Source organism: Varroa destructor, unplaced genomic scaffold (assembly GCF_002443255.2).
Source record: "Varroa destructor unplaced genomic scaffold, Vdes_3.0 BEIS01000006.1, whole genome shotgun sequence".
NCBI lineage: Eukaryota > Metazoa > Arthropoda > Arachnida > Mesostigmata > Varroidae > Varroa > Varroa destructor.
The window spans coordinates 1,333,724-1,477,902 of NW_019211459.1; the positions used below are offsets into that span (position 1 = coordinate 1,333,724).

The 144,179-nt window shown below is 41.4% G+C and overlaps 4 protein-coding genes and 3 long non-coding RNA genes across 21 annotated transcripts in view; 3 read left to right on the top strand and 4 right to left on the bottom strand.

The window, feature by feature from the left end:
- Positions 1-27,044: 27,044 nt before the first annotated feature.
- LOC147754716 (uncharacterized) lies at positions 27,045-33,806 on the bottom strand. 2 transcript variants are annotated; one of them, XR_015329682.1, is made up of 3 exons: positions 33,717-33,806; positions 30,906-30,986; positions 27,045-27,677 (listed from the first exon to the last, which is right to left on the bottom strand). It is a non-coding gene; the product is annotated as an uncharacterized LOC147754716 (long non-coding RNA). The 2 variants fall into 2 exon arrangements; XR_015329681.1 differs by lacking the exon at positions 33,717-33,806 and having other exon boundaries at positions 30,906-33,710.
- Positions 33,807-34,392: 586 nt separating this feature from the next.
- Positions 34,393-59,367, top strand: LOC111252875 (uncharacterized). 8 transcript variants are annotated; one of them, XM_086992117.1, is made up of 7 exons: positions 39,575-40,471; positions 41,055-41,161; positions 41,422-42,249; positions 43,357-43,478; positions 43,884-44,160; positions 55,767-56,276; positions 56,584-59,367. In XM_086992117.1, the coding sequence occupies exons 3-7, from the start codon at positions 41,445-41,447 to the stop codon at positions 56,754-56,756; spliced, it is 1,887 nt and encodes a 628-aa protein (XP_086848243.1). In that variant the 5' UTR covers positions 39,575-40,471; positions 41,055-41,161; positions 41,422-41,444; the 3' UTR covers positions 56,757-59,367. The 8 variants fall into 8 exon arrangements, with proteins under 8 accessions (XP_022667190.1, XP_022667189.1, XP_022667186.1 ...); XM_022811453.2 differs by having other exon boundaries at positions 39,576-40,471; positions 41,418-42,249; XM_022811455.2 differs by lacking the exons at positions 39,575-40,471; positions 41,055-41,161 and adding an exon at positions 34,393-37,932.
- Positions 59,368-73,600: 14,233 nt separating this feature from the next.
- LOC147754717 (uncharacterized) lies at positions 73,601-99,737 on the top strand. Of its 4 annotated transcripts, none has more exons than XR_015330174.1 (5): positions 73,601-75,133; positions 89,888-90,220; positions 96,842-96,963; positions 97,395-97,534; positions 97,766-99,737. It is a non-coding gene; the product is annotated as an uncharacterized LOC147754717 (long non-coding RNA). The 4 variants fall into 4 exon arrangements; XR_015330173.1 differs by lacking the exon at positions 73,601-75,133 and adding an exon at positions 87,916-88,137; XR_015330175.1 differs by lacking the exon at positions 73,601-75,133 and adding an exon at positions 88,169-88,263.
- A 1,569-nt stretch (positions 99,738-101,306) lies between these two features.
- On the bottom strand, positions 101,307-105,024 carry LOC147754718 (uncharacterized). Its single transcript, XR_015330172.1, has 3 exons — positions 104,840-105,024; positions 104,381-104,708; positions 101,307-101,689 (listed from the first exon to the last, which is right to left on the bottom strand). It is a non-coding gene; the product is annotated as an uncharacterized LOC147754718 (long non-coding RNA).
- Positions 105,025-112,416: 7,392 nt separating this feature from the next.
- Positions 112,417-113,810, top strand: LOC111252783 (uncharacterized). The gene is made up of 3 exons (XM_086992498.1): positions 112,417-112,848; positions 113,267-113,446; positions 113,616-113,810. The coding sequence occupies exons 1-3, from the start codon at positions 112,417-112,419 to the stop codon at positions 113,808-113,810; spliced, it is 807 nt and encodes a 268-aa protein (XP_086848624.1).
- Positions 113,811-115,325: 1,515 nt separating this feature from the next.
- LOC111253023 (TBC1 domain family member 10A-like) lies at positions 115,326-130,012 on the bottom strand. Of its 3 annotated transcripts, none has more exons than XR_015330015.1 (12): positions 129,142-130,012; positions 123,141-123,246; positions 122,838-122,933; positions 122,344-122,451; positions 122,031-122,097; positions 121,601-121,725; positions 121,285-121,371; positions 120,949-121,051; positions 120,638-120,708; positions 120,270-120,365; positions 119,939-120,128; positions 115,326-119,657 (listed from the first exon to the last, which is right to left on the bottom strand). XR_015330015.1 is itself a non-coding variant. In XM_022811815.2 (12 exons), exons 1-12 carry the CDS (start codon positions 129,261-129,263, stop codon positions 119,610-119,612), a joined length of 1,101 nt encoding a protein of 366 aa, XP_022667550.1. In that variant the 5' UTR covers positions 129,264-130,012; the 3' UTR covers positions 115,326-119,609. The 3 variants fall into 3 exon arrangements, 2 of the variants coding, with proteins under 2 accessions (XP_022667550.1, XP_022667551.1); XM_022811815.2 differs by having other exon boundaries at positions 120,057-120,128; XM_022811816.2 differs by lacking the exon at positions 119,939-120,128.
- A 3,708-nt stretch (positions 130,013-133,720) lies between these two features.
- Positions 133,721-144,179, bottom strand: part of LOC111253142 (protein HIRA-like) — a 13,212-nt gene continuing 2,753 nt past the window's right edge. Inside the window, exons 3-19 of one of the 2 annotated variants that reach the window (XM_086992894.1) lie at positions 144,035-144,114; positions 143,773-143,866; positions 143,414-143,500; positions 142,911-143,009; positions 142,588-142,727; positions 141,561-142,292; positions 140,951-141,394; positions 140,413-140,640; positions 139,631-139,737; positions 139,140-139,263; positions 138,746-138,964; positions 138,271-138,539; positions 137,842-137,964; positions 137,576-137,630; positions 137,045-137,357; positions 136,483-136,818; positions 133,721-136,201 (exon numbers count right to left, since the gene is read on the bottom strand). In XM_086992894.1, the coding sequence (XP_086849020.1) occupies positions 135,741-136,201; positions 136,483-136,818; positions 137,045-137,357; positions 137,576-137,630; positions 137,842-137,964; positions 138,271-138,539; positions 138,746-138,964; positions 139,140-139,263; positions 139,631-139,737; positions 140,413-140,640; positions 140,951-141,394; positions 141,561-142,292; positions 142,588-142,727; positions 142,911-143,009; positions 143,414-143,500; positions 143,773-143,866; positions 144,035-144,114 (3,911 nt within the window). In that variant the 3' untranslated portion in view covers positions 133,721-135,740. The remainder of the gene's footprint in view (positions 136,202-136,482; positions 136,819-137,044; positions 137,358-137,575; positions 137,631-137,841; positions 137,965-138,270; positions 138,540-138,745; positions 138,965-139,139; positions 139,264-139,630; positions 139,738-140,412; positions 140,641-140,950; positions 141,395-141,560; positions 142,293-142,587; positions 142,728-142,910; positions 143,010-143,413; positions 143,501-143,772; positions 143,867-144,034; positions 144,115-144,179) is intronic. The other variant, XM_086992895.1, reaches the window with a different exon arrangement.

The window sequence follows — 144,179 nt, forward strand, 5'->3', positions numbered from 1 at the left end:
GCTTTCCTGCGGCCGACGACGAATACGACAGGACGAACTATGTGTATATCCCTGCCGCTCTCTTCTGGCACGATGTACTCTACTGTCACCCTAAGGCGGCCACAGATCGGGTCAGCGTCAACAGCAGCTCGCCTTATTTTGTTGCGTTTCGGCGGACGGTCCCCAACATACTCTAGCTTATTGCGTTGAGGGCCTTGGAGCTAAGTTCGCTGGCGATCTTCACAATAAGATCCGTTCATCAGGAGCGGAAAAATATTAAATGTAGTTCGCCGTGCGGGCGAGTGCCAGTGGATCAATAGACGCAAGCAGTACTGGAAAGCCCTTTTAGAGGTCATTAACGATCCTGCTTACATGGCGAACGAACGTAAAAAAGGTTGCGAATCGATGCATTCGTCAAGCACCGATCGCTGATATTGTGTGGGGTTGTGTGAATGGCTGGCTCGACAGAGCACAAGAAATCCTTAAGCAGTTGTGAGTGTGAGACTACCGAAAGACCCCGCCGTCCAGTTGGTTCGCATTCGGCTTTTTTGCATAAGCGGCTGGTGAAAACAGCGGCCGCTTTGGTGACTGCTTCCCTTCTCGACCGATCGACAGACTGGCTGTTGTTTGTTGGCTGCTGCCAGTCGACGTGGACAAGCGTCTGCAAGTAGAAGCTATAGACACTCACAGTAGCGGCAGCAGCCGCGGCAGAGACAGTAATGGTAGTAGCGAGGCGGGCGCCATGCTGGCAGTATGACCCATGGCGGACCTTCTAAGCCGCTGCAGGTCCCGGCCCGCGCCTCTCTGCCCAGCAGCAAGAACGACGTCTCCTTATTCTTCGACGAAGAGATCGCCTCTTGTTCTCTATGTGTCCGCGTGAGTGAGTGAATGAGTGAGTGAGTGAGCGAGACTGATGAGGCATTCCGCTGGTAGGACGCGAGTAGGGCGGTAGGGGACGAACAAAGAGCGCGAAAAACGCAAACGAGCTGCAACAGAAAGCTTCACTGTCCAGACTGCGGAGACGTAACTAACTAGAATTGCCTATTCGTAATATCTACTCCTTCTTGTTTCTGTATCCACATGCGGGATTAGTACTCGAAGACGCGGGGAGCCAACATGAATTATTCGTTTCCTGTGTAATCTGTAAATAATGATCGTCGTATTGCAGCTCGATCGTTTTCTGCGGCGGCAGCAGCAGCTGCTGCTGCTGCCGCCGCAGCAGCGGCAGTAATGGTAGTATCACTGTGGCACTAGCTTTGCCAGATTTATCAAATGGTTACGAAAGATGCTATAGAAATCGTCATAAAAGTTCCGTTTGGTGAGCGGTTAATTCGAGCTGCAAATCTTGAGTTTTAACGAGAGCTCGTACTTATTCGATATTGTCCTTTTCAGCTCCGAATCGCAACTTCCAGACTTATTACAACTTAGATATAGCTATTTTAGATTTCGGTTTAATTATGCTCGTATCTGCAGTAGCATTTGTATTTGATCAATATTAACTGTTTTATTTTTATCTCATCATGGATTCTGCACGTGCTGCGCCTTGCAGCAATAACCTAAAATATGCTAAAAAAGGGAAGCCAGGTTTATTTGTGGTCAGAAATGAAATATTGAGTTAGATAGCCCGTGACAGCACGTGAGCATTGAATCAAATAGGCTTGCAGCTACTGAACGGTACCCGGTTAAGGTGCAGATAGTAAGGCGATATATTATTTAGTACATTGTTCGCTGGTGCTAGGCGACAAGACAGCCCAGTTCCCATCTAAAATGGTTTGCCGGTTCTGTAAGGCTGCTTTACTATGCAAATGCTTACACGAGACGAATTAAAGGAATAGCTCGGTGAGTCCCCGTCTCTGTTAAATACCTCATTAGAAACAGGTAAGGACAATTGTGCCAGCGTCTTGCTACGCCACCCCAGTACTACACGTAAGAGTATCCGAGAGATTGATTCTTCATTTACGCACAAATTATGCGACGATTAGCTGTCTGCTCTTCACTTTTTTGCCAGCAGAGTCTCTAGCTGTCTGAATTAATAGGACAATCTCTACAGGTGATATGTTCGGACGAATTGTCGTAAGAATTAGGCATGTCCCTATAACGTGCCAGAAAGTCTATTTGACTAAATTACACATTTAGTAGGATGAAACTCTATCAAGTACTTGATGGTATCAATAGCTCGACCTATTCTCGGTGCTTGAGAATTCAGTAATCAAGATTACTGAACAAGACCCTTCATACTGAGATCGTAATTGATCGATGGAGCGATGATTTTTACAGCATGGAACTCTTAAGAACTGCTTGTAACATGATTTGGACCATATTATTCATTTTATCTCCTAAGTAACGTGTTCGTCCTGATGAACTGTGTGTCTTTTAAGTAATAGTTACTTGCTAAATGGAACAACAAAAACACAAAGGATTGCTTTGTGTTGTATTTGTACTAATGGTAGTAATCTGGCCAGCACGAATATGTGGATAAAATGGATTACAGGCACGCTAACGAGATGCTGGGTAACGATTAAACTCCACCTACACGTATGTCCATGATCAAGTGATAATCTGTAAAAAATATTACAACTTTTCCTTTTCGCTTTCAATTGATCATGTTAGGTCAATATAATAATGCTGATGGTACTGTCGTAGTCATCGCTGATGATTTCGACACTGACTGCACATGTATCATCAATGATGTTGTTTCGTACTCAAGATCTGTGGGGCAGCAGCAGCACCGACTGGGCACACATATGGTCTGTGCTGAGATAGAGCAGTAGCATAATGATGAAGCTAGGTCGAACGATGGATCCAGCGGCTGGCCGGGTCGTCAAATGCGACAACCGCATCGGTCATCACTGCGGCTGTTGTTGTCGTTCAAGTCAAAAGTGAATTAATGGTCTTCGAGGTGTTCGGGGCCGCTGCTGTTGTTGTTGTTGACGATGTGTTTTTCACCGTAGTCTTCATCATCTTTGTTGTCGCCGCCTTCGTTGTCGCTGCCGACGACGATGTCACCACCACGAACGGGCGTCGTCAGCAACAGCAGCAGGCAGAGTTCCATTGAACGGCGGTAGCATCAATGTAGTGAAAGACAGCGAACGAAGGGAGGACCATGAGCCTTCTATGATAAACTGAAGCGGCTGTTCCAGAGGTTGATGCCTCGATTTTGGACGTCACTATTCTTGCTGTCGACGTTGGACGCTGAATAGAAGCTCGAAGTAGATTCCGATTGACACAACCGATATACCATCAGTGATCTCAGTAGCATCATCAGCGTGAGCTTTAATCCGGAAATCGGTTAGAAGCAGTTATGTACTTATGTCTAGCTATATAGTCCACTATCTGGCCAGCAAACAGTTCAACTTTGCACCGGAACCACGGGGTAACTAGAGAGCGCCAACACTTCGTTGTCGGTCGCCGCTGCCACCTTAGCAGCAGCATCGGGCGCAACTGCTCGTTTATAGAAGTAACTTTTAACGATAATCTACATATGCGTACTGTCTGACTGCACCATTACTACGACCGCGAAAGCATAGGCACAGCGACCGCTATTACTACCGCCACCGCGATGATGACTCTTGGTGGCTGCTGATGGTCATGTGGCTGCAGTCACCGCCGCCGCCGCCGCCGCCGCCGCCGCCGCCTCTAAACCTCGACGCTCGCGATTGCCTGGGGATCTGGGTCATTGTTCGATAGATTTGAGGCTTGGACAACAACCAGGCCGCAAGCGAACGTGTAAAAGCGACAAGCCAGACAGACAGGCTAGCATCACCCTAAGAATGTCGGATCCGAATATTCAGGCTTTTGGTATACATAAGTCCTCGACTTCGGAGAACATCGGCATACCACAACTGCCATGAGATAACCACGCTGCCCACGACTTGCCTAACTTTGACCTGACAACTGAGTAATATATATATATATATATATATAAAGCTACCTGCGCATATGAATGTGTGCATCTGGAGCCGCGTGTGTGTGTGTGTGTGTGTGTGTGTGTGTCTGTGTGCGTGTGCGTGTGTGCGCGCGCGTGCGTGCGTGCGTGCGTGCGTGCGTGCGTGCGTGTGTTTGCGTCGATGTGTGACTTCAAATGATGACAATGAAAACGGTAATTGGTCCTGCTGTAGCGGGAGTAGCAACATCGCTGAAGTTGAATTCTCGTCGATTCCTTGGTTCTATTGCTTGCTCGCCAGTTCGCCCGTCCGTCCCTACCTCCATCGCCAGATGGACTGCTAGTAATATTTGTATCCATTCTCCACTCTACAGCCTTTCGTGTCTGCCTCTATTCTCTATTCTTATGTTCTGCTTTTTAACGACTTCAATGATGACGCCGCCGCCGACGACGACGACGACGACGACGATGGCAGAGAGAGAAATAAGGAGCCATTCTACCATTGACGAACATATAGATGCTTGACAGTAGCAGCTGCTGACGAGGCGAACATCTTTACCATCATCAACAGCAACAGAAGCACCTTCACCGGAAAGAGACACCCAACAGCTGCTGATCCCACCGTAATGAGCATAATGAAGTGCTTATCTGAATGCCCTGTCCAGTTTACTAAGTAGGAAGTCTATTGTTTCTTGTTTGTCACCACGGACGCTTCAATTCCTTTATTCTAAATTCAAGTGTTCTAACTAACAATAACACATTGTTAGCACGTAGACAACAGCCACACGCGGCAATGGGAAGGATGCTGTATGCAGGTGACTGGGGTGGCTTTCGATAAAAAATCGTGGGTATACTACCTAATGCAGGGGGCGGTTTAGGGGCGTCAAACTGGTTTCGCCACAACGTTGGACACGTTTGCAATTAAGTTGCATGAACAGAGTTTCACGCATGCTATTAAGGCCTGTATTATCGGCCATGAAAGATAAGACAACTCGAAATAGTTCTCACTCGAAAATGAAGTGCACGGATTATAATGAGAACTACCGTCCAGTTAAAGCTGGCATACGTATCCCCCTCGGACTACATTAAAAGGCTTCGACAGTTGCGGCCTCTCGCAAGATTACAACCTTACGGCTATGCCAACCAAACAGGCAGCTGGATAGCGAGACAAGCACGCCAATACGCAGCCATCGGTCAGATAACCTCCTTTGCCGTCACCATCCAGTTTGAATTAAGGAGTGAACTAGCTGGTCCTACGATTCGCACTACTCGTAGCTCTAGATACTAAACATGGCCATAGCTGCAGTGGTGGTGGTCGTGATAATGCTGGTTCGTCAGTAGCCGCCGCCGCAGCAGCAGCAAATCAATGGTTGTGTCAATGCTGTTGTTACTGTTGTGAACTCCGTCGTGTGTCTATCTTGTCAACCAGTCCATTTCGGTCTAGTCCAGTTAATACGTGCTTCAGGTAGTTGCGGCTGCAGCACCCAGGCCAAAGAAGCAAATTCGGTAAGTAAATGAGAAGCCCAATTGGGCGGGGAGTAGGTCTACCTCTTGGAGCAGCCAGCGACCCCATCTCCCGCCCAGAGTCGATATAGCAGCCTGGACTGCCGCCCCTTTGGCGCGATCGCGTCATGCTGCCGGCAGTCAGCGGCCAACAGCGTTATCGCGTTAGATTCATAGGAACAGGATGACGACGACAACGATGACAATAGAAATCGTCTGTCATCGTTGCTACGAGTCCGGCAGCTAGCTGGCCAGCCGAAATAGAGAATTTCGTAGAAGCGGAGTCGAACTGCTGCTGCCCGTTGGGTTGATGTCGTATACCAATCGGCCGACCACTGCCACCAAACAGCCAGCTAGGACGCTCTATAATAGATGGCGCGCTTAGAGACGCGCCGCCGGTCCCAGCGATCGACCACGATGACGAAAGCGGTGCAGCATAACGATAAAAAAGGGGGAAGGAAACGAACAACAGGGGAGTGACCGAAAGAGGAACGACACCACGATGACGATGGTGATGATTACGAAGCGCCATACATCGTGTCGTATCGTCACATACGGCACTCGACGTTTGCTAACTCACGCATAACAATGCAGTCGTATTCACAACAGGCAGCAGACAAACACGCACGGTATTACAGCTTAAGTTATCGAAAAGGTGTGGACAGCTTTGAGCCCAAATTGAAGCAAGTACTTCTTACATTACATTTATTATGTTTAAGCAAGTGTTAAACAAAATATTCACCGTGTTAATCAATGATCTTCTGCTGTTTTTTGGTAGCATCACAATCCCGTTACTGCAGAACCTCTGTAGTTTCCAAACGAAAAATTGGGAAAAGTAATTTATGAATCTCTCTCTTAAGTTAACGCGGTTATGTAGAGATCGAAGAAGATCATAGTCGGACGCGACTGATACCATGAACTTTTCCACCCGAATTCTCTTAATATTTTACCAGATAGCTAAAGATATGTATGGTTTGGCATTGTCATGAGACAAGGTGATTGATTACCTTTCCGTTCACCGGTGCTCATCGATTTTTTTCGATGGCTTGTTAGTTGTTTATGGTGGAACTCCGAGCGGATCGCTTCGCTGAACTCACAATGCACTGTTCCCTTCTAAACACGTACCATCATCACGTTCCTTGGTGTCAGTCTAAACTTTGCCCCAGATTATAGATCACATTGTTCTTTCTTTATTGGCAGGTTAATGTTGTATGTGATCTATTTTTCATTACCCGCTGGTAATGAACCGCTTTAGAAACGGGTCAATTTCGTTTCGTTTTTTTTTTCTTTAGAATTTCACAGAAAAAAAAAGGAGAGAGAATCCTGTGAACTCGTTTGTGTCACTTCGTGTAGCATCGATTAATATCGAACTTCTTTTTTTAGCCAGTTCTCTTTCAATGGTTTAAAGATATTTAGCGGTGTATATTTAGTCCTTTGGCGATGTCATAGCGACCGGCGTATTGGTCTGGCTCAACGTTCCCAATCATTTCTGCAACCTTTTTCCTGGCCATTGGCCTAGCACTAAAGGAAGCACCTCTCACATTGAAATTTCCAGAACGAGAGCGACAGAATATCTTTGGGCCGTTTTTCCGATAACGCATCCTAATCATAAGCAGCGCAAACCCTTGATAGGCCTAGGTGCCATTTGCGCCTTTATCGTAATAAATTTTTAAAACGTGCAATTTTCCACAAATATTTCACACATCTCCAACCTCTCTATCCTAAATCCGAATAGAGGCATTCCATCAAGTTCAGTACATCTGATATTATCACAGTTTTCCCATGCCATCACCACCGACTCGTGTTACCTGAAGCCATCTATTCAGAAGAACAATCAATACCTTTTCGACACCCCAAAAAAATGTACATGGGTAAGTGGACGGACGTTCATACACGGGCAAGCGCAGTAGATGCATGCACACTAAACAAACCTATAGGAGAGTGACCAGGCAGACTTATCATGAAACACAGTCGCGAGCAGACAGATCCGTAGACACAACAACATGCAATAATTTCTTTCATTCTGCCATTCTTTTTTACGTTGTTGTTGTTGTTGTTGTTGCTCGTTTTCTCGGTCCTTCATCCGTGGCTGGTTCGATAGAGGCATTTGGTATCACGCGATGCAACGCGGCGGCAGTAGCATCGAACCATAGTTGATGCGAAGGGGGGCCGAAAAAACGATAGAGGGAACCAGGCGGATAAAGCAGCGACCGCCTGTCTTCTGCTTCAATTGTGCCGAAGTTACGTTAGTTGCTGGGTAGCGCGATCGCGGAGCTGGGCGCATCAACAACCGCCACTGCATGGCGTGCGAGAGATGGCAGCCCCAGGCGGTTGTTCGAATTATTCACTGGCTAGAGGAACGGGAACAAACTGCGCACGGTACGCCTTAGTGAATAACGTCGCCCCAAGTCCCGGGGACGACTCTTCTTCTCGTCTACAAAAAGAAAAAGACCTGCGAGATTCAATGATCAGAGAGTGTTGACGATGACGGTGCCTACCACGAGAGCAGCAGCAACAACATGCCAGGGATGATGCTCTTAACGAAGTACTGGATGATGCTGATGATCCTGCCGGTCTGATGATCGTCACGATGGATGACACGATGGACAACAACCAGGGTGATGAACAGGCGACGAGAACAACGGCGAGAAGACGAAATAGAGAAAGATGAAGAGGCAGACCCAGTACAACGAGGACGATGGACAGATTGGCCTGCGCGGCCACTGCTAGAGACCATGTTTATCTGGAAGTGTGGTAACAGCAAAAAAGCAGTCGCTTCAAACAATAACGACGACAACAACAACAGCAGTAACAACGACAGATTCATGCAGCTGCATCTTTCGTCACAAACCGTCTATACTCCGGCGACAACAATGACTAATGTGATGGCTTTACTTAATAATCGTCGTATGTAGGCAAGCTACCGCTCTTGCTGTTGCAGTTGCTGGACGCTGCCCGGACTGCGGATATTAAGGGCGCGCAGGACGCCGTACGTCGTTTGGCATTTGTCTCAGAAAAGAATAGGCTTCTCAAGCCAGCAAATGATGAGATAAAACGATCATGACCGAAGTTGATATCTGGATAATATTATGAATTGACATTTCCAGTTATTTCTTCTTGTCGCTTCATTTACCCTGAAAAGAATTGATTACGAATGTCTATAAGGGCCCGAAGTGTAATGCTACCGCTACCTTGGGGGCACAGGGGTTAATAGTAATGATTCGAGAACGTATCCGAGAGAAGAGGTTCTGGCCTTTGTCTAACCCAATACTCAACACAAGAGGCACATCACTGTAAAATCTGATTCTCTTAGCTTGGAGTTAAGCTTGAAACGGTTCGTTTTAGACGTTTTTTTTGCATTGAGTACATTATCTGCATTAAGACTTCTAGCCCGTGTAAGCATTACGCCTATATGCCCACTATAATTTACCAATTAAAAAGAGATCTTTTGCAGATACCCCGACTCAAGTTCCCTTTACATGAACGTAGGATTCCTGCGTAAATAAAATGTTAATGATTGGAAACAGCGTTCCCTATTTTGGTGAGGGGATTGCTCTAGAACCAAAGATTTGCACAATTACACTCAAGAAGGCTTCAAACTCGAGGTTGTTGGAAGATCTCGATCGAACGACGAGTACTTGTCGCAGAAGGCATCGAGTGTCCGAAAGAAAGCACCTAAATGTTACCGCCGGCAGTTGGCCTTTAAATCAAATAACAACAAATCTTCTATTCTATTCTATGTGTGTCAAATCGCATATTGATCTTCTGTAAAAATATACACATATCACTTATCTTGCAAGGAGTAACAGTAAGATATTGATTGTCACTCTCATTTATGACCTTCACTCACACTTATTTTTATACCAGATGATATACTTTTGTATTGTAAATAATCCTCAGCATAAAAGGTCGTGCCGGCTTCGTGTTAAAACAACGTTATGCAACGTATCCTTGTTTCAACGTTTTCTAAAAGATAATCCGCATCAACTTAAGATTTGAGCAAACAGTATGTAATGTTTTTTGGTAGCTTTGTAGTCATTGTTGAGTGAGTCATCAGTAGCTTTTTGTGATCGCTCAACGGATCGGGCAATCGAGACGATTGCTGAACGTCTTCAACAAAGGTTAAAGAAGTACACTTTTTTTTTCTCGAGATTCGCACCTGCTCAAGTGTAACGGGATGGTTTACAATCCCTGATTTTGAAGGTACTACATAAGAAGGTGTAAAGCGCTGTTCTTAGCATTGGAAATGTTTTACCATCTATGATTAGTTGAAACGCTGGACCAGATCGAATTATTTAAATAAACTTTCTGTTTCCAGAGCAGTCATTATAGGAGCAATTGAATTTCACTATTGCTTGTACGATATCGTGCCGTTGAAGTTTTCTTGCTAGTCCCGACACTCAGGACGATTCCCGAAATCTAAATGTTTCATTTTCAAGGTGTACGATAGCGAAAAATGCTAGTCAGAATGAGCTTTACCTAGAGCTCATATGTCCCTCCCAGCCTTTAACTACGCGTCCAAATAATGAAAGATTTCCAGAAAATGCCGATTGAACTCGCCTGAAGTTCAATATTATCCATTTAGACTTGGGCGAATACACGTTTGAGGTTCGCAAATGAGAGATTCGCAGAATGATAGTGAGTGTACGAATGCTTCAGTGATGCGAAGTATAGTCTTGGATCACGAGAGGACTAATGGTGCCTTTGTTGAAGTGAGACTTTTATGTGTGTAGAGGTGTCAGGAACATCTCGGCTGAAGCTAGTTAACAGTGGCCAGTATCAGAATATGTTGCTATTCACCTTCGAAGGATATTGCCCTGTTTCACAAGCGATCTTGCTTGGCCCGGTTGCCTCCAGTAGTCGTCGCTAAGGCAGTTCCTTTGCAATTACTACCTTGACAGATCAGGACGACAGCAATCATAATTAAGAAAAAAAGGAAAAAAAAACTATCTCTACATATCCAGTTATTAGATCATGCCAATGTAATGCATTGATATACCCCATAGTTCTCAAACCGGCTGGTTCGTGATAGATGCTCTCGTTGTCGGTTTTAGTGGTAAGGTACCTATCGATGCTTGCTGCTGCTACTGCTACGACATCTACCATATTGAAGCACTGATCCGGCCGGAGCAGCCTGCCTTCGAAGCATAAATGGCATTCTGTTTTGTAACGTCCCGTGTCACTTATTGTCGAACAGCAGATTTTGTCGTTATTTACTTGTCGATACAAACGTTGAACAAACTCAAGATAAACCCTAAGTAAGTCAGCTCTGGGTCCTGTTACGACATTATTATTCACAAAGTACGAGGGTCGGCTATACCTTGCCTGTTTGTCCTAAACCAAATAAGGTTCCGCTAATGTACTAGTAATAATTTCATCGGTCTTTTTTTATCAACTGATTATGTGGGCGCTTTCATCGCATAGAACACTTTGTAGACAAGAACTGGATAAGGTTCAACCAGCCAATGATTCAGCTTAATTAGCGCATTAACATATGTGAGAATTCGCGGTCGATGCTTAGCTATAGGAACGAAGCCTTAGCAAAATCGGCCAAATAGCTGCGAGCTGCGAAGGCGCCTGCTCAGATTGAATTGTTTTGTTCGTCCTTCGTGTCGGTCTATCGTCATGATTATGTGTTCATGCTGAATACACCAGCGTGGTAGGGCGACGAAGTAGAACGGCGTGGCAGGTTGAATTTGATTGATCACTGACAGCTAGAAGTAAGCCTGCTGGCTTCAGGCTTGTCGGTCACCGGCCGACATTGATTCAGTGAATGACTTAGAAGATGGAGCATATCGTTCGCTCAGTGGGGTCTACGTTTAGCGTCATCTCGAAAAGCGTTTGACATGGTGCTGGGATCATGCGGCTTTTATTGGAGGAAGACACCGACTCAATTGGGATTACAAGAATTGTCCTGATGAGATCCTGTCATCGCATCAGGATGTCTTATTCGTCAAATTTAAATGTCGATTAAACGCTTGTAGACGAATGATCAGGCGACATTTGGGGCGGAGTGCACATCCTTTCAAAGTCCAACTACAAGAAGCGAGAGACTAATCTGTATTCAATAGGACAGCTATGCGTACACAGAGAAGTTTAGACCACATTAATGGGCCGATTGGTATCTGGTCCGCTAAATAGGATAACGTGCTGTTGGCAATGGCAACTAGTCGAGTTCCATAGAGAAATTCGTTCCCAGTCGATTTCAGTTCTATATCTATATTGATTTATGCCATTTCTATAGAAACAGTGATGCAACTTATGGCCGAATATTTATATTTATATGGCTATGCTTTCATTGTTGGCTCGCGAACGCAATTATAGTATAGAACCAGAGAATCTCGTCTCGTGAACCAGACCTCCACGGTCTTTACTTCAAACAGTATTTGCCTTGGAGATATCATTTTTGATTTTGTGGCTAATTTAGCTCAACATATATGCTATCGTTACCACTCAGCAATCGATACCCTGTGCCGCTACTAGCACCGTAGGTATTCAGCAGAGCCCGCTAAATGCTTTAAAAAGTGCGCCCTTTTCAACGGTTCGTTTTGGCATAATTCGAGTTTCCGCAATGGAATCATCGTCCACAGTTTCGTTTGTCGTTCTAATGTTTTATGACACTTGTTGCGCACCATTGTTGCAATACCAACCCAGTTATCTTATCTATATTCATTACATAGGCGCATTGAGTTCTTGTGTGAGAGTATGCGACAAGCACACCTTTGAAACTTTACCAAGTTATTCGACTATAGCTTTGTTAGTATTATTGTTATTAGTTAGTTGCCGAAGTTTTTACTAAATGAAATAGTGTTTAATACGTATTTGCGACAACTTTCGACGTTTAACTTGTTCAGCATTGCATCCTGTTCGAAGTCTAGGGAAAAGCTTTTTTTAACATTGTTCAACGAGATGACTAACCCACGACCTAGGATATAATTTAGCTTATTTGAACAACAAATTTTTTAGCCGAAAAACGCATTCCGGGTCTTTCCTGCCAAGATTCAATTGCTTATTCGTACCCCTAATGTTTTAGTTAAAGCATGTCGCAACGAATTTCCCCGATACCTTTGACAGGCATCAGCATGTTAAGGTTATTTGTGTGCATGTTAGGCTATTTGAAAAGCTTCAAAATTATCTTAGCTCAATCGATAAACGGCAAAAAAATATACTGACTACAAAAGTTTATGAGGGCAGCCATCAGTCGCGTATTCTGGTCTGAAAAGAAATTTTATTTTTCTCTCATTTTATTGTTCGAACGAAATCTGAAATTCATTTAGGTACCCGGGGCCTAACCTTCGCTAAAAGTCGAGTGGACAAAGTAATGTTTTTCCTTGTTAAAGTCGGTACAAATGGCATGCCCAGACGCGCGGTCGCTAACATCGTGTGTCGTCCACCCCAATACGTTGTGTATTTGGGCTGTAATTGAGACCGAGTGTTTACCGGTCGGTTTAATATATTTTTCCGCTTATAAACAGGCGCAATCGGTACGTCTCGGACATCTTATTCTGAGTGAGCACTTCAATATGTGGCTCATTAGCTCAGACAGGTCGAGGGCAAACTTCTCAAAAATCGAGCACTTATGCGAAGCTAATTCTTCTAGGGCTCCTCCAGACAGATTAACGACGTTAACATATCCAATGTTATTTTAACCCTGAATAGTTTTCGATTTTGTAAAAATCGCAGTTATATCACGATACCTTTCTTCTTCATTGAGACAAGCCTAAGCTAAGGACCACGGTTCGGCGTCTCCGGAAGCACAGTTAGCTGTGCCCTTTTAGGCCAACGTACAAGACTCGGCGCGTTTGCACGGACTCACTATGAACAGATATGCTGTAGGCCGCTGCTGCTCCGCACCGGTTCGTGGAGTACTCGCGTACATGCGATCAGTCATAGAGCAATGCTTGTTAGCAGCTTTTGCCAACCTCCGCCGGTGGTATCGTAGTCAACACTTTTCCAGACAACGTCTTTGTCGGTCTCATCAGCTTCTCCCACCGAACACATACAGACCACCATTGTATCCAATTGATCGGTGTTTACAACGCGTGTTAGCAGACTTACGCTCTCTTCTAGAACAGCATCCTCCGAATAAAGAAGCGAGTTAATGGCTTCGCATCGCTTGACCGAGTGAGTACATTCGCCATTCAGTGAAGGCCGCTTTGAACGATAATCACTTATTCATTTATTTGTTCAGCAGAAACCTCTGAGCCCTAAATCTTGAGTTGAAAATCTTTGTGTAGGCATAGTTGAACCAGCCGTCATTTTGCAAATGATCACAAATGCTGTTTAAGCTTCCCAAAAACAGTACGTACAGCCATCTGGCAGGTTCGTTTGTCAGTGCATTACATTGCTGAATAAATATTTCGAGTTTTATGTTTGACACTGTCTTTATACATTGCTGATCTAAACAACTAGCGGGCTTTTACAGCACGAAATGAAGTGGGCTTTCATGCCCAGTACCGAACCTAGACAGCCCCATCGCTAAGTAATCCTGACGTTAGTAAGCCTGCACATTACCGCCGTTCTGCGATCAGAGGAGTTACTATCATTATCTTTTCGTATCTAGTTCAGGATTAAGTAAACAGAAGTAGCGCTTCCCGGCGTATTTTATGACAATGACTGAAACTCAAAGCTGCCTGTCAAAGGTGTCGAAGATAATGCGCAGACAGCGCGACGAAAATCTAGCGCTTAATGGTTACCGATGATTTCGAAGGTCGAACATTTCCTTTCAGAGTGAAAAAGCAAAACTCAGATTTAACAAATTTGCAAGAACAAGTCTGCATTAATTTTTATGAGTCCAATTAGGTTCGGACCTCAAGTCTCCGGCCTCCGGTGGTGCCAGTTGTTCGATTCCGCGAGAATATTTTTCGGTAAAAGCTTTCCCTTGTCAAGTCCGTGCGAAAGAAACCGTACTAGGATTTTTCAGATGTTCCTTACACACCTTAATGTTAATTATGAACCGACGAAACCAGCCGGAACCGATAAAGCGTGGGCTTTGGCAGTAAAACAGATCTCAGGTGCTCTTGCCATGTGCCCTCGGTGTGCGGTACGTGCAAAAAAGCCATTTCGGGCATCTACAAGGCTCAAATGAGCATAGGCCTAAGAAGGGAAAAAGTGTCAGGACTGCCCATCTGAGTTTTGTACTACGAAATTTTGACCTGTATGTCCTAGCTAGAAATATTCAGGTAGTCCATCATTTTGGTACACTCAGTCTATAAGTCTGCTGATCTCAAGTTCAGAATTTTCACGATTAGTTCAAACGCCTATTTTTTTTTGGCTATTTTTTTTTGATAGAGGAAATATAATCTAAACTCTAGCCCACGTGCAGGTGCTAATTCTGCTACTATTTTAGTCATCCCACTGTCCCATTAGAACACCTTTGTGATTTTTACATCATAATTATAATAATTTTTATAATATATTTAAATATAATAATAATAATAATAATAATAATAAAAATTGCACCGCAATTGCTGCACCTGAAATTCTGTTTTGAAAATATTCAGCTCCTCGGACAAAATAACGCCCCTGGATAATTAGTATGCTAATCAGACTAGAAAGGAGCAGACATTCTACTGCACAATTGTTCTACAGAAAAGTCGCTTTTGTCAGATTACAAGCGTTTGTGTTATATTGAATTGAATATCATTGAACTATATAGAATCCAGATTGAAAACTGCCAACTCGAACAGCGGGCGGATACCATGCCTGTTTTAATACATCTCAGAATCTTCTGACCTAAGTAAGATCAATAAGACCGCTTGAAAATTGGCATCAGTTACAGATGGGTATAAGTGTTGTTAATGTACAGGCAGAGCACATGATACAGGATGGAGGCACAAGTCCAAACAAAGCAAATATGATGAATAAGAAGTTGATCATTTTAATTCGGACTTGACTCTTTTTTAAAGCACGTACGTACGTACGTACGTACGGACGGACATGTCTTGCCTTCTCCCTATTCTTTCTCCATCAACGACTACTGGTTTGTGTGGTAGTTTTGAGTGGAGGTATATTTCTTTACTTTGTGAAAGATAGGTTCGATTACGGTAACGATTACACTATTGTCTTTTGTCACCTGGTCACTTTATAGGAAGGGGTATATTGGGTCAAATCGAAATTGATCTCTGTATAGTATCTACGGCCACATGAAGTTTTGCTGTAGATCTGTTATCGCGAGGCGTTATTGTAAGGCGCTACAACGCTAAGGTTAGGTTCATATATCAACAATAACAGTTAATTGTCTTCCCGTTTAAATCCTTGTTACCTTTCAAAATTCGCCGGAAAAGATTCCCACTAGACCTTCCCTTTGCGGATGTAAGACGCATCTAAATGTACACATTCTGGCGGATATGCAAGGTTTGAAATAGACTGGTGACGCACTTTTCTGCGTGTTGGGATACGTAAATTCATAAGCTAGTTGTCATCAAAACGAGCTCCAACCGCTTACGGACACGCACCGGCATCTACAGTAGTTAACTAATATCGGCGTCGTTCAGGACACCTGCTAAAGCCACAGGTACGCAATCTCAAAGTTCGACAGGTTTGTTTTAACCTTTCATTTCGTTATCACTAATTTTTTTACGGCGTCTTTGTACGTCGAGCATCCAGGCACGCGTTTTCCTGATTGTAGGTATAACACGGATTTAGAGTGACCAGTTTCGTGTTTAGTCTTTGAGTAACTTACGATGTAACGCCTTCAAAACACCGTAACTACGATGTGAATTCTGTTAACTAAGGACGATATACGTTCATTTTCTGATAGTTCCGATTGTCGTCACTGATCTGCATTATAAGGGACCGTGCCTATGTACTCTCTTTGAGCTGTAACTGCCTTTTTGTTATAGGATCGTTGGTCTTGAACAATTAATGTTAGCAAACTTGCACAGCCTCATTTTTCCAAATAAATTAAAGACAAACTAAGCTTCTTTTTATGGAACTACATTTGGGCTGTTTCAACGTAACATAAAATACGCAAAGTTGAAGCTACCACATCGTATGCGCAGCATCTATATCTGGTATATGGGAAGCAAGGTTTTCGCAAGTTACTAATTTGACAAAAAATGCGAGAACAACATGTCTCAAAGATCAATTTAAGCTTGTGAAAGTTTCGACGTGCGTACATATGCAAGCTTGTGTCAGGATTCGTCGTTAGCAACATGGCACATGCATCTCTTTCCGGAATAATACCAAGCGATGTCGATGCTACATGTTTCCTGTTTCGCAAAATCACAATCTTTACCATATAATAATATGTATAATTCTTTACCATTATAGCTACATCAGCAGCCGATCTGTTATCAAGTTGGCCGTGGAAATCGATGGACACTGCCACCCTTTCTCCCACTTCTCCAACAAGACACTACTGAACGATGTATTAGGAAGTGGACCGTTCAAAACTCGGCCTCATGCTCGACCTACACACTTTTTATAAAATAGAGATAAACTAATGTAAACTAACACGACCGCGATAGCCGTGGGTACTCGCGAGCTGTTACGGGGCCCGAGTTTGATATTCATACACCTATCTGCAAATATATAGAACTATACTTTGGCGTTGGTACGAAGCACGATACTGCCGTCTTTGTTAGTCCTTCTGAGGTTTGGAACCCTAACTACGATAGATAAACCATGACCAACCTACCTACCTACCTACCTACCTACCTACATATCTTGGCGGTAAATAACTATGAAACAGCTTTTTTTCTAGTTAAAATTACTGCCTTTTCGGGGAAGTTGTTTTTCTTGTTGTTTGTTAAATGCTAAACTGCTCTATACTAAACCATCAGTAAACCAGATAACTACATCTCAGGCCAACCATTTTCATTGGTATTTGACGAGAATTAATGAATTATTGTAGGCCTACCTTAGTCCACCTGACACAAGAGTATTTTGGAAAATATACTTCTTTGTTCCACCGCTATTCTTATTAAATACATTTTTCTTAAATGAATCTTAGCACAGATAATTTGACTATTTCGTATAAACCGGGTTATCTTTCATTCCGACAGCAAGCTTCCAGGACACACCTTTGTAAAAGTTTAAAAAATGCTAACAAAAAAACGTTTGAGCTATTCCAGCAGCACTGATGAACGTATAGAAGGCGAGGTGGAAAAAATTTGGCTTAGTGTTTTCTCATCCAAAAGAGGCAGCGAGTCATCCATTTTATGTTTCATTTGCGCCCATTGTGGAGACGATGCAAAATAGGAACCGCTCCGACCTAACTGACCGTTAGGTTTAGTAAAATACCCTAATCACTCGGGCAACACAGTAATCGTAATAGTATATGTATGTATCATTGTTAGAGAGGTCTGCCACTGCCTATGCCGGCAATAGCATACGTGTCCTCGCCTGGGTATAAGCACGCAAACTTCACGCCGCTGATGATGTTTTCCAGTGTATGTCGATTCTAATTTAAATAAATAGTGCTTTTCAACAGTTCGATGGAGTCTATTTGGCGTTTACATTTTGACTGGGAAGAAACTGTCCGTAGACAGCGGTAAAATTTGACGGACACCATTTTGGAAATTTGCAAATTTTCCCTAAGCGACATTGCCGTCGTGATATTTTTGGTTTTTGCTAAATATGCTTAAAAGGACCTAGTTGGTGAATGGACCCATGAAGGAGGTTGAAGGTTGGACGCACTTGGGCAGTATATGTTCAACTCTCATGAGGATGTCACGGAGTAAATGTCATAAAAAATATCACTCGCACTAAACATATAAACAACGTTGCAGATATACTTCGAGAATCGTTAACATAGTCATTATAGACGACACTGCCTGCTTGTTATGACAGGATAAATGCGCACATCTGCTATACAAATTGACAATGTGGATAATGTACAACTTTGTCTCTATATTGAAGTTCGTTAATATTGAAGCCACCTGGGAACTTATTCATTCCCAAATTTATTAGTTATAGGTTCAGGTACATACTGTTTAATTCATTCTCTTTGTCAATCATTTTGCCTGACTATCAGGATTTGAACTTAAGCTTTCCCCACAAAAAAATACACCAAGTAAGAGACGGAACAAGCGAAAAAGGATACGCAAACAGGTGCCTTACGTGGCATTAAGTTGGCTGTGATCCATTCTTTCTTAGGGCTTTGAACGCCTGAAATCTGGCTATTCAGGTTTGCGTGCACCTATCTTGGACAAATCCTGTTCTTCATACTTCGGAATCTTTGAATCTGAGCATGAATCAAATAGATAATGTTGTGCATTTATGCACATCGTACAGCATTCACGTGCCATAGCCGAAACTCCAATCAGCGACTGTCTTCATTTGAAGTATAGTTCTTCAGGCCATCTCGATTACATTTCATCATTTATGTAATCAATTTCAGTTTTCTCGCTCGTACATTGTTTCCGCATAGCTAACCGTACGTGGCTACAAACAAAAATCCACGCAAGGGCAAGTCGAAGGCGCTACATGTGTAGCCGAATCGAAGAAAAAATTCGTATTGTACATGTTTAGATACCACACTCATCCGTAAATGGTAGCCGCTACCATCGTTTAGCGGATAAACGTGAAAGTAGAACATAACAAATGGGGTCCGAGAGGCCAATAGCAACCGATCAGCGGAGATTAATTTTTAGGTGCCCTCGAGTACATGTTCCTCTTTGCCCAGATAAATGCTAAATGCTCCGTTGCTGACAGCCGACATGGTTATCTCATCTAATATTTATATTGCGCGTGCACACTTCGCGCATCAGCGTACATGCATAAAATGTATGCATACAGAGAGCTAACTAATGAACGGGTTTTACAGTGCAATGCCGGATTATCTCTCTTTGAGTAAAGACGGTATATTAAAGTATTGACTTAGTAATAATCGATATCAGGTAATCCACAAATAGATGCTTTTACGATATTAATAATATCGGTTTCAAATGAGATCGCAAAGCTGTTTCATTTGGGTAAAAAATGTAAGATCAGAAAATAATTTCAAAAGGATTCAGCTCAAATAAGTGATTTCTTCTAAAAATGAGTACGTCAGAAATTTCAAAAATAATGATTTCAGATACTCTTTTTTTTTTGGATTGTGAACGAACGAAACGTCCGCACATAACGTTAGTTACTGTGTTGTTCTATGGGTAACTTACTGTTGAAAAAAATACCTTCAGCATACGTGCTACAACGAATCTTTTGTCGTTGATTATTTTGAAACGCCTTAGATAAAGTATCGCTTCGATTCACACTAGGCACCCCCGACTACCCGGAAACTTGAACACAGTACGTACACATTTGGCAGGGTCACGTATCCAAATACATGGTCATGGTATGAGAGAAAATGCTATTACAACCCACGTAGTTGCACTACGTCAATTTTCGAACTAAATTTCTGGTCCTGAAATGAATAAAGATCATTTGCAAACGCCGTCATATAATGCACGAAGATGCACACATTGACGGAACAGTGCAACTGTAGCTCAATTAGAGCGTGCAGGTTGGTCCTAGCTACCAGACGTAGAGATCGAAGCGTAAAGGTCGCTCCTGACCGAGCTACAAAAATGTGTGCTTAAAGTTATTTGTCATTAATAGTAGTATTTTGTCTACCTACTTCCGTACAGTTTCAACTGGTTCCTTATGGTAGCTGATGTGTGGTTTTGAGAACGTATTCCTCCCCAAGAAATCGTAAGGCATTCGCCTTGAACCACAAGGTAGCTGCAATATTACGCCTCTATGCTTTGCGCAGCACGAAACGAAGCCTTAGTTCGAACCTAAACCACATCACATACCTAAGCCTAGCAGGCAGATGCGTTACCTACTAGACTACCACGGGGGCTTATTACGTAACGTTTTCTAGATCAAGCGTGAGCTTCCGTTATGAGGCGGAAGCATTGCACTTACATTTTAAGATGCATATATTTCTTTGTATAAGGCCATTGTTTCAGTTTCAGAACACAAGTTTATGCTTGCAGGTATAAAAAGACAGTTTTTGTAACGATTACGTTGGAGATTCCCGTTGGGGCTCTGCTTAGGCATACACTGGGGGCGAATCAGTATCAATCTTCTTTACCACAAACATAAATTATAATATGTTCTAAAATACAATTTGTAATTTCAAGATTTTCAACATGAATAAGTCGCGTGCGCTCGCATCTACAACGAATTTCCTATATCCATGTATGCATGTTTAAGTAGACATCATCAGGACATCTATGCTTACGCTCCAGAGTGTTTATGTTATCGTTCAGGCTATTAGCGTGCCTTTCATTCTGAGAATTCGCTATATTTATGGGAGAAATGGGCGTTTTCTGCTTGACTAAATCGACTTCGCGACCTATCAGAGCTTCCTGCTGTTTTTCCTGTCCCATTTGTTGGGCTATTGTTTGCGCATGACATAACTGCATCATGGGTCGAGGCAACAGCTTCTAACAGAGAGGCACAGCCGACCTGAGCTAACCTAACCTTCAGATTTCGAAGTAGCTATTAGGTCCTCGTGGATGCGGCACACCTGAATTTCATTCTTCTAGATAACAGGGCAACTATTTAAGATTTAGATACGCTATATATATATATATATGTGGTACATTCAGTACTATGTCAATATTCATCTGCTATACTCTGCATTAACGATTAGTACGCTCAATTTTGTTTGAGACAGACAATAAAATGGGATAAAATAAGATCCCTGGATCGTTAATTCCCTATGAGAACTACCTCTACATAATATGAAAAGCGCGTTTGCAGAGGCAACTAATTGACATTTGCTTGTCCTATATCCACACTGACTGTGTGCTATAGAGATTAGAATGGTAATGGTAGTACACCTGTTTTATGCGAAGCTACCGCATTGGTCAAATGTCCATTGTTTACCTATACCGTGTGTCTAGCTTCATTAGTTCGCAGCGTGTAAAAACTATCGAACTTTAACCAAATTTCAAATTTTACTCTGTGAATTTTAAGTGATAGCCATCACCGTTTTTACGGGTATGTCAAAGCCGTAGAGGCGAAATCGCAGAGTAAAAGTTTGTCCGTTAATAAGTTTCAGGCTAGAAAGCAGAGATGACGTGATGGTGGCTACATAATAACGCTTCTCAGTGACGTTGTGATCAATAGAAAGCAAATGCCCAGCTAAAAAGCTGTAGTATTAGTGAGCGCTCCGTTGTAAAAACTTTTCATTATTGTACTTCAACCTACTTCAGAAAGAAAGTTCTTGCCCTTTCTACTGAATTTCAAACATCACATTTTCTATACCTGTGAAGATAATTTGTGTTATGTAGTATGGATCATTGCTTCCCCATTTTTCCACCAAATGATGAACGCTGACTAGCCAAGAGCTAGCGCATTTCGTCTCAAAGTTGTAGATTCTTGGTCCGTGCTTAAAGCGAAACTACGAAGTGCGCAGTGAACAGAAAAAGTGGAAATCCATTGGTACGAGGTTGACAAGATATGCGGGCTGAAACAAAATATTTTATCTGAAATCCAGGAGAGCAGCTTTTACAATGTTCGCCGAGACTGGCCTCGCGATGTCGGGGAGCAGGACGATCTGATTTCGTCTGACGAGTTTTCCTCTTAACTCGCTGGGTAGACTGAGCGCGATTAGGCCAAATAACCATACCGATCAGCCATTTGGTAATGTAAAGGAAGTGCATACACCATCGGCATAATTGTAAAATTATATAGTTTTATAAATTTACAGAATGAAAGACTAAAATAGGCACAAGAAGTCGGTTGCACATTGTGCCAGGCGATACTAATTAAGTTTCTTGTTTCTTGCTTATGAATGAGTCTGTATAGCTTCTATATTTAATAATGATTGTTTACTGCGTTGCTAGAGAATGTGAAGGATAACGGTAATATTAAGAGTAACAATATCTGAGCACAATTTTTTATTTACTCAGCAACGGTTGTTTTAGTATTATATATTATTTACATATTATTATATGTATTATATATTATATTAATATAAGGTACATACAGATATGAATTTACTATTATTATAAATATCCGCAAGAACAACTATGCTACGGTAATTATTGTACTATATATTATTCGAATATTATAACGGATTTCGCATTTTTTTCGTTGAACGCCTGATGACAGAGGCCATCAACAGTCCTGTTTCAAGTATTAGTGTACGACACACCCAACGGCGTCTAACGTTTCTTTTTACTTCTAGGACACAGTCGAAAGGTTTGCTTCATCGTCAGCTTTCAGTTTTGCATTTACATAAACACCTCCCATCCGGCATACCTTTGTGGTTGACTGACTTCAAGGATAACCCAAAAGCTAGTTTGATTAAAACTTCGTTGATAAAAAAAATTGTAATTAGAAAGTTGGTTGGTGCAGCGAAACTGATATAATACTTACAAAGCTAATATATATAAAGGACAACAACAATTTGGTCCTTTGGACGGCTACCTTTGGTCGATTTTTAAGAAACGATTTAAATAGCTCCAATCTCTATGGCACCGACGAAGATAAGCGATTGAGATCCTTGCGTGTTGGACAAATCTGCACAGATAAGCCACGAGCCCTCGCTTTTAACAAGTTTCAGGTCGACCCATGGGGCTCTATTGGGTTTGATTTCAAAACAGACAAAATCGACAAACGACTTTGGCGTACGCGTCCAGCGAGACAACATACGTTCAAGTTAGATTACTTAGATCAAAGCAACCTGCGGTCAAGTGCATCTGATACAATAGTAGAAGCTTTTGTTTGACGCGAGTTTTGCTTGTATATAGTATTTGTCGGCGTTTTATCCATGTCGCATGACGTGACCTGCAATTTTACATCGGTTTCGATGGTACCCTAATTTCGAAATTAATAGTTTTACCTAAGCATAAGTAATTGAAAAAATCATTCGCAAATCGAGACAGCATTGAAATATTTTTTTCCAAAATTAAGATGGATTCGGTGTGCTAATAAAATACTGAATTTCCGTATAATTTAACCGTTTTTTTTTTCTGAAACAGTTGAAATTGTTCAGCAATAATAGTGCCACAATGGGAAGGTTGCTTAATGGTTCGCTTTATTTCTAATTATGCAGATTGTACGTTTATAACGAAGATAGCTAGCTTGAACTGAATTTCTGAGAAATTAAACATCTTTGATTAATTTACTATATTTAAGTACATCGCTACTACAAACACAATTAGTTACCATTGATAATAAACAGAAAAGAGCGAACGAGCATTTGCCGTCTGCTCCCTGATATTAACGTACATAGTTAAGAAGGTGGTTGTGTACGTTATTTCGATTCTTACATTACTGATACTTACTGCAAAGCTTTATTTGCTTCCGAAGACAGCCAGTGAACTTGAGTACCTATCTCTGTCTCTGAACTAGGAACAACTCAGGCCAACAACAACAACTCAAGACATTTCTATTATACTTGCTTTGCCGCGTAGAAAACGACCATTGGAAATAAGTGCGAAACGATATTATACTTGCCCGTTTAACTCGGTTCAAGATGGACCGAAATGGATTAAAATGACCAACTAATAAACAACTAGCCTTTTTGCAGATACATAGGCTAGCCTAAGAAGAGTGCGTTAACAAAATTCGAAATTATGCCGAAGGCACACCATAATTGAGATCATGGTATAGAGCGTGCTCTTCAGACCAAAGAGGAGCTGAACTTTTCCATCTAATCTTTTTTCGTGAAAACTCGCATTTTTACCCATCCTCGGTTTGACGTGAAATCAACTGATATATATATATATATCAGTGGGTTATTTTTTCTTTATTAACAGAATGAATGTAACCGTTATTAGTAAGAGCAGATTCCTTTTGCTAAAGTGTAGCATTTCCCTGATTTTCGTGATCTTCTTCAGGCGATTTATGAAAATCTTGAGCCGGCTTCACTGAGCCACTTCGTATTGCTCTTTATTCAAAAAACAAATACTGTTGCGCTGTATGAACCGACATTTCGAAGAAGAGTGATGCTTTCGACACGCTCACACTACACATACATAGTTCTAACACAAACGAGCTATACATATTATTCCTTGTCACGGTTATGGAAAAGTGTAGTACTCTAATGTTGTTGTCTCTCACCTGTCACAAAAACGCTTTTGTGCATGGCAACGACAACTGGAGTTTTTTGGTCCAAGAGCCAAATGCATGTATGTCAAAGGCCTGTGGTCGATCACAGGTAGCTCAAATAGCTTTCTTCAAAAGAATTGCTGGATAATAAATAATACGCTTCCACGAAGTTCAAACCCACTTTGAGGCAGTTAGCATGTATGATACAGGACCAGGTAAAATATACTAACCGTAAACATTTTACCTTACTTCCTTTAAGGCGTTTATCGAAGTTCGCCACCCACGGCTATCATCGTTATAGTGTATCAATGATACATAGCCCTGGAACTGATATCAGAATTTTAATCTGGCTGCGTATTATAATGGTGCAAACAGTATGATATGAATTAGTGAGTAAATATGTATTTTCGACTATATAGATGCAGAGCAGATAGTTGTGAAGTGCTCGTTCCTGTCAACGAATGGTAAAGATAAGCCAGTCCACTTCAGCAGCAAGGTGACTTACAAACAACTCAGCGATATGGTACATAGCGAGCTGAGTTCAATAGTTGTCCCACAGATTTGCCGTAAAAGCGGTGTCTCGGCTTTTCCCTATTCCCGATAATCATACGGGACCTCAAACATGTACCTTCCGTTGACAACGTCTACAAACTTTGCGCCGATGATCTCAAGTTGAACGGTGCTTCTAACAACCTTTATGAAAAATAATCTCAATCCTCTGCAGACGCGATTGTGTAGCGATGCTAAACGAGGTACCGCAGTGCGCGGTTGCCCTCTTGTGGTCATAGTAGTTTTCATACTCGTAATAGCGACCCTATTATAAAAGCTCAGTCTATTTGAATTCGAGGGTCCTTCCATTAGTCCTATTACCTAGACTAGACCGCGATCTGAATCCGACATTACTGGGTTGTAAGGATGATAAATTCGATATGTCTTGCAGTACTCTACTGCTTCACACTCAAAAAAGCCAGTCTCTATGTTATGTTCCATAAAAAAAATGTCCGAATTCTTACATTGCTCGAAAATATGGTGCAGACGACATTGATAGAGTTCAGAGCAAATTTATGCGTAGGATCAGTGCAAGATGCGGCGTTCCTAGTAGATACGTTGCACTCAGGCCATGAACTTTATAACAAAAGCTCGTAGCTTATTTGATACAACTTTAAATATTAGCTATCCAACAAACAGTCAATATTAATATTGTAGACCAGTTTGTAGTCGTCAAAAGCGTTTTCTTGAAACAGTTCAAACCGAACACACTAGTAAGGTTTCTGCCTAGCCAGCGGTCCAATTGCTGAGGTAAACAATTAATCATTAGCGAGCCTATTTTATGCCATGCCAAGCCTTTACTGGACTACACTGACAAACAATTGTTCCTATTTTTAGCTTATATTTTCTATGATAAGCTTTCACGTCATTATAGATTTATGCGTTTGAACGTTGATACTTATTAATTAATTGAAATTGATACTCTAACGTTAGTTAACGCCATCGGACATGGTGGGAACAATAAAAATCTAAAAAGGGTTCCTTGTACGAGCAGAACGGTCACCACAGAGAAAATGTGTGCGGGTTAATATATAAAGGCTATTGATAATTGAGATAATAGCTGAACCATTGCTGACCTTTAAGAACAGCTATATAGCAGGCCTGAAAAAAGTTAAAGCGTGATGTACGTTGCGTCTGCGTTGAAATTTTCTTCTTTTCCTTCACGCTAAGAGCATATATTATAAGGGATATTCACTTCGTTGTTCGTCCTGAGAGAGGTATGTGTTAGTCGGGGGTCGTTTTTGGGGTTAGAGCTAGGTCAGACCTCTCAAGGTCGACTGACGAAGAACACTGTTGTTTCTACTTTTAGAAAGCAGCAGAAATGTGCTCTGAAGAGTGCACTGCCGTGGGAACCATGATTCATGAAGAGAATAGGGAACAGCTCTCCGTTTTGTTTCAGGTTTACCTTTGTTAAGAGACATTTAGCGAGTAGAGAAATTTGGCTAATCTCATTCAAGCGCATTTACATGAATCTGTATTGGGGAAATACATGGGCGGAGGCAGTGGGGCGGCATTGTACGCAGTCGACGCATCTACTTTACCATGAAGACCGTGAATATAAGAAACGAAAGGTAATCTATAATACTGTAGATTTTTCTAATCTTATTTAGGGAAGCCGTAATTTGCGCCTGGGCATCAGCTGACGGTGTCAACTAATAATAGAATCCTTTAACTCTTTACTCCGCACTTTCATTTCCAAAAACAATGCTACGTCCAAATTACGACTCAGAGTACAGCATCTCTAGAACAAGAGAGGCCATTTTCGTACAATAAAAGCAAGCACATTTAGATGTTTTTATACCGAATGATTCTTTAGACGATTTTAGTTCTAGCATACATAGTACTGCGTACACATTGGAGAAGTGTATAGGTAGATAGATATACGCGGCGTATATTGAATACATGGATTAGTGTTTGTCCTAAAAGGCCGCAGACCACCTCATCGGTTCAGGTCAGATAGCAGAACGCACTCTGTTTCAATAAATACACCCCAAACCTTTCTCATTGAATCCGTACATCCACTTCCTAATAAAAGGGATCGCGTTGGCAGTTGTAAACTGCGGCGAAGTATTAATGATAAGTTCTTGTAGTTTGATTAACAATTATCTTCAACAAGTTACCACCGTTTATCGAATCAATTTGAATCCATATGAATATTTAAAGTAATTTATTTTTTAACTTAAGCTTTCGATTTACAATTGCATGGACCTTAGGATTTCATAATACAGAAATAGTTCAAATAATTTATTGGTTTATTCATTTATTAAAAGTAAACATAGAAACATTTCTGTATAAGCTTTAGTTTTTATTAAGTAAAAAATAATTTTTTCGCTAATTATCATTAATTTAGAGCTAGACCTACCAACATTTTCTTATTCCAATTGTGCCTAGTCAAAATGAACAATCTTTACGAAGTTATACAAAGTAATACACGTAGATTTCGATAGCGATATGATGAGGTTTGGGTATTTTAATCCCCAAAAAAAAATAGTCTGCTATGGCTTAAGCATTGAATTCTGCCAAAGACAATGTCGTAGATTGCATTCTCTTAGGCCAAATCGAAAACATTATTTTATGGTAGAATATCGCGCTTGATGAAAACTGTTGGCTTTGGGCTTCCTTTCACACTCTGCCTACCAAATAGCCGCAAAGGGACGTAGCAGTTCACAGGAGCTCCAGAAGATATGTGTATCAAAATTGCGCAACTCGGGCCTACTCTAACCTCAGCACCCTTTAGCGGTAATATGAAGTAATTCTGAAATAGAATCTTCAATCCAACACTCAGTATTCATTATTCGGTGTGATTATATATAAATAAGTGTTGAGGACAAAACTTTGCAGTTGCAAGTTTGAGTAAAGTGTAAAAAACTTGACTGTAATTAAACTGAGACAGCACATTCATATAAAACGCTGTTTACGGTGAAATGAAACCCGAGAGTGATGTATTATTTAACGCTGCAAGCAAATAGTAAGGCTTTATTGAGGGCAAAAAAATCGGGACACGATTAAAACACTAACTAAAAAAAATAACAAAAGAACTACAGTCGTACACAGATTGATTCCTCGCATTTGGTTAAGTTTAAGTGGCACTAGAACTGCTCAACCACAGGATTCATATTAAACAAAAGGCGAACTTCCGCTTAATTATTTCGATCACCGATCACGAGTGCCGAGAATCGGTGCCGAGACGCGCCATGGCGACGAGTGCCGAAGAGCTTTTTCCTAATACATTTTTAATTCGCAAATCTTGGTTAGTTCTAAGTTTATCAAACATGCATCTATACATTGTATCCAGGTGTCGAATCAATCTGGCAGTCTGGCTACCAGTGCATATATGCTAACAACAGGAATAGTGCATTGATGCCATGCGTCCTACTCGATTCTATTCCAGTGCTTATTTTTCCTAGCTCTTTTACTCATTAGCTTTCCTTTATTCATTTCATAATTTCTACAGGAGTAATAAATAGAGCAGACCTGTCTGTGACCTGTTTGTCGACCATTCTCCAGATGAAGTGGATCAGAAGGGTTGGGGCTCCGGCCAACAAGAGACAATAAACCCTTGCCAAAGGTGCGCGAGCGGCCAACTGCTCGCTTCCGATACTAATTCTGCGTCCTGGTAGTAAATTATCATTAGGCAGCGGCAAAATAGGTTGCGCCGCTCTAACCAGCCTGGGTGCAACGATGCATCGTCAGGTTTCAACGAGTATCTAGTAAGGTAATACAGTTTTAGCTGCAACGCCAGCGAGGGGTCAAAGCATTCACTTTTGAAACTAGCCACTGTTGGCACACGAACATATTCCGCTTCAGGTGGATCGTTATGGCCCTATTGTGCCGATACAGGCGGACCGTCACACCAGGGATGCCAGCCCTGTGCTGAACTGACGTTTTAATTTTTATTAGACGCTCGATAGGCGCGCTATGCGACGCAGTTACATAAGAACACAATAAAGCAAGTACAACAACAGAAAGACGGATATGCATACACGCTCATCGCCGGCGGCGGAATATCAAGACAACTATAATTAAAAAGTGACGGAAGGGCAAACTATAAACAAAAATAACAAATTGTGTTATGTCGATACGATGTGAAATATTTTATTGTTACTTCTGTTCATCTACGTTTGGGCCTATTGTCACAAATTAAGACACTCATGCGTTCAGAGGACAATATGCGTACCGCGTAAGGACTTGACGGACACCTGTTGAATAGGTCCTGACTGTTTACTATGTTACCCTGTCTAAGCCCTGATAAGTTTGTCGACAAAACCATAACAACCGGCAAATGTGTAACAGAAATTCTGTCTTTTTTTGTCAGTTCTGGCCTAATATCAGTTTGATTCTTTTTTAGTACAACCTTCAGATATCAGTGGCTGTATAATCGGAAGCAGCGCGTAAAGTGTACCATGCATCGTAAAAGAAAAAGGAACTTCAGAAAGATAGTCTAGTTAAGTGCCTAGAAAGGGACTTGAACCAGGACGTAGACACGCCTCGGATCGTGCTGAGAGCCAGCTCTTTAATAGAATGCCTAGAAGCGATGGACTGTAAAACTCGAAAAATCTAGAAAAGAGGCTAATTTATTTATTTTCAGTTTTTTTTTTTTGCATAGAGTTGCATCAGTCTACTTAGTGCTCGCCCGTAGTTTACTTTAGGTAGTATATATTCAGGCAGTGCAGTCCACAACATTTGACATCTACGTTGAAAAGTTGTTCCTTGATGAACAGTTTCAAGGAACTCGATATCAGGTATTATCTCATTGGGGATGTGTGTGAAATCTGTGTTCTAGCATGTCGGAGTGAAGACTACCCTATCAGGTAGATTAACATCGACTTTTTAAGGAATCTGAGAAAAATCAGTTTATACGAACTGAGGCAGATTTAAAGGTTAAAGGCAGGACAATGGTGTTTTTTTTTGTAGGACGTTCTAAAGGTAGGATCTATCATTTACTCATTGCTTAATATGGTCTGCAATTAAAATTATAAGTGATTCTGCATACTGAGTTTAGAGACGACAATACTCACACCAGCTAAGTCGTCAGCAGTGAATGCCTATGTATACTCCTTTTGGGAAAAAAAACACCTATGTTGATAAATAATGCAGTAAGCAATTTTGCGATTTTTCTTAATGGGAGCCCATTTATCTCGCGCAAGTTTCGTTACTCTTCAATCAAATACCTAGAATCAACTAGTGGACCTTAAAATCAGTTTAAGGCTACGCATGAGTCAAACTAAGGACAGTTATAAAGGGTCCAGTATAGAGTAGACTATTACTTTACTTTTAATTTTAATGTCTGACCTTTTCAGAAAAAATTGATTGCAGGTTTTTGAAAAAAATGTATTATCATCTATTGTGCAGGATAGGTTCTATTCATATTCCTAATTTAATTCAGCCTATATATATATATATATATATATCCGAGGATCTAGCGGAAGTTAACCCTACACTTCCTTTGATTCCGCATATAAACCCGTAAGGTAAAGTAATAGTACCATTATTACGAATACTTGTAATGCGGGTTTTCTGTCGTGGAAGGTATTGTTCCGAGAACCATTTTATCTATCAAGCGGTCTAAAATATTATAAATGAAACAATCTTAAATTTGATAAAGTATTAGAGTAATTGATTTGTAACTCAGAAAGAGACATGTATACTTAATTTGTGCTGTATAAGTGAAACGCCAAGGAACTTGAATTGATAAATACCATTGAGCTTGTTAAGCTATAAGTTAACTGCTTATTTACGAAGTTCATATCATGAAAATAGCAGCATTTGTTTAAAGCTCGTTCATCTTTCTAGGAATTCCTGTCTATGGAGCTGTTAGACGCAATCTAGCATTCGTGTCCGGTGCATTTAGCAAGTGTAATGTACGTAGTGCACACGTGCGGTTATCGACGAATATCGTAGGCCCCCCTTCACTCTGCTAAGGCCAAAATAATCATTTGCAGGCGAGTTCTAGAAAAACATTTCGGAAGATGTTTTCTAGGCCGATTATATTTACCTGTGGCGGCATAATGCAGGAGTGGCTATAGTATAGTGATTGGCCCCGGGGTTTATCCATCTACTGCGCAGATTATAGCTCCTGAAAAAGCATTAACCCAGCTGTCATGGGTTACATGATCATTCTTTGTTACGTTGTATAATTGAATAGAAAAATCTGCCGATAGGTAGTATTTACCTATCTAAGAGGAACTACAAAAATGAATGCTGATACCGTTTGTACTGCATAAAAAGCCATTTTAAGCTATAGCTAACGATTACATCAATTTCATGTACTAGGATGAAATGTGCTAATAATGTGTAATTCGTTAATATTTCCTACACGTTTCGCCCATTTCCGCAAGCTTAATTGGTCGACATTCCCAGAATGGCTCAATCAACCACTCAGAAGTTTTTCCAAAGGAGCAACCCTCTGCTTTGACGATAACGAACCTATTCGACGCTCTTTGCCCGCAACGGTATTTTTATGCAAGCACGTGGAAGCCCTATGTTCACTGAGCAGTAGTTAGACCGTGCTATAATTAAAGGTGCCCACTTCTGCAACAGCAACAGCAATAAAAGTTAGCCTGGTTCAGAAACAGTACGACGCTACTCATCAACCACATGATGACTGTTCTACTACTACTACTGCTGTACTAAAAGCGTGGGCACAACGGCAGTCTAAATACGGAATCTTGAATCTGGGAACGCCCAGCGTAGCTTTCGCCGTCGGACATAACGCACTATATGATCTGCTCTTTCAGATCAATTATTAAGGCCACAAATGTGCGCACCCTAGCAAATACAAGAAATTGTCAATGTAACCATAGGCCTATAATCACACGGTCGCCCTCTCATAGAAAAAAGGACGTGCGAAGTGGCTGCGTTGCACGGTAACAAATTACATTATCCGTTCATAGTTTTATTGTCAGAATTTTATAAATAAACAGAGACCCGCTTGAATAGAAGTTGATACTGAGACCCCTACACTATCTTATTCTGTTGTTTATCAATTAATTTTTGTGTAGCGTTCACGGATTCGCCAGTTGCACAATAGAAACCCACTCGAATAGGTTTCTCGATCGAAGCAGTTTAAAATGTATACACTTGTAGAAGGAGGCAAAGAGAGAATACTCCTAGTAACTTCACCAGGGAACTTTCCAACAGCCGCACTCGATCTCTAGAAGACGAGCGTGGTCGTCACATTGAAAAGATGTTTCCGATCGACTCCTCAGTCTTTTAGGTTTTTTTTCTGCATTTAAGGCTCTGTCGAATCATAATGTATCACCAAATAATACACCCTTGTCGATTTTAAGTCAATCTCTATTTCGCAATATTTTGAAAGTAACGGCTACGAATAGCTGGCTAGCATTATTTCTATGTTTCAAGTTTTACGTACGGTATCGCGTTGGATATTCTATCCGATGGCTGACTGATTATCTACATAAAACGAAGTCGGTCTATGCTTTAAACCTCGACTACAAAGCGTCTCTAAGATTAGGGGGTAAATACGTTACGTACTAAGCTTTTATGGGGATAGTTACGATTAGTTAGAACGACCTAGACGTTACAAATAAAGACGAAGGTTTCAAATAGGAAGATTTATGAAGGATTAAATATTTGAGCCATATTTAAAAAGCATGCTCGGAAATACAATAAATCTGACTAAATAAAAGAGGAACTTCGCATCTATTAATGCAGCTAATGCCACAGCATTTATATATACGGTCTCTGCATTTTACGAACGCACAAATTCCGCTGTGAAACAATATTTTGATTACGAAATATCTTTTTATTATACAAATGCAACAGGAAAAGTGTCTCTTATCCTGATTTAAGAGCCATTTTAATTAGCTAGTCAACTAAATACAAGAATTTAAAGCATTTGTCAGTATTGTTCCTATACTTGGCGCTATATCCGCAGTGGACTAGCAGAAAATCTATCTACCCAGCACTAAGTCTGCGGTTCGTTGAACTTCTCCAAGCATGCCCGAAAACCTATGCCCGACAGTTTACTTTGGCCAACGTAGACAACGTCTGTAGACGTTCCTTAATGTGAAGATCGGCAAAGTCTCCTGAACGGAACATGTAGGTTGGGGTTCCGTATCTGATAGGTAGCTTTACACGTTTTCTATACAAGCAGGAAACCGTTTCCACCCCCCATTTTTTCGAAATTCGCAGGTATTTATACGTTTCCTTGGAGCCTTTCTGGTTAACTTGACCGTCTAATAAATCGGTAACTATAAAAAAATGTTTGCTGTCATCTAATTATTTACCACTTAGTGTTTTGGTATTCGGAACGATGCCCACTGCAACACATAGGCACGCAAAAGACGAGATCCGATAATGACGAGCACAGTATCGTCGTTATTGGATTCGGTATGGATAACAGCTTCTGCTGTTGTATAGCAACATACGACGACAATAGGTACGGCTTCTACCATGGTACACACGCACATATATGCTTTCATGTAATCGATATTATATTTTAATCATCAGTGTGTAAAACCGACAGCGTTGGACGTCAAGGAAGCGACACTTATAGTACAAGAGGGTGTAGCGACTATAGCGCAGACGACATTACCATACCAGTACAGTAACATGCTTGGACGGACACACTAACTAAGCAATGATATTACATAGTGGCAATGCCATGCCAATCGAACTAAATAATCCCGCGCATCCCTTGCAGCATTCAACTGCGATTACTCGAATGAACCTGAGGCAACAAGGGCCAACATATTTTCACATAAACCGCTTTCCTGTTCGGTTATCTCACCAGCAAATACCATTAACACAGTTAACAAACATCGGCACATCGATTACTGCTTACCGTAGCTGCTTGTAGGACTTTACCTGGTTAGGCCGCTTCTTTTTTGACCTTGGGTTATCTTTCGTCTAGTAAACCGCTAGTTAGCACATATATGGGAAGGGTGAGGGAGAGAGAAAGAGAGACGCGCTCGCCGTACGGCCAACTAGCAGACAACCGCGTAACCAGCTGGTCTATGGTAAACAGCGACTTGCGAGGTTTGGGTGCATGTTATACGATGTGATTTTATTCTGTCCTACCATCCGCTGGATGCCATGTTTATTGTGCTATTATGGCTACCACACGTGTAGCTAGTAGAAAACGAAAGTGTGCTTACTGCGACCCGCCACGTTCTACATACTTCCATTGCAGTCCCTGTGGAGTGTATGTGCTTCACTGTCCACTAGTTTGTGGGACCGTGTCTGTGTGAGTGCGCTCGCGCGTTCATTTTCTGTAGCGTGCATTCGAAGGACGCCTGCGGCGTCTAAGCGTGCCGGGCTGTCTCTGGGTGTACACGAGTTGCCGAGCGATGGTGGCTCACCGCGATTAGCGATCACCACGAACTCCACGATACCGACGACAACGACCGCCATTGGCAATGTCACTAAACCCTGCTTGCACCATCGGTAGGTGTCAGCCACCGTTGACGCTAGAGGTGATTAGTTGTGTTTCCACCGAGGGCGCTGCTAACTATCAATGCAGAAAGCGCCCTCCGGCGGTCACTGGGCACTAACTAGTACCCGCTCGGCTTGGGTGCAGTAGTGAGGTACGATAATAGCATGCGAAGCGTCCTCACAATCAGTCACGAGTAGAGCTGTAAAGCTAGCAAAACAGCAAGTTCATGCTGGCCAGCAGAGACCTGCCCTCCTGGACCACTAGTACAATAGTTGTTCACATTAGACAGTCAGTTAGTTGAGCACGTTCTAAACTGCCGACGAACTGCCGGCTGCAACAGCAAGAAGTCATTACATAAACTGAATAATAGCCGAGGATTGAAACTCAGGCGCTAAGTAATATCTGTTACCGAAGGCCGCGGCGACGGAAGCTCAACCAGTGGAGCGTTAAACAAACGAAACACGAGACAGGGTCGATGCCACGCGCAAGCCTTGACGTGGTCTGGAAACGTCGATGCCGCGAAGCCAAATGCAGTATGTATGCCCATTAAGTGGCAGCTACTGCTACGATAGCAGCCCAGCCATGGATCGTATCGGATTTTATCGCGACAGAACGTAACTCGTTAAAATGATACTGATTCAATATCCAGTATAAATAAAGCGATACGGTAGCCAATGTACGCTGATGGTAATAGAAGGAATAAACTTGCCACGGATACCAACTACTGATACCGTGAAGAAAGGACAGGCGACTGCTGCGCACTGTGAGACAAAAGCAAGAAAAGCAGAAGCGAATTGAGCACTGTTTTGCTGAACTTTCTTGGTTAACTGACCTTCGAGACGAGGCAGAAGTCGCAAGTTAGTGGAAAAATAGAGCTGCGGCAAGTTACCCCAATAAAAAAGACAGTGACAGATAAAACAAAGTAACAAATAATCACGCTCGCCTATACTGTCACTTTATCAATCGTTATGTAGTTTTAATTTTTGCCGGGACTGTGATGATACTGTCGACATACGGAAAAAGTATAGTGGTAAGTGACATCTGGTCGTTGGTGCTTGGTCATCTTTCCGGTGCCTAACTCAAACCGACTCATCCTCTCCGCTCAGTCACCGATTGCCTCAGCCCTCTGCCAGCTAGACGAGTACAAACCGATACAACACGGTTCCTCGGCCGATTTGCCGTCAGATTATCAGAGGGAAAGGGGAACCGTGGGGGCTTGAAGCCTTATTGCCCTCCCAAAACGAGAAAGGGGCTTTTGTTTGAATCGGCCTGCCTCGGGTCGCCATAGCCGAAACACTCCATAAGAGCGTCGGACGAGAGCGGAGTGGGCACTTCTCTCCTTCACCAAGAAGGCCACTAAGGCGCGGAGCAGACTCCGAGCACAGCGGTGTGACACAGACACAGCCCGTCGGCGCTGCGCACTACTCTCTATAGTATACAGGGCTGAGAGCACTCGCGCTGCTACCACTACTGGCTGCAATTGCTACAGTTGGTATCTTACGATTGGGCTGCAAGGGGTGCGCGTCACAGCTTGATAGCAATAGCTTATTGTCGTCGTTGTCGCCTCTTTGCCGCTAGCTGAAGAGAAGACGAATCGCGGCTAGTCGATCGTCGTATCGCTTCCCGAACGAACGGAGCGAAAGGAAAAAGTTCGTGGTGAAGCCAAGACAAAGTAGGTCGATGGTCCAGTGTAGAGGTTACTAATAGTGGCGCTGTCGCCATAATCATGGTATCGGCAGTCCTCTTCGATCTGTCCTTGTACTTGCCCGTTGTTGTTCATCGTTCATTTCGTGTTGATGGCGATTATATGTTTTGCGTTTTGCCGTTATACATGTGTGTATCTGTAACGGGCGGTAGGAGAGAGGACCTCAGTGCAGGGGTTCGTCTTGGCCATCTCTGCTCAGCGATGTGATTCCAGTGCTGTCTAGTGAAGGGCGGCCTAGTGGTCCTGCAGCTGAGAGCGGAACGGAACGGAACGGAACGGAACGGAACAAAGCGACGAATAGAACGAACAACGCGCGCGTGAGAACGACCGTAAGAAGACGCATCCTGTTTTGCCTTCTTCAATATATCTCTTCAGCTGATATTATTTGGTCAAAGGGGAAATGATCTGACCTGACCAGCTTCTTTCTCCATAGCCGCTTAGAGTAGGCTGTTCGCCATTTTCAGATTAACCAATACCGTTGCATTCCGTTACGTATGGGCCGAAACATACGATACACGCATACATTGTCCAAATCTTGTGTGTCTGTGTGTGATATACATACATATATATGTATACATAGATATATATATGATGGAAGGTTATAAAAGATGGCTATTTCTATTGGAAGACAAGGCTAAACGAAGAAAACTGAGGGCAGTGGCAGAGAAAAACGCTCAGCGTTCAGAACGACAGAGCAGGAACGGCTGAGCGGAAACGGCAACAACAGTGGAAAATAATAACAAACCTAAGCAATTTAACAATCGGTGTGGCATCTTATTTTGTGGCAAAAAAACAATAAAAGCATACAGACGCAGAGGACTGAGGAGTGCTGCGACTCTGTTTGTTCTTACCAAGAATAATCATGTTCCTCCATTCCCGTAGTGCTACTGAATGCCGCCGCTCACGCCAATTGCTACTGCTGCTGCTGCAGTTGCTACTGTTAACGCTTTTATCAGACCCTAGTTTAAAGGTATCTCTATAGATACTAAAGCGGTATGGTGTTCGTTACCACGTTCATCTCGTCAGCCGAATGAATATCGTCAGAGCATTTTTTGGCCCGCTCCTCCGGCTGGCAGCCGCACTTCTGTCCTTTGGTTATGTCATAGCGAGAGTAACCGTGTGAGTTCTGCGAGCGTTGTCAGGCAGGCCATAAAACGCCGAGAAAAAACATGCTGGCAACATTTTCCAGGTGCTGAGATGGTACACGGCATTGACATTGAAAATACGGTAAATCAACTGTGAATCCGCTGCCGTTGCCGTGGCTGACTCGAATAATCAGTCGTTCTACTGCTGAACAGAAAATCAGCAAGCGACAATGCGATATGCCTCTATATCGACCCACAAGATGATGCGCTCAAATAAATTCGATTGTGAAACTACGACACGACTCTGGCTAGCCGACATAGTCGTAAGATAAACAGGAAAAGCAATGAGCCATACTCTCACCACGAACTGTAGAACGCGGCAGATTCAAATAACCCGGCGTTTAAGTCGTAATCTGTTAACGATACCCGTGATCGACAACTCTATAACAAACGGCGTAGTAACGAAATGGACAAAAATATTTTCAACACTAATCAAGTGAACTCAGACCAACTTGTACAAGGAGTCCCTGTCTGCAGCCTATCCTGCCACCTCTTACACTAAACGTAGTGCGACATCTAATTTAATCTGAAGACCACAGAAGGTCAAAATCACGTCCACAGCAACCGTGACAACCAGAAGGAGCAGAAGCAATGGTCGCAGCGACGAAAAAAGAATAGAGGAATAAATGTACCAACTCGACCATCAAGGTCTCTGTCGACGAGCGCAACAGGCCAAAGCACCCGCCATATTGTTGTTGCTAGTTGCGTCGTACCAACCTCCAACGCCGCCAGCTCAACGAAGGCGATTAGCCCGCGCACGAGGCGCTCAGCGGTGGTGAGTATGAAACGAACGTATGCATGTACTTACAAGGAGCAATTACAGAAGCCGCTATAAGTTAAACTAAACATCTAGAACGAAGACGGCTTCAAGAAGACGTCTGATTAAGACTGATTCAGAGAGTCAGACGCACTGGCCTGAGAAAGAGGTTTCAAACACATTACGACACCAATATAGAGGTACAAGTACATATGCAATAACTTAGCAGATGCTTGTGCTCGACAAAGAGAAGAAAGCAGATAAAAGTCGGACACAGAATGCTACCTTATTTATCCAATATGCGGAAATATAGTGCTAGAAGTCGAGCGCTTCTCTCGGCTGTACGGCTGGCCTTCGATTTTGGCTGGCTTACAGCATTTGGAATGAGGTGGGAAATTTCGATAGAACTTCCATTTCATTCAGAAGACTGCTTAGAAGCACGGGTGGCTTTCTAAGCCGTAATAGTGAATCACCTGTTCTATAACATGACTGATGTCCTAGATGTGGTAAATAATAACGCAGTTAATCGTTCAGGACAAGCGGAACAGAAAAATATGCTACTGTTAAGGCTGCATCAATTGGTCAAGGCCGTTAGGCTTATGTAATATTTGTTTCGGCTTTTGATACAGAAATGAGAGAGGAGAACATAAACTGCCATTGGGTTGTCCATATCAGCTTCACCGGTTAGTCTTTTCGAAACTTTTTGCGTCTTCTTCCAGCTTCGAAGCTTTTGAGCTTTTATTCTTTTGGCCTACTATCAAGCCAATATCCAATTCTGTCGTAATTTCTTATGCATAGCATAGTTGAGCGGCACTTAGTAAGTCTAGATCTACGAATATCACTATCTATTTAAAAGCTATTCAAAGAGAATTTGCGGATTGAAGGAGAAATATACTAGAATAGACTTGTTAGAGGTTTAGGTCCCGAATCCAAAATGCAGTAAGTGGTGGTCATATTGAATATTCATGACCGTCAGGAATGAAACGTCTAGCATATGCAGGAAGTCTCATTAGACTATGTTTTTCTTGTTTAGATACCATCTTAGCAATAGAGCACACGAAAGACTCTCAATTTAAACCCTGTAGATGTCGATATGCCGTATATACATCAAGCAGGACTAGATGGTTGCTGTATTATATTTTGAATGAAATGGGTGGTTATTAAAACGGTCCTACTTTAGCTAAACAAATTATTGCTATCGGGCTTTTTTAACTCAAGCCCATACTGTCCAATCAGACACAGCCATTTTAGAACACGTCTTGTGTGGTTCACTGTTTAGAGTTTTTCATTCGGGAACGTATTAGAAGTTGCCGTAATTACGTGCTGAATACTGTGCGGTGACGCACAGTGTAGCCGGCGACACATTTTCTTTTGTTTATTGAATCGTAAATGAACAGAAAGACACAGTAGCTACCACGACTAGGCTAGAGAAAAATCTGCTTACTTTGCTACTCTCACAGCAGGACGACACTCCAAAAAATATCAATTTCAAGCGGGATAAAAACAACAACAACGTATCTATCCGCCGTCTGTTGACCTTCTAATCCTCCGTACCACTGTCTTATCCCTCAGAACTACACTGATTCTTCTTGATTACCTCGTGTTTAACACGTCTTCTTTGTATATTTATACAAGGCCATAGTCACCCATCTTTTTCGGACAATGAAAAACAGAGTACCGATAGGATTGCTTGTTTCCATTCATCCTCTATACTGTTTACGCTGTTCTAAACCTGCGGCTGAAAAAAAATACGAGTTGCTGGCTCCAACTTTGTCAAAGCTTTATCCCTCTTCTTCTTCTGTTGTGAGAACCCTGTTTTTCTTTGTACAGCATTTGTCCGATTATCGTTAGCGGACCTCAACGACGTTAGCATTCTCCTCTTCCGTCTGTTACAGATTGGCTGTCAGGTCCTTGACTCGTCTGGCCATCCTGTTTTATTTTGCGTCATTTATAGGCCTGTTCAGTCGCCTAGCTATATCACCGTGTTGCCCTGCAAGCCTCGAGCCTGCAGAAGCGCAGCTTATAACAACAGCGCTTGTACCCCTCAAGCAACTCCTCGAATCCTCTAGTCTATTAGCTTTTGCCGCCGCCGCTGCCGCCGCCGCCGCCGCCGCCGCCGTCTCCGTTGCTACGTTCTTCCGTTTAAAGAGGTCGAAACTTCTCTGGGGCATTCCGCTTCTTTCCCTATCGTACCATTCCCTTACTCCTTTCGCTTTGTTATACACTGTACATATTTTACTTGCAGTCTGCTGCTGTGTCCGCTATTTCGGTCGCAGCAGTGATATCGCGAGCGAGAGTTCTTAAGAGTTCGTCCTAGCTAACGACCGCTAGAAGGTCGGTGACTAGCGACTGCTACCCCAATACGATGCTACAGGCCAATGGCTGAGGAGGCTAGGACCCAAACATCACCAGTAATGTGGAGGTCGAGCGATAGTCAGGCAGTAGACAACGCCTCCTGTTGCCGCCGCCATTGTCGCTACTGAATTGAACCACCGCTGCAATGACGAGCCCTGGTGTGGGTGCGCTTACGTTCCATAGTCCGCCTCGGTCAATTCGTGTTAGTATATATCTATCTTTTGATGACGTTGTTGCAGCATTTAAAACAACTCAGAACGACTGCTTTTATACTGACAAAATGCTGCTAATAGTTCGAAGGCAAGTGCTTAATCGATGGATTAACTGATAGCCGATTAGATATTAAGTGGACAGCGGCTCTGTTATATCAAGAAAAATATAGCTTGTCTTCAGTATGTTGGGGCTTCTGAATACGATTACAGAGGCCAAGTTGTGGTGTAGCAAAGATAGCTTTAGTGGACAAAATCAACGCTTGGCTTGTATGTCGATGCGGATTGAAGTCTTTTGACACTATGTATGACACTGCTGTGGAGGGCCCAACGTTTATACAATACATTTTTTACTTTAGGCCTCACACATAAACGTTTGCTCAAAACTGTGGGATTTACCACTCTGACCAGAATTGCCGGGACGGTACTTCGATGTCGTATATAATTACCTTTAGCACTGACTGCTATTATTTCTTCTATTTATACGATCTGTTGTTGTTATTGTGTGTGCACATGTCAATGGCTTTGTCCCGCTTTCCCACTCTTTCTGTGCCTCTCTGATTGCGCCGTTGATAGCGAACATTGTTGCAAACGATCGATCTATGCTTATGTCACTACGACCACGATCCTTTTAACTCATCGCCTCATCTATCCACTACTTCACCCCCCTTTTGGAACTGATGGTAGGTATTCGTTAGAGGCATTCGTTTCTTCTGTGTGTTTCCTTGTTTGGAAAGCCCTCAAATGTTTTTGATGGTTGTCCCGTATCTGTACAAAGTGCACTCTTCGTTATTAAACGAATGAACTAAACCATATAATTACAGTTTGATTCAACACACATACTCGACACCGTTCTCAATTGTGCTAGTATTGCATAAACGGGTAGAATTGACAATGGTTGCTGATCACTAAGGGGACTGTTGTGCGCATGTTTTTCAGGTAGATTCGAGGCTGTCGGCCAGAAGCATGGGCAGCGTAGACCACAGGCAACAGTCGCACATCAGCAACTCTTCGACACTACCGAACAGCCGCGCGGACAAGTTTAAGAATATTTCGTCATCGAAGGGCGTGCTTCTCCGCGAACTTCCACTTAAGAAAGCCTACACCGAGATGAAGCCCTATCTCCTTAAGCGTATGCAGCTGGCAAGGGAACAGCAAGGCCAAAATCAATTATACCACAACAACAAAAACGCGGTTAACAACAACCATAATAATAACAACAACATCAGCGATTCGACCGTAAACGGCAACAACAGGGACTGCGACAAGGACAAAGGGACGTTGTCGATCAAAAGTGATTCCAACGGAAAAACGAAAAAAAAGCCTGAAAATGATAACTGCTATGAGACGTCGTCACAGCTGTCACCCGCAATACCCGTGGGCCAGAATACCTCAACTCGTCTGCTGGAGCGCGGTAACTTGACGGATAGGACACAACACGAGCTCACTCAGGACGTTGCTGTTACGGCAATATGTGATGCCATCAACACTAATAGTGGCAATAATAACAATGGCGGCAACCAACAACAACAGCAGCAAGCAACAAATAACGGGAGAAATTCATCAACAGAAACTACCTCGCCAGCTGGCACCGCTACTGGTGGAGTGGCAGGGGAAGTTCAGTATGGACAGCTAGGCACCCCAGGAACAACTGCGCCCACAGTTGTCATTAATCCAGATATTGCAAGCAAAGCTCTTCTCGTCGCTCAGAGGGTTCAGCGCGAAGCGATGGAATCGGGCAAAGCCAAAAGTCGCCAGCCCAAATGTGCCGGTAAGTGTGCTTCCTTCGTTCATTAATACACGAAGTCAGCATGCTTAATTTATAAACTATTGTATTTATATATATATATATATATTGTATATTATAGCTATAATAATATAAAACGCATGTGAAAACAGCTAAAAGAGTGTGTTTTTTTTCAAATCCGTGCATTATAATCGTTAATTTTGTTTCGTGGGCCCAGCAATTGCAGTTTACTACTTTATATGCAGAATGACTATACGAAGAACCTAATTTTTTTTGTTTTGTTTTGTTTAACAGAGTGTATGCATAGTAAATAAAGTATGTGAAGACTTGTCTATGTAGAGTCGCCTAATTTTCGTCTAATCGAAGATTTCTACAAGCAGTATCGAGGAGCCTAAGCCCTTTTGCTAAAAAACTATCTAGACAAAAAAAAAAAAGATATTTTTCAAATACATGGCGGCAAACATGCATTCACAATCGTGTTAATTGTTAATGACCACCATTAACCATACGCATCTTCAATTTGGAATATAAACAATTTATGAATCTTTTTGAAAATATTCTTCCCTTAATCCGTAAATTATTTCTTAATAGTAACTGGACGACATTGGTCAAGTGACACTGGTAAGCATAAATTGGTTAAATCGTCAGCCAAATTCGCTACATACAAAAACCTCGGCGGCCTAAGATGCAAGGCTCAAAACAGCTGAGAGGTTCAAAAAGTCTTAAACAGGCTAGCCGTTGGAGCCTATCTGGACAACCCAATGAACTTTCTCCTTTCCGAAACGACTATTCATTTTTCTATTACAAACCTACTTTCTCAAAAATGGCTTTTCGAGTCATTTCACTAATTTTCAAACCTTTCATATTTCAAGGGTCTATTAAGGACCTTTTAATTAATTTCATGAAACTGTTTCTCGGATCTTTCAGGAGCCGTGTGAAATCCGCTAATAATATAAACAGTTGAGTCCGCACAAAGCGAGAAGTTCGTTTCAGCTTAAAAAAAAAATCAATTTGTCCAGTTTGAAAAGATTTGGTAGCAGTTTGGCTTTAAATTCTTATTAGAAATATTAGGAATTGAGCCTAAATACATAATAGATTAAAGCATGTGTGTAATCTTTGATCACTTTTTAGTGTGTCGAAACCACCGGCAGGAGGTGCCTCTCCGAGGCCACAAACGATTTTGTCCGTACAAAGACTGTAAATGTGTAAACTGCACGCTCATCACTCAGCGAAGAGACATAATGGCAAAGCAGGTAAGGTGCACCGAGCACTGGTCATAACCCAACTTATTAACCCTTCTAATATTGCCAACTTTTCACTTCAATTCAATCTGCTGCATCTGAAGTTCTGTTGTTTGTCTACTATTTAGTTCCTGTTTAATGAATCACGTCAACTTGATTGCACGTTCGATCAGTGAGCATGGATCTAACATGTCATCTACCAATTACGGAAGCTAGGCTTCAAGCTCAGTATTATAGAATCGTTATTAAGTTAGAAATTATTTGTATTATATTTATTATTATTTGTATAGTTATTAGAAATGTATTTTTGTAGAGGCACACAAATGCATATGTATTCGGGTGTGCTAGCATAACAATAATTTGTTTATAAAATCGGTAGTTTCGATTAATGACTATTTGATTGGTAATATCGCTTAGGTGGCACTTCGTCGAGCTCAGGCTCAGGACGAAGCTTTGGGCTTAACGCGCGCCAGTCCAGAACTGCCGCCGTTACAATCCCTCCCATCACCTATTCCTGCTTCCACTTCGCTGTCCATTTCATCTGGGGGGGCTTCGAGTGCACCCCCAACGCCAGGGAGTGCCACTCCGGCTGCGTCAACAACACCAGCCACATCAAAGCCAGCTTCGCCGGTTACCATGCCACCAGATGATGAACCTCGTCCCATCCCGACACCACCTCATAGTACTCATAATTGTGAGTTCTATTTTCAAATGCTTGAAAATACATTACGTAAATATAAGAGGTGAACAGTACTTGCTTTTTCTAATGCTTGACGGAACTAGACTTATCTGATAGGTAAAGGTGGCTTTTATTATCGACAAAAACATGGCAACAGAAAGATATAATAGTAATTGAACTCGACTGATAAAACATTATACTGACATCGGCACATTCTTCCTGCTAAATAGAATAAAGCTGGCTTGGAAATCGATTAGGCCGTTTTACTAGAGTCAGTTAAAGGCTCGAGGAGCACTTATGTACAAAACGCACACATTCTGATGATAATAGAAAGAGACAGACGATTGTCTCGCAGCTGTGATTGCCCTTGAACGGATTCTATCGCTACTACCAAAAGCAGCGACGATAGCAACCATTGCGGCCGGCAACCAGTCAAACAACGTCCATCCGCTCCACAGTCGACAAGTGAACCGCCATTACGAGTGTGGCTGATCGCCGCCGTGTCACTCACTTCCTACTGGTCTACCAATCAACTAACTAGGCCTGCCGTCAGAAGCCTAACCTTCATCCTGCTGCTGGCGTTGTCGCAACGACAGGGTCTATTGCTTCCTCAACGCGCAGATAGCAACAAAATTGCATTGACCATGCATACAAACCAGCAAAGTGTAAAATAGTCTGAATGGGATACAGGATTATGGCATTGTATTATATTATATATAAACATACCGGTAGGCGACAGACACGTAGCATGTACGCACCCCAGTTCATTTCGATGTAATATTTTTTGACGATGATTCCAAAGAGGTTTTCCGTCAAAGGACACTCTATGAAAAAACTTAATTTACCTACAATAATCAAACATTGCCGCTACAAGGTGACAAAAGAACTTTTGGCCATGAACGCTAGCAACATACGAGAAAAGCGATGCTATGATGGTTACATCTTTTATATGAAAATCTGCACCTTGCTGCCAACGAAATTGTTGATAATAATGGTTTTGTTGTTGCCATTGTAGTTGATTCTATACTAAGGAAAACGTTGTTACGCAATACTACACGCAGCGCAGTTACCAGCCAACTTAATGACAGGCACTAGGTCTTTCTTTTCCCTGCTCTTACTACTCAGGCATATCTGACGAGCAGTCACGGTATTCAGCTGGTCTTTGGGTGGGTCGGGCGGAACAGTGGCAGCGACTTGGTCACGTGTCAGAGCTGGGTAGTAGGTGGGATTCCCCGCCTGCTCCTCTTGCGCAGCTTTCCACAACCGAATGTGCACGAGGGGTTCTAGAGGCAGCACTACACTTAATTACTTTGTAGCTGAATTGAATAATTCGGTTCTTTCTTGTGCCTTACCATTGACGTTGATATTGCCTGCACATAGTTTTCGTAGTTGTCCGCCACAATTTATCGGTTCCTATTGATGGCGATGATGACCGAGCCGATTAGTTTAATTAGTTTGTTGTTTAGCGGCTTAGTAGCATCTACTGCACCCATCTTTTTTTTTATTGACAATTTTAGCTATCCTCTGCATGTGAACAAATTCTCGGAATCGTTTGGTTTATAGGTATAACTTCGAGGAATTGGTCTCACTGCAAATCTGCATTTTCTGGCAACCTTAATATCATTATAACAATTCCCTTATCTTCCTCATAATATTACTATTCCTTAATTCTCTATTTTTCCTGATTATTAATTTTTACTAATATGTTTTGCTCATGTTAAAATGCGAGCCGGCGTGCTAGCGTACTTATTAGCGACTGTGGTAACGCACGCAACGCTCCCCCAGATCAACCCTCAAGGAGTTACTATGGTAAATTCAAGGAAACATAAAATGGTTCGAGCATAAAACCGATGTTAGGTATACGTCGTTTGTCGCTACGTTTTAAAATACGTTTTTTTTCAGCCGCGGCAGCAGCAGCAGCAGAGCTGAATTATTTGCACCGCTGGCGACGTTTGCCATTTAAGACATTGGATCAAATTGCAGGAACAGTTAGGATAAACAACCAAAAAAAAGACTTTCATAGGTTAGGTCGGGAACCCGATTGGAAATTCTACGTTTAAACAAACCGACCCATACATTGGTCGACGCAATCATTGTACCACATTATATATGCACACTTTTCATGTATGTAAAAGCTCACTTGAACATCCCCAAATACACGTCGTGTTTGAGGAAAAGATTGGGATGAAATAACAATAGCTATCGCCATTATGGTTGCCAGAAAACTTGACCGGCACAATTGAAATGGTAACACATTTATATATAGATGAACACAGAGTGGGTTATCTAAATTCAGTTTTTCCTTATGAGTTATTTAATGGCTGTGTATAAACAAAAACAGCCATTTTAATGGCTAGAATCATTCGTGTTCGTATGTTAAGTACAAGCATTATTTACTTTCGAAATATTATTTGCGAATGAACTTTGAATCAAGCGATGTTTGCAGGTATAGCTCGTCATTCAAATATGCTACAATAAAAAAAAAGTTTCAACAAAATTAAGTTTACTAAACTTGATGGCTGGCCAGAGGACCCAATAAAACCGTCAAAAAATTAAAAAGGTTTCAAAAGAACTAGCCGTTGTACCTTATCTGGGCGACCCTATTGATATGTTTTTTTTCAAGGTAGCCATTAATTCCGCAGTGAACAACTTCATCAATGATGACCGTCGGGCCGACGTAATTTTCGAGTTTTTCAAATCAAAATCTTACTGAAATGTGAATCTTCCCTAGATTTTTCAGAATGCAATCATTAACGAAGACGATTTCGGGCAAATCAATGTTTTTAATTGGATAATAGTTGATCTTGACTAGAACTTTCTGTTCTCGTCATAATGTATTCCCATATCTGTTTAAAAAAAAAAGACCTTTTAGTTTGAAGAATAGCGAGTGAAGGCATACATGCTACGATAAACCGTCCGTCCTGCATATGCTAACATGTCGAGTGTTGTTACTTCTTGCATAGAGTATTATCACAGCTTTGTTATCTATTCATTTGCCAGTTGTGCATTCTGTAGTGGCCACTTCAGTGGCCTGCGTAGCAAATTGGCACTTAGCCTATTTGATCCCAGCCACAGCAGCAACCAAGCGTAAGCGTTTTCACAGATTAAAAGCCCCGAGTAGAGATCGCGCAGGTGAAAATAGGTTGAGCGAAGGAGCTAGCTAGCTAGCTAGCTAGCTAGTTAGTTGTATACCACCTGCGAACTGTTTGCCTTGGATCCTGACTGGATAACAATTTCGTTGCGTCATCAGTTATAAACGAGTTATGGCGGTAAAAGTCATTGCTGAAACGAAAAAAGCTGGGATAAAATGATTACGTATGTGTTTAGCAATAGCTTTGGCAAAGCTACGGGAACTAATATAGGTTATTAATGGCTACACCAAATGACTGCTCATTATAACATCCTTGTTGAACTTTGTACTTTTAGCACATTGTAAGGAAGGATGATTATACTACACAATGATGTCATGCATGATTTTTAGTGATGGAGAAATTCATTGCAAACTGTAGTTGTTTAATTCCTCTGTTTCTACTGAAAAGATATTCATAACGGCGCTAGAGAATTAACGTAAAGTTGTCGTTTAGTAAACAATTCCGCCAAATATATGATCGCTTGCAGTATTAGTCTGTTCTTTGCTTATTATTTCTTAATAGGCAAAGAACAGGCTTAATAAAACAAAGAAGCATCAGACCTTCGTATGCTTTGCAGCTGGCTGTTAATCTTGTTGCCTTCATTAACACACCGCGATGCCTATTGTTACGACTGTTGTGGGTATTATTGTCTTTCTGAAAATAAATCTTGAGAAATGGGTAGAGGGGGGGGGGGGGGATTAAAAGACATGGAAGGTCTGCTGACAACTACTTTCTTGTCAATCGAGGTTTAGCGGCGACGGCGAAGAGTGCATCTCTATGGCGATATTGTTACTCGCACGACCTGTTGGTGCTTCTGTACGCTGGCGTTGGCAGCATAAGCAGTAAATGGAGCACTGTGCTTACGCTGAAATGGCTGCCAGGCACCTGAATGATACAAAATATTGTTAACGACGTAAAGTACCGACACTTCCACTGCCGCAGCAGCCGCAAATGGCTTCAGTGGTGAAAATAAACACCGGATATAGTCGTCGCGGTGCGGCCGCCATCTGCTGGCGAAGTTCGTTGTTGTCAGATAACAATGCAATGGCCAGCCGCTATCGACACGACGGCGACAGATCACCGACCACCGACGTACCAGCAAAGGCATAGAGAGACACGATGATGAGATAGCCAAAAGCGGAAAGTTAACTATATACACCCAAATGCTGCTGGCACGACCCGAAGGTCGCAGCACCATCTCCTTTCCTCTATCGTCTTCTTATTTGTGCGATGCTCGGCCTGCTACGCCGTTGTTGTTATTGCGGAGGGTGTTGCTGCGTGAGCCCTTCGGTCACTCTATGACCGCTGAAAGTGCTAGTATTGACACTAAAATCGAAATGCTTTGAACTTGACTTTTGGCACCGTCGTCAGGCATCATCTCATCAGACGGCTGGCTCCCAGCACGAACTATGCCCACGCCCGGATTCGAACCTGGACCACCGCATGTTTCTATGCTTAGAGGCAAATACGTTATCTATTACGCAGATTTCGTTCTTTTCTACTACTGCTACAACCTAATCAGAAAGTACTATATACTGCACCGCAACCCAAGCGGCGGCGGCGACGACGACGACGACGGCGACTGACGCCCACGTGGAGACATTTTTCATGTAGGCAGCAAAAACGGCAACATATTTTTGGCGATCGTTCGTCGTGTTTGCATCAGGCGGTATGCAATGTAATTTATATATATAAGAATTTTATGTATAAGTGCTAATCCTGTATGGAAATTGTATTTTCTATTTAATATATCAAAAATACATTTGGAGAGCATGCTTATTGTCAGCAAAGATATCCGAAGTTTAATAAGAGCGCTGAATTTGCTCAGAAACGCAGCTTTTAACAAAATCTACGCAAAATGTTGAAAATGTAGCAAGCTTAAGGACGATAAAGTTTATTACTAAAATAGGTAAATTCTGCTATCAATGGAGACTTTTGGGTTGAAGTTAAAACGTTAAACTTTAAGCATTTATAAACAGTTACAAAGGCTGCGCATCTCATTAACAGAAGCAAAGTCTAGTAAATATTTACAACAGCTATATGACGGACCCTGACATTCACTGAAAAGATATAAAGCTGAGTAAGAATTTTTTGTTCGATAAAACGCGCAATCAGTTGCTCTGAACGACGGTGGATAGGAGGGGATCACTCGGACGACCGGTCAGGCGGCTGAGCGAGCAAAGAAGGAAACTCACTAAGAAACCTTTGCTCTTTGGCGGCTGGCAGCTGCAGCAAGAACCGACCAGGCAAGCGGTCCTTCTGAGGCCTTACTTCTTTGCGTACTTAATCGGCCAGCGGTGACTTACAATAGTACGGCAGTGGTAGCGGCAGCAGCGGTGGCAGTGTGTTAGTAATGGCCGAGATTTTCCTAATGACGGGACGCGCGAACATCACAGAGACAGAACGGGAGCAAGAATCCACTGGTGACGGTTATAGGGGTGGTTCAGTGCAATAGTCATGGAGTATAACCCTTCTGCATGTGAAAACTTACTCGCTTGTGCGCTCGCTGCTCGCTCGTAGTCCTGCCATGCTCTATCGAGCTTCTTGGACGTCGTCGGCTAGCCCGCCCGCCAGCGAGCCAGATGTTAACCGGCCATCGAGGAGCAGGAGACGCAATCATGCCTGCATGTAAGCACACAGGCAGGAAAAGCGATAGCTACGGATAACGATGGCTAACGGAAAAAAGTTTTCAAACGCTATTTGGTTCGCTTTTTTCCTTCTGCTGCTGCTGCTGCTGCTACACGTATGCTGTCGCTGTTATTAGTAGGCAATGGTCGATTATTTGTCGTTGCTTTTGTCTTTTACGTTTTACACTGCCCTGAACTGTAAAACTGCTGTTGGCGAGAGAGATATCTCTCGCTGCCTACCACAAATCATAATCGTAAATACGCACGTGCATGCAAACAATATCGTAGTTGCTACTGCTGCCGATGGACCCAGCGTTTTTTACGTCTCTATAGTCAATCTTAATATTTATAGATGGTGGTCGTTCCACCGAATAACAGCCAAGCAGGATGAGACTATAATTGAATACTATCTATCACATATGCTGTTATTTGCTGCTGTAATAACACAATTGCTAATAGTACTAAACCAAAAGCGTTGCGTGCCGTACAGATTGGTCGTTCTCCAAAATTCCCTATCTGTAATGCAAAACGAGATGGATAAACGAATGGATGAATGAATGTACAAAACAACAAAAAACAAAGAAAGAACAAAGTCTTATAATTCGACATGGTTTATTAACAGATGCTTTGCAAATAATCAAATACGTACATCTTCTTGCACACACGAAGTTGGCGCTTTATTATGGCCTTATTTTTTGTTTATTTTTCCTTATATCTTACATACGTACTGTACAGTGTCGTATATGTTTATGTTGAGGCTTGACGGGGTCTATACGAGGCTTTTGTCTGTATACTTTACTTGCTTTAAAAGTGCACAAATCGGATTTAGTTCAATGAGCGCGCACGCAAGAGAGCTTCAGTGACCTAGTTGTTCGCTGTCGGACAACGGCGCAACGAGAACGCACGTACTTCATTAAATGTTTTTTTTTAACCTCAACCATATCGTTAACCTCGAAGGAGAAGAACGAGGTTTCATAGAGGAATATAGCGGTACAGAATTTTCGGGAGTACGATTACCGTACCGAAGTGTTGCTTTCAATTCGGTTCAAAACCATATGCTTGAGTAGAGTGTTTCTTCTAATAACAATAGGAAAGCTTTCTTTAAATCCAAATGAATCGTATGTTCTAAATGTTTTGATGACACGCTAGGGTACAGCACTTTTGCCACAAATATATTAGCGATTAATTTCGATGATTTTGCAATATGATCCAGCTCACGACGAAGCGTACGTTTGTTATACGTAAACAGAGCCAAACTGGGTACGTCAAAATTTCTGGGTTGAACAAGTAGATTTTGTCGATTGCTTGTATTGTCTAGCAGACTATCTCTACTCAGAGCCCAGAAATAATTGAGCACTATGGATATGCAAGCCCAGAGAGTGGTTAACTGACTAGAGTACAGACAAAGGCCGCAGATGAGCGAAATGTTTCTGGCCAGATTCCAAAACGAGCAAAAAACACAAAAATAACCACAGCGACGGAGCATTTATCGTATCAACTGTTCGGAGTATCGAATAAAAAAGCTACTCTGAGCAAACGTTTAGTATAGTCAACGTCTCTAGCCAGGGGTATACTACCGTAGCCATTCAATTCATTATTACGATGGTATTTCAAATAAAGGCGCGAACTGGCGCCGATTGCTTTTTGCCGACACGTCACAGAAGATAGACGTTTCTTCAATAGTTTTTCGTTTATAGTGGATGCGTAAGAAACTTTTCCGTACTTTTTGATACCTGATCTGCTCTCTGTTCTTACTGTCCGTGCTTATGTACGTCAATGGCTGTGTGACAATAAGTTATCAATGGTAGTAGCTCCCAACATATCTGGGTATCATATGTATCGGTAGACCTTTGCAGTTGGCAGATTATTTTAATGGGCATCATCTTATCTTTTCTCGTTTTCTCGATAGGCACACTTCGACGATTCCCTTAAGAGCGACGGCTATTAACTCACAGAGGAAAAGTGATCCCCTTGACGTCAATTTGGTTAAGACATTATAAACACAAGTTCACACACAATTTTAAAAATTCACATATCCAATTTACAGACCTAATTCGTACTCGTATCAGTCGAGGACAACAATGATCCTAACAGCGGACGAAGACCTAATGGTTCATGCTTATTTCTACGAGGTGGCATCTAGAAGTCTGCGACAGACTGGTGCTTAAAAACTGATTTTATTTTAGAAGTGCATCTCAGTTATCCATAATGAGCAGACTGTGGAGAATCTGGACAAACGTCCCAAAACTATTAAAAAAAAAAGAAAACACGCCATTTTTTATTCGCTCATTGCACTATGTTGTGCTACTAGTCCGTAGCTGCCATTTACACGCAAATAAACTAATTAATAAAGTCTCGCTGCGTAAATTTTGTTTCTCGCGTAGAATCCACGAGCCAGAGCTGATTGGGCCAAAATGCGGGAGTTGCATTATAAATAAGTCAACCTAACGCTGGATAGTTGCTATAGTGCGCGAGGTAGAGCTAGCCTCGTTCGAACATTGGATCGAGAAGCTACTTGATAAAACCTAGATGTGGCAGAATAATATGTCACTGGTTGCCCAGTGAACGTATCAAAGTATTCGAAATTTACGTTGCTTCCACCGTTAGGCAACAGTTTAGTAGCAATATATATATATATATATATATATATATATATATATGAAACTGGATTAGTGTATTATCGTCACTATTAGAGCAGTGAAGTCTTGGAGGCTTTCCGCATCGCCTTTGCTTGCATCGCCATTTTTTCTCATCTTGCCATCAGCTGCGTTACAGTTTAGCAGGTCATTGATTCGATCGTGTTGTAAGATATCATCGTCTCGCTGTGACTGTACGGATGATAAGTGGACAACCGTGAAAGGGTCGACGGGCTTTATGCGATGATTGCCTGTTTTGCTGTCGCGCTTGAGAGTTGCCGCCAGTGTTCCTGGGCAACGATGGCTGCCGACGACACCGTGAGCCCTGCCACCGCCGCGAAAGTTGGCGTTTCAGCAATGGACGACGAACCCGCGCATTTCAATACGCATATACGCAAACTCCCCTATCCAAGCTACTAACAGTACCGGTCGCTGCATCTAATACAATACGTAGGTATAGCAGCCACGGCCGACAAAAGTTGCGTATCTCTCCAGAACCAAACAGGAAGAGTATGTGCCGCAGGCTCAAAGGAGTCTGTCTCTTTTGTAGAAAATAAGAAACGACGTTCCGCACGGCCGCTTAGATCATGACGACGTTAGCTAAAACACCTTGATAGAGAAAATTCTATACCATACTAAATGACCTTTTCAACAGCCGATTATGTTGTTGCAAAGCACCGCTGTGCTATAACAATGAACAGACTTATATATTCTCTAAGGACTCGGTCGCGATTGTTTTATACGCATTTTACTGTTAATATGCCTTCCTGTTTATCGCTCCGCCTCGGCGTTCTCTTGTTATAGCAGCAGCGAGCTGCCGGTAATGCTAACTAGTCAGCGTTCTTGGCCCGGTTCTATTGTAGCACGATTCCGACTGCTCGTCTACAATGTCTTCTTTGTTTCTATTCGCATGCATCTATTTTGGAATAAAGTTGGCTGGCCGGCCGCCAACCGAATCGGCATCTTCTGACCTTTGTCTCATCGTCTCATCGATTTGGTCATCGACTGGTAGCCATTGCTTATTCCGACGTACAAAATATGGACGGCAATCCTGTTGTCTAAGTGCCTATTCGGTGATCACGGCCGTCGTTGAGGGGACCAGGGGGTACGAATTTCGCAGTGAGTGCGACTCAGTTACACCTTCCTGCTCTAGCCGCTACATTTGCATCGCAAAAAGGTAGAAAAAAACTAATCACAGACGTACAGGTCGGCGCGGATCGCTCGTTTTGATTTTAGAGAAAGAGATGTTGTACCGTTTTAGTCCGCATATAATTTTCGTTTATTCAAATCAAATACTTGCTTGGCGTACGCCCATCTAACCACTTATCTATAGTGGCTGTACCTTTTGAGGCAAAAGCCCCCGTGCTACAGTCGATAAAAGGTTCCACAAGCCAATGCGAAAAATCTCGCGTCACAGTCATGTGATTTATATACATCAAGTGCTTATCAAGCTTTGATCCAGAGTCCAAGAGCTAACGACGGCGATGGCGAACGAATCGGCTGCAACGGATTGTGTCTTACCATACGTGTTTAGCAGCTTGTAGCTGCTGCCTGTTCCTGCGACCAAGGAACGTCCCCTGCTTCTGACTAGCCATCGTATGGATCGCACCATACAGGTATCAGCCTCAATAAAAGCTACGGCTGAGCACATGTCGGTTGGCTTAGGTTGACTTGTCTTGGTTACTGCTAGACAGAGAATTATAGAGCCAGTGTCGTCGAATGAGGGTGGTGAAGATCTGTTGACGGCGCCTGCCTCCTGCAGCAAACGATAGCAGTTGCAATCATGGCTATTTTTGAAGCGATGTCACTGCTACCATGCGTGGCCGCGGCTGTGTGAGCTCATGCAAACAGAGCGGGGACTGACTGATGACCACTTGGTCCATTTGCTGCCTTGTCATCAGCTGTAACGCCGGGCACCCGTGCCGGTGCCTATAGCGAGATCTACACGAGCTTGCGGGCCTAGTCTCATCTCACAAACGAGGTCAACGTCCGCTTTGAGTCATCCCCTCTCAGCACGATTGAAGCATCAAATCAGCTGCATATAGGTGGATAGTGTATGATCACCGTTTAAAACTTGCGTGGAGTGTCAATTGCGTGTTCGTATTTTTCCTGCACTCTAAAACTACGTTACCTTTGAATTAATCCACAATATACTAAATCAAGATGATGTTCGAAAAGTCAAACTTAATCTATCAAAAAAAACCCGGCCATCCAGACACACTTTTCTGTATAAGCGAAACATTTATCTGGAAATGTCTCAGTGTTTTGCACTACCGAAAACTGATAAGATTTAGAACTCTTATTCTCGTTAGCAGTGTTTGCCTGTAGCACAGCACAAAGATCGGATCGAATCATTGTGTCCAGCTTTAGACAGACAAAGCTGGGAAGGCTGTTGCAGTCAATATCTGCTTATAGTCGATGTTTCTGACGTGTGTCTGCCAAGCTATAAGAAGGGGAATGGCGGCACACTGAAACGTACGTAGCGAGCCAGTTTCTACAGAGATGGGCACCTGACGAGACGCCGTAATTTATAGTTCAAGCGATCCGTTTTCGTGCTAAATTAACAACAACTGAAAAGCTAAAAAAAAAAAAAAATGATGTACCCGTTGTAAAATGCTAGGTAAATAATATGGACACTTGTTGTCCTATCATCTATAATCCTCCTATAGCTTATATAACGTCTATAGCTCGACTTCACTTTGAGTATTGTGATCGAAAAGGTGGCAAGTTTTTTCCATTATGTTCACTAACTTCTTGGCATTATTGCGGCTTACTCGAACGCAATACCTGTATTTCTATGGATAAGTGGTTTCGTTCGTCACGCAAGAAATGCTGTTCAGCTTCAGCATCTGACGCTATATCCGTGATCGACAAAGATCCCCTTAGTCGAATATCTATTTGTACCCATAGATCGTATCGTTCCTTTGTCACGATCCGGTGCTCGTATCGCAGTTTGGAAGTCCGTTTGATGATACAGCATCAATGATCATTTAGTGATAGCAACGGCTTATTTATTAACAAAACTAAACTGAAAGCTGTTTTCTCTACTAAGACGTAAAGTAGATATTTATTTACTTGTTTCAATATAAATAAAAACAACTACAGGCATCTTCTTAGGTAAACGTAGTCAGCTAGTCTTTACCTAACTTTAGCAAGGATCGATTTTAACTGCGCTGATTTATAGATCTGTAGGTCGATGTACTGAATGACTATATCTTCTTCTACAGCAACCTCAAGCTCACCCGAGCCGACAGTCCGATATGACTACAAGAAAAAAACGTCCGCGGCGCGTCTTGAATCGCTCCTGGCTGCGCGGGAAGCCTCGCGAGAGGCTCGCGACGAGCTATGGCCGCCGCCTCAGCTGCCGCTTAGTCCACGCAGTGCAAGTCCACAAGAAGCACCCATGGCATTGCCTTCTCTCGCGATGTCACCGGCTGATCAGCAAGTGGACACACCGCTTTCGGAGTCACCAACCCCCGCGGTGGCTTTCAGTCAGCCATTGGCTCACGAGGTCAAGACGGTGTTACTCGAACAGGCAGCATTTGTGCACCAGCAGGGCGCTCAAACTGGAGTAGCAGCAGGCAGTATGTGGCAGGTGCCTGGAAATGGTCTTCCGGCGATACCTCACTATCATCTTCAACCGGCTGCTGCGCTTGAAGTGGCTTTCAGAGGCACTCCTGCGATTGCTCCACCCGCCGGTGCGCCATTCAACCAGGCAACAGCACCTTTCATCAGAGGTAGGCAAGCGTTCCTAAACTAGCCCTTAGGCTTCATCCTTCCAACAGTGCAGCGGAGGCTCCCGCATAAAAAATCATTGACTTTACTTTATACATGCTACGTATTGAGATCTTCCTATTAGACTGCTTCGGGTTTGATGCGTAGAACTGCCATTGGGCAATACATGAGATTACCCTGAAAAACTAATAGTTTTGTTTAAGACCAGAGAAATAGGTAATTCTTTGACAGTTGGAAAAATACGATGAAACAAGTAGCCATAACTCAATGCTCTTATTATATTAGACGACCTCTTTTCGTTTTTCGAAGGAAATTCCCTTTGGCTCTGTATGCAGCCCGGTCACGGAGTCCTGGTGCCTACAGACAAGCTGCCGCCAGGCCCCAAATTGCAAGTAGCGCGGACAACCGCTCACGGCTTCGATGCACCTGTTGCCCGATGCCCGGTTGAGGAACAGCATGCCTTTACTATGCGGGGCGGGTAAATCTGAATGGTCTTTAAACGACTACAGCGGTTTCGCACCGCTAAAAAATCTGGCCTTTGCTTGTAGAGGCCACGCCTCGTTATGACTATAACGAGAATGCGGATTACGGTGATGTTGATGGCAACCGAAAATCCAAACATGGCCGGTTACGTACGATCGGTTGTATGATATTGAACAAGCTTCCATCACCTATAATCAATCATACTAAGCAAGTAATGACGCTAACTCAGTTTATCAAGGAACCGTTTACCAACATCGATCGCATTCGATCGGTGTGGCAAAGCAAGGTGCAACAAGATAAAAACTAGTCTCAAACCGATGCTCATTTAGTAAGTACGTGATAATAGCATTTCTTGACAATTAAGTTCGCATGCAACACACAGATCCAGAATACTACCTGCGTGGAATTAAATCAACATTTTCAGTTTGATTTAGAACACCTAATCTGGCCAGTAGGATGACCGTAACCGCAAAAAAAGTTTTTGGAAAAACGTAGGGTAAGTTACTATTGAATGACTACATAGAAGTGCAGCACCTAAGGTAGCGATAGCGAGAAGGTCGGACGCTCGACCAACGAGACGACCCTTATTAGCTCGAGACGACTATTAAATATTAGCGCGTTCTAGCTGATTTATCAACAATGCCTGCTGGCGTGAACGTGTGACTGTGCGACGTCCTGTTCGGCCTCTAAGAGGCCTTCATAGTCTAGAGTCAGTATCGACGATCGTCGTGTATCACTGGTCGCTCACCCGGATCCCGCGCAGTTTACATACACTCCTAGCATCACTAAACCGAAGACGCACAAAAGTAATAGTAGTACTAATCAAAATAATGTTGAAATATTGTTAATATAATAAATTCATGATAGCAGTCGACCATGCTAGTACGCCCACCAGGAGCAAAGAAGGCTGTATCATTTAACACAGTTCTTAGGCATACATCCACGTAAAGGTGAAATAAATAGGTATATATTTATTATATTGACATAAGAAAAATCGAAAGATGATGAGATGAGATTAGTTCATTCAAGCCAGTGACAGCAACCGCCAGAGACGCGTAGTAGTTCATTCTATCTCTCGAAAGAAGACCATCTCGAGGACGATTGCACCTTGACGAATTGATGGACATTTTTCCATATAAAGGGTAAGAGTAAATTGCAAAAAATGGATTCCGCCTATCTTAAGATGTTGCTGGTTACCAATGGCATAAGATGAGCGGAACGATGAAATGAATCCATAGTGGAAAAATCATATTCATTTACTGGTAAAAGACAGGATGATTGATGGAGACAGGACGATATCACTTATGACAGCAATGATGATTACTATGTTTATTATTAATAGGACGCATTTTGATTGTTTTAAGTTTATTTCCTTCCAATCTGCGTGTTAGTGAACGAAGCAAATTTTCACAGTATGACCTTTCAATAATCATCATCATTATTATACTATATAAAGATATGAATTTGGGAGATAATAATAGTTAAACGGTTGACTGAGTCTGCGGCAAAAAATGCGGGCATATGCCCTCGTTCGTTATTTCATCTTTAACTAAAATGTCTAAATCGAGAGTCTCGATGATGCGTATAAACGAAATAGATAAGAGCAACCAGATAACAATAGATCTTATAGAAATAGGCTAGGAGAACGCTTACCGGCTACCTGCCGTTATTCCTGCTATGATGGATACTATTCACGTCCTTGGCGTAGGGACACTCTACTATTACGGACAGACTGATCTCAAGTTTAACCAAACCTGTCTCTTGACTTTGTTACTACGAGTAGTAATGATTAGAGAGAGTTGAGACGCATAACTATTACAGTTAACCCTATATAACATTATCTATGTTTACGATAGAGGTGAAATGATGTATCTATTATAATATAAAACGAGAGAGGGAATACTGGTAAACCACTGCCACTGGTCTCAGTGAAGCTCGGAAGGAATCTACCTACAGTGGACGGCGGTAAACAACGTTGCAGACGACACGCACAATATTTCATTAATATATACATACCTAAACAATAGATACAGTAATATTTATATTAAAAAACGACTGACAAAAATGCGATAATATATACATTTAAATATATATATATATATACAACATATATTAGTGGCTACGACTATTATTATATAAATGAAAAATAGTGACCAGTGTGTGTAGGCGTCCGGCCTATTACGCATAGACGAATATTCGAATCTAACGGACGATGCCGCGAAATGGGCCTGACAGACGCGCGCAAGAAGATATACATTGGCCCTATAAAATACAACATCAGCAAGACGAGAGGCTATCTGAATGAACGCTTTTCTCAACGGCGGTTGACAACAATCTGGCCCGACCGTTCTCTCGAACGGTCTACTCTTTATCAAAACGCCCACTCTTTCGAGCTATAAAATAGCTCTATATGCTGTTTTAACTAATTAAAGTGGCAAAGCGTTTTTATAATGGTTAATTTTCATGCCTCAATTTTACACCTAGTACTACTGTAGCATTTTTCTGGCCGAATTTACGCACAACTGTATGCCTAGTTGAGTTTACATCAAACCCTGAAATGAAGAGTGGCCATCTTCGTTTTGTGAATAAACGAAAATATGTACAAATTTTCATCGCCACATTTCCCGCTATTATTCAAATTTGACTTGTTTTACCCTATCTAAAATATGCTGTCATTCAGCAACAGATCAAAAAAATCGTTAGCCGACATGGTAAGCGTTTGAACGCCATTTAAAAACACCAGCAAGTGGTACTTGATTCGGAGAAGAAAGGGGCAAGGCAGCAGACGACATGTTACTGGCCTTCATTCTGGCGACCATTTATAAATAACGGCACGAGGTGCAGGAATGATGAACACGGTGGGAACTAATGTTTCAAGAAACACGTTTACACATTTAGCTAAGTTCTAGTTTGTGTGGATGCTTTCGGCAGCATACGATGATGTGTGTGTGTGTGTGTGTGTCTGTGTGTGTGTGTGTGAGGGGGGGGGGGGAAGAAAAAGAAAAAGGGGCTTGATCAAGTCGATTCACGCAGGGGGGTCACTACCACACACCAATGCAAAATACAATGATTTATCCCATGCAGGATGATGGTGATGATGAGTATATGTCGATTCTCTTCCGCGAAGACACACGCTCAAGACACAAGGTGAACATGCGCAGAAGATTAGGGAGAAGACTGCATAGTCTAGTTGCAACACTACTTTAAAAAGACAAGCGCGAAGAATGAATGAAGGAGCTCGAGTTAAGGGACTTAGATGATATAACTTCATGATCCACTATTGCTAATGGTATAGGGAGTATTGCGACAATAATAATTAATGACAGGCATTATTATGGTATTAACTTCAATTATATATGATAATTATAAGGCACTTATACGTTAAATAGAGCATCGATGAATATATAGGAATAAGTGTATGTCTGTAAACAATAAGAGGATATATAACCACTAGCGATAACTATTATGCCAACCATTATAATTATTATCAGAACTTCATTTGCCCAAGGTACATCCCGAGATATTTGAGAAGCTTTGGAAACGAAACATATTTAGGAATATCCTTCTTTAGATCGTCAAAAACTTGAGTCACGATACTTAGGGTCAACTGAGTTACTTTAAGTTTTTTTTTTTTTTCTTGGAACTTGCGAATAATAAGAGGAAGTTAGCGTTCAAGTTTCTATTGTTTTAGAGACCGAGCAGTTACGTACGTTCATTCTTGTTTGTGCTATGTGATATCCTGAACTGCTCAATAATTCATAATATAAAGATAATATAGAAATAGAAAAGAAAAACTAGTACCTCAAAATTCAGCAGAAACCTGCTTAACTTTCTCAGATTACCTCTGTTTAATACCATCCTCTAGCATTCATTGCCCCTGTAAGAACGACCGGTACGCTCCTGGCCTATAAGTTCGTAGGTCTAAGAGAATTCGGAATCGAGCGACCCTCATTGAATAATAATGATGATGATGGTAATACTAGTTCCTAATAATATATTAGGGTTTCCATTTTTTCAAGTGAAGTAATATTATACAGTAAAAATCAACGCATACCTATGTACTTTGCTCCGGCCTTACAAGTGTTTTTTTTTTTCAATTTGGTATGTACCAGGGATGCCCTGCCCTTCGTCCAATGTATGTGGTTAAATTCAATGATATGAAAAGTTATTGCCACTAAAGACAGTGTTATAACGTTTTATCTTATCAGGTTCTTGCCAAACAAATCAACCAAGAGAACATAGTTGTTATGTCACAAGTATGGTTCTCTGATTGCAGCTAATTAGTGCAGAAAAATGGATACTTTCGTCATCACAATTAGACTGAAAATTCTGTCTGATTAACTTCTAACGATTAGGGCCGCACGCTGTCCGCTGTCTGGGACTGCCTAGGCCAATATTCGGCTTCACATAGGGCAACGTATACGTTATAGTGTATACAGGTATAGCAGCAAACAAAATATCGACATCTAGGTTGATCAGGGGTACAGAGTAAGCTCATACGAGGTAACGAGAGCCCAAAAGAGGATAATAGTATGTGTGAGTTGGACGTCCTATTGTTTAGGCCATCAAGCCACAAAGGCTAAAAAACAACGCTCTTTCTTTGCTTGTCTTTTTGGCAACAATCAGCAGTACTTTTTGCTTTGTTTTTCAATCTAACCTCTTATAGTCGTGCACTATTCTTGCATCAAAACGTTTAAAATACTGAGTGATGAATGTGCCAGTGCGTGATATGTTCATTGTACTATACCGTATTGTACTTAATACCCCCTTAGCGCATCTCTACATATACCTACTAGCTAGATGGCAACGATAAAGAGCATGGGAAGAAGGGGTAAAAACAACTAATAAATACAAACAATAATAACAACATCAATAACTAGAAGTGCAGCAAAACTTTATAGTATCTAGGTTTAAGCTAAAGAACGTAAAGAGGAAATCAACATTATCTTGCCCTTCTTATCAACGAGCGCCCTTTTCGAATGATCGCAGCAATAGAGTAGTGCCGTATGCCCCAACAGAATAATATGGATAATCGAATAACGGAAATCTTCACACTGCATCTTCAAACTTAACATACGAAAGTTAGAGCTTAGGGAAGAGGGAAAGAGCACAGCTTTGCCTGCTCTGAATCCAAATATAGATAACGTACTTCATGTAACGTACGGTCATTGTTATTAGATTGTTATGAATGCTTATTAGCACATAAAGGCTCAGCTGTTAGGACGAGGGTGGCGGTGGTGGTAATGGCAGTGGATCGTAGAAGCGTAGCAGTGCGTGACAGAACGTAGCAGAGCACGTTTCAGAGAGAGAGGGCATACAGAACGGCCTCGAGGGTGCACAATGTCAGGTGTAGGGGCAGTATCGAGGTAGTGTGATTCGAGTGTGATAACGGCAACAACACTAACGATAATGAAGAGTGTAATACAAATATGATAACAAGATATGATTCTAAAATGATAATAGTGGTCAATGTGATATGAAATGGTTATACACGACACTATGCTTATCACTTTACGGACACATATATTGCTGCAACACCTTATCAAACATGTAAGCTTATACATAGTTACTATAATATGAACTCAAAGCAGGGACGATCTGGACTGCTAAGTAGCTGAAAAGCAAGTGGAACGGACAAAGACGATAACAGTGGAACAAAGAGATACTACGACTACTATTAATAATAGCAGCGGTCACTATATAAACAAACCATGAAACGGCTCGTTCGAGAAGAAGACCACTTTAAGAAGACTCGATTTGGCTTTGCTTGTTACAAAAAGAAACGGAACAACAAGCTCCTAAAAGTCGCGGCTAACAACGATGGCTACGCTGTTCGATAGAGTCCTCAAAGCTCTTCGTTCTAGGATTGGCAACAAAACTTTTAATTTATTTTTTGATTCCATAATCGTGGATACTTCGTTTGTTTTTCGGTTCGCCCAGAAAAGCTCACTTCATAGACAGTGAATGCACAAAGCACGAAATCGAAATCACTAATGGTAGGTGTCCGAATTGAGGGAAACGGAACGAAGAACGACGCTGAAGTGTCTGGAACGAGACGAAATAGGGATTGGCGGTGATCGTGCAGTGACGGTCGTGAACTGGTCGCTCATGCTTATATGAGCGTCAGGATCGATAACTGAGCAACAACAGAACGAACTAGGTGTTGTGAAGTGTTTATATAAGAAGAATTAGAATAACCGAAAGAAAGGCAAGTAAGCTGTGAGATAGAGAGACAGTGAGAGCTCGCGCATGGAGAGAAAGGGCGACGAAACAGAACAGAAGACAGCGGTGAGGGACCCCTGGAGGGAAGGGGGTAATATGCCTTGTGATAAGGTGGTCACAACGTGAAGGTCACATCTGCCTTTTCGCGCGGACACCTCACGGCCGACCTGTGATGTGAAGCAGCTTTGCAAAGAGAGGCGCTGCCTGCAAAGAGGTAATGTTGTATTTTTGGACGAGACGCGATGAGAGAGAACACCTGATAACGGTATCCGACAAGCCATTTACATTGAGATTGTTTAACGTTAAGATACAATCACGATTGTCTATGATTGCCAACGCTTGAGATTGGGATGAGATGCGATGCGATGTGATTTCTTACACACAGATGAAAGCAAACGATACGACAGCGGGAATTTGTAATGTTTAAAACTCACAAATCAGCAGAGGTAGAGATAGCGAAAACGCCATAGTAAGTTATGCTATTGTACGTGGAGTGATTTAACTTGAAAAAGTTCACGCAAATGCCATATCATGAACGAGACAATTTACAGTAGATCGTACTCTTGACGTTCAATGAAAACTACTGAAACCTAGGGCATTACCAAAATTGGGGGCATGATATACGAGCGTCTTTGCCTATGCGAAGAAACCTAGAATTGTGAGTTTCACGCTTCGCCTGGATGCTTGAGTGCAATCTTTGATGGTAGTCGTACCGACATAATCTAGGGACGTTCGGCATTGGAAACATGATAGAATTTCCGTAGTTCACAAAATCGTCACCATACGTCGCCAAACAGACACTTTTTGTAAAGTTTAGTTACTTGTGCAAGAAAAGGAAGTTTATGCTCTTTTTGTATAAAAAAGCTTTAGGAGAACTTAGAAAAATACGATACAGAAAAATTTTCAACGACGGACAACAAAGAGGGCAAAGATGGGCAATCGCCCCTTACTACTAATTATTATATACACACATATATATATATATATATATTCTGTACCGAATTATTATTATTATTATACAATTACAGTAAATATAACGGGTGTAGAGTCCGTAAGAAAATTAGCGGTCTTTTAATATGACCTCATGACAATTGGATTCCGTATAGATAATTTTGCTAACTCAAGCTGAACGGATCGAAATTATACATCCTATAGTCTTTAAAGCATCTCCCAGATAAACCGCAAGAGAAAGATAAGAGCAGAATTTAATAGGACAGAAACAGTAGCTATGAAAAAAATGAACCAGCGATGAACAAACACAGGGTACCTAGACACTTCAATGTTAACGCACAATAAAAATGTCTACAGCAAAACCAATTTGCTGTGGAGTAATCATAGGGACAGACGAGCCCGAGTTAGCAGACGATATCTTTTTTTTGTAAACAACCAAATTTGCGATTGTTCACGCTTTCCACAGAGCGTCTATTCTCATGTGCAATATGTTTACAAAATGCCAGCCAGGTCCTTACGTAATGACATCGATTTTTGATTAGTAATTATATTTTCTTGTCACATTCACTCACAAAATCGAAGTAGTTCATGTCGCATATTAAACGCATGCATAAACACTAACAAGCCTCTATTCAGCTGTGCACTGTGTGGAGTAGTTATGGCTGACAAGACAAAAGGCCTGTCTTGTAAGTAGCTTATCGCACAATTGACCCGCAAGAACTGGATGGGGGCGCTGGTTGAATGGCTCAGAAAGCGTCTGCTAACCGTCAAATCGTCGTTGTTTAGTTAGCGTTACAGGACTGGTTTCAGACGGTTAACGAATGATGAATTTGGGGCGACAGATATTCTGCACTTTGGATCGGATAATGAACAAGGAAGGCAACAATCAATTGAACAGCAGCTGAGAATTGCTGGGAGTTGACAAACTCTAATCCTCTAGTGGGTAACATCTACTATAATGAATGAGATTCAAGCATATACTTGCTGGACGGTCGTGAACGATACTAGTAGTAGTGATAATAAAAATTGCAAAACGCTACAGATTCATAAGATAACGTGACTTGCCATAAGACACTGGTAAATATATAGACTTATGACGAATCAAAATTCTAGGTATACTCGAACAGTATTCAATATAAGAGAATCGTAACTATTTGGACCTCTCATCATGTGATCGTTACTGGCTTTACTTGTTGTCGGGAACCAGCCACAGCCGCAGCGACCATTGTTGACTCGAGGTAGAATAAAGGAGACGTCAATACGCTGATATAATAATTGACTCGACAAGGCTTACTGGAACCTGCGCCATTTTGTACATAGGACATTCATTGACAGAAAACGATTTGGCAATTCTAGAATCGAACAGCTCTCTTTTGATCGATTTCTTTTATAGTTTCTGCTATTGAGATTATTGTTAGGTACCTGGTAAATACACGTTTGTTGACGAAGATACGCTATGTAATTGCAGTTATCATCAGACGTTTAGTCTCGATAGGATGTACTGAGTTGGATTAGTGCAATAGGAATGTCGTGTTCTGCTTCGTCAGTACGAAAAGAAACAATTAGTTTTTTTTTATCTATGCAAATATAGTCTTCGAGCAGCAGCAGCAGCAGCAGCAGCAGCGGCGCGAGTAGATGTTACGAGCGGAAAAAGGCTTTAACCAACTACAACAGAGCACTGCTTCAATAGGATTAAAAATTACGGAATTGCCATTATGACTAGTGCTCAGTCTGCGTTTTTTTTAACTATAAATAAATAATATTAACATTTCTGAGACTCCGATTAATATCCTATCAGGACTGAGGTCAGTAGTACTGGCTGATAGCACCCTGTCAAATAACCACATTCTCCAATGTTTCAATGGTGATAATAGCAAATGCGTACGCACAAATCGTTTTGAGATGGCCATACGACGAGTAAAAATGCCAACTTTCATAGACGAAAATGTGTGCGTCAAGGGAAAGCATAAAAAGACAACCGGAATTACCTAACTGACGTCACACGACGACGACGATGATATGGCTGTGTCGAAAAACTACGTCCCGCTTAAAACCAATGCTAAATTGTAGCTAAAACTGTGGTAGAATTTTAGAGAAATACAGATTCAACTAACCGTAGATTCGGGTCCTTCGAAATACATTAGCAACAGCACTATGAGAAACATAACGCTATTTGAATCTCCATTCCAATCATCATCCACATGGAAAACATTCTCCACACAGTTAAACACACATCACAAAGACAGGTACGAAGTTGAAATTATGATAAACTATAAACAAGAAATAATTGTAACAAGTATAATGAATATAATAAAATAACGTGATGTAATTTTACTAAATATACGCTGCTGATGCTGATGGCTAATCGAAATACAAATAATGCTATACCAAACAGAAAGCGATCAAGAACTAATTGAGTAATAAAGAAACAAAAGCGACTGATAACGAATTGACGGGGGAGAGGAGGAAGAGGAGGGAGAGAAGGAAGGAGCGAGAGACAGGCAGACAGAAACAGAGACAGAGACAGAGAGAGAAAGAGAGGGGGGAGGGGTAGGTGGGTGGGTGGGTGGGTGGTAGAGAGCGATGCGGGCTGAGGAAGCAAAGCATTTGTTGAAAATCGTGCGTGAAATACGTTATCGATTCTCGAACGAGCAGATTTATTAGGGAGTTAGATGGGTGCGAAATTAGAAGAAAAAAACCCGAGCTAAAAACTTTACGGAAAACGAAAAGATGACGCTTAAATATTTGCTATAAATCACCTACGGTGAAGATGATCATACTAATGAAGAATCACAGTTGTTGCAGACAAGCTATGTATTTATTTTGCTATAACATGAATATATCTATACATTTAAAGTTATATTGCTAATGATGATAATAATAATACTAATAGTAATCATAATAACAAACTACAATAAAGTGAGTCATAATGAATTGACGGAGAATATGCTACTGTTGTTTCTCCTAGATAAAGGCTTCATTTGAGCAAATAATAAATTTATAAATAAAGGGGTAATCGTTGAATTTTGTCAGAAGCAAATTTTGACTAACGAAATAGAATCTTCAGGAGTAGCTAAAAATTACCTTCAAATATAAAAAATAGGTAATAAATTTCTCGTAATTAAATGAATACGATGCAGGTCTCATTTGGGTAACATCTTCTACACAGAAGTGAACAGGTAGGTATGGATTTATGAGACACGCATGTGCATGTAATATAATGAAAATGGCAATCTTAAAATCAATTTATGTACCAGTTAAAAATAAGAATAGGAAAAATATTGGTCACATGTAGATAATCCAATGTAGGCCCAATTCAGCTGACAGCCGTTCATTATTATATCTGCATTCAGCTATTTATTGGTCGATTGTGTCGCTTGGACACCCACAGGACGCATCCCAGCCAAGAATGATCTACACTGCTCGGTTTAGCAGCCATTGTGACAACTCGATAAAGTTTCGTCGAACTTATTCAAAGTTAGCTGAACTTTGGCAAGGCGCCACAGTTGCCCCTTTGCTGTTTCGGAGCACCCGGGAATTCTGCGAGGCAGGAGCGATTGGATATAGACACTACACGCAAAGTCTTAAACGATGCTTCGACGGATAGCTGACTTCCCTCTCAGGAGGTCAATCAAACGCTTACTACAAAACGCAAAGCAGGCAGGTTAACTCAAACGGTGATGGTGCATTATCGAAATTGCATATCGAATTTTAATAATTATATATATATATATATATATATATATATATATATATATATATATATAGTGGCCTAAAATTGCCATCACTGCAGTCAAATTTAAAGTCGTAAAGCTCATTAGGTGACATATTTGGCGGTATCTCTCTGAAACAATTCGTCGTCGTGGTTGATATTGCTTAACAAGATTCCAAGTAAAAATCACCGGCTTTGCTCTAAAACAACCACAACTACCTCATATTTGTATTACAATCCCCTTCAGTCGGAACAAGTTACTAAAGAAGCCATACCAACGATGCAAGAAACGAATCTAAATAATAACTTATGTACACCATTAGCCAACACAGTGTGATAACAACTTTTCAAAAACTTAATAGTCATTTTTAACATTTACAACGGATGTAAATGCTTTTTGAGACGTATTGTTATGTGTTATTAATTGATCCAAAACACATGATCATGAATGCGTACATGGAAACAACGTACCCCGAGTGATTGCCCCTCGGACATCTCTGTCGACAACAAACGATGCTCGGCTTGTTATTAGTGCAAGTGATTTCTTAAGACTGGAACCGTCCTATTTCTGCGGAATTGCTGAGTGCTGTCGCGTCAAAGAGATAAACGGCCTATAATCTCTTATTATTCAGGCAACGATAAACAGGCCAGACGGCCATCACTGTTTCAAGGCTTCTCTCTGCGTGAGCATGGTTAGGGTGACCTCTGAGTTTTGTGGGTCAAAGCTTGTATTATCCATTTATGTTTAGTTATAGTGGGCAGTTTCAGTTACTGACTTTCGTCAGACATCAAAATTAGTTTAAATATTACTCTATTCTAAAACGCACACGGGTAGCGTAAACAAAAGGGCCTGTTATGGTTCACTTATACGTTGTAGCCTGTTCAATGAAGGACTCGTATAAGAAGGCTATAATTATGAGCCAGGACACGTATTGCTACTATTGAAATTACAAGGGGACTCTACTCATACTTCTAGAATCGCATACATACAGCTAATATTTTATCCCATTTGTATAATACATACGATTTCGGCCATAAGTTCGGCCGGTGTTGGGTCAACTTACTGTCTTGAAGCAGAGTTTGTGTTAGATATTATAGTGGCCTAAAGAAAGTGGCGCGTCTACGTTGTTGAGCTTCAGAAGGAGAGTTCCATGTACAGTAAAATAAAATATCCTAGGTTCGATATGTTTGTGGCCATAAAGAAGAACAAAAATTCCTTAGCAGCGAGTATCGCAAGTACCGTTTATAAAGTTCTCTAGGCGACTTCGGTTATTCATTAAAGGGTAGCTTTACCCGGTCAAGGCAGAGATACTCTCAATTTCATCAGCCTCTTTGATCCTGCTCTGTATGCGATGCTGGCTTCACCTTAAACGGTCAACGTAAAGAGGCAGAGAAGGCAATCAATGTAAGGCGTAACTATAAAAACCGCAAAGAATGGCTCCCGCGGATACAGGAACACCGCTAGAGGCACAAGCAGCAGCATCGGCAATCAAAACAGCTGCAAGGCTCCAGAAGAATGGCCAGTAGTAAGCGTATTGCGTAATAGCGTGTGAGAGATCCAGTCGCGAACGCACATGGACAAACATACATACGCGCAGCGTTATAGAATATCGTTATGCTACGGTTGTTATACAGACGTTAGTTAACACAGACGCTTATTTGCTAGCTCGTTCGCTTATTCATTAATAATGACAGCGGTGGTCAGCAGCGTAATAGCCTATATTAAAAAAAAACCGTGACGGCACCAACGGTCCTCCTTCACGGATCTGCGTGCCTGTACCCGCATTGCGCGCTTCATCGTCCGGAAGTACTAACCGGGAAACCCAGAATGGCGAAGAGAAAACGAAGAGATAGGGTTAACCAACAGACTTAGCGCTCGGTAGTAACTGGTTGAGGTAAACTTTGTTCGTTGCCAGACGAGTTGCTACATGTCTGAGCACTAGCCTTCGCCGCTGGTACCTTTATAGAGGCTGACGCTGCTGTTGTTACTTCTGCTTGGCCCACAACTAACTAGTTCGCTAGCTAGTTTCGTTCCCCTAGCGAACAGAGCCTGACGTTACATGTGCCTAATCTAGCTGCTGCGTGCACAAGGACATCGGAAAAGCGAAAAAATACGCCAGAGGGCGCACGTGAACACAGCTGTTTTTCAAAAGACAATACATAAAGTGTTTGTAGACTAGCGCTACCTGAAGTAAGCAATAAATTACTATTATTGTCACATCGAAACCGTTGGTAATAAATATCATAAACGTTTGTTAAAACTTTATTACCTGAACCTTGCGTATCACCGAAAATGAATATTTTGAGCGTTTCTTCTGCCCGCACTTGATGTTATCTTCCTTTTTGCCTTCGCCTTCACTCCCTAACTAGAAACACAACGACTCGAAACTGATTCCGCCATTCCTCTCACGTGTATCTTTGCTTCTCCTACAATTGTGGCTTTTGAAACTCATCTCTTGGCTAGCTTGTTCCGAGTTGTGTATTCATGTACTAGGAGTAGTTAGTAAGGGCACTAGTATTTGGAACGACATAAGGACAGAAACGACTACTCTTCGAGGTAAGTGTGACAGCCGTTTTCCAAGGATAGATATGGACGCTACCAGGCACGCGACTGAAAGGTGTGTCGTCGGTTGCTATAAATATTTCGAAAGGGCACCAACATCGACTGCAAGTATGCAGTGCTAAAAAACGACCGAGAGGGAACCAATTCCAATAGTTAAATATTCGAGGGCCTTCCTTTGCCTTCGCAAACTTCATTTTCGTAATATCTCTTCACCGCACATTATGCCTGTATGTGACGGACGCCAGCAAAAGAAAACATTCCTTGGTGGCACTTCCGGCGACCCTGGTCGCGAGGCGCCAGTGGCTCAGCAGTTAATGCGTCTGATAAAAGCTGTGATGCTTGTTTATAAAGTCCGTATTATACTATATATGACGACCTATAAATGCTTGCGAAGAAAAACACAAATCGCAATCATGGACAATTCTCGATAATCCACGTTCCGGTGTCGGCATGAGCTGCTTAGGTGCACACATATGCATCGTGGGCAACTTAAGTCAATTGAACACAATTTTTCTGCTACTGACCTGTTTTATTTTATATCCACTACTATATCTAGTGTCAAGTCCATCTAACTGTATCGCTAGCAGAGGTTACTTTTAATTGCGGACGTTTAACCGTAAGGTGAAAATCTGCATGATTTGCAAAAGTAAGTTATAAACTCCTTCCCATATATCGGCCGGACGAAGAGCTAAATGTCGATTGATACTGAATTTCATATGGACCCTGGCGGATTATGTCACAGAACAGAAAATCACTTTCTCGAAATCCATATATGTAGATATGTATCACACGCTTATTTGTTGAAGTTTGTGTTAAACATTGATTTAAGGTGTAAGAAATACAATAAACCAATATTGGCATTTGTTTACAACCCATGTTTAAGCGAAAGCAGATATTTGGATTTTGAAATTGTTCTCGTACCTGCCAATAGAGTTATCCCTGGCGGACACCTCTATAGGACGTAATTAATATTCGTTTCGGCGGCCTAAACTGCCCTTTTGATGAAACGTACGTTTTTCTATTTCATAAAACACTTCGCAATGCTAGTTCTAAGCAAAGCGACCCGTCGGGGAAGCATGCCTAACATAAGGTAATTAAGTTGCCGGAAGGCACAAAAAGTCGCACAAAGGCTGGACGTTTTAATCCACATAGACGACTTATCAGAAAACTTTAATGAGCATGCCTAAAAAAACATCTATTTTCTTTTAGTAAGCTTTATATGATCAGCGAATAAGGAACCGTTATTTACCTGAAGTGAAATGATGGCTAGTAAGGCACTGCAAGCCTATTCGTAGGGCTTAAACTCGTAGAGTCGTAAGAAGTTCGTTACGGTCATATGCAAAAGCGCAGACGAAATTAGCAACGTAAAGAAGTCTGTTCGTTAAAATCCGTCATAAAGATAGCCTGAATCGTACCTTCAATATTGTTCTGCTACTCTGGGATATGCTAACATTTAGCTACATTTTGATTTTGATATTCCAGTAATCTACGGAAGTTGGATGAATTTTGAACAAGGTAGAAATTGGCTACTACCGATATTAGAGCATTCCCCCTTTCAAGTCAAGCGTTTTCACAATTGTTGTTTATTGTACTTTGAGAAGGACCACGCGACAGTTTTTCAGCCGATCAGGCTCGGCCCAGTGTTGGGCAGGTGGGCTGGTGGTGCAGTGCTTAGACTACTTGCGAGATGGTTAAGTTGGTCGTCCTGATGACTGGAGACGATTTCTCATTTTCCACGAAAAGAGTTACGTTTTGCTAGACGATCGGGTGGTTTCCTAAACTGTGATGACTATCCGTACTGAGACATTACCACTCCAGTTAAGTATTCATGAATTTTTCCAACAGTATTGCATATGATACCAGTTTACCAGTCTATAGGAACTAAGTTATGTAACTGTTTGACTGGGAAAGGAAGGCAAAGTTCGATCAGTACAACCTGGCGCAATTCTAACTGGTGTTGATTTAGAAATGGGTTACAACCCACAATCTCGTTCCAATGACATCTACAAATTGCCATACACACCCGCGTACATTTGGGTAACATATGCATGATTGACAAAGTATAACATAATTTAACACTATTCTAGCGAGAAGATTTATGTTTATGCGGACGAGGAAGAAACGGCTAACCGCAAGACACATCTAAATTCTAAGCGAAAGTTGTTCTTTCCTTAGAGCAGAAACCAACATTCCCTTGTACAAACACCCGTACAGCTCTGCCATAGGCCAAAGAACAGTTGCGGACTAGCAACTGGGACAACAGCCAGAGAAGCAAAACGCAACCGAGACAAACACGTACAACCTGTTGTACCTAGAAGTCGCACAAGATATAGAATTTCATTATAAGCGAAGCTATACTGATTTTCTATTGCTCTAGCAAGTGTGCAGCGGCTGATCCAGAGCGGTCGAGCACTGTTGCGTGATATACCGTTATTATTAGCCCAACGGAAATCAATCGATTCCCAGCCAAAGAGATCATGTCAAGTATTGCTGCGAGAGAAACCGACTTTGACATTGACTAGTGATAGCATCTGGCGAGTAGAACTACGATGATCTGGAATATATTACGGAGACCGGATAAATGATCTGTCGTCGAGTTCGTTCTGAACAACTGTTTCGGCGGACTCACTACCTTAACACGAAAACTCGATAAAAACCGCTATTGCGATAGGTGGCTCCATTAATAGAAGAAATAATTGTTGTTTTTGGGGCCGAGGCTGAACCCCGTGTGTTCGAGACAAGTAATTTCCTGATAGTGACATAATCGCATGGGGCCAATGTCTTGCCAGCGATTATGCAATGTGCCCTGTGTTATTTATACATGTACACACTTTTTCTGGAGATGAGGCCTAGAGTGCGGATACGCTGTCCCGTTGTAGCGAATAGCGCTTGGCGGACTGGGTCTGCACGTGCAGACAACTAGATCTCTGAAAAAACTATCCTGCAGATGATCCCAGAAAAATACCTGTTATATATATTTTCTCTATACTATGCATACAGTGGATGTAATAAAATATCGTACGAATTGATCGAACTAGCAGTAGTTAAGGTTACACGCCCCTATCGGCCTGCTGCCAGTCTTAAACACATTGTATCGTTGCCAGAACACGCTGTACAACAAACCGCTCTAGTACATGGCTCTCTCGCAGGCCACTGTACTCACTAGAGCTAACTTCATCTTTGTCAGGGTCAATCGATACCAACCAATCGATAAAAAGAATAGAGAACTACCAGCAGCTCGGTAGCTGAGGTTCTTTTCTCCCTGTATCAATTTGTTGTTTCGCTGCTTCTTGACTCTGGCAAAAGGAGCCCTTCGCAAAAGCATACTGTCGCTATTCTCAAGTATACAAGTGTACTATCCGCGGTGACGCAGACTATCTGTTCGGCCCATTGCCTCGATGGCCGACTAACTTGGCCATACGATGTGGAGCTCCTCCATCCACCCATAATTGTACGTGCCGCCGACTTTATTTGTTTCGACAGACAGCAGAACATCATACAACAAGCTACAGGCTCAAGTAATAGCTAACAGTTGTTCTATACCATTGCGTGCAGTAGTTAGCGTTGCCGTTGTTTTCGTACGTGGATATTGTTTGAGTGAGCAGCAGCAGTGGCAAAGAAAACCGCTATCGTCGTCGAGTGCTTGCGCAAGCCACCGACAGAATGCGTGCATTTTATACGCTGCTGCTGCTGCTGCTGCTGCTTCTGCAGTAGCAATTTTCGGAGGCTAGGTTAGGACGAAGGGAGGCGTTGTATAAGGGAGAAGCAATCGCCTATTTGACACTGATATCTTCACTGACATTGATGATGAGGAGGAAACTCAAGTATACAATTCGTATGAAGCCAGCGGCCCACACTGGCATAGCATAATTTAGTGTAACTAAATCAATCTAACTATCGAGATCAACGAAACCTAGAATCAAGGAACCGAGTGCCTGGCGAGCACAAGCCTGCTTGCGCAACCACGTTGGCAACAACAGCCAGCCTTGCTTACGGCTAACCTATTTTCGTCGACGTGGGCATGCCGGAGAACGACGACCGCATGGACAAACGGAAGAAGCCTGTCAAGTGATTGATCGAAATTTCAGCTTGTGATGGCATCCACGTATATGTGATACTTGGTGCATGATATTTTATATGTACGTTAAGTATATGTCCAAGCTAGACGAATGATAGAATATGGGTGACATTGGACAACTATATGGGGCGACGATGGATAACGAGAAGCATAGCAACACTAAGTCGGCATAGTGCCAGCACTTCCTATATCTATCGCTGTTGTCACCGGTGTGGTCAATTTCTCTACCTGGCCACTCGCAGTAAGCATACTGCGTCGATGGCACGCTCCGTCGCCCACCACAAAAACCACCAAAGCTGCGTACGAAGAAAACTGTCGACAAAGCAATTTTTGACAGTCACTGAAAGCTCAGGAGCAGGCAGTTCTAGGCTGTGTTCGTGTCAACCTGCGTCCTTCAGCTGTTTACAAGTGGGTCCTGCCATTGCAACAACATGGATATGGGAACACGCGGAACTCCGATCCGCTTCCAAGGTCACCATCGGTATTTCCTTCTCCACTAGGTCAAAACAGCTTGTGACGTGGCGGCAACACTGGCGGCAAGAGTCAAGCCAAGGAGCATCTACACTGGCAGTGTGTAGCACCACCGCATATCTGCCACGCACCTCTCGAGTCATTAGCCCCTGGTTGGATGTTTTCAAACGGCCTGCGGAAAGAAAAAGACAGCACAAGAGTGAGGAAAGGAAAAGGGTGTCACTGTTTCTGACCGAGAGCAAGAAGCGGCTTGTCATATATGTATGTTATGCTATGTTGCAGCGACTCGCTTGCACGTAGCCGTTGCCATTCGCATCGTATCCAAGAGCTGTACCTGCTTCTCCTCGATATATACACATATTGATGAGAAAACATACCTGTAAGTACCATGTAAGGGCTCCGTAGCGAAGCAGACTGTTTTCAACTGTAACAATTAATGGTTCTTATGTATTTAGGAAGCGGCTTAGAGTTTAGCAGAGCGTGTTTTGTCCAACGAAAAAGTTCTGTTTTCACTTACCCACTTGACTATTCGTCCGTTCCGGCCAACCCAGCTGCTTACCCCTAATCCAGGAATAGATAGGATGTCGAACATGAATCCCGAAAGAGCTCTTGAACACTGAACGATTCTAACTGCCAATAAGGGTTGAAGTTTGCTATTGCTTAACGATAAGGCGAAGCATACGCGAATGTACAGAAACGGCTGATGTTATAATATACTCGTGTTTTGCGCTTACAGTTGCATTATCGGATGGCTCAAGAGAAGCAGTTCTGTATAGAAATGATACGGCGAATGTAACTAAACTTATCTGCAAATATCTGTCAATGCTTCCGCTTGTAGTAGTTTTTGTTTTTATCATTGTTTTTTTTTCGTATGTTATTGCCACCCTGGTTTCATTAGAGGGAAGTGTTTGTTGGAAAAACTGACAAGTGCGGACATGTTATAGGAGTTCGATCTTATAGAGAAACGAGAAGGCCAACGTTGCCTGTCACCCATCTGCCAAGAGGGCTCACGCTATAGCCGCACAATAGACCGAAAAAGCTGAAAACAGCCCCCCAAGTCCACCTTTGCCTCCGGACAATCCAGTCTAATTACTAATAGTACAACGATAGGCAGACATCGCCATAGCAAAACATAATTATCTGTACTGGTAGTGTCATCGTCCATTTAATAGTCACGAGTTTGGAGACAGGGGGAAGTCTAAACATGGGTTAAACCTGTTCTTGTTTACACGCGATGCTAAATGAGCTCTGTCAAGGAAAGTTTGGTTTTTTGGACCCGTATAGAGGTCAATGGTGGTACTACGTCTAGGTGCAAACCATGTTTGATTGGATGGAAGACGCTCAAAGCGTCCTGCCTAACAGCCAGTTTCCGAAGTATGACTAGTTAAGTCTCGTGCAAAGACAAAGCCCATTACGTTAAATAATGGTGAATTCGGCGAAGGTCTTCTTTCAGGCACATTTTTCAACAGGGGCGGAAGGAAAATGTCTCTGCGGGCAATTCATTTTGTTTTCTCACGACCTATTTTCTGAGCGCGATTTGTGATAGTGAGTGATCCATTTAAACTCGTGACCCCTACAAGTCTCCCTATGACAACTCTAGATGTTGTTTAAAACATTTCAATAAATGAACGATGTTCATTAGACAACAGCAGCACATACTAGTACCATAATGAGGTTTGACAAGATAAGGTAAGAGCTTTATATTAATGCAGCAGGAGGATGACAAAGTCTAATCAACTGGCACACCTAGGCTGAATAATGATGCACCGTGCAGAAGTGAGTAAATAAATGAAGCACTAACAAATAATATGTTAATGTCGAATCATTGTGAAGTCACAAGTTATATTACACTTACGTGCAGCGGTACATGTTGGCATGAGGATATTTCTCTGAGGACCAAAACGAATGTGGGCGTGTACATATGGTGAACAATTTAGGTAATAATAAATGGTAGACATGTTTGGGCTTATTGTAGCCCCACTCGTATCATACGAATTTCGTGCTGGTAAGGCCAGGAGGTCGACGACAAACTGCTGGTTCACTAACTGATAAACACGAACTTGCTTTAGGTCTTCTTCAAGACTACAAAACTTTGTGCCGATTGTGACTTTCGCTCTTTTGATATACAATTATGGAAAGCCTTACCGACTCGACAGTGATATAGTTCAATAATTATATTATATTGTATGCAGATAGCCGTTAGCCTGTGGCTTCAAATGTACGGCTTACAACCCTGTTTCGGTTGCGATTCGAAATGAGAGATACTGCATCGATTCAAAAGGTTGAAAATATCAGCTATAACAATAGCTGAACTGAGCGCTTAGGGATGGCGGGACCCCCACACAGAAGCATATTGGTATTACTATCATACTGTTTCTCGCAACAGAAGACGTTCATTACTTATCGCAAAAGCAGTAGAGCTATCCTTAGACGATGGAAAAAAAGGAGTCGCCAGAACGAATTTCGAAAACGCCGAAACAATGAAATAAGCATGAGAAAGCAAAGAAGAAAGAGACTAATACCAAAAAAAGAGAAACCCAAAAGTAGGCGTTAAGCTATCACGGCATCCTCGTAACCTTTTCTTAGAAACTATGTACGTACATTTGGCTCCTTCCAAATGTGTCAGCCGCCAGAGGCGGTTCCTCACTTCGCCACGCAGCAACTTAAAAATATTATGACCTCCTACAAATGTCCCATTGTGAAGGTGGTAACTTTTTTGGGAGGGGTCTCTAGAGCCACAGAAAAGTAAGGAGAGTAATTAGAATAGATCTATTGATCTTAATATGGATGCGACATTACTTGGCCTTTCGTTAACAAGGTATTGTGATAAGGATATTACAGAATCTTGTAGGATATGGCCAAAGATATTTCCGCGTCTCATGTGGGGGGGTATGATACATATGCCTTCGTAGACATGCCAATGGATCAGCAAGCGACAAAGGACAATGAAAAACGCTTCATGCTATTATGTATTCCGGCTTAATGTAACGTGTACACCTTACTCGTATTTATATTCAGGACCAACAAGCATAAGCACAAATAAACAAAATCGAAAGATGTCGGCTTTCTTCCAACAACGAGTTTGGCCAACGCTAGTGCATATAGTCATCTAGCGGATTAATTCTTCTTCTTTCACATACCACTAGCCAGAATTTAAGGAACCGCCTATTTTTCATCTATAATTCTCTGTAACCAGTGGATAAGAACAGCTTATATAACTGGTTCGGTCATATAATATATACCTTTAGTACAAATTGAGCATAAATAGAATGCCGTTTCGCTGGTGACTGTCGGTTGACGCGGGGCGTGTTTTACAAGCGTATCCGGTCGCGTTGTGGCTATCATCAACAGTTCGCTATTATACGCACCGAAGCGGAAACACGGTTGCGTGGACCTAGAATATTGTGCGCTGAGATCTGCAAGGGCTTAAAGAATTGGCTATTCCATTTAACTCCGGCGAGAGAGCCCTTAAAAATCTATCTGCTATTGAGCCATAGTTTCGATTGCAGAAAGCTTTGCATTAGATTTCGCGCCGACAGGATAAGGGTTCATCGGCACTAAAAATGCGACAAAACCTATAAAGTATATACAACACCATATAAACTTTTAATAGGAAAAATAGCTTTTTCAGCTATTATCAAATAATGACGACCCTAACCAGTAATACTGTAATATATATATATATATATATATGTTGAATAATCTCCTCGAAAAATTGAACAGCCGGCGGACTTCCTCTTCCGAGACTGATTTCTGCATGATAATAGCTATTGACTTCCGAGCAACTAAGCTGCTAAGCATTGACCACAAGGGCTTCAAGACGTTTCTACCGCTTCATCTGCCAGACCAAGTACCTTCAAAAAGATGGCAACCAGCTATAGCCACCCCTTGATTGTTGCACTCGAACAGATTACTCTGGATTATCTGTGTGTAATGCTCGCGAAAACTAAACAGTCAGCATTATAACAATAAACTTTAGCGTTAACCTATTAACGGGACAGTTTCATAATCTTTTTATCAAAACCCAACTTCAGAGACTAACGAACGCCATACCTATTACAACATGTGAAACTGTGGCCGAATTCCAACTGCGTACCAACTCACGTGCTAATATACATACGTATGTATATAGCGCAGTCTTCATTCGAATTCTGCATCAGCGTGCATCCAGCATGCGACTCAGCTGCACCTAGCAACCTTTGAATCTTTTGCCACCGAGTACAGTTTATATGACGCAAATATGTATTTCTGACACCTGTGTCGACTCTAATGTGCCTAGGCAGACGCAGAACATTTACTTGACTCAACCGAATATTTGATTTTTAGCACCTTTCCACAAAGAAGCATCTTGCGGAATTGTGGCCTGCGTTGACAAGCAGCAAAAAGAACCGAGGAATGTAGACAGGTTCGACAAAGCTCCTTTCGTGCCATCCTGTCTATAGATATGTGCATGAACAGACATTAGTAGGAACAGACATGTAGGCTTGGCACCTTCCCCTTGGGTAAGGGTGGGATTGGGATTAGTTTGCCTCGACCATTGTCGCCGCTGGACTAGCAGTGGCAGTTATCAGCTGTTGCGCATTCTTGCTGTTTCTCTTCATCTAGCCGCTTCCGTCATCCGCCTGCTATAGTTAGTGCGTCTCTCGTGGAGTCAAGGTCTTCACCTCTTCCACAGCGGGAACGGCTCTTGTTGCTGGCTGGCTGACCCCAACCGCTTGCATGGCAGCTCTAGTAGTTGCTTCTGGCCGGCCGCTGGCTGCTTAACACGTTATCGAAGGGTTTCACTGTAGATGACGCAAACGTTGACGGAGAGTCGGTTGCTTACAATCGTCATGCTCCTGCCGTTTTCTCAATGCCCTACTGCTGCGTCCCCAGCCAAGTAGCCTGCCAGAGGGTCTAACGTTTCCTCGTCACAGATGTTGCGCTATTCCGCCCTGTTCCTCTCCCAAGACCAGAGTAAAAAGGTTTGCTCCCTGCATTTGCCCCTTTCCCGTATCCCTCAATAGCCGCCGTCATCGTCCGGAAAACCTTCCTCCCAAACACCCCCACCAAACCTCCTGTTACTGTACCACTATTTTCCTACGCTGTCGTTGCCACATGTGTCTGCCCCACCATTCGTATGCGTCTACAAACAGACACAGCCAGCCTCTGCCTTCGGGAGCTGCTGTCCGGCAAGCTTACTCTCTTTAACTCCCCGCGCCCCCGTCTTGCCCTTCGTTTTTTTTTAATTTTTTTTTACATCCCAGTGGACTCTCTCCCCGCTTTCCCCTCGGCCTCTTACTGAAAACCACCCCACGGGAGTCCTACTTGGGGCTCTACATGGCGGGTGGCGCAAGAGACGTTGTGCCACATTGTGCAAGCACAGATGCCCTCTGGTTGGTGGAGCTGCGTTGGGTGGAGCCTGAGGCTCCTGCGCCCCAGCAAATACAGTCGCCCCCAATAAAAGGCTCCGCCCATTGACACACTGTCGGCAACTGCGGCGAGTTCGTGGTGACCTTCACGGCTTGATCAAAACGTGGCTGCCTTGTATAGCGTATGAAAAGCTAAATGGCTGCAAGCTTATGTCTATTGTGTATATTTTCCACACACTGTGTGACCACCACTGATTTCCACTGTGGCTGCAGTTCGGCAACGGGTGGCCGTATGCCATTTTCTAACCTTGTCTTTGCAATGACGACATTGATCCGACAACAGCATTGGGACATTGCCACCGCAACCTTCATTTGTACCACCAATAATATCATGACAGGGATGCTTTGGTATTGGGAAGGCCCTATCGCTTCCCGTCTGGGGCCAGCTGGCTCCGTCGACTGACCCTTCGCGTCGCTGAGTGGGAAATGAAAGGAAGCGGCATTTGACTGTTCGCCTGGACGGCCGCGTTAGACGGGAACGTTGCGAAACGCCGCTCTCAAGTTTACATAGTTTCAACATCAAGCCCATCATTGGCCGTGCAGGCAACAAGTTCATATCGGCCATTTGTGCTATCAATAATATTGCTGATAAATAATAATCATAGCGATAGAACTATAATGAACGTAAAAGCTCTGTTCTTGATGAGTCGACATACGGACAGATTAGTACAGATTAGTATTAGATCACGTCATTGATCGAGATAGAGATGGTGAAAGATTATTATTAGTACACCTGCTGAAGCGGTTGGATACTTCAAACATATAAAGTTCTTCACTAGGAATCAATGCTGGTGGATGCTTTATGTTACACGCATATTCACGAGGGTTTTGAATTCAACGCGTTGAAAATTTGCTTTACATGCAGAAAATCTGGAACCTTATCTGCGCTTGCGGATACGAACTGGCATAATGTTGACCAATAACCCACTCCAACATGCTTCTAATTTTAAATTTCAATTCATCCGAATAAGCCCCGTCATGCGGATTCGCCATTTATTTCCACACAGCGTACAAGCGTAAAAGTACCCTGTCGCCCCATGGCGCGCAGGGCCTGCTCGGAGCAAAAACGACTGTAGATGCACTATTCACTTTTTTGCCGTCTCGATTGCAGCGTAGGTGCATCGTGATAGGAGTCCTATCTTCTTATTTTTTACCACAGTTCCGCTGGGGCAGAAGGCATTGGGATCGGTCTGAACGTCTTTATTGTACGCACCTCGCATTGATCAAGACACCATAAAGGAATTCCTCGGTAGAAAGGCTATATCGTCCAGATACAACTGTGTGATTCTCTGAAATCTCATTTGGTAAACCATCAGAATGTAGCTGACACATAACATTGTGTACTAAGGTCCTGTTCGCAACTCCTGCCATCCATAAATTTTATTTCCGGCAATTGCGATGTATAAGTTTTGCTGAATATTAATTTCATATATCATTCAAAAATGAGCAGGCTCATTTGAACCAGATTCGGTGATTTTTTGTCACTGGTGGCACCATTAGAACTGCTAAAACACGGCCACATTAGGTACTATAGGTACAACCGGCCACCTGACGCTGACCTGACAATATAGGCACGTACACGGTTCTCTGGCATATATTTGCATCGCGTACGTGACGACATCGTATCGAAGGCCCTCTTCGGCAGCCGGCAATTATGAGCATATTGCAGGTACAGCGATTGTGCTGGCCACGTACGGCACGCAGCAGATACCCACAGTCGGGAATCCCATATAGGAGCCATCCAGGTCCCACACACATACCTTTTCATATAGCTACGCTAGAGAGTAAGCGTTCAAAGGCAAGCAGCGGAAATGACCTACCCCAGTGAGTCATTCTTGTGAGTATTTTTTTTTATTTATTTTAACTTTATGGATCCATTAAGCGAGATTATTCAGTGTTTGCTTTGTTGTTGCTTATCACCGTTACTGCGATAAGCCAGACGGATGTGATCAGCGCGCCGGCTGGCAAAAGAGCGTTCTAATATCGCACTTAGATGAAAAAGTTGATGGAAAATAGTGAATCTATAGATTACGTCCATCATACAATATGATCGTTGCGACAGCTTGACGGTTTAGTAACCTGACGTCAGCTGTAGAGTATTTGAGCATGCACATGCATATGTATGCATGTGCATGTGCATGTGCTTTACACATCTATGAGATGATCCAGCATTTCCTAAGATCAATACACAGACCCAATGATCGCGGGACTCCATGTTGACTAGACGAAGGTCACCATTTTAATTTCTGGGTTGTTTTCATGGTAGGCGTGTCAGATGGGTTGGATAGCAGGCTCGGTAACGGGATAGTGCATGTAGAAAATGATGATTGTGGTGAAGGGGAACAGGAACGCTGATCGCATTCGTGTTTTTACCAGCCAGTCTTTTGTAGTGTGTTTCTCTAGCCAAAGTTATCCTCATCCTAGCAGCGCCGTAACCCTCGTCTAGCTCTCTGGTAGGCGCTATTTCCAGCAATCAAGCACAGTAGAAAATAGGGCCGCAGCTCGCTGGAGCCAGGAACAGGCAGACATCGACTCAGTGGGTTCTCTCACTCCTTCAGAGCGGCTGCCGACGGTGTCAGCAGCAGCAGTCAGCCGACGGCGGCATCGCTTCGCCGCTATCGCCCCATAGAGCCGTAGCAAACCTCACTACTCTGAGAACGCAGCAGCCAAGCAGCGTGTCAGTGGGAGAGAGGCATTTGAGACGTTCGGGCTGGGGCAAGGTTTAGGGTTCCCTGGGCCGCGAGGCCATTGCGCCAACCAGGCATTCACAGCCGCTCACTTTCTCTATGTTAGTTTCTCTACCGCTTGCCTTTCTGTCTGCCGATCCCCTAGACCGAGGCATGGGCCCAGCTGTGGAAGCTGGAGTGCTGCACCAGCCCTAAGTGAAGCGGGGTCGGAATATCCCTTCATAGCTCCCTGGCTTTCGGTGGGGGGGGAGAGGGGGGTGTCTGCTTCAGAGTTTGGATTGAGAGACGCTCGACATTCGGGGTGGCCATGACGGGAGGAGATTGCGAAACCATCTTTTGCGAAAGTAGGCTGCCAGGGTCGGCGACGGCGGCGGTGGTGGTGGAGGTAGCAGCACCACCATTTACTAATGTGGCCTACTCTTCTGCGTAGGAAGTGAACCGCTGGTGTGCTGGCCGTCTTTAGACTTATTTGGCTGCATACGGTGCAACCCCTGTGTTTTGGGCTCGAACGAGACAACAACTCACTACTGCATCTGTAACACATTTGCACCAATCAACCTAGTAGCTCGGAACAGAGGCAGCGATGCTGGCGAATAGCAGTGATGGACACTGACACACCGCCGCGTGTTCTAGCGAAGAGGCCGATAGACGCACAGCCAGTGTATAGCAAGGCCGCATTCGCTGTATCATAGCGTATCGTCCGTCTGTCCATGCCTATTATATGCTTACCCGTAGGCCCCGACAGACTTCGAGTCCTTCCCGTCGCGCTGCTCGACCAGAACTCTGTTTGTGCATTATAGAAAGCGAAAAAGGACGGACGGCGCCAAAGCAAGACAGTCTCTAAATGAGAGCAGGGACCAATGGCAGCGAGAGAGAGAGAGAGAGAAGCTTGATGGGGCCGTATACGAAGGCCTCGCAGGTTATTTTAGGGGAGACAAGATGAACACGTGCGCCACTCACCAATAAATACAGCAGACACACGCTCATTTATTGGGGCCCGAACCTTGTGTACTGGTTGCTCATTTCCCCATAGAGTCTCTGTAATGAGATGGCGCAAAAAGACAATTTGGTGGGGTCGGCCATAGAGCTGGTGCTGTCCTGACAACGGATCAGAAGTGCATAACGCGTTCAACGTGTGTGTATGCACGTAAATGTATATTTTTGGTGTAAATGCAATATGAAACAGCTAGACGAGTAGGGTAACCTCTAGGAACACTAATTGTACATTGACTACGTGCAGCATAAGTCCACAAGGGTCTAAAAAAAGAGATTTAAATTTTAAACTTTCATTTTTTAAATTTAAATAGAATTAAATTTTAACCACTCAAATGAAGTCATTCGATAAAGTAACTAACATATACATATTACTATACTTTCGCCGTTAACAAACAATTAATATGCCGTAAATAGTAAAAAAAAAAAATACATAATAAGTATATATTATCAGATATTTTAGTTAACATGTATCATTCACTACGCTACACTACATTGAGAAAATGAAAGCATTATGATGCCGATATAATGCTGATGATATAATCCCAGAAGGGCCTATAGAGCGACCGATACGGCAAGAAAGCGACTCTTCCCAGCAACTCGCTAAGCAGGTTCGTACTATCAGTTCAGTAGTGGTCCAACAATTGTTACTTTCTGTTAGATGCAAAGAACCAGCATTACTTAGAATTGAATATTCAGAACTCACTTTGCTTTACTTAGAAAAAAAAACAGTGGTTACAACTGTTTTTGCTAAGTAAAGCTGAAAAAAATTAGAAGTAACGATATCGTTCCAAGAAAATAATCTTTTACTTAGTTGATTATTTATGCTCTAATGTAAACGGGATCGATTTATTCAATGGCGAAACATGGTTAGCACAAAGGGTTGATGTGTAAAACGAATTGTTGCAATCCAATGTTTGATTTTTTGGTTCGTATACTATAATATCCGCTTCAAAATGACTTTAAGCAACAGGTCTTACAAGTTGGACGCCTTCAAATCATATATCACAAGTCGTGCCTGCTCGACGTTCGTATCGGAGATTTGCTTTGACCTTACACCGTATTTAAGATGGAGCGCTGATGCTGAAGATGACTGAAATTTCTGAAACTTTGATCCGAAACATATTTTTCATAGTGGTCGACTAATTTTGATGAAACTACTGACCAACAGCGGCATGCGAGTAGACACTTAACTATGAAGCAGGTTTAAATTCTCTGAAGAAAGCTACTTATAAGAAAAAAAAAAGGTCGATATCTGAATGTTACACATATTGAAGCAAAAGAACGTATTCAATCTTGTTTCTATTTGCGGAACTTTACAGAAGTGAGCCATTCCAGATCGATGCAAGTGATAAAAAGTGGATCACGTGCCACAATAGGGTGTAAATAAAACAAGAAAAATGTGATCCACAATCTGGGGCAAAGCCCAGAGTGACGCCGAAAAGCGTGATGATGCTATACGTTTGGTACGAGTGGAAGGGAACTGTACATCCTAAGTTAATCCCGCCTCGAAAAACGAATGGGTTGGGTCTCTAATGTCAACACTTAACAAATTACATCAAGGCATCGAAGAAAAAAAGTCGACGGGAACATGAAAATTCCAAACAACATGCACCTTTAGTTGCTCGACAAAAATTGAGAGAGCTTAGATAAATAATGAATTTACCTGAATGAATTTTAATGCATTCGCCATATAGATTGGGTCTTGCGCCATCAGACTACCATCTCCCCCATTATCATTCTGCAGAACTCCCTTAACGGTGTTAATTTAACTTCAACGCAGAGGTGCAAAAATTATTTGTCACGATTTTTTACCCATTAACTATAAAAGTGTTACAAAGAAAAAAAAAAAAAAGAAATAGGTCGTTAAGCAAAATGGCTTATATTCAGTTAAGTAAAATCATTAAAACAGGTAAAAATATTTGCTTGCAGCCTTAAAAGGGTCAAAACTTTTTGTACAAGGCCAATATGTATGGGATGTCTCCATAATGTGTAATGCGTCATGATTTTATGATCGTCCTTTTCTTAGAATATAATTAAGCGGTAGTATTGGGTGAACCTAGACTAACTGTTGGGCAAGTAAAATTTACTTTGAAATGCTCGTAGAAAGTGAAACAGAAGTACAGAGACAGCATCGCAGGGAGTTTCAGGAAGTTCTACCCTTATGGCTCACAATTGCCCGGATAAAAGACAGGTTTGAAACGTGTCTGCGGGTAAATCAATTGGTCAGAAGGAGGCCACTAACATTTGCGACTTACTCAATTTCGCGCTAAGCAAATTGGTCCTATGCAAGTATTTTTCTGACCTTAACGATTGAGTTATCGTCTCGATTCCCTCAGGAGTATAAAGCAGGCAATTTATGCTCGTTCATGCAAAATTGAATCAACTTTAGGAAGGTCACATTGATTTTAAAACCGTGTCCAACAGTCGGTGCTATAGTTTCCTAAACGGTGCAGGGGCCGGATCCGTTTCCACGCGCTGTAACATTGTATGCATGTGTTACACCTCATAACACAAACGGAAATGTATACGATTTAATTTTAGACAAATCGAACAATCCTCTCACTATCTAATAAGTACCATTAGCAAATCACATTGAACATTTATGAAGATCTATTTCGATTTTCTTAAATTTACTTTTATCGAATTATATGTTTTTTTTTTTCAATTTTTCTGTGTTTCACTTTTGTATATCTATTTATTAAGCCTTTGCAGCAGCTATGGAGAGCCGGTGGATGCTAAATACTCTAGACCCAGACGCGGTGGCTTAAGTTACTTACTGCGAAAATTACAAATGTACACGTATTGTCAATACATCTTAGCGGTACCCCGTGCCCTTGTACACGTCATCACGAAATCAGTAACCAATGTTTCTTTTTTTTTCAGTGTTCGGCTTTTTATACATGTGACTAGCCTAGCTTAAATGGATAACGTAAGTTTCCCTTTATTTCCCATTTTGCTAGAAGGCCTCTTTGATTAAGTAGACGTAACCATTTTGTACGTAGACGATCTAATGACACCCGAGTAGCGCCAACTCCAGGTGCAGCAAGCTCTGCTTCGGCTCTGTGTGTCTACAACACAGATGTGGGACTCGCCATAATTCTGATTGATGAAGTTTACAAGGGGAAGTAGGACAGCGGCCACTGACACCTTGTACCTCTCCCATTAGCCTCTTGGTTTTTGTAGTTGGGATAGCTCTTCGCTACGAACAGCAGAACCATCACCACGCACGTAACGGAAAGATGCACGGAGGTTATGGAAGCTGGATGGATGACCACGTGATCAAATCGCTGCAGTGAATCCGCTGCAGCTGCTCTCAACGTGCTAGACCTCAAGGTTGTTCCGACTGTAACATATGGGACAGGCGTTACTTGTGAAGATCTTAGAGTGGAGAACCGGAGCAAGTAAATTACGTCGGAGCCTCCTTGTTGAAAAGAGCACCACGCAAAGCTACCCGAAATCGTCTCACGTGTCTCTTGGCCGGCTCGCTACTGCTGTTCGAGGACTTACGTCGTCACTTTAAGCTCCCAGCAACTGAATAACCTAAGATCAACCCTACGAACTGGGAGCACGAATTCGCGGGGATCAATGGCTATTTATGTGCTTCGGGTGCGATCGTCGCTAGCTTTATTGTGCACAACCTTCACTACAGACTATGCAGAGAACGGGGTTTTCACAGACCTAATATATGTCGGTGCTCCAGATACGGGGAAAATTGCGATCGACGTCATGTCACCCATTTTCTTTGGTACCATCTTGAGAACACCTGAAAAAGCACCCAAATTACTTTTATAAACTCAACGAGACTAGTATAACCTATACGACACTTGAGATATTGCGTTGTTAATGCTCTGTGTAAAGTATTTGGTTACTACCAGAAAAGGCAAGTAACCTATATATATATATATATAAAACAGACATCACTCAGCCATATTCAACTATTGTGTATTCGCGCGTAAATATCATTTGCGTGTAGGAAACGAAATAGTGAAACAGAGCAAGAGGAACCGAAACGCGTTCGAGCAGCTATTCACAGTCGTCACTTAAGGCATTACTGCTTTTAGGGCAGGTTCGCGGTGCAGGACGAGGCTTGCACGCTGAAAAGGTCGCACACCGCAGACAGCGGCTGAAGATGCTTTCTAGCCATGCGCAAGTACAACAAATGGTCACACTGGCCCGTTTGCTGATCTCGAACATACCTAGCTGGTGTACAAGTATTAGCTCTTTTTGTTTGAATAAACAGCACCAAAAAGACCTGGCGACCTCTAGAGTACTTCGTAGCATACGAACAAGTGAGGCTGCATGAATTCAATATGCTATCCACTGTAGATCTGTGACGGCTGAACTTGTACATTGTTGTATTGGATTGTTTAATGCGACAACATTGTGTGTAACATAATACGAAACATGCGTAAACGGTGAGCCGTCTCGGTATTGCTAACATATCGGACATAAGCTAAACATTTGCTTCAGATATAATTGGCCGTTTTATGGACTTCCCTATTATCGAGTTCATTGAAGGTATAACCAGTGTTACAAACAACTGTGTTTTTAGGACGTGTTTTATGTACTGGTACATTCGACTTCGCTTGAAAGTTCATTAGCGGAGCTGGCCTCAGCGAAGCTAACTAAACCATGTTCATACACAGCGACCGGAAACAAAATGGTCGATGCTGTATCCGAGTAGAGCAAAAGAAATCTCCTTATGGGTTGTAGTGGATGTATTTCTGAGGATCCTGGTGAATATATCGCGCACAATTCAAACAAAATCCCTAATCGGTGATATAGGGACCTGTCGGTTACAACATTTTCGTCTGTAGCTAATTATGATCTAATTTCTTTTTTTCCGGTGACATGTACAACATCAAAACGACGGCCTGTCAGCTCCGTTTGGCCGTATATCGTAAGATTGCCTCGTTCTATCTGAATTGAAATTGATAGCATAGTAGAACAATATGCATAAGTTTGGAATCGTAGCAGTTTATCATATCAACAATGGCCAGAAGCATTGCCTCATTACAGCGGCACGTATGCTATCATCCTCCCTCCATTCAAGTAACCCGTTTGGTATTTTACTTAACGGACATGCAACTTGCGAAAAAAGTTTCAGCGTGCACCCACTATACATATGTGTGTGTGTTTTTAATCAAAGATAATCCAACACTCCAGGAAACTCTGTATTGTTCAGAAAGAACTTCAGAATGAGGCAAGTTAGGCCACGGACTGCCATCGGCACGCGGTATGGGAAACACAGTATGCGATTCAGCGCGCATCGCTGGCTACTCAATAGTTGTGGAAAAATGGACCCCACGTGTATATTCGACTTAATTTTGGTGCGGTGGAGTTCCCGCACTTCGCGTAAATCGACTTACCTCACCCTCGTGAAGATCGCTTTGCTCCAGCTTCAAGGTCAAATAAGTTAGTTGAGCATTATTTTGCATCACGAGTGGTTTGAACGCTCTTTAAAACAGGTTATTAACATTAATAAAATTAACTTTGTTAAACCTCGGATTACTTTTATGTGTATATAGGTCATATTCGAATCATTTTAGATGTGATAAACGAACACAGTTTCGATGATTCCGCGTGTTTTATTTTCGTTTTAAGATCAGCTTCGTTTTAAATATGCCTCAAGTGGCACGACTCAGCACAGACATACACACACACACACACACACACACACACACACACACACACACACAAATCCACATCTATACTTCTTTTTAAGTACAATATAAAACAATGGACAATAAAGTTGGATCATGGTATGCATTTGCAGCAAAGGAACATGCGACGCACATTGGTTACAAGTCAGCATAACTCTATGTCTCTTTATCTCGGTATCTATATTTCGATGTTCGGCAATAGTGAGTAGATATCGTAATGTCTGGGGGAACAATGTTCCCGAACAAGCGAGTGCGCGGTAAACAGCCGGCCTGGCTCTCCGTGCCCCACTACTGCTTCCTTTCGGCCGTGAATATGCGCAGCCGCACACTGAATTTCTGTACAATAGTGATAAATATAATCTCTTTTCAATTTCAGTTCTGAAGATGTTCATTCGGTTGCTCATTCGTTTGGTCTTTCTGCGGGTGTGAAGGCAGTGGTCCGTTCCTTAGATCTGTGGCAGTGTATAGCAAGCAACAGCAGCAACAGCAGCGGCAGCACTCTTGCGACACCTCGAGCTTCGCAACGGTTTGCCCCTCTTTCGGCCGGGAAGAACGGGCTGGTGGCAGCAATGGTGGGCGACGGATGAGGGAATTTAAACAGGAGGAATCTAAGGGAGGTGGCGGGGGACGAGGAGCTCTAAGGGAAGGTACAACGCGCTGCCATTTCCTCTGTCGCCTCCCTCAAGCACCGCTCGCACATCTTTAGAAGGTGAGTCACTAGGGGGAAAGAGGATGGACGCCGTCGGGTGGCGTCTCTTGTCTACCCTCGCCATGATTGCGAAACGGGTAAGGGTACACGGTCCGGATAAGAAATGCTGCAGGGGATTGTTTGGAAGAAAGGAGATTTTAACAGGATCTGACGCCGAAATACTTGAAATGAACGGATCGAAACCTAAAGGATGCCAAAATGATCAGAAAGACTGTAGGGAAGGATGGAAAAGGAATCAATGCGAATCTGCGGTATTACAGTGGCAAAAGTCTCTTGTGCCGGTAGCAAACAGGCAGAGGACCCACCCCGCCCGTTTTGGCCCTCCTGGCCGCTGCCAGGGCGTTCTCTTGTCGATCTAGCGGGCAAGCGATTGTACATGGTGAAGGGCCCATACCCACTGTCGGGATAAAAGGACGCTTTTTAGCGAAATTTTTTCATGTGTCGGTCCTGACGGTGACGTTTATTCATTATAACCGCCATCTATAGCGATTATAGTTTTGAAACCTAAGAAATTAACTAGTCGTCTTCAAAATATTCGTTCTTAATTCGCAGAAAAGCTTTCAAATAACTTTTGTTTTAACTGAAGTGCTACCATTAATTATAGCTCAGCTGGTATTATTAGTAAGCATGGATCAAGCGATACTGGTAAGTGTAAACCCGCTAAAAAACCGCTAAAATGAGCTACAAATGGAATAAAAGATTGCGCTGATAAAAGTTTCCAAATATGTAATCCTTCAAGACGGCCAAAAGGTTCAAAAGATTTAAAAAATCCACAAGAAGCCTCAGAAAGCCACCAATTTCTGTAGTAGAAATCGCAGCGAATGGTAGTCGTATTAAATAGATATTTTGAGTAAAAGAATGACGCTCTCAGCAACCGTGAAAGGTATTGTTGAAATCTCTGCTCTCATCCAGATACAATTTGAAAAATAAAGCACAGGAGAAGTTTTAATTTACGTACAGTGCCCTATATATATATATATATATATATATATATATATATATATATATATATATATATATATATACATATATACTGGTTTGTTGAAAAAATATTCAGCACTTTTAATTCAAAATAGAGGCAAATATTTTTTCATATGTTGAAATAATAATATAACTAAACTAAATATGCGCTATTTTGATCTATGATGTTCTATTTCTTTTTGGTAACGCCATAATCTCATCACTGCCGAACCCCTATTATTAAGAGAAGTGATTTTTGAATCCCTCCATTGAGACTAACCTAACAACATAAAAGAAGTTCTACAGAGATCGAAATGAATTGTCGTTTAATAATTTAAGACTCGCGCTACACGGAAGATGCATTCCTATCCGAGTTCCGCCAATGTTCATTAAGCTGCTCAACATGGCCATTGGTTTGGCATTATCATGGTGAAAGACGACGCTTCCTCCGTTCAGTAGTGACAAGTTGCTCCAGTTTTGTTAGTTTTTGCCCGGCGGCAACAGCTGATAATGCACGATTCCTTTGCAATCCCATTAAACACACAGCATCATCTTCGTTTGGCGTCACTCTGAGCTTTGCGACAGATTGTATGGAGCAATTGCTTCGTTTTGTGCATTATTGTCCTATATGATCCTGTTTTTTACTATCTGTAATGAACCGCCTTAAAAATGGCTGGATCTCCCTTGGATTGGATGGGTTTCTTGGCATACCATAGATGCTCACGTGTCCGTGCTAACTTTTCACAATAAGTCCATCAACTTTTCCAAAAACCACCTTTCACATCGAAATTTTTAGAGCGAAAGCGATCTCGTAGCTTGCCGGCCCCTAGTTCGACTCAGCTTAGATTGGCACCACTGCAGCCGACTAGAATAGCTGTAAGTATGAAGCTTAAAAGATGAAGAACTGCCTTTTTGGTAACGGGACCTAGGTGCATCGCTATGCATCTTGAAGGGTAATTGTATACTAAAATGACCTACTGCACTATAGATCCAACTAGAAAGCCCACATCGGAAAACATAAAGCATTTGCTACTGCTATCGATAACTCGCGTCCATGTCAGATCGAATGCATCCATGTCTAACTAAACGTCTTGAAGAGCCACTAGAGAAACGGACCACTTCAACGACAGCTTTCCTCTGCAGAGCGTACACGGTACTGCCCCTTCATTTCCGATAAAGCTAAATAAGGACGGCTAAACAAATCGCAACAGAAACATTCAGAGGACAATTTTTCGTCTTTTCGGCCAAAATGCATCTTTTTTTTTAGCTCCCTGTTAGCTTCTTAAAAAAAACTTAATCAAAATATTGATTCTGCTTCCCGGTGATAGACGTTTGCCTCCTGAGAGACGCGTCTTTGGACAGCGCGTCATAGACACATGGAATGGGTTAACTCGAAATCAATTGAATGCTTACAAGAATGAAGCTCCTTCTAGACTGTCCATTCCAAGCCCAGGTGTAAAACTCTAACCGATGTTAGGTTATCTCATTTGTATCTGGAAAGGAAACTGTAGCAGAAAAAAAAAATTGTCATATGAAATAAAACAATGTGCTAAAGGAGAGCTATTTTCAGTAGACGGCGAAGGACTCTGCGCTCGATCTATTCATTAAGCTTGACGTCCTGTTTGTTGATCGGTCCTGTAATGTTGAAGGGGAAAGCGCTCAGCGACGTCACATTCCCAATAATCAAGGGCCACAATAGAATAAAGTTCCACGCGGAATTTTTAATAATACCGATTTGTAGGAAAAACTGCCCCGCTATCGTTTCCATTGCCATATGCCCCCAAAGTAAAACCGTTTTCTCACGAAAGTTTACAAACTCGACTCGACGGTAGTATTCAAAACAGCTACTAGGAATATTCGTACTGAACCCATGGAAATAGACAGCAGTTACTACTAAATACTAGGAGGTTTTTTTTTGACTAGGAGAATAATAATAATAATATTTTATTGTGTTTTGCTTTGTTCTTAAAGATTTATGTTGCATACAAGTGTTTATATTTTATTAATATAGAAGTGAGTTGACTACCTAATTAGTCGATTTTACTTCAGAACAGCTTGTCCAGAAGGAAGTGCCCATAAAATAGATTGAAATTAATTGGTTTCTATTTTTCTAACTGCTAAATATAAATTTTATTGCAAGACTTACATCGTAGCAAAAGTATAGTTCGCTTGCTTTATAATTATAATTTTCCTACCAATATACACTTTGATTCTGTGTACGTGAACTGCAAATGATTTATTTTATGGGTCAGACAAAAAGGACAACTTTTTTTTGCCGTACTCAAAGTATCTGATTTTGTCAATTTGATTAGGGCAGCATAGCACGACCAAGTTACGATCTTATAATGTGGTGATACAAAAGACTGCGAAAATAAAGCGAAGGCCTGCGTGAAACACTATGCGACGCACTACAAAACATGAGGCAATTACGCCAATATACGTAAAGAAAAAGAAAAATAAACATTTGCATACGAACTCGGTCCCTTTATGAGCGAAAAAGCGAGCATTAATCTCGGCCAATGGGTAATAAGTGAGCATCACGGTGCTGGTTATGTCGGTTGCATGTTAGTCCTCGTGCATTTTATGCACGCTAGACTGGCACAATAGATCGAGTTGAGGTGGACTAGAAAAATTGCAGTCTTTTTCTGGAAGGCTCCAAGTCAGTTGCCATGGAAAATCTTTACGTTGAGGGCGTCCACGGTTCGCTGTAACGGCCCGTAGCAAATCGTCATGAAGAAATACCTTCCTTTCTCTCAATGAGAAATACCTTAGCGCGTTTCGTCTCCTACATTAGGCAGCCTGGGAGGCAACTATGGCAGCGTCAAGACTGGCCTTTTTTTGTTCATATTTTACTGGTACGTAATACGTACCTCGGTGCTTACTTTGCTGAAAAAGACGTCTTTTAACACGTACATAAGCATTCTCCGAATTACGCTTGCCAAAGAAGGTTCGTTGTTAGCTTGAGGGGGCATAAAACGGCATGCCCATATGAAAGCGAAAGGAATCAAGCAACTATCAACATTAAATGATTTTCACACAATGGCCGAAATGCTTTCTTTAACCTAACCTTAACGACTTGCTGTATCAACATCCCAGCCGCTATTTTGGTGGACTTATCCCTACGCAGGTTCAAAACAAGGTTACGTGACGTACTCAAATGACAAACTGGAAAAGGCAAATCACGTTTGAATTAATTAAATAGTAATTATTTTCACCAAAAGGTCACTGCTGTGTTAAAGTCGCCCGAAAGCTGAAGGAGGACTTAATGACGAGTAGCAAATGGAAATAGTTCGAAACGGATATACAAAGGCTGAGGATGGTGAAGGCGTTGTACTTCTAGCTATTTTTAGCTACATATCCTCTTCAGCATATATAGACCGATGAACCTAGAAGAAGTGACGGCAAAATCAAAAGTATAACCGTGTTTAAGGCCAAGAAAGGAAATTATCACTGCACTTTAGAAAACTGTTTTCTTAGGAAATCCAGACCGTCACCAATGCTAAAGCCATTTTAATACCGTATGAGTATTCGGGTAGCAACAAGCTAATCACAAAATAACTCTAGAGCATGAGTCTCTAGAGTCTAAATACACAGACGACTTGTGCGCTGAACTTTTGATAGCTGAGCTTGTCGAAAACTCTGAATGGATTCGTGCTCGTACCTGAAGCAGCTGCTGGGTTGGACACTGCTAAACAGTAGCGTTTAGACTGCGGCGTGTCAAGTGAAACGCGAAAAAAACTGTAGTCAACCGTAAAAAAGAACGGGTTCTATGACGCTATTTTTTTTCCCTAGTGATCATACGATACAGGCCTAATTAGTTAGAGGGATAATGTATCACGATATCGATACGAGAAAAATGTTGACACTCTTGTTTCACTGTTGTCAATATTCATCAGTAACATCGTGTTGACCCGCCGGAGAAAATCGTCGATTGTGTCTGGTACTCGCAGTGTTTTCTATATATTTTTTCAATCTTGAAGAAAGCCAGCCGAATCTTAGACAATGTAAAAGGGCGATTGCTATAGACAAGGCGAGCGAGCAATCACGGCGAGAGTTAATTCGTTTACCCTTAACTCATCGTAGATAGTAATCCGTTGTAACGGATAAGCGCGTCACCAGCGGTAATTTCACCAAAAACTTTATACTCAGAGTTGGACATAAATCTATTTTTTTATTTCCCGTTTTACGCGATCACTTCGAGTGAACGCTCCCTTTAAGAGAGCTTCAAAATTCACACAAGCGGTTAATAAACGCTCAGTCTGCTGAACCGTTAAAGGGTGACTTACTGTTTATGTAAGCACATAGTAAAACGCGAGACTTCTACCACCTTCCCATAACTTCTGTGTATAATAGCTGAACGATTTGTTACCTGTTGCTACTATACACTCGCATGAATTTGCTTGCATGTTGACTTCAACCTCAGAACGCTAGTGAGGTCGTTAGAATGGTATCGTATTATAATACTGTTTGCGACCTCTGTAATCGCAACCCGTTATCATTAGTCTGTTCTACATCATATTGTGCCTTTGTCACGTAATAATCTATGTTTGTTTCTTAAATGAATCTGATTCAAGAAACGTCAAGGAGCTTACACTCCTCTTGGGTACGTCGGGGGTGACAACTTCGACAACAACAATGTTTGTCGACACACTGGACAAGATCTAAGTATCATTGCGCTCGCGAAAGCCGATGACTGTAATTCATCTATTGACCCACTTATCTGCCGTTCGAGATCGTCATTACTTTGTCACACGAGAATCTCTTGCAGCAACCTTTGATGAAAATTCCCAAGCTAAAAGCAGATATTTATAATTAACAAATGGGGAAACAACACTGGAAAGGCATATAAGAGGTACGCGATCACGAGACCGAATGCGCGCGCTCCATGACTGTTCGCAATAGTTAAGTCTAACAAATTTCGGAGCCGGAAAGCTATGAGGTACCCCAGGTCGAAGGTTAGCCAAAGAAAAAAAACTATCTGTTCAACCGAAAATACTGGTACATTGAATGCTGATACGTTTGACCCTTGATATGGCAACCGTTGGGTAAGACACCGTTTAAATGCAGACTCAACATCCCGACTGCACTCACGCCCTTCCACTGAGCCCGAAATAAAATTAGCTCTCCCCAGTCGTACTATTATTTGCCTTAAGCACTTGTCAGCTATGCAGACCAGATAGTACATTACCCTTAGCACATATATATATATATGTGCTAAGAGTCAAGTGTTGACTAAGTTCAGACATTCGTGAAATTCAACGTTAGAGCTGTGATTCGGGTGGATTAGTAGATTTTCTGAGAGCAGTGATAATGCTTCTATTACCAAAGCCGGTTGAAGACGACTTACTGAAGAAGAAGGCATCAAGCCACGTGTATAGGTGTTCGCATACGATGCCCTAGAACAGTTCCAACGTCTTATCCTGAACGCTGATGTTATCCGGCCGCTATGGCAGCTGACATATTTTTTTCGAGTTCCATACTCGTTGGTTTTAGTCATATTGGCTTTTAATGGGTTGTCGTCCATAAGTACCAATGAAGTGGCTAGGGCCTATCCCAGGTGGCGCCTGTCCCTTTCGTCACATAGCAGATGCCTCATGTTCTCTAGCACATTAGATTATTCTGTAGTGAATGATTCAATTTTTTCCCGTCTGTAACTTTTAGCGCCATATTTGGTACCCAACATTAGTACATTGTGTGACTACCTCTAGGATCGTAAATGCACCCGGAGGCACGGCAAAATGTATTAGTTCAACCAAACCGTCGTGCAAGACCGTAACAGAACGGTAAGTGAAGACAAACGATGCATTTCTGCATAAAGTCTTAAAGGCGTCGATTGAACTTGAGCCAATCAATTACTAATTGCGTAAACATAAAAAAATCGTCTCTGTGGCGATTAAAATTTTGTAAAAAAACGTTAAATGAAACGTGCTTTTCTGCGGCTTAAAGCCTTATACCCCTTATATATATATATAGAAACACAACAGATTTCTATATCCAGCTTACTTCTAAAGGTAATTTAGATGACTCATGATGCCGCTTGAGTCCAGTCAATCTCTGGACGGTCGAAATATTTAGTGTGGAGAAAGCAGTATCTGTTTCTTCCATGCTTTCTTATTTGCCTAGAACAATAAATGTATACAAAAACTCTCAATTGCAAAATTTCGTGGTTCGCTATGACAGAGATAATTAACATAATACCGTTTATAACTTGCAGGAATAACACCCAAAACGGATAAGAACGAGTACAAGGGATTTATCCACCTCGCAAAAGGAAAGGCCTATTCCCTTACGCTTCAATTCACTATAAAAGTAACAGCAACGTGAGGCATACGAATCTCGTGAAAATGGGAATCAGTAGGTAGCTTTCTGTCCGGTAGTTTTGTTAAGTGTTATTTCCTCGCCTTTGCTGGTACTATACATATATGGTATAATTAAGTGGCATACGTTGAAGTCGAAACTCATTGCTATCCGACGCGTATGTTACCTCATCATTTTGTTTGTTGTCCGCCGTTAAGCTATCGAGTTGATTGGTTCGAGGCAACGCCGAAAGCTGAGGGAATTGCTTTTTCTGCTTATGAATTTCAGATTGACCGACCGATAATGGCCATTTCGTTTGCGGCATAAACTGACTGTTCTTCTTTTCTAGAAAGGGCGTAAAACATTCGTACGATTTCCTGTACTCGTATCTATTCACTCATCTAACGCGTAAACAACGAAGCAGTGTGTTACTTCGCAGCCATTTTGACCCAACTTCTATTGTGACACTTTATTTAGCTTGAAAAAAACCGTATTAGTCAAATATATCTGACAAAATTCCCTAGTTTAATTTATACACCCGGCCATGTCCTCCCCATGGATACCCGTAGCGCGTTGTGTGCATCAATCATGCCATACTTTTAGAAACGCAAATACCTAAATCCGACCCGCCTATGCTTCGTGATGGATAAGTAACGCGTTCTTAAGACAATTTTTAAACGATCTTCCGTCGTTCATCTCGTACTTCCTCTACAAATCGTCCTATTACGTCGCGCCAAAGGTTGAAAAGTGCCTAAGCAGTTTGGCTCGGATGACTATACCTGGCTAAAGCCAATAACTCAAGCTAATTCGAGTTGACTCGAGCCGACCTTCAAGGTTATAAGCTTGGTTTTAATGAATCAAGGACAACGATAACAGCAATCTATATACAGGTACCTCATAGTATTGATGAAGCTAAGGGGTGCTTCGTCGTTGTCCTCGCTCATACAATATACGTTGATTTTATTTTTGCCTTTCCCAACATTCAACTTGATGGAAATATTAAGTGGCAGGATGCGGTGGTCCAGCAGATAACATCGACTAGAAGGCTGCTGGTTCGCCCCTCTGGACTTTTTGACTCTTACGTCGCACGTAGATGGAATGAGAAGAGCAGAAAGCAATGGCGCCGCTGCTTTCTTGCTATCTCTGCCGCTTTCTACCCTGAAAGAGAGCGGTCCTTGTTATACGAGATGATCGTTACTGCTTAGCAGATGGTTAAATAATCAAATCTAGGATAACCCACGTTAAAGTACGATAGGCTAGCTGTTCTGCAAGATGAAACGCAATCTCCGGATCAGAGGGATTCCGTCGGAAGAGCGGGTCTGGGAAAGGGCCGCCACGTCGGAGGGACGAATGGCTACCCGCTTGGTATCGTGCAGTACCTCATCAGTGTCGCAACACTGGGTGAGGCCTCGGTCGTCCGCCGACAGCAGCCACTTGGCCGAAGGACGATCGATCGAAAAGCTGAATACACACGTCCCCACGGGCTCGCACAAAGACACACTCTCGCGCAGAGATACAGCCCAGTCGACAAATTGTGCGAGCATTACACTCTAGAAGAGTCCCAGTCCCGAACTGACGCGCAAAACCGCGCTCACGCAATTTAATAAGGGCAGGTTGTCTCGTCGCACTGCTCGAGGAATGCTCCCACCTGCTAGCTTTAGCAAGAAGAGGCACAGAGGCGGGCGACAGCGCTTCGAAGGGGATGATGCAGACGCGGGACGGCGGTTTGGAGGAGTTACACACATTCACTGACGATAAAGAAGTGCCGCGGAAAACACCATCATCTAAATGCGGGTCAGCGATAGGTGGCAGCCTAGTCAACTATTTAGGAAAGGTAGTATTTCAGTCGGTTCATTTTTGACCTGTCTATTCTCCTGCTGACGCTTCCTTTTTTTTTTTTTCCCTCTGACCGTTTCCCCCCCTTGTGCGCGGGGGGGTGTTCGGGTGGGTTGACAACGAGAAGTAATGAGCTACGCTCGAGAATAATAAAACTACACGTAGACGCTGTCGAGGCTATGAGCAAAGCGTCAACATAGCAGGTGACATACACACGTGAAACGAAAATGAATTGAAAAATAGTTAACCTTGAGAGGATAGGTGAAGACGGCCGCTTTAAGTATCCACAAAACTGTAGTACTTTTCCGCAGTGAATTACATTAATGTTAACTATAGGAAAATGTATGAATTCACGGACTATATTAAAAAAACGTAAAGACATATATATGTCTTCCCGTTTGTTTGCGAATAAAAATCATCTAGCGCTGTGTGTAATTTCTGTAATTATTTCCCCTCCGTAAAAGCCTTCTTCCCAACAATTTTAGCCGTTATGCCCCAGAATAAAAATAGCATTTTAATTAAGTCTACGGATATTCCACGGTTGCATATAATGCACTCATCCAAGTATGTAGAAAATATACGCGCGGCCTAGCGCGACGGCACGCACCCACTTGTACAGCTAGGACCTATAGGACAGCTGTTATAGCTATAGACACAATGCACGTCTACAGATTATTACCATGGCATGCAATTAGCTATAACTAAATAGCTATAACTGTAAACAGACGTCGCTCTACAAGCGACGTCACAGCAGCTCTCAGATATTCAGTTTCTCCTTCAAGAGATCCTTTGTTTTGAAAGGAACTTATCACTGGAATTTCTCTATTTTTCTACTTGGCCCTGAACAACAATATTATTAATCCGGGCAAAGGATTGTGCGTCTCGAACCACTTTCGTACTGTGACCTGGTGCTCTGTACGGCAGTCTCGTTATATATATATATACGCTGTCACAGAACACGCTTAGCCCAACTTTATACGATATTGCCATGTCGCTATTATGAGATACCAAAGACAAGAAAAATTTAATCGTACATCAACCCTTTTTCCAATTAATCGGAACTTCACATTTTTTGCTAGCACAATACACGAAACATACACGAGACTCTGTTCCTGTCGAGACCAATGCGTCATCAGTAAATAGTTCTACTACTGTTGCTGGACTTCAAAATGTTTCTCGCGCGCAGGTTTAAAAAACGCTTGCTCGACCAAATATATTGTTTTTATTATCAAAATGAATCTTCGTATACATCTCGACTGCCAAATTTACAGAAAAGCATGTAAGAATATTGCTTGTTAACAAATTGAAGCCGCGTCTAAACATTGCCATGTCTATAATCTCATCCTTCTCTCCTTGAAAAGGAAGCCGAAAACATCTCATCCGGAACGTCTTCCAATTTTGAAGTGCTTTCATTTAAAGCAATTCATTCACTGTTGCTGCTTTACAATGGCTACACGCCATAGCTCTTGGCTGTACTTGACCGAAAAACAATCGAAATTTATATCGATATACTTACCCTTTTTATTTTCTCACAACTTCATTCACTATTTGTATACAAAACAACCATAATATAATGATTTTTGCTAAATCTGCGGCAACTATATTTCCACGGGGCAAAATCCCCAGAAATATTGATAACTATTAAAATATCGAAAAAAAAAAAATTTAATTTTTAGAAAGTCACAGCTACGGATTTCCTAGAACGTATTTTAGGATGTTTCTTTTGATATACTAACAACGACTAAAAAGTAAAATGTTAGACAATTTTTTTACTACAAAAAAATACACTATATATATATACTACAAAAATATACACAAAACACATACTTTTCTCGTGGCATAAGAAAATAGTCGAATCTCCGAATTTCGAGATTCGGATAGTCATCTTGCGTTTTATTTTATGTGCATACTCGTAGCTGGTACTCATAGTCCTCATATACTTCAAGTAACGTTCCTATCGACACGAACTCGGGACATACAACTCGGCATACCTTACGTTGAGAGCACATCGTAAAATTTTTATTTGTCCGAAGCAAATGCATTGTCTACGCATCTTAAAGAATCAGGTAATTTGTGATACAATAGCAGCAATAACTGTGAACGTTCCCGTTTTGCCATTTCTTCGGAGGTTTTCTTGGTTGTTTTGATAGCGCCCAGGTCAGTTTCAGCTGCAGTCAGTAGCCGGATTCTACTGTATGATTGGAAAATTGAATAATCTTAGCTGCGCTTGCGCAATTGACGCCTTTACTCCGTTTCCCCCCAGAAACCTCCTCCGTCCCGGATCATACGTCCCGGCTTGCCTAAGCTTTCTAGCCCTTCGTTTAATAAACCAGCAAACCATAGCGAATGGTGGCAGGCCCCAGCAGCGGGGGTGACCTGCAAGTAAGTACACACTTATGAATATAGAGCTGCACAATCGGAAAAAGGGCCGCCAGTGAGCCCCCAGGCCATTATTGCAGCTGGGCTAAATAATAAATCCAGTGATAGCATCCAGAAGTTTTATGTCGAAATTCAATTTAGAGTAATAGAATCACTTCTCTATTCTGCTAGAAAGTAGTCGTCGTTCGATATTTCTGACGCATGATATACGTGTACGTAGAACTAACGAAAGTACGTACTAGTTCATACGGAAAATAGGAAACAGCGCACTCCGCGCCGTTTTTGTCGTGCTATTAAAATCGCTAACTTAATACATATTCATATGTATTAAGTTAATAATAATAAATAAGTAAGTATGAGTTATTCATAACTGATAGCGCACTATTCTCGAAATTCTATTACCTTGCTATAATTACATAGGCAACCATCATCGAAAAATTTCAAGTGGCGCCACCCATCTAACCTAACATTACTTCTATTCCTTCATTCGGTCTCAATTCGATTTTTCAGTGATAGAACTGATTCATACGTTAGGTGCAATACTTTGCTCTCGTTTCCGTTCCCGAATAGAAGCCTTATTACTTTGTTGCGACTATGCTTTGATTGCTGTACCCATACAATGTAACTGGTCCGCTTTCATATATCCGCGTCCTATTATATCCTGAGGAAATAGCCGACTCCAACGTATCTAAAATATCCAACTGCAACAAATTTTATTTGGCCTGCACTCGTTAAGTAGTAGGACTGAACTGGCCACAACCGTCCACGCGGCTTTAATATACATCTATGTTTTGGCTCAATCGCATGCGGTCTCTTCATTATCCCATAATCTTGTTAGTAAATAATTCAGTTGTTCAGAGCTCAGTACCTTCTTCATTGATACGCTTAATAATTTACCTAAAGAAAATTACCCTTCAATTGAACAGATGTGAAAAAATAATATTCAATATTTAATGAGAGAAACATCTACACGGATCACAGTGAGGCTGAAAAGTTATTTTTCAATATAAACGTCTAAAAATTGGCGACTGTTTCGTCATAAATCGTCTCAACCTATCGCCGAAATCTCATGCGCGTTTTACCTACGAATAAGCTCTACCAAACCCATAAAGAATCAGATTAACACGACCCATCTGCGTTCAAGACCACTAGAGATGTAGAGACTGATACAACCACAGATATATATATATTTAGTTAACAGTTGGGTAGTTCTCCACACAGGGGTTCAAGATTCCAAATGTGGAGTACGAACGTCTGGACGAAGACCCAGTTTGCAGTACAGTTTAGCTTTTATCCATAAGACTGAAAAACGTTCATATTTTCACATCTAGTTATAGAATAGTTTGTATCAGCTCATTTCGGATGCTGCCATGAGATTGCATAAAAGGTCGGGGATTCCAGTATCTGTAGCTAATTTTCATTCATTTTCTGGTATACTTCCATATTTAACCTGAACTAGGGTGAGCGTAATGCTCACTCTGCTCCTCCAACTCAGACAATAATCGTTATCCATACATACTTGCTGGCTCAATTTCTGAATAATGTCCTTACTAGGTTTTTTTTTTTTTTTTTTTCTATGAATGCAACACCGTGACTCGCAACTGCGGCTTTGAATGTTATGCTATTTTTTGCAACCTATACCGGATTTTCAGCTATATCGAGGTTGTGGATACGCATCAGGTCAAGCTGTGCGTCTACCAATCCATAACCAGAATGCTAAAAAGGATAACAAAAGCAACCCTATGAAAATAACGCGTTCTACACAGGATGTTGTAAAATGAAATATTGCGCCAATTTTCTCACTGGAAGAGGATCCCCTTAGCTTCTGTTCATGCGATAATTATAGTTACAGCTTATCGACATGTTGATGCTTTTACACTGAATAGGCTATCGAATGAGTGTTAACAAAAAAAAAAATGTTTCATTAGCAGTCATTTAGTGAAACGGTACAACACTCGCAAAAATCTCGGCTGAAAATTCTAAATTCTGTTGTTCGTAGACGTTTGAACACTCTGGCCCCGTCTTCCTAGACCTCTCCCTCGTGCCCCTGCGGTGTTCTTAGCTAGTTGGCATTCTTTGTAGTAGGAAGCATTCCCTTGGGGTTAAGATTTAAAATAAATTTTGTTGCTTGTTTATTCGCGGCGCAACAGTAGGTACTAAATGGTAGAAAAAGCCAATTGGAACTAAATGTAATAACAATGATGTACAGTTTCTGCATACATTTGTTCAATTCTGTATAGATGCAAAAGCAGTACGTGTTCTGATGCATACTTCCTTGCGTCTAATGCCGCAGTAGGAAACAATTATACCTAAGCAAGCGGCATAACAAAATCGTTGACATTATAGGAATAATCCTATCCAAATCTATCTTCTGACAAATATTTCCAACTTGACAAACCACCCTGATCTTCGCACTCACTACTTTCACTTCGGCTGACAATCGGACGGACACGGGAAGAGCCATATCTTCCTAAAATTTTGCCTAGCTGACGAAAATGGAACGCGCGAAGTCGAATAATGCTTTACACGTTTTCATCGTTGCGACTTCCAATCTGTTGATCCACTAACTCAGGTCCTTTTGGAAATGGAAAGGTGCTGGGTATTCAACAACAATATATAAAGACACTAGTAGTGATATCACGTAGCTCTCGGCGTTGTTAACACATATATCTGAAAAACGGTACTCACTGAACTGTATCTCCGTTACCCGTTTCGTTTAGCCATGTTGATAAAATCCCTATATATAAAGGCGATTGTCTTCCAATAGTGGACCCATCGAATTTTGCAACTAAACACAGGTGGCATCCATGTACTGCACGATCACTGAAGCCTTCCGTCATTTGTGATTCGAAGTTACCAAGCCATTGCTGCCCGTCGCCTTCTTCGACTGATCGTCGATAGCTTTCTTCCTTCGAATTTGTAACCGTCAGCGTCGAATTCGCAAGACCGTAATACGCGATGGAGATACTGAACACTACTGTGATGTGTTCTATTCTATCCATAGGGGGGGGGAAAACTTGGAAACAAATATTTTACATATATATGTTAGTACCATCATATAATATGCAGTCATGAAAATTTATTTAATAAATCATAATACAGTGTTCTATTTTTGTATTAGTTGAAATAATATTAGAAATGCCATACGGAGTGTGCCCCATTGACACTTGTAGGTAACATTGAGCAGATGGTGAGTTTCTGTAATATTTTTAACTGACACTTCTCAGCATGTTTCGTTAGCGCCTGCCGCAAAATAACAGCACAGAAAGGGTTTGAGCAACTCGTGCTGTTGAAGGCGAATTAGTAAGGACATGATTATTTTGGATTTTGTACTGGTTAACTAACTTTCCACCAACCTATACTTCACAAGAGCGTACCCAATGAAAGCGCAGAGTTTCGTCTATCAGTAAGTACCCTTACTTTTCGTGACCAAACATTGCTTAGAGCTTTGCCGTATGATGATTTCCTGAGTGATGCTTTTTAAGTCACTTTTATTTGGCTCAAGGTTGTCGCTAACACTCTCAGGCCAATCGTTCATCTTACTGTGAAGGGACGCAAAGTCCAAAGACCATTTCACACAGCGTATGCGTCATATTACGTTGAACGGCTTAAAGGGGTGTTTTAAATGAAATAAGTCAAGCTCCAAAAATGATCATTTGACTGGCAGCTTTAATTGATTACCTCAATTTACATAGATAACTCAACGAACGAGCTACGTTCGCACAGATAGAGAAACCGGCTGATTGTGCATAGAGTGTGTGTAACTGCATACAATAGTGGAAAATTACCATATCTTATAACGCGTTCTAAGCCTCCGCACTGTCACATACTACTAATAAGGGTTATCAGAAAGATCTTCCAGGAGAATTGAGAAAGTTTTTCACTCTCAATAATTTCGTGTGAGTCACACGGGGAACCGGTAGCACACGAGCTCTTTGTTCCATACGATAGTAAAACAAAAACGCTTATCCTGTCATGCCAACCATAATTTCTCAATAAACTTCGATAAACTACAATAAAAATGATTTTTTTGAGTCCGGACAATATTTATATTACTCTACATGCACTAACTTTGAAAACCATCATACCTTAATACTAGTATCTGTACCTTCTATAGCATTAATGTGTGGTAACGCGTGTGTTCAAAGCTCACCAATTATCGATGTTGGGCAACAATTTCATAATGTAAGTTAGTAACATTTTCTTTAAGAGAAAGGAATATTTCTCTGACTCTCCGACCAGATTCTAATCAGTCTAACAGGACCCATTTTTCTCGCTCTGATCGAACACTTTTTGTAATGTGCGGGTGCTACAGACGTAAGATACTCTGTTCTGGCTACTGGTAAAGAAAACGGCGATATTATCATATTATGCTATGCTGTGCTATACTAGCTATACATATATTTATATCAGTATTGAAGGAGATGCGTGAATAGCTTGAGGCGTAAATGTTCGAATTTTAAATGATATACTGTTTATATATGTGAAAAAATGAAAATTGACTATACCCCCTGGACATCTAAGTTTCTCGTTGCCAGTATGGTAGACTTAGTAATGCCTAGATTGACCTCTAGCCATCTTACTTCTGTGACATGCCCCGAATTTAACTATGTTTTAATCTTGTGAGCCACATTCTGCGTTCCCCCTAAATTATCTTGGTTCTTGGAAGCACGGCCGTCCCCTCCTGGGGATGTTCCTTCATGAGGCAAGGCTTGACTGGCTTATCACAAATGTGTTTAACCAACTTATGGAGTCCAAGGTTCTTGCCGATCTCTCCTTACTAACAAACCCAACAGACGCCCTTCTCTCCACAAGCTTCCAACAAAAAGGGACTCTAGGAGTTAAATTGAGAGCCAGTGTGCCAGGGTCGTCTAAGATGCCTAATGGCAGCGTTCATATGTTGCTTAAAAAGGGTTGTTCGTAAGAGAAAAAGCTACATTGCTACAAAAAGCAGTCAAGCATTAATGGAGTAGTAACTTGAAGTTACACTTAACTGGTCATAGCAGTAATGGGAATAACAATCCACCTACGTCAAGCCGTATTATTCGCATCGCCGTTCTTTGGAATTTAGCCCATCTGCTATTCACCGCAGTCGCGCGAATCGTACATCCTCCTCCTTCGAATAAGTGAGTAGAAAATTTGTTTAACGTTTCCGTTAAACGTAGTCCCAAAGTAACCTGCGGGTGTGTTCTAAGCTGACAAGCTGAGTAAATACTTTCGAATTTTACGTTTGGTGCTGGTGCTATGTATAACCTTAGAACACACATATCAGTTACCGAGTACAAGCCATTGGCGAAATAATAAACCTACTAAACATTCTACCTTAAAAACTGAGTCACTTTATGATAATATGTAGATTTCCGCTGTTATAGGGGGACAGGGATGCTCAAATCCTTGCGGTACTTAAATATTTCGATTCGAGTGTTACTAATTGGTTTAAACATGAACGGACGCAGTCCTGTTAATTATAGCCTTCAATAAAAGTCCTGTACATTGACTAATGATAGCCCATACTATTGTTGATTAAAGATTAACGTAGCTCGCTTTAAGGATAACATAAAGTCGGCGATCAATCTTTGACTCTTTTGTTGGTGGATATTGCATTTTTGTGCAGGCATCAACTCACCGATTATCTCAATACAATCGTCGTTACAACCGATTTAACCATTACAGCGACACTGATTATCAGAGACAATTCCACTCTGACCTGTACTAGAAATCATGAGTCACAAGCGCGTCTGAGCAGTGACTGCTTGCAATTCCGTTTCGAAGCTTCCGGCTGCTATTTCGTACCTAAGGTAGGTAATTAACTGTAAGGCAAGCAAATGGTTCAATCCACCATAAAGGTAATTAACATGGCTTAACTCAGGGTCTACAAAAGAAATTTCATACCTCCATTATATGCTCTTATATGCTACTAGTACGTGAAAATTTCCCTTGATAACATCCAACTCTACATGTTTTGCTCTAGAAAGATTTTTCCATTTGTTCACATATTGTTCCGATGCAACCCTTAACCATTACTGTATGATTTTATAAGAATGTGTTTTCGTTGTTTTTATATTTCTTCATTCAACCATACCTCTCCCATGTACTCGGACCAGCGGCTTCTATATTCAATCAGAGGTTCAGCTATTCAAGCCGACGACTTGGTAGCTCGTAACCTTTAGGCACCGTCAGTCGTATAGCAACGTATCAGATAATATCACTTTATCGCTTTTGTAGGATATTTTGGCATACAGTCAAAAGCGTCAATAAACAAGTGTTGGTAATTTAGCTAGTTTTGGTATCATGCTTCGACGAATTTAGCCACGGTAGCCGTCTATTGAAATGGTTTTGGTCACCGGGTTAAATTTAGTCTGAGCAGATATGTCATGATCAACGCGGCTTTCCTTTAACAAATGATCTACTTAAAACACGTGTTGATAAATGCGGATAATACAGATTTTCGGATGAATTTAACCGCGGTAACTATTTTATTAAGAATGAGTCACCGGGTCATATTTATCTAAGGCACTGTATGTATGTCATCAAATTTCTCGCGTCAAAAATCAGAGAAGCCTCTCTGAAAGATGTGAAAGTTTCCTTTGATGCGGTTTCCTATTTACATTACGCGTCATTGGAAGCTTCCACCTCTTTAATTTTGCTCCAGCACCTTTCCGACTTAGAACAACGCCACAGCCCATGCAAATGGTAGATTCTAGCGGCATTCATATTGCATGAAATATAGGAAGTTTTCAAAATGTTAAGTCAGCCCAGGACATAAACTCGCTCTGAGACAATTTTCAATTTGACTAAAAAAACAAACGTACAAAACCACGATCATCGGATAAAATAGGAAGAGGTGCACTATGTTAACCTCTATTGGCACAAAAGAGTACGATTGCGGGTTACTGAAAACTTATCCGTACGACATGCTACCAACATCAATGATAATATTAAAAATAATAATAATAATAATAATAATGATTAAGTAGGTATAGGACCTACTTGGGTAGCCAATATAAAAATCAATGCCAATTTATCCATCGGATCCCAAAGAGACCAATTGCAAAACCCTCATAATATATTTGAGCTCCATTACTGCGTCTATCTCTAAAGATATATTGGTATAATGCTCCGAGGGATCTTTTCACGGTTACCGACATAGGTTATATTGGTCACAGGGTAAGATCCGTCGGAATATTAGCACCATAATCGACGAACAAACTAGGTGCTGTTTAAAAAACATCTTTAAAGTGGCTTGCATGTTTAGCATGTCTTTCCACAGCCTTAAAATTGTAAAGAGTGCTCTGCGAAATCGCGCCAAGAAAGCTGCCGGCACCTGAGACGTTCAGCTATTAGTCTTTATCCGTCTTAGAATCATCTGCTGTGTGCATGCGGAACCCCTAAAGTTTGAGGCCTTCATGGGCCTAATAACTTGGCTAGCGCGGTGCAGCGCCCGGACGATGTTATCAACGGTCACTCTCAACAGATTGTCAGTCACCGGGTTATATTCGTTCGAGCGCCTGTCCCGATAATCGACCAAATTATTTTTTTTCGCCTTGAAATTGGATATGAAACTACCCGAAGCTGTGCAGTCGCGTCATCCGTGTCCTGAATCGACGCTGGTTAGATCCAAAAGCAGGTTCCTCGAATAGGCGAACGAATGCTTGGTGGATTCTCAACAATTACTGGTAATTCACCGGTTTCGCTCGTCCATGCGCGAATTGAGCTCGCAGCGGTCAGATCGCCTAGCATAGACACCAAATTCAAACATAGCTCCTTCCCTCTTTTAAGCTTCCTGATTTGACAGTGTCTGACGCAATGCTCCGGCGAATCTCTCTACAGTTGCTTCTCTGTATGCGGTATGAAAGCCACTGGGTGAGATTCGTCCGAGCAGCGCCACCGTATGATCATCGCCACCACGACACGTCGTCGTCGTCGTCTTATTTTGTACTTGCATGCACAGCCGCCACGTGAAGCTGCTCTAAAAGATTGGTTATCTAAGTGACTTCAACACTTCACACGCACATACTGTTATCACCGTGTACCTGAACCTTCAGTAGCATGTTTCGAGCAAGCCTTCTTGATTCACTGTTTGCTAACATCTTCCGTATAGGGTTGCACCCTTCTCCATATAGAATGTATGCCTAAAAATGTTAGCTTCAATAGTTCTAATCAAATCACCACTCGGTGCGCAGATTTGTTCTCGTTTATTCAGAACGACGTATTCTTCGTGCGTGTTTTGGCTGGACATGCAAAGCTTCTTCAACTTCTCCTGAAGTATCTCCATAGCGCTACTTGTGCTCTCGAAATCGTGCGGGCAATGCATGAGAACTTCTATGAGCGAATTACCAACGGATTAACTTGGTAACATGCTCCGAAAAATCTCTCAGCGGTAACTTACATAAATGATACCGGTCACCGGGTGAGATTCGTCGAAGCAACAGTCTGCCGTATCCATCAGAGATGCTACCTACTGTTCAGACGGTACATTGTTTCCAAACTAGCCTTATTGCCGTTAAACACGCAAATGTTTACGGGAAAAAAAATACGGGAAACCGAAGTCTGGTGGCGGTTCATGCTGCATTATACCTCACTGCAGTCCACTGTTGCTGGATTTCGATCCTTCACTAACACGTACCTGATCTCGGATAATCTCTTTTACAAGAATTATATATTATACACTTGAAATAAATAATCAGAATCTCTCAAATTACTTTTAATGTTGAGTTCAACTCCCGGTTGGCTAGCTGCTATTATTTATATTGGAGATAATTGTATACGGTTACACTCGATTTGACAACACCATTGAAGGGTAATGCTTATCGGATAACCGTAATACGTGATAGCGCTTGATTATTTCTTACCTTCTTTATCTAACTCGTGCAAGCATGATTTTCTTACATATGATCGAAAATAACCATTATCTATGGATTGCAACTGGGTAATGCGAGTTGTTTAAGTTTCCCTTTGGATAGCCCTTGTTGTATGGAGTCTTTGTAGCTAATAGCACCGATTATTGAACCAGCCGGTTATCAGATGGTCACTATGGCCAATATTGAAATATCTGACAAATATTCACGAACCAGCAGGACCAGTTAACTTTCTTCCATGTTAGTTCTACCTTGAGAACAATGCAAAGATTAACAATAGAAGAGACAACTGTAAGGAGTTCGTGTCCCACCAAAATTTGGGCACAAGGCCTCGCCGAATTTGTCCGCGGTGAACTTCATATATGAAGTAGTTCACCGGTTTGAATTCGTCGAAGTAGATGTGCCCTAATCTACTCTGTATCTAATACGGAAAAAATCGTTTCCTCAATATAACCCCTGGACGCTATGAAAGACAAATGTACATACAATACCAATAGCCAAACTGATATGTTTTAGAGGTTTCAGTATTGACTAGTAAGTTCAAAAACTATGTTTTCCATGTTTCCTAAAAGATGTGAAAGTTCCCTATGATGCAGTTTAACATTCAGATGACGCGTCATTGAGAACTTTCACCTCTTTAACTATCAGCCTATCGATAAGCGCGGACAACTATCGCTCTACATTGATTGAAGTGGGGCAAAACGTACAACCGCTTAATCCTTGAATATCTACACATACTTCATCGCTGGTACAAAGGTTAATAATGTATTTTTTGATGAATGAAATCATTTCTTAAAGTGATGCGGCCCGCGTGTGAAGACGTAAACATTTCATAATTGTTCCAACCTTTTTTCCTCTTCAATTGATTTATTCTCTTGTTTCGTCGCATAGCCATCTATAAATCTATAAATGTGGTATTAGTGCTCGATCTTCTCAGCTTGGTCAACTTCTTAAGCCCATATATTAATCTTCTTCTAAAATCGGGGATATAATCTTTCTTTACTACTATCGTAAGCCATAATAAATATGCTTATACCTAGGAAAACGCCATCTTCATATAATCTCTCCGTGCTCCCAAGCTATCAATGATCATTTCGTCTCCTTAGCAAACAGTTTGTTTTGAATTTTCTTAATGCCGAGTCAGATATCTTTTCCAACTTCTGAGTTTTTCTCTCTGTGCCATACTCGTACGCCATACTATATTGGCACATATTATTGACAAACAGCAGAAGTTGTTGTTTTGCTTAAAACGCATATTTGGTTTTGATGAAGTCTATAGCACTGCCAAGCTTGAACCAATAATTTCTGGCTCTTTAGAATCAAAGTCTTAAGCGTCAAAGTGACTGCGCCAACAAAGGTCGCAAGCCTAATTTATGAATTATTGAAAAATGAAGTCCAGATTTTCTAGATAATAGGTTTATATTTCACCATAATCAACAGTATTCATTACACTTTATACCATGTTCTGGCAACATTTCTCGTAGGAACTAGAACGTCATCAGCAACCATCCTGATATACCTTATACTTCCCTTGGTCCATACTCTAGTGTGGAGTCAACTAGGGCCAGAAGAATGAGGAACAATGCAAATATTAAAAAGCGCTTAAACCGATTAGAGAGTTTCGAAGATTGTCGTTTTGTGAAGCCAAAATTATCGACAAGTTTTTGGAGCGACGCTAGAAATGGTTTTAGAAGGCATCGACAAACGAGTTGGTGTTTTCGACCCAACTGCTGTATCGGGACGCCGTGTAAGCGACAATGGTCTATAGGCGACCCAAGCGGTCGACGATCGCGTCTATGTCTCTCATCTCGTCGCGATTTAGTTCCAGATGTATTTATTCGAAGACCAAGACCGGAGTTATCGAAAATGCGTCGGAGCAAACTCCAAAATAGTCGTAAACGACATCAGAAAACGAATGACTGTCTTCGACGTAGCGGTTGTTTAGGGAAACCAGATCAGCGACAATGTTGTGCTGGTCACTGGCGGAGCGGCATTCAACTTCGACGGCCTCATTGTCGAATTCACGGGCGCTTTATGCGGGATGTATTGGATGCAGCGAATAGTACGTTGCAGTTAGGAAAACGGACCTGGAAAGATACGGCTGAATACATGCAAGAGATAGGCGAGGTTTTAAGCGAGAAGTATAGACAAGTGAAAGGGACCTTCAGACGCCATTTAGCGGAAATCTTTCGAGATGAATATGCCGAAGAGGACATTGCGCAGGCAAGGGACTTTTTAAGCCAATACGGATTTCACCTCTCCTCCATTCTCCTGTCGGAGCTTAACACTACTATATGGGTATGTAAAATATATCAACAAATGGAAGAGCAAGGAGCGAGTTGCACGCTTGTCTGTAGGTTTGTCTTTCGTATACGTATGATCGGTTTGTTAGCGGCTATATTGCAGATAAACAATTTTATAGAGCAGCTGGAAAAGCCAACGCCAAAAAGGTACTATGCTCCTGTAGTAATCTATTAGGTCGTCCATAGGAGTCTTTCGATCCAGAGCGAAATGGAATAGGCATAACATAGAAGCAACTGAAAAGTTTTGCTAAGAATATGCGAAACAATAGCGAAGCAATAGATTCGTGCTTAATTTTATAAAATGGTAAACATAAAGGAGCTAATAGCGAAGCAATAGATTCGTGCTTAATTTTATAAAATGGTAAACATAAAGGAGCTAATCTACGCGATTATCACCTGGTTTGATTCTGCAGTTTGAGCACATCTCCAAATACGTGTCGGTGCTGCTAAATCCGAAGTTTTTAAAAAGTCCAGCAGAAGGAGAAGAGCAACTTGTATCTGGTGAAGTTCGCGAGCTCTTTGAGTTCCTCAATGAAGCATCAGTAATCTTTACTCAAATTGACTGGGTGCAAAAATATGCTCCGGGTTTGCTTGTGAACGCGTATCTAGACGTCATCTTCAGGAATAAGCATCGTATTATACTACGGTTTTTAGAAGAGCAAATAATTCCAATAAGTTCGAAATGTGGCCTAATTGCACGCTACAGTCTGGAAATGACCTTCAACGAAGGGACTGTGTACGCAACTGAATTAAAACTACTAGAACACTCAGCTCGTACAAAGTCTCAATGTACCTCTGCCCACCAGGGAACTTCTCACACTCAAATATGTCTCGATGGAGAGGATTTACGCAGAGTGCGCGGCAGCGGGCCCACCACGCTCTACGGGAAAGTCAAAGTATATCTCTGTGTCAAATGGCAGGGACCGTCCGCCAAATACATTGCGAAGAATGGAGTAGGACGACCAATTTTCGTGTGACACTTCGATATATATATATATATAATACACGATGATGCACTATTTTGCACTGCAGAAACCAGAATGACCGAGGCAAAATGAAAACGCGTAAAGCATTATAGAAATTCACAATGTATTGTCTGGGTTTGATGTGAACGTGCCAGTGGGCATTGGTCTCAATATTGTATCTGCCGTTTCTGAAAGTCGCGGAGCGCTAAAGATGGCAATAAGCGCCTGTGATATCATTATGCTGGCTCCTATTCAGTTTTGCGTCCGAGATGTTTAGGGGCTCAAGCATGTTAGTTAGCCATCGAAAAGGGTCAAGCCAATCTTTGATTCGAGCAGTGGGAAACGAATCCGTGGGCTACATTGAAGTTGCTCCAGTGTGTATTAGTATCGCCCACCAAGATCAACGTCAGTGAATGGACGACTATATCTTACGCCCACCAACCATCAGCACCGAACAGAAACGACTATCCTATAGGAAACATCAATATTGCATTTATTATTCAATATCGCGTTTATTTAACATTTAGCTTACGTGCAGAGATTACTATCAATGAGAGATTACTACTACAATTACTATTCGTGTAGTACGTTATACTGCAAAATGTTACTAAAGCAATAGCAGAAAATGTTGCAAATTTGACTATAAATAGATATTTTAGGATCTATCCAGGTCAGTAATTTAGTGCAATTCGCATTCTCGATGGAAGACTGAGCTATATGGTTTTGGTAAATATATCTTTTCGTTACTGAACGGGGGAAACCAAAATCTGTTTCAGAAGCAAACAAAGCAAGGTACGATATGAATTGGTAGACGACCATCCTGAGAGCTATATAGGCTAGAGTGAGATTGGACTATAGGGGCCATTGCATTTGAGCATACTGGATGTCGTTGATGCTAAAATAGCAAAGAAGCTGAATTAACTCAGTACATATATACATATAGTATAATTCAGCTTATTGAAGGCGCGTTGAGGATTATAATATATATATAATGTAGATAATCATCGGTAATTATACCATACTTATTCGTGACGGTGAAAAGATCTTTGCGTAACATTTTTTGCTTATATATATAATAATTTTTTTCATAAATGGTTTCCTAGCATGGGATGTTAGTAGTCCATATTATAAGTAGTGGAACTATGTTCTCAAACGACAAACCTTCTCGATTAATTAACAACAATATATAATAATTAATGGTTGTAGTAACCCCTAATACGATCGTTATTTTTCCGAGCAGCTTTTTTTGGCAATTAATAAAGTTAACTAAATTGATTCCTACAGCGCTGTCCTCTTCCGTATGGCTGACGGTAAGTCTTTATTCGTTTGTTTTTAGCTGTAATAGCGAAGATTTTCCATAAACAAATATTAACAAACGAAAGATGACTTACCATCAGCGACTGTAATATGGGAGAGAAAGGTGTTACATCCTCTAGATTTTTACTATAGACAGGACAATAATTATTAAGCCAATTAATACCTTATGCAGTAGTAATTTCCAAACATCTGTTAGGTGCAACCAACATTAGGTAGGTTTATTAATTTTTGTTGTAGACGCATTGACACAGACGCCCACACAATTTCAATACACATTCTCTGGAAATACCGCGTATCTGAACGATGAACAGCAATAACATTCCACGGATTTGCAATCGACATTTAGTTTACACGACCTTTTTTGTGTAAAACTACACAGAAAGCTTTCCCAAAAATGGAAAGTTCTACTTTTATATAACTACCTTGTTGGCCCTGGTGATGATACGACAAATTCAATAGTGTAAAGCTAGGATCCATACTATTTGGCGCTGCGGAGATCGTGTGTGAAACAATTGATGCTGAATCCTTGGACATAATCTGTCTCAGTGCACGGACAACAGCGACATATTGGAGGCGAATATCTTATAGCCAAGAAACCAGCACCTACAATCATCGAGCTTTCTAAATTTTACGCACAAATTCTTAGGTCGGTGTAACTTTCGGTATTAGTCAACAATGGTATTCAAAACTGAGGATGTTGTAGAGAAGAGGCCGGTTTGGGCGTCAGCGAGTATATTGCGCGTTTAGCTTTCAATCGGGAACATTTGGCTTTCATTATCGTAAAATGCAGTAATTACAAAATATAGTTGCATCGGTGGCGGCGAAATCCTTCCTTGATCCACAGTGGTGGTTCCAAGTTATGACGAATTATCCATTAACATTTGAGGAAGGAGCAACAAAGGGGAGACACATTAAAGTAACAAAAACGGTCCAATCCATTGAACGAAGGCGACAACTGTAATCTGGGCAGCCTTCATTTTGTCGATTTCGAAATCCGGAGAAGCTTAAATAAAAGCGGGTCGACAACAGCACGTTGAATTAGTAATGGCTACATCGTTTATAGAACATGTCACTCATACGTTTATTTCTTTCTCTAAAATTCAGCTTTAGCAGACCGCCTCTTTGTGTTTGCATTGCGTATTGTACAAAGCGAGTAAACATTTTTCGATTTATTCATAGGTGAAATGTTTTTTGGGAGGGGCACGGTAGCTTATTTCAGTCCGTAGTTTTAGGCTGCGTAAACGAATGTACCTATATAATACTTGGTAAAAATACCAGATGTTTTGGAAGTACTCGTGCATTTCTTGCCGAGACCCAGTTTTATATCTAATCGATACATATAATTATTTAGTACCCACACTTTTATATGTTAATAATACTGTTGTCATTATTTCGTTTGCTGAAAGTACAAGTAGAAGTGTAGTTCGATCTCCATTTCTCTTTCGTTCGTATATTATTATCATATACTGGTCACCATTTTTTGCACACAAAAACAGAATTCATCGCGATCTTCTTCACGCTCATTAACAAAACATCACACTTATGCATTCACTGTGATCTGTGTGCTTATTTTTTGATAAAATAAAAACAGCGAGCCCATCGCGGAAGGACATTTAGCATTCAACAACATAACAGCAAGGCGTAACACCAGCAAACTTCAAATAAAACAAATACCAACGCATATCTGGTAACCTTAATCAACCTGATAAGGTTGAGCTGAAGCTCAACCTTATCAGGTTTCATTTACGGCGCGTCGAAGTATCAGCACCTACATATTTCGAACATATAATATTACAATTAAAGAATTATAGTCTTTGATGGGATAAATCGAAGTCTCATGACAGTCCCACGTATACACGTAAGGAAGTAAGAAGAAACAGCCTCTTCTATTGAAGGACCAGGGTGCTGAGATATATAATAGCACCAAACTGCAAGCGAACTCTTCCTGTTTTACTGCACTATTTCTACAATGGGATTTTTTTCACTTTATTTGAAATGAAAGAAGTTCGTAGCTATAGCTTCTATATATATAATGCTTCGTGTGTGCGTGGGGTTGCCTTGACTTCGATTTTTTGATTCTAAATTACCAATGTTGAATTATACGCAAGAATGTATATACGTAGCAGTATTACACAGTGGGAAAACTATATCAATAATATAGTAGCAGAATCATCATGACTTTGTATTCAAACAAATGTATCTAAAGATATAAATAATACATCATTGGTCCCTGAAGTTCACCAAAACAAAACTGAGCATATCGTTAATACATAAGTAAATATACACAATAACAATTATATGTTGATGGTAAAAACCATCAGAGTAGTAATCCTGTGAAAAATAAACGTGTGCTAACCAATTGAACTAATACAAACCCTTTTCATTAATCTTCGCTTTCTCTAATATTGCTACTAATGAGATTGTAAACAATTACTGACAAAATAAAAAGATAACGAATGTACTTCGTGCCACACACGAGTATTGTAATTGCAATTAATAATACTTATTTTTTTATATAGTCCGCCTCCGTGATAGCCAGGCACACACAGTTAATGGGGCTTTCTGTCAACTGCGCCTAGGCTTTTATGAAATGGCATTTCCGATCTTTCGTGGATGGCTAATTATACCTCAGTGCCCAGTAATCACTTTACCTCTATGTATAAAGTGGACCAATGTGATCATGTCCACAAATCTCAAGCGGCGGTGCAGGAGGTGATGATCGCTCAATTATAATAATGATTGGGAACTAGATGGTGGGCTCTTATTAAGAGGGGAGGAGGCGTTTCCAAAATCGGGTTTCTTGTGTCTGAAGTAATGCCGAAACGAAATCAGTGACATTCCTATACTGCCAATTGCAGAGTGCGCGTAGTAAATACATATCTGTGGTGAAGAGTAACTAATGCTAATAAAAAATGATACCAGTGGCCTGGCTTTTAAATAGAGCTCTTACACTACGCTAAGCTATTACTAATTCTAAACTATTTTGGCTAGCGACTATACTAGAAGAAAAGGTCACTACAAGTGTGCATTGTGGAAGTGTCTCCTAGTCTATATAGACCATTCCAAACGTAGGACGATTAAAAACGTACGATTTGTTTCCTTGGTCAAAATATCAACGTATCTCATAGAGTGATAGGATTTTTTGCTATAATGTACATAAACAGATTGCGATAGTTTGTAACCCTTGGTTATTAAGTAGGCTGTTAACAAAGATAAATCATACGATATGATACGATGGTAATTTCGAATAAGGGTCGCCACTGCAATCCTTTTCGAATCTGAAAACGTAAGAAGCTGTGTATCCTATTCTAGTAGACAACATTCGCAAGTCTCTCACTGCGAGGAGAGACAGCAATGTAGTGGCCTACCGGGCATATATTCCTATATTTTGTTCAAAATTCATATACCACGTAGTTCAGCTAGCGTCTAAGCGACCTCTTTCTTCCTGCTATCTGTAATGCAATTTTACATTTCACGATTCCAGAATATATATTTTTAGGCTTTGTCTATCTATAATGTAAAAAATTTCTCAAGCGTATTCACACAGCCTCTGTTATCAGAGCACAGATATATTGGCTCAATTTGTCACAGCAACAGCAACAGCACCAGCAGTACAAACGCATCGAAGGGGCGCATTTCACTTTCGCATTTAATATTCCTTCTGAGAAATTTTGGAAAAACTGTAATCGAGTTAAATGGATCTATGGCAAGTTACAGCGACGTCAGTTTTTTTTATGTGAAGAATGTCTTAATGGAAATGCAGTTGTATAGAGGCATTCTAGGCAAATTTACTGGTGTTTTTCTTTGGCGCTTTTCTTCACTGTTGCTGTCTACAGACGACATAACAGTTTAGCGATTTCTGATAGGTACTTGTACTAGGTATATGTATGTATATATTCTCGACCCGCTTCTTTCCTCATTGCTTTAATAGATATTAACAACAATTTGGTGAGTTAAGACATTACGTTATCATGTCGAGCTGACTTCAGCTCTTAACTATTTTGCTCCACCGACAGTATTGAATAGACACTTATAAGCCTCATTTTTTTCATATGTATAGATTACTTAGTCCCATATGGTCAGTCACTTGTGTACCGTAAAGTGCCTTTCGATTTCTAGTCGACACCTTTACTGTACGTTCGCTCTTTTCCCCAGGATTCCTCGCAAGTCAATAATCTTCGTTATCTTCAACGACCTGTAAGTGATTCTGATTCTTCCTTGTATGCGTCGTCTATTTCGGACTCGTCAAGTTCACATGTCACTTTTCTGCTGGACGAGTCCGATTGTCCCGGACGCCCAAGCCGCGAAACCACCGCCATGGGAATGAAAGTCGAGCTCCCTGTTTTACAAATGCTTGACTTTGCTTGCCATCTTGTTTCTGTACAGGAGCTAAGTATCGAACAAACTGCGACGGTACGATTGTTGAAGAATAGTTTTCGCCAAGTAAATGCGCTTTATCGCGCGGAGCCTTATTCTAGCTACGCTTTGCCTTTAGGGCTTTCTTTTGTCGCTCACGCTCCTCCTGAAACCGCAATAACAGTTCTTTAAGGGTCGTATCCAGAGGCTCTCACTTATGACACACAAGCTGATACGAAATTTCATACGTTATAATTGCTATTTTTGTCTCACTAAATTGACAAGTTTGTCCTTAGCACCTCTAATCACGGTAAATAATATTTGAAAGTTCGAAGCCATAGTAGAACAAACCGCTTCTAAAATATCATTATTGTTTCAGTAATTAATTTTTAAGAATTGAGTAAATTATATCAGTGAATAGCAAACACAGTTGTATGTCCAACACACTTGTTCAAGGCATGAAAGTGGAACATCGACTTCCTCCGTGTGTTAGCGGGACTCCCATACTCAGTCATAGACAAAAAGTAACTATAGGATCAGTCGGTAGATTATTGTTTCCAAGTACCTTCTCTTTTTTGGCAATTTGTCTTTCATGCTCGCGAACAAGATCTTCACGCTTTAACTCTAGGTCAACAACCTGCAAATTGATGAACGGGTGCAAACAAAAAAACAAACAGCATTTAGCGCATTTGTATTGACCCAGGTAATCCGTGTTCTAGCCTTTTTGATGATTAAATAATTTAGTCTCTAGCAAACTGTCCCTCAGAATAATTATTACCTGCTGAATGAACGCATCCTCTTCAAGGTTGTCACCTGCATGTTTTAGACACTCAAGTAGTTCAAACGCGGAGGGATAACGCTTGCGCAGTTCCGCCTGTAACCCAATCATTTTGGTGGTAGTACTTTGGTTAAAGCGAAGCGAAGCTAATCATGCCAGAATGTGCTCACTAGTGATTAGTGATTTCTTTATAAGTACGTCAGCGTATTTTACAAAAGTACACTTTGAGATTATTAGTGGTTTTCTCCAATGTAGAGGTTGTATTTTTGATCGAAATAGTTCCGCACAACATTGCGCAATGAATTGTAAGAACTGACAGTTATGCTGACAGCTAAAGGCTACCATCACTCTGCCCTTAAACGACTCACTTTGCTAATCGAATGTGATCCAAGTGTAGAGTCGATTAGCACCACGCCAACTTTGAACAGCACCCGGATACCTGAAAGAAGGGCTCTTATTTAAATAAATTTGTATCTTCCTTTCCGTCTGTGCTCGATGAAAACCGGGTTCGGTAATCATTAGCGTCCAAGTTTGTGTTTCAAATGCTATGTAATATTATATCATAGTTGATGTATTGCACGTCACTGTTGTATGCATCGGGGAAAATCGCGAAGGCAGTCGAGCTATTTCTATGCATGTGGAAGGGTAACAGCATGAAACAAAATGTGATAAAAGCTACCTTCACAAAGGAACATGTCAAAAACTCGTAGCACACAAGGCCATGGTAAAGTTCGCGTGAATACACAGAGGAACCACTCCGTCATAACAAGCATCGGACCCACCTGTTAAAGAAAAGTTAAACAGGTTAGGAAATCTTCACTCAGATATCGTTGCATAATTAGCAGCATTTGAAAAAAGTCAATTTTTTTAAACCATATATATTTGCAGTGAGCTAATGTTTGATGCCAAATAAGAACAATCAAAAAGTAAAAAATAGCGTTGCGTTGGAAACAACAAAACTAGTCAGATGCATTTTATACATGTATTATATAGATGTAAACATTTCGAAACTCACTTCAAGTTTTGTGAGCTGATGATATGCTTGTGGTGAAAATTTCCTAAGAAGCCCAAAGAGGATTAGACCATCTAGTTGGATGGTTTCCTGAAACCGTAAACATAGATAAATAAATAAATACATCGCTAACTAAGCCGAGAAATTTGTTATAACTATGTCTAGTGGCTGCACAACCCGACAGAAAAGGTTCTTGAATTTGAAGTGAAGCCAAAAAAGAAATTAAGTAGCCTTGGATTTGATTCGATTTTTCGAAGAAAATTTCAGAACCAATCAATCGCACAGAATAAAGACATAATAAAGCTGCCTTTCAACTTGCCAGGCCCGGACTGTAATATCCATTGAGGTACTTATCGCATATTTCGACAAAGGAGAAAAAAGCGTCCTCGGTTGGCATGTGCATCAAAAGGAGAGACGCTACCGGGGCTTGCGCCTGACAGTACCCTGAAAAATAAAGATGTAGTAAAATCAACAGTGTACACTGAATCGTAATGATTGCCTTACCAAAACATTAGTTTTCTACGTCATATTTAAGGACAGCCTAACTCTGCACTTTTTCAACTAGGTAGTAGATCTTCATTAAGAAATTAGATTGAGGTATAGTAATTGTATTATTAAAAATTGACATTAAACTAACCATCTTCTGCCTAGGTGAATCGTAGTAGTTTTACAGGCCGGCAACTATTTTACTTAAGATTTAATAGCGGAAGAACAAAATAAAAAAGAGAAAACACGATTCCAGTGCTCACCGACTTCAGGCCTCAAAATTGAGTATGCTTTCAGTAGCCGAAACAATTCCTGCTGGCCGAGATTCTCCTGAAAATGGAACATTTAAAAATACACCATCCACATAAAGGCAGCCTTTCTAAGGAAGCTATATTTTTTTAAACATGGCCCCTTAGAGAAAATCGTTGTCTAGGGATCTCTGCTGGAGACAACATTTATTCATAGAATTGAATTATTTTGCACGTATCCTTTCACGTAACAACATGTGTACAGTGAAGCTTTACATAAACATAACAAAACCAATGTAACAAAGAAAACAATGTTGCCAGCTCACACCTTTTTCATAAAGATCTCGTGCTGCGGAAATTGTCGATGCAAATCTTTTCGAATGTCTTCCACGTGACTAGGATCCCCGCTCTGAGCATCCAGTTGCTCGAATAAGCCCTGAAAACCATTTTTCTCTTTAAATTAGGTAACACATCATAAGTAGCCGCACACAACAAATAGACGCTTATACACGACGAAATCAAATATATAAGGTTTTCTCTAGGTCATACTAAATGCATATATAGAAAAGAAAGGTTGTAAATTTCGATAACATTTCTGACAAAATTTAGCAGTCAAGTTGAAAAGATATACATAACAAAACGCTATTTAAATACTACAACCAATAAGCAAGCCACTGGGTAAACAACTAGCTCAAGGTGAATCAAGGTCAAATCATGACAGATGAAAAATTCGCTAGAGGTCACAAAAAACAAAATGAAAGGAGTACGGTGATCTTTTAGTTCTAAAGTTGTACCAGAACCACTGTTAAAAGCTTCACTCGCCTTCCGTTTTTCTTTCCGAAATTGTCCTCCACAAAGATACTGCCACGCACTCATGCGCATAGAAGAAGGAATGCCTTTTCGACAGCGATCTCGAACCTAGACAAGACGCAGGAATATATATAAAATTCAATTTTCGATGACTTAAACCTTACGAGAGCCAATATCATTTCTCACGTAACACTAAAAAAATTAGCGTGGACGACTTTACATGCACTTTGATAACCACTTACAGATCCTTAAGAAATTCCCATCTAAAAAGGATTCTGCTCTACCTCCAATCCTGCATAAATAACTGATCATCACCTTGGAAAACTTCTTCGAAGTGAACAAATCCCAGTTTTCTAACATGTGGCGCCATTTTAGCTCACGCCGTCGGATTACCTCTGGTGGTAGCTTACTGACCAGGTTCCTGGAATATTAAGCACACATACCAGAAATATAGTAATCATTAGACTGACTTGTTAGAGTTGTGATAAGACTAGTTATTAAAAGGGAAATTGTTAAGCTGGGGAATTATTAGGGTATGCATTTTTTATAGCAGCCACAGAAGGCAATTTTAACGGTTTGATTCCTTTAATCTGCAAGGCCTTTTATTGGTTCAACTGCTACATACAACAGAACAAGTGTGTAAACAACTGCACATCTTGCCCTAAAAATAATCCACCATAGCTTTTTTTTTACACACATCTTTACAATGTCTGCTGAACAAAAGATCCTATGTGACCAATTTTCATATTTTACGACGTAATCATAAAAATCTTCGAAATTAAACAAGAAGTTCTATTATCAAAGACATACAGTTCACATAAGATACACAAGCTGAAAATTAGCGAAATGTTTTTCACGTCAACATGTATTAGTCGCGAAAAGAAAAAAATCAAATTGACTCCAGTGGAAAAAGAAGTAAATGTCAAACTGTTTAATGTCATCGTTTGCAAAGAAACCGCCGCGTTTCTCCTTGAGCGAATTTTCGCCATTATACTTTGTGTGATACTTGCTCATTCGGCGGTGACTTATAGGACACTTAGACCAGCAAACATACCAAGCGGCGCTAAGAACGTCGAAAGACAATTTGCATTTCCTTCCATCTTTCCAGATTTTGAGTTTTAGTATAAACAAGCTTCACTATGAAATTCAAATAAAGCCGTGTCTTATACTCATATCAGAAATATGACGAGAAAGAGGCGAAAAGTTGAAGATCTGCTTTTCACAAAAAATGCTATTTGCTAAAGATTAAGATGAATTTCCACATATACTGATTCAAGTACGAATGTGTATCCTACACTAGACAAACGATTGAAACTGGTGCTCGGCCATCTGAGACCATTATGGATCCAAACAAATATATATATATATATAGACATTTTTAGCCGTATAGCTTCAACTATTACATTATCTTGCCGTTTCGGTCTTTAAACGAACCGCGATCAATACGACCATATATGTGAGAGTAGTCAATGCTGTTTATAGAAAAGGATCTGCAATGGCCGTAGCTTACTCGCAACTGTCATACCTGATAGTCATACCCGATCTGCAAGGCCGGTTCAGATTTTTACGAACTATAATTTTTTCCGTGGTGTACAGTCAATCAGTGTTACCTAGCTTCTTACATCACACTCATTTAAATACCAAACCCATATTTAAGAAACTCCATATATAAAAAAATATTTCACTCAACGTCCTTAATATTCGAAATAAATAAGCTTTCGAACAAATGGAGCAAAAAATTGGATTCCCAATAGTCGCTTTTAAAAAACAGTTTTATTAGCTAAAGTTTCTTTTATCATAAGCATGACTCTCCTTTTGTCACTATTCACGATGGTAAAACTTGTAGGCGTGAAGACTAGCGTCCAGTTGTTGATTCAGTTGATGTGGCACAGATCGTTCACAAGGCAGCCCTAACACGAGAAGTACTACTAGAAAAAGCAACAACAAAATGTGCTTTACAATTAGATAAAGAAATAAATCTTATTAAAAACTGCATGCAATCATTGTATAATTCAGGACACTATTTAATTCTGTATTAATAGTTCATACATGATTCGTGAGGACCGAGCTTTTGTGATCGCGCGAATCCACTGTGCCGACTGTCTAACTTGACAAATCAGCGTGTAGAAATTGATAATTGAGAATCTTGTCTCTGATTTATTAATTACGCTGTAACCCAGTCGACATTGAAAAATCATGGCGATGAAAAATAGCAGTGGTACATTCTATGGCTTGATGACGCCCACCAATGTGCCAACTATAATTACAGGGCTTTTGTGCTAATTTATCCTTGCCAGTTTGTAGTCCAAAAGCTTCTCCAGTCATTCGTTCACTTACTCTGAACATTTACTATCATCTGCTGTAGATAATGATAAGTTGTATTTACTGTTAACTACTCTAAATATCTTACGTTATTCTTCTACTTGTTTAATGTTTATGTTCTACTATGAGCAATTACTGTTAGTTCTTGAATCATAACGCAGACAATATTATAGTAAATTGGAGATGATGAACTCGGCCATTCCTAAGCGGTACCCGACCAATCGAAATTAAATAGTTTAAGGGTTGATGCGCAGTATCTGTCATGACATGGTACATAATAATTTCACTAACATTGATATTACTGTGCTTGAAACGATAAACCGAGAAACACAGATCTTATCATAAGATCATCTGCAAAAATTTAATCCAAGTGCTGCACTATCTACCTTTGCAAAATTAAATAAAAATCTCCCTTGCATCAACTATTGTTTTACAGTAGCTTGGGCTATAGTTAGTAGTATAACGAGAACACTCGGAGAAAACCTAACAGAAGGGGATTAGATGGCAGTGAAAGAATATTACTAAAAAGGGCTTTTTGCCTTATCTTTATGCAGATAGTACATTGTGAAGGTACTTCAACCATAACGTTTATTGAAAAACTGACTAGTGACAAAAGTCTTATGATAAAAATGTTAAGGGTAATGACAAATCTGCTGATGAATCATATCCTGCTGTTCTGCATGTCAATTATACGTTCAACGAAATGTAACTATTGGTAAACGAAACTTGGCATCCTTTTAGATACCGTACTACCATACTATTTCATACATTTATCACCTCTTTTACATAACTTTGAGATCAGGACAGACTTATTTTATCAAAGTAGATTGACTTTGAAAAATTTACCCATTATCCTTTTAACTAAGTCACAGGTGTTTTTTAGGCACATAAATGTGTCGACAGCTACTGCCTAGCGTAGGGTAAGTTCTGCGTCGCACATTTTTACAAAACAACCCGGCTTACATAGTAATGACATAATCAACATTTTTTTAGCAATTAAATACGTTTGCTTATCTTGTTTGCAAAAAGGATACGTAAATGGCTATATAAAATTACGGCGGTAATGACAGCCTGCTTGACGTATCACCGATGCTGCTAAATATTGTTTCAGCCGCAGCCGCTTGTCCTCAAGCGGATATTAATATATATATAAAAGTATTCCATCTACTTCTAAGGACACTAAGTCTGTACCCACGATGTACCTGAGTCCTGTCGTTCCCCTGCGCTGTTTGAGTAACTCCGCCACCAGCACTGATAACTTTTAGAGTAGATCACGTGGATCACAGAAGACGAAACGGTAAAAACATTTACGGGCCAAACCCACGTACGTTACACAAGCGGGAATTTGAACTTACCATAGTTAAATTCAACTACTGCTCGTATATTAGTTTGAAATTGCTTGATAACTTGAGAATAATTTTGAAAAGCATGGACCATTAATGACCCAATGCATGAGCGAAAATATTGTTGTATTTTATGCCAAACACAGTACTGTTTCATTCCGCCAAGGCAAAGATACATATCCTTCAAAGAACAAACACTGCTAAAATAATACGTGCAGGCTGCGAAATTAGATCAATTTAGGTTCTCTTTGTGAGACGCCTGCATTGCTCAGATCTTTCATTCGATTGACATTATCTAACTTTTAGATGACGGGAACAGAGACAGCCTCTGTCGTTCACTATAAGCGTCCACTGATTAAGATGACTGAATAAGTTGATTAAGTAAAACTGATTTTGACACATTCTGGTAGACCGTATGTTACTATAAATCATGCCTTATGTTAACGATGCTACCTTTTTCTATCATAGTTTCAGAAGTTGAACGTAATAATAGGGAGACCTAACACTAAAGAGCTTAACTTAAAAACGGTAACACACGATCAGTGGCACTGTCTGCAAAACTATCAAGCTTTCGCCGAAGGTTAAACGATATATATGACACGATTAGAATGATTTTCGGGTGGTAGAGACGTTTGTCTACCCCAATGGAGTATTCTGCAAGTTCTTGTTAGGAATTGACTCCGACAAGGAAACGAACACCAACTTAAAATACGCAACATTTAAATTGGTAACACCTATCTTAATGATGATAATACACATGTATTTTGCCTGTTTTGCTTGCCCGTCTGAACCGCTTTTATACGACACTGTGCTGGAGAGGAAAAATTGCTTGCCTAATCATGAATTTAACCAGGCCGCTTTATTGGCCTAATAACGCAATCAATATAGATTTGTATCTCACAACAAAAAATACCCAATGCAGCATGACCATTTACATTCCGGAAAACAACAGTACCATACTGGAGGCCCGTACCAAAACAGTCACTTAATCAGTGGAACAGTACACAAGGCTGTCCATGTCCAAAGTGCGCTTCAACATTTCGAACATAACTTGCGTTAATAGTGCGCGCTAAAGCAGCAACAAGACTTCAAGTTTTTTTTTAGCGTACAATGTACGAAACACGCTGCAAGGAGTTGAACTGCTTACATTTGGTTTGATACTCTATTTTAGATATTTTAATTAAGAGAAAGTCTGCTAATCTTAAACAAAATTCGATTACCAATTCGTATTGCCATTTAATTAGATTCTGAAAAAATCTAACCTACATTAAAGCTGACTGCTTGACTGAATTAAGATCAAGCTTTACTCATGGACTCTTAGAGTTATATATCATATAGCGTCCAAACTCGAATTTATAAATGAACGACGTACACAGTATCACAAAACAACCACAAGTAACCGACGTGTAAGGTGAATACGGCCTGCATACCACAAGAAAAAAATTCAGTTTCAGTACGTTGGCATTCGAAGGACACTGGTCACTCTGCGAAAATACCGTGTTGAACCAACTTCATCATTTAGCATCGTGGCTATGATATGAGCGTGCACAGTCAGTAAAGTACTTCTAGACAGCCTTTCTTTGTAGAAAGTCTAGCTGCAAGTAAAAGAGATCACAAAATCACCTGAAGTTGATCTCGGTAATTTCACAGCAATGCCAAGCTGAATCTGTAAGAAAAATCACGAGAGCCATATGAAGTATAGACCAAAGAATAGATTGCAGCGAAGCAACAGATCAGTGGTGGATCAACCACGATAAACCCGCGAAACGTATGGCGAACCGGATTTAGCTCAAATCGTTATTGTTGGCAATTTCCATCAACAACGTTTACCCTTCTCCCAACATCTAAACCCTTGGGATTTTCTTGACGAACATAGTTTTCTAACTATTTGCTTTTCTCTACATGTGTGAATTTCAAGCAGCAACAAACTACATCTCATTTCATCCAACTCTGTTCCTTTACAAACCGAGATTTCGAGACATGCTACAGTCGATAAACTGCTCAGAGCGAACACAATTACAGCCAGCTCTCATCGCCATTGATGATGGACATCTGCAGCTGTTAACAGGCTTTATTAAGGCTTCTCAAAATAATAACAGGTGATGGACCAGCTGTGGACAGAGTCGATTGGTGACACTGATATGTCCACAGTGTTAATTTAATTGCTATCAGGGATACTTAGACAGTGAATGGTAGTACCGCCACCCAATAAACAAGTCCGAACGGACCTGCTCTTCCTCTGCCACGATCAGCTGACATTTGCTAACGGCGGCGGCAGCGGCAGAAGTCATTCCTACTCGGAAGTGCTACCCCCTGCAACTGCCTGATCAAATCGCGTAGCTTCTTAGCAATACTACTCCGCTATTAAATTACTCTTCGTGTCTTACGCTGATTATACTGACTTATCTATTTCTATTCCCGCTAATGCAATCTTCACCGACCTGAAATTTCAAGTCTGTCCGAAGTCGGACTAACTTTGTGCCACTATAACACGCATGGCAAGCTTGGATTTCGGTTGTTTGCGCTTGAATCAAGGCTGCTTGTTGTTAATTAACCCATTCCATATTTACACCACTTGTTCCGTTTTAGGCTATTAGCACTTAGCTATTCAATTGCTTGCTATAATGGGGTTTCTGTAATAGAATACGAACCTGACATCGGTGGTCGCATGTTGCGAACCAAAAAAACCGTATTTGTCAGGCTGCTCCTGCTCTTGAGGTTCTTCAATACCTTCGAGATCTTCACTTTGCTCCTCGATGTCCATAGCTGGCATGAGTCGCCACGGCTTTCTCTCAAGGGTTTTGATCGGCAGTAGTTCACACAGTTAACGATTATCCATTTGTAAACAGTTCTGTAAACAGTTCCTGAAGAGCACTACACTGCACCGGAGTTACAGACAGATCTACAGCGGTACACTCAATGGCAGTATAAGACACGGATACTAAAAGTAATGATGTATAGTATATATACATACAGGAACACTGTTTAACACTCTCTTTTCCACTGTCACAACATCACAGATTGGAGCGAAACAAATATTAAGCACTGACACATTATTACTAACACAGTATTAAATAGTATGAGGTAACACCCGCAGCGATCCAGCAGAAACAATACAGTTGTAATAGCAGCGAACCAGTCAACTTTGGTAGGCTCTCCGACTTGCTCACACACTCGTACACAGTCATGCAGGCAACCACTCGCTCACTGACTGACTAACGACTTCAAATAGACAGTAGGTACCGAGTAATAGCGGCATGGCCGCAACCAAGATTATAATGTGAACTAAGTGACTTGTCGAACACTATTGAATCCGCCTCTTTCGTCTGCTATTGTTTTCCTCTGGAAGTCGCCGTTTTATCGTGATAATCAATGGACATAACAGACATGCTTCTGTGGGCAATTGAACCAATGGTGACTGTTGCAACAGTGATGTTTCCTTAACCACTCACGATAATAGTAATCTCATTGGCAAGCCATCTTTACTGAGCCACCATCTTTCACAGGCCTTTAAACGCATGAACGAATTCCCATTGAATGCAGTTGGCTGTTTGTTAACGGGTCTACGTAGAGAGGGCGGCTGCGAAGATGCGGAAAGGGTTACATAATTCGATGCGTCCAACAAAACCAAAGGATTAAATGAAATCGATTTCTTATAATTGGACATTCGTATTACGGTAAAAACGTTACATAGGCATTCGGTGGCTAATATTAGATCATTTAGAGTGTGATTGTTCTTACATGAAAGGAAACTTTACAAGAAGCTTTTTAACGTAAAAACTTGTCCAGATTGGCACACATCTTGGTTAACGATTGGTCAAGATTAACTGAAATCGCGAAGTATATTTTGGCTGTGGTGTGCGACTTTAGTGCATACAATCGTGGAAGAAGCTAAGCCAAAGCAAAAGCAGTTTAGGAAATGTAAGCGTTAATCATATCAGTTGTTAATGGAACATCAGACTTGACTCGCGGGCTTTGCCCTCCTTCACCTGCCATAAATGGCTGGAGAAAAGTTCATTTCGTATAATTTTCAGTTTACTGTTGACACGCTTGACCAAAGGCAAGCGTTACGTTGTCTTACTTGCAGTTATTTTGTCATTCCATATTCATTACATTGTTTTTCTGATGCTGATGACGTTTCTCCTATATCCGTCACTGCAAATGTCCCATCAACATGCTCTAATTACTTCTGGATTCTTTAAAAACAAGACAATAAGATATAAACTAAAAATTCGGCAAGTAGCGACTGCCTCGCCCCTATTGAACCGACTAAAACCGACGAGTAACTACTACGAAATCTAAGTCATTGTAGAGGTGGGAAAAGTAACAAATTCAGATAGCAATGCATGTTAGATAGCGTGTATTAATGTCTAACTAAAACACGGCCTATGTGTGAACATAGCGTATCAAGCGTACACATCGTTAAACTGATATTATAATCATAAGCATTTGGTACAATTAAGTTTGAAAAAGCCGGGCTGTCGTCGTCTTGAGCAGATTATGATTTATTTTTAACCTGTCACAAAGGATAGTACAATAGAGTACCATAAATACACTTCTATGGTTAGTGAAAAGAGAACATCAAGAATAATATATATTACAACATTGAATACAGTTTCCAGTAATTTATCGTAACTTCATTATTTATCTCAATAATTGTGGCCCTGTCGACGAATGTATGCATTTTTTTTGTCTCCGCCTTTAATTCGTTTGCACTACTTCCTAGTTGGTACTTTCGTGAGCACCCTGTAATGCACGGGCGTCTAGCTTTTTTAGAGTTCCTTCTTTTTTCATTAAGACTCCTTTGGTCTCAGATAAATTGTCATTAATTAACAGCGACCGTAAATTACCCATCAATAGTAGTTTACACAGAGTTATTTATTATTGCTTGTAGTTACTATATCATATGGTCTATTACAGTTACTTCTTCAGACATGATCCACTAAACGGTGACTCCTCCCGCAGATCTAACAGCTGGACCATCTGTTGTTTCTGTCGGCGGCAACTACTGCCAACCAGGTCTGCCAAGGCCAGATACTGCCAACGGTTCTGCATCCATATCTCAGATTTTTCCTTTCAATGTTTTTTTTTTGTATTTTTTAGGTATCATTTATAAAGTAATTCATAGCTTTTTGACAGCCATTATGTTTCTACCTTTTCTTTCTCCTAACTTTCTTTACTATGATTAACATGGGTATGACTACGAAGTTTGATAAGCATTCGATACATAATCACATGTGGAAATGAATCGTTTCAAACTCTAGTTAACTAATTTACCTATTGACGTAAGCATCAATGCCCCATTGGCTTCCAAATTGCTAACAGATAGTGTCATGCCACCTAGCCCAACTTTGATACTTTGTCAACGCCGATTGCTGCATACTTCGTATACACTCAAATACTCGTCCTAAGCGGGCATCAAGCTCGCCTTACGCCGTCAGCTAGCTGAAAATCGAGACGATGTCGTAGTACATAGCTACATGGCCTAGATTTCTGAAAAAAAACTTTCATCATTTGTTGAAATGCCAGTGCTACCGGAGTAAGCTCAAAAGAAAATCGTTTGTAGCGAAAAAGACCATACAGTGAAACAAATGCTGTGATATTTTTATTCGTTGCTGCTAGGTCGACTTTTGGAGTATGGTGCGGTAACACCTAAGTTCAAAAATAATCTGCTACCTTGAAGCTCTACCACCAGATCCTCTAGATAGAATACAGAAAAATAGATCCATACATTTGCCTTGCATTCACGCATGATCAGATTCCAAAGTCTTTTTTCCTTACCATTACCATAACTGAAAGCCGCTTCGATGCTTCTATTGCCTCAATAAGTTTTCGTTATACTTGTTTATTTCCTGCTTTATTGACTCACTGACCTGCATTGGTATCCTCTGAGCTCTCTCCTGTGCCTGACCTATCGCTGCCTTCGCTCTTAAAGCTCAGAGCCCATATTCTTTGACAAGCTTCCTAAAAGTGAAGTACACGAACCCTGGTACCATCCCACAAAAGAAACTGTACAATGAGTGACCTCCATGACCGTCCCGATGGCATCGGTAGATGTCAACTTAACCAGTTCGGCAGAAACTAGGCTTATTATAGCGTCTCTACCTACAATAAATGCTTACTGGTGCATCATGTATGCGGCGCGCATATCCCTTACACTTGCAATTCTAGCGCCTTTCAAGTACTGCGGGATTACGTTTTTAGTGTCTGTTAATTCGACTAAGGTTACCTTCGTGTATTCAAAGTAACTGCAGCTTCTGTATAAACCATGAACTGGACATTCTTTAACTCCGTGCAACCAGTTAAATTGTACCTCGAGCCCCGTTTGTGTGTCACCCAAGAACACAAACAGTTGACCTTGTCCGTTCTTAAGAAACACGAATGTTCTAGAATTCGTTTAATCTTGCCAAACTTTTCCTGGACGACCCAAAAATTGATGTTGAGAGAAAATTAGTAGCCATCAAAACTTAATCATTGAACCTATCGTAATTTACTGCAGGACAGCACAAGCCAAAATAGCTTTAAAGTGCCATAGACTCCCTGTCAAGTGCTTACTTTACATTATTTACTAAATTAATGCAGATTTTATAGTGGAACGCTGAAGGTATTCAGTAGACGCAGATTTCGATTAATTGTATTTGTATTAAGGGGCTAATATACGAGCATTTTAGACTATAAAGCATTGTACACACTACATCATGCCTGATCATTGTGTACGTCATTTATTGAACCTACAATAATGTCTGTCTGTGAGATTACAACGAGATACGCAATACAAAGAGCTTTGGCTTCGAATATTCGAGCCGTCTTATTTAGCTATTTCAACAGAGTAAGGTTGTAAACAAATAAATTGACTTATAAAATTGAAATGAGTTGTTGTCACAAAAACTATTATTACTAATCTATAACTAATAATTAATAATTACGACAATAAAAGCAAAGAAAAAATACTATGCACGTTTCTAAACGATTAAGAATTTTGGTACACTGTATTGCAAGTTCCGTCTCAGTACACGACTTTTTGAGGTTGGAGGATCGTCAACATAACTGCCTGCTGAAAATTTTAATGGTCAAGACATGATGCAGGTAAATATTTACATCCTACAAAAATGCGAAATTGTTACGTATGTTTGTCGTCAAGGGCCAGATCTAGAACTCCTTCACACTATATGTTGTGTTCTACATCTAGACCAGAAAACAAATGTTCTACAAGGAAAAAGCAAACCCTCATTGAATTCGCTAACAGTTTTTTTTTATTTATCGGCAGTATGATACGGCAGCCAGTAGGTACTTTCGTCACAGATTTAATTATTACGCGTTGTTAATTTCGTTGATTGACTCGGCCTTTTTCCTTCGTAGGTTTCTAACCACTTACACAGTTACACTCGTCAGACAGTTATCTTTACATACACAAGGTTTATTTACAGGTTATATTTAAACAAGCCTTGGTTCTCTATTTATCACCCTTATGAATGTATTTAAGCGTCTATAATAGTTGATAGCTGATCTAAAATGGTTGCATATTGGCAACACTTAGTTGTTTGTTAATGAAGCAAATTGGTGAATTCGGTAAAAATTATGTTATTGAAAATGAGAATGTAACTTTTTGAATGAAAAATACGTCTTACCGGCAGGGTAAAAAAGAAAGCCAGATAGCAAGGATTGAGATGCCACCTAAATTAGAAACAGCAATAGGCGCAGGAATAGTTCAAATCAAATCGAGACCTGAGCTGATAATGGAATAATATATGGGCAAAAATAGATTTGAGAATTTCCGATATTCCGAGGAGTGATCAAATACATATGGTTTGCATCGCTATTATAGAAAAGAACTTGTTGTCATTGAACAACTCATTTATGGAAAAGCTAATGTACAGCTAATATTCATGATAAATACAAGCATATAACAAACGTTACGATTCAGTTTGATGGAAAACTTATATTATTACACAGTTAAGGCATTACAAGATCATTTGGCATAAACTTGCACATTGAGGCAAGCTCTCTGTTTCTGGAATCAGATTTGAGTCAGCCCGTTACAATGTAGTGTCGCAGAAAATAGCAAGGTTGTTTGTCTAATATTACTAGAAAAAAAAATACTAGCCCTATTCGATACACTTGCAAATACTGCCCGGTGCCGCGTGTATTTATTATGAATATATTGTACAAAATGTGTTGTATTCCGACAATTTGCCATGGAAAACTGTGATTACCACTGAGAAAATCCTAATCACTGATAGCAGAAAGTAATGCAGCACATTCATCGTACTATTTTCACAATGCATTGTTGAAACACCTTTGCCCATCGATTCGCCAATTTTGCTACAACTACAGTCGATGGATGCTGCAGTTTGTCCGTAGGTGTCTTTCTTCGGCAACGTATGCATGATGTTGTAACCGTTTTGCAAGGTAATCATACATGGAGATTTAGTCATTATGATCACGGATAGCCTGGCGCGGCTTTTAGGCAGCCTACCAGAAGACCGCAGCACTTAAAAAACATAGATGTTTATTATTATGCAGGCTATGTTTTTTGTCAATATTCATTGAGTCTTGGATCTTTGACACCGAAAGAAAATATACAATCTCGAGGCGCCAACGTACGCATCCACTGTTCAGGATATTTCGCTACTGAGCAGTTGGACACGGCGCAGGGCGCCAAGTAACTAATGGTAACTGTCTGTACAATCAGATCATCACGAAGATAATCATGTCTATTGATACATTTGGCGGAGTGAAGATATACCCTCATCCACTTTTCTGTTCTGATAGTAAAACAGGCGGATCTGTCATACCCGCAATTTTCTCTCCCACGTTTATTGTTGATTACTTTATCAATTTCAGATATTGATTTGCTCTGTAATAAGATAACCCTAGCTAAGGATATAGTATTTATCTGTCTAGCTACGACATACATATCTTTTACCTATGTATATATATATATATATATATACGTGTGTGTATGTGTGTGTGTGTGTCTGTTTGTACTTATTTACAATATATCGAGGTCGCTCACTTTGCTTGTTGGTCATTACATTAAGCAGAATAAATAAGTTGAGGTCGACTTTTTCGGGTAACTATAAAGCAGAGTTAAATTTGTTACGATTTACCCCCGTTTGACCTGCTATTTTTCCCCTGTCCTTTGAGGGAGTTCATGAGACTGAGTGTGTCTCTTCGATGTCACTGATATATCAAACTCGTCGTAGAATAGATTAGAATAAAACTAACGCAAGCTAGCGGCGGCGGTTACCTAGCTGCCGTTTGCTATACTGGTGGCAGTGTTTGCTGTTTCAGTTAGAACAGCTGTTGTTGCCGTTGTTGTTGTTGTTGTTGTTGTTGTTGCTACTGCTGCAGCGTCTGCTGCTGATATGGGCTGACTGGTTACCAAGGGTATCGTTGTGTCGTCATGATCCTGACGCTGTTCGCGCTCCTCCTCCTTTTCAATAGCTTTGAGAACTCCTTGAAGAACCCGGCAGACGGAGCCCCCGCTTGTTGCCATCGACGGCGAGCCACTTTTACCGCCATTGGCTTCTGTGATAACCAAATCCCCCACTGCTGCTGTTGGTGCATCTTTGCTTGTTGACTCTATTTTTCGATCATCGCCATCGATCTCGTTCGTACTGCTGCTATTGTTATCACCATTTAGTTGTTTGTGAGTGAGAACTTCTTTCACTTCATTCGTGAGTGTACTCCCAGCTTGGGTCGTGCATCCTACGATGACAATGAACGGACATTATTTAGGGAGAAGCTACAATTTGTAACCGCAATTTAGCCATACCGAAAGAAACCTAACGGATTCATTATAAAAAAAAAATTATAGTTGACAGCAAAGCTTAACTGCGTGGGATTTTAAATTGTCGTAGAGAAACGGTACGTCTATCGCAATGTGTAAATAGCGCTCATGCGGAGCTTTGCCAGAGATAATTTCCCGAAGCGGTCAGTTAGGATTTTAATAATATTCTACAATACAAGCTATTTACAATGTATCTTACCGTTGTTGTTGTGGTTGTTGTTTTCTTGTACCGTACCGTTTATAGCTAACGGACCTTGCGCATCCACCTCAGTTTCTTCTACGGGTTCCGCCCTCTGTTCTACACGTGCAATTTTTGAAATACCACGATTCTTTGGAGGACGACCTCTCTTTCTTGGCTGCACACCAGGAGTCGGTTGTTTAGGCGTAGTTGTTCCAGTTCCGGCGCCTGACGTCCCGTTCTCCACGCCGCCGACGGCAATAGAAACATTCTCCGGTTGTGGACTAGGTCGCCGTGGAGGCTTCGCTACGGCCGCGGCCTGCCGAGCACGTAGTGAACTTACGCGCGGCAGTTTGCCTATGAACATAACAGAAACACTTTGTTAAAAATACGCAACAGCTACATATTATTCAAAGGAAGAAAAAGTCAACGCATCGTGTTTCAAAAGAAGAAAGCTAATTAATGCTCTACTAACCATAATCAACGCACTCCTAGGGATATTGGTTCCTTATCAATTTTGGTTTAACTTCTTGTTGACTTCAGAGAATTTATTTAACTACATATTGGCTTAATCTGCACTTACCGTGCGTTCTGGCCCCTTGAAGCAACTCCAATCGCTGTTTGTATTCAAGGTAGACGCGCTGCAATCGCAGATTGGCCGCTATAACAGGAAGGACGTCCGCGAGCATCTGGCGTGCACTGACAGAACTTAACTCGGTCTCGTTGTGAAATCCATCGGCAGCAATGATGTCATCCAACGCCAATCGAAGTCGTGCTTCAAGGCCTTCAGAGGCCAAGAAACGCACAAGGGCCAATGCCCAGAAGCGGAACTCACTCGGTGATGACAGAACACGAGCTCCGTTGAGTTCGCTTTCCAGAAAGGCAAGAGTTGCCGACTGTAATATAAGCAAGTTTGGCGTAAAAAAACTCTTATCCGTGTCACCTAACGTAAACTGTGAATATTTACTGTTGTACATCGATTATGGTGGGTGTTAGTTATGAGAAAATAAAAAAACTCGCGATATTTGCGCACCGAATGGCATTTGGTAAGCAGTGGCAAAGTTAACAGTTCATAAAAAAAAGTTCGCTAAGAAGTTGTTTTTTTTTTTCTTACCCTTTGTATCGATGGGTTCGCTTGGAGGCTGCTCATCGTGCGGCTAGCGGTAGACCTGAGGAACATCCAAATCAATATTATATTGTTGTGATATCATTTATTCGTAAGCTTCTTTAAGCATAGCTATTATCACAGCTCACATACTTATTTTTGTAGAAACGATGATCTATATGTAACTTGCATAAGCTAAAAACAAATCAATCGGAAATGAGACGTGCTCAGCGTAAATGGCGCTACTAAGCTGCGACAATTTTCAACAAACGTACCGAAGAAGTGATCCTTGTATTCGTTCTAAAGGTCCCTTCTGATTCGGGGTGCTATCCACAGGTAGCGCGGCATAATGATCTGAACATCGACTAATCACGCCGCTAGTCCAGCTTATCAAACTCCTGCAAATGTGTCAAAGAAAGGAAGGCTATGCATTAGGCGATGGCTACTTAATACAAATCTACACAGCGTATTTGCGTTCCTGACTGATATCTGTAGAAAAGTATGTGTGATCGAAGTATACCTCTTTGTACTATAAAGTCCACATGTGTTAGTTTCTTGTGGTGAATTTACATGTTCTGATGTTCAAATGACTGAAAAGCTTTTACATACATAGACTTATATTTTAGGAAAACCGTTAGAAAAGCAATAAAGTATATTTCTACTCATAGAAAATTGCAGCTATCCCACGGTCGAGGAAAACTCACCACGACGAAGCCTCCTGGTCGAAGAAGTAGTTACGACCATTGGAAAGTGACAGCAACGGAAGTCCTTGAGGCTGTAGAAGATCAAGTGAACGCAGTGTTGCCGATTTGTTGGCACTCATAATTGATCGAACACTTTCCGACAACAAACGTCGATAACAACCGCGCCCATCTCCGTAAACCAGACTAGCAAGGCTGGCAGAATAACTGCATTCACTGCTCGGTGCGTCAGCCCTGGATGACACGCCTATTTCCGGTTCGGGTCTTGAAACCTAAACAAAGTAGATCAGACATTTTTTTTATTAAGATCAACAAAGCTTAAGAGACATTCCACTTGTTCACGGAAAATTGTTCACGGAGAGAGCTTATATAAGAGCTGCAGCTACTGAAAATAGTTTTTAACATTTAATCTAGACAGATAATGTCATCTGTGACTGGACATTACTAAAATAGGAAGTATATTGTTAGTACTACTCACCTCATAAAGAGTGAGCATTCCATCCACCGTAAGCACCGCGATTCTGCAGCCTCGGCAGGTTATCATGGCCGCTTGGCCAGACAATACCAGAGGAGATACCAATCTGCGACCAGATCGAGTGCATAAAAGTACTAGGTGACCCTCGGAATCAACCAACGCCGTCAGATTGACGGAAGCAGCCGCCGCACAGACACGCCCCTCTAGGACCGTGTCCCACAACTGAAAGTCGCGTAATCACCGCCCAAAACAGATAAAAGATGTATGTAACCAGTTTTATTCTTTATATTTGTGCTATCAAAAATGCACCCGGATCAGCAGGAAAAAACAAGCAAAGCCTATTTACAGATCCAATATAAAAAGATGACCTTAGTCCGACGCGCGGATTGTGGCTAACCTCTTGCGATATCGGGGCACCTTCGGTAGCGGATGTTGATCCGGTGACAATTTTGGTGCACACAATGCGTGACATCGTCCATCCGCCCGCTACAGGGATGTTGATCGTAATTTGCACGGTCAGCCTGCACGATCAAGTGAATTCTAGGTAGATCAGTTAACTATTCACGGCTCAGATTATATCAAGTATCCTTTATAAGTTGTTCATTCAAACAGGCTTTGTTTCTTATCATTTATGTAAGTAGTAATATAGAGTATATAATGTAGAGTAAATTTCTTATTACTCATGGCTCATCTACGTAAGCAAAGGCGTAATTAACAATAAAAGCACTGTTCGAAGCATGTCTTTTTAAATATCCTAAGTATGCTCTGGATGCGTAAGTTAAAAATACTATAGATATAGTATACAGAACAATCGGTTTCCAGTATCATGTACAGAAAACAAAAATTGGTGGTACACTATTGTGGCCTTATTTCAAAATGAATACCTACCCTAATTCAATATTTATCACACACGGCTGACGAAGCTGCAATGCGGGGTATACTTGTGCGCCAAGCACAAGAGCTCCATTAACCGGTAGCTGCATAGGACCAGATACCTGCAAAATAGAACATATAGATCCCCCATTTCAAAATTCCGAAAATCGCTAACAAAATACAGATGGCTTTTGATTAAAGCGACCGGTGAAGCAGTCAAAATCACCCTTTGTTTTTAATAATATTTCTCGATTTTAACTTAGATCAATGTAAATAACTTCCTTCGTGCATTAGTGCATTGCCGTAAAACACTTCTGAACTTGCATTTAAAAAAAATGTTTGATGTCCCACCCTCGAGAGCACCCTCAATATCAAATCTCGGAATTCTGCATCTTACTCTGATGCAAATTTCAGTTACAAATGCTCGTAGTCGAAGATTGCTTTACAAAACGAAAAAAAGTTGAATCAAGCTTATAGCTTGACAAATTGTGTTATAATAAACGTAATAAAGCGTTAGAATGGCTGTTTTATCTTGTACTAAACTTGAAAAAGCGTAGCTGTTGCATACTTGACTGAAATTATATTCGGTATAAACCTGATATGAGAACACATGTTTGATTTTTGTTTGCGTAGCTTCAAAAGTGGTGCATCTGCCGAGTTATATGGTATGTGATTATCCGCCGACTGTATAATCGATAGCGACGCTCCGTCTGCTGCGCACGATTTTGAAATCCAGTTTGAAGATACATTTTTTCTTTCCTTTTCTTTAATAGGATTTTAGTTAGTCATCATCGCACCTGATGACTAACGGCGGCGGCGGTGACGCTGGAGAATCTTTGCTGAGCGTTGACATCCTCCGATTGAATTGGGGTAGGGGACGCATTATCCTGATAAGAGATGCTTTGCAGTCCGTTGGTGCCAATAGGCTGGCCGCCAGGAGCACTAACCAATGTCGGCCGAATTCTCTTCGGCTTTGCCTTTCCATCGACAGCAGCATTGCTCGCTATTACCGGACCCGGTTGAGTCTAAAAAAAATGTGTGTCTTAAACTAAAATACGTGTTCCCTTCTCTCTTGTTTCATTCAGTAAGGCCTTCTCTAAAGCAGCACTGTAATAGACGCGTAAACACTATAGTAGATGACTTCAATGCTTGATCACCAAATTTTTACGTTTCTCGAGGACGCGCTCGGCGTGACTTGTTTAAATATCGTTTGAAGGTGTTACCTTTGTGAAATCTGTCAACGAAGCTTTAGACGGAACTCCGTGAGAACACTAACGTTCAGATCAAAATAGATTGCTCAGGGAATCGTCGATCCTATAAAAAGAAGAAACGCACCATTTGTTGTGTATGAACTGGTGGTGGTTGTTGTTGCTGCTGTTGTGGCGGCTGTGAAGGCTTTTGTGAGACCTGAGAAGACTGGTTCTGCTTGCTAGGGGCGATAGTAAGGTCTGGGCCGGAACACACTTGCGGTTGGGGTGTCGCTACAGTAGCTGGTACCGGGGGCAGGGAGCAAGATGAGTTTTCCCGTTTCTCGACAAGAATTTTGGATTTCTCTTGTCTGGAACTGCTGAATGTCAATGGAGGTCCGCCTTCGCCACCCTCAGGTCCGACCGAGTCCAGAGGAATGTACAATGGGGTTATGCGACGTCGGCCATCGGGAAGAATTGTTTCGATCTGTCGATCTGTGGGACCTTTCGCCAAACGTTGAGAAGAAACCATAGACGGGTTACTTTGTGTTGTCTGTGAGACATCCGTTCGAGGAACAGCTGTCGTCGGAGTCTGCGAATAAAGAAAGAAACACTTCAATTGAATGTCCCCACTTTCAGGCCATGTATTACATGTTTTATGGCATAATCTCAGTTCCGTGTTCTATAACGGTATATTTTTTGCCATTCACTAAAATCTGGCATTCATAAAAAAAAAACTTAAATTTTTGTCCACGTACCACTCCATTGGTTTTAGCTTTCCCATGTGCCTTTAACACGTCGACATTCTCCACAAGTAAAGTATTGAGACCCAATCCTGCCAGTTGCCCCGCTTGCCCGGCACCTTCAAGGCCGTACAGACGTTGAAAAAGGCCGGTTTGCTCTTCTTGGGTGACTGCCTTGCCAAGTTCATGAGCCGAAAAGTCAAGTACCGCTAAGCTGCCATCGGACGAACATGCCAACAGCTGTTGCGTGAGCGGGTTCCACGCCAAATCAACGACTGAATTCGTGAAGAGATCATGTACAACGCAGAGTGCACGCTTACGATCGTTACGCCATATGGACACAGAACGGTCCCGAGATCCGATCGCCAAACAGTTGAACATGTCCGCAAGATACTGTTTGCTATCGCCAGAAGAATTCGTTGTGCTGGTGGCTGATTTAAGTATACTGGGAAAAAATCGGGCCACCGTGACTGCTCGCCGGTGACCAACAAAATCCTTAACGGTTCGCCAGCCGCCCCGTTCAATGATTTGAGCTGTCGGTCCGCCGTTGTTCATCGCATGTGCTGACACAACGTACTGACCATCCGGTGACCAGCTTAAGCGCAAAACATGAGTTGTACCGCCGGTCTCTTCGAAAGGTGTTGAAATGACGCACTCCTGTTGCCAATCGTGCGTTCGCCAAAGTCGCACAGTTTTGTCATCGCTTTGCGTCGCTACGTACTTCCCTAATGGGTCCCAACAGACGCCCTGAAACAAATGTAGGCAAAATAATTAAAATAAAATCAAATAATGATAACAGCAAATTAATGAACCCATTTTAATTGATTCTACCATCTCCTTAGTTATTAATTGTGAAGCTAGATGAATCCGATTTAGCACCCCATGCACCAGATAGCTAGACTCGTCGCCAATAAATATCAAAACATAGCTACTGGTTTAGTAGCTATATTCTAGATACAATTAGAACTGAAAGGAAAACACTGAGCTTGCTAAACCTTGAAAGAAACATAAGCAAAAGGAATCCAAAACATGTGACTTTTACCTTGACAAATCCTTGATGTCCTCGAAGAACGGCTACACGTTCATGCCATCGACGAGTATTCCACACAACGACTGTTGTGTCAACAGAACAGGATGCAATATATTCGTCGCTTGCAGGAGACCACGCCACATGAAGAATGTCTGCCAATTGAAATGGGAAGGAAAGAAAAAGCTGTTAGCTCAAACAATCCTTACCAATGTTAGTTTTACAACATTTAGATCATGAGTGCAGATATTAAGATGCTTTTGAAAACGAAGGAAACAAAGTACCGTAACTAACGTTACTTTCCCTGTCGAAATAAAAACAACTACAGAGTCACATACCTCCATCGTGGCCCTTCAGACAAGCCACGGTTCTCCACTGTTCGACATTAGCCTTTCCAAATGCAGCGCCATATGATCCGGGTCCGCTAATTGTGCGACCTGAATATTTAGAGCAAAACATATATGCTAGGAACGTTAAAGCAAACAACAAGGAAATGAGCGAACTTATATTTAACATTTACGGCACTATGCTATTCCGAAGTAAGCGACAACTTTCTCTGACAATATCAGGCAGTTACCATATTTCGGACAATCAACAGTCTTCAAAACGAAAAATTACTGAATTCTGTCGCGTGAAAAATCTTACCATCTTCAGACTAATTTTTTGTGCTACCCTTTCTAACGCCATTATAGTAAGTTACAATTCTGAGTTCAAAAACCTAAGCATGAACGGCGTGGTGGATTCGATCACAAGTTTGTTTAGAGAGAACAAACGCATCATTAGATACGTATTTTACTCAATATTTGAAAATATTACTGACAATATTTTAAGAGTTCCTTACCGATCTGCCAAATGATGATTGTTTTATCGTCACCAGCCGAAGCTAGAAAACGGCCGTCGTGAGACCAGCGAACGCAATTAACGCAGGCTGAAAAGCATAGAGATTGTTTAAAGTTCTACCTTTAAAGCGAGTTTGGGGATCATTAAAGGCAACGTATTCGACGCCTTATTAGACCCAAGAGAAATAAGTTCCGATTCGTACATAAATGGCTAGCAGAGAAGAAAATCATCAATAGTTGATCAACATGTGACTTCTCACAAACTAACTGATCATTTTACTAAATGACACTGCTCTAAGTCACAGGCTACTTTTTACTGAGCTACGATAAAAATACTAAAATCATGAATTAGAATAATCACCAAGATGATTAGTCAGTTGACAGAACAGCTTCGGTATGCTATCCTTTTTCTCCTCGTCGGCTCGTAACACAGGACCCATATTCCATATGCACACCTAAATTGACAGAGAGACAAATCTAGTAAGAAAAGGCTAGAGGACCATACCAATGAAAACTGGATACGGACATTAACTTTGAACGGAGATAGGTTATTTTTAATAACTTTGGAGAAAAATAAATTCAGATATCAAATGTACTGTAAACAATCGATTAAATAAACGCACCTGCCCGCAGTCTTGACCCTGACCTCCCGTTGCAAAACGGCTTCCGTCCGGGTGAACGTCGACTGAAAAGATCGGATTGCCTATGGGCAAAAAAATGGTTAAAACTGCTGAAGTATATCGTAATCGAAAATACGAAACAAACTGC

Coding starts and splice junctions, on each gene's coding strand:
- LOC111252875 (XM_022811451.2), top strand. CDS start 40,415: ATGACGAGCCCTGGTGTGGGTGCGCTTACGTTCCATAGTCCGCCTCGG. Junction 43,479..43,883: donor GAGACATAATGGCAAAGCAG/GTAAGGTGCACC, acceptor AATATCGCTTAG/GTGGCACTTCGTCGAGCTCA. Junction 44,161..55,766: donor ACCTCATAGTACTCATAATT/GTGAGTTCTATT, acceptor CTTCTTCTACAG/CAACCTCAAGCTCACCCGAG.
- LOC111252783 (XM_086992498.1), top strand. CDS start 112,417: ATGCGTCGGAGCAAACTCCAAAATAGTCGTAAACGACATCAGAAAACG. Junction 112,849..113,266: donor AGCTTAACACTACTATATGG/GTATGTAAAATA, acceptor TTGATTCTGCAG/TTTGAGCACATCTCCAAATA. Junction 113,447..113,615: donor AATATGCTCCGGGTTTGCTT/GTGAACGCGTAT, acceptor TAAAACTACTAG/AACACTCAGCTCGTACAAAG.
- LOC111253023 (XM_022811815.2), bottom strand. CDS start 129,263: ATGCCAGCTATGGACATCGAGGAGCAAAGTGAAGATCTCGAAGGTATT. Junction 122,098..122,343: donor ACGAGATCTTTATGAAAAAG/GTGTGAGCTGGC, acceptor TTCCATTTTCAG/GAGAATCTCGGCCAGCAGGA. Junction 121,372..121,600: donor GATATTACAGTCCGGGCCTG/GCAAGTTGAAAG, acceptor TTACGGTTTCAG/GAAACCATCCAACTAGATGG.